Source organism: Leucopleurus acutus (assembly GCF_964270905.1).
Source record: "Leucopleurus acutus genome assembly, chromosome: 7".
In the NCBI taxonomy this organism is placed as follows: domain Eukaryota; kingdom Metazoa; phylum Chordata; class Mammalia; order Artiodactyla; family Delphinidae; genus Leucopleurus; species Leucopleurus acutus.
Genome location: NC_139150.1, coordinates 10,081,414 through 10,225,592, shown reverse-complemented (window position 1 = coordinate 10,225,592; position 144,179 = coordinate 10,081,414). Strand labels below are relative to the sequence as shown.

General features: G+C 42.9%; 3 protein-coding genes across 11 annotated transcripts in view; 2 read left to right on the top strand and 1 right to left on the bottom strand.

Annotated features, from left to right (window-relative positions):
• Nucleotides 1–11,552, top strand: part of RABEPK (Rab9 effector protein with kelch motifs) — an 18,415-nt gene extending 6,863 nt beyond the window's left edge. For 2 of the 3 annotated variants that reach the window (XM_082842233.1, XM_082842234.1), the window contains 5 exons: nucleotides 1,412–1,564; nucleotides 5,718–5,879; nucleotides 8,440–8,589; nucleotides 10,831–10,980; nucleotides 11,254–11,552. In XM_082842233.1, the coding sequence (XP_082698359.1) occupies nucleotides 1,412–1,564; nucleotides 5,718–5,879; nucleotides 8,440–8,589; nucleotides 10,831–10,980; nucleotides 11,254–11,543 (905 nt within the window). In that variant the 3' untranslated portion in view covers nucleotides 11,544–11,552. The remainder of the gene's footprint in view (nucleotides 1–1,411; nucleotides 1,565–5,717; nucleotides 5,880–8,439; nucleotides 8,590–10,830; nucleotides 10,981–11,253) is intronic. The other variant, XM_082842235.1, reaches the window with a different exon arrangement.
• A 1,325-nt stretch (nucleotides 11,553–12,877) lies between these two features.
• Nucleotides 12,878–17,804, bottom strand: HSPA5 (heat shock protein family A (Hsp70) member 5). Its single transcript, XM_082842751.1, has 9 exons — nucleotides 17,733–17,804; nucleotides 17,428–17,650; nucleotides 17,103–17,334; nucleotides 16,525–16,662; nucleotides 16,102–16,214; nucleotides 15,614–16,004; nucleotides 15,246–15,483; nucleotides 14,775–14,942; nucleotides 12,878–13,798 (listed from the first exon to the last, which is right to left on the bottom strand). Exons 2-9 carry the CDS (start codon nucleotides 17,550–17,552, stop codon nucleotides 13,236–13,238), a joined length of 1,968 nt encoding a protein of 655 aa, XP_082698877.1. The 5' UTR covers nucleotides 17,553–17,650; nucleotides 17,733–17,804; the 3' UTR covers nucleotides 12,878–13,235.
• A 10,631-nt stretch (nucleotides 17,805–28,435) lies between these two features.
• GAPVD1 (GTPase activating protein and VPS9 domains 1) lies at nucleotides 28,436–100,607 on the top strand. 7 transcript variants are annotated; one of them, XM_082842746.1, is made up of 26 exons: nucleotides 28,436–28,521; nucleotides 53,585–53,802; nucleotides 54,600–55,443; nucleotides 56,970–57,056; nucleotides 58,918–59,052; nucleotides 59,199–59,388; nucleotides 63,389–63,549; nucleotides 65,793–65,859; nucleotides 67,010–67,135; nucleotides 69,080–69,253; nucleotides 71,117–71,257; nucleotides 72,316–72,450; nucleotides 72,913–73,032; nucleotides 76,432–76,509; nucleotides 76,639–77,009; nucleotides 80,328–80,415; nucleotides 81,402–81,482; nucleotides 84,871–84,993; nucleotides 86,431–86,560; nucleotides 88,659–88,768; nucleotides 89,458–89,617; nucleotides 90,647–90,834; nucleotides 91,314–91,527; nucleotides 93,725–93,797; nucleotides 95,056–95,253; nucleotides 97,201–100,607. In XM_082842746.1, the coding sequence occupies exons 2-26, from the start codon at nucleotides 53,618–53,620 to the stop codon at nucleotides 97,339–97,341; spliced, it is 4,320 nt and encodes a 1,439-aa protein (XP_082698872.1). In that variant the 5' UTR covers nucleotides 28,436–28,521; nucleotides 53,585–53,617; the 3' UTR covers nucleotides 97,342–100,607. The 7 variants fall into 7 exon arrangements, with proteins under 7 accessions (XP_082698872.1, XP_082698870.1, XP_082698874.1 ...); XM_082842744.1 differs by having other exon boundaries at nucleotides 65,793–65,922; XM_082842748.1 differs by lacking the exon at nucleotides 81,402–81,482.
• Nucleotides 100,608–144,179: the final 43,572 nt, after the last annotated feature.

The window sequence follows — 144,179 nt, the reverse complement described above, 5'->3', positions numbered from 1 at the left end:
TAGTTGTGGTGAGCGGGGGCTACTCTTCGTTGCGGTGCATGGGCTTCTCATTGCGGTGGCTTCTCTTGTTGCGGAGCACGGGCTCCAGGTGCGCAGGCTCAGTAGTTGTGGCTGGCGGGCTCTAGAGCGTAGGCTCAGTAGTTGTGGCCCACGGGCTTAGTTGCTCCGCGGCATGTGGGATCTTCCCAGACCAGGGCTCGAACCCGTGTCCCCTGCATTGGCAGGCGGATTCTTAACCACTGCGCCACCAGGGGTGCCCCTGTGTATTGTTTTGATCTCAGTTGTTTACTAACCAAATGTGCAGGAGAGTCTACATGTAAAACTTGAAGTGGTTTGGCCTCTCTTGATAATCTTGGAAGATCTGACATCCGTATGCCTGTATGTCTACATGGTGACAGTTTTTTGCAACTGAGCTGCCACCTATCAGTGGGGCTCTCATTCTCCAATTTCCTCCAATCCTCTGTAGGCATTTGAATTTCTATACCCTGCACTAAGAAATCAAAGGTAAATTAAATATCTTTCAGCTCTCAAGAAGCTTGCTGTCTAGTACAGTTACAATTCTTTCGTGACCTATTACTAGCTTTGTGACTCTGGCTAAACCACCTAAACCATCTGGACTTCAGTGTCCCATAAAACAGGGATAATAACTTGCTTCACTTGGCACTTGTAATAATGTAACAAGATAATGCCTGTAAAGGTCATATGTAAGTGGTTTACTAATTAAAATAACTAATAAGTTAGCTATTAAGTCTGTGAAATTGTTTTAGCCGGAAGTCATTTACTTGCAGGTAATAGAAACTCTCTTAAACCAGCAAAAAAAAAGAAAGAAAGAATGAGAATCCAAAGGTAGAAGATTTGGCCTAGCCTCAGGAGAGAGTGGAAGCAGGAATTAGAAAGCTGTCAAAAACCATCTACTTCCTCCCTCACTCTCTTTGGAGAGATCTGCTTCTTTATGTAGATGTTTCATTCTTCTCTTCCCCATACTTTGGCTTTCTCTCCTTCTCCACACATGGTAGAAGATGGCCACCCAAACCCAGAAATCTGTTTGAATTCCAAATTCTTGGGAGAGAGGATCTGATTGGCCCATTTTGGGTCCAGTGACTACCTTTGACCCTATCAGTTAAGGCTAGAAAGTCAAGGTATAGTACAACCAAGTCTCCTGGGATCTATCCCTGGGGTTGGGAGAGTGGGGACAGTTCCCACAGAAGAGGGTTTATGGATGAGTCAGACGGCCCCCCCCCAAGTGTCTGATATAAAAATTTTTGGAGGTTGACCACATTCCCTTTAAGTGATCTGATGGTTGTTCACTTATGCTTTTGACCCTTTTCTCGTCAGTACCCTCCCCCAAGTTTGTCAACCAGTATAAGCCATTGGCAGCCCCAATCTAGGCACCGGGTGAAATGTTTTCTAGGAACACACCAGTGGGATTTAGCCACCTCGGAGGGCCTCTTGCCCCGGTACGAGCATGCCAGCTTTGTTCCCTCCTGCACACCTCACAGCATCTGGGTGTTTGGAGGTGCCGACCAGTCAGGTAATCGAAATTGCCTACAAGTTCTGAATCCCGGTAAGTAGCCAAAGGTTATTTATTTACCAAAATGGATAAATAAATCCAATTCCAATACCTGTACCAAAGCGCATTTGGATTGTACTGACTAATCCGCTTAACTTTGCTGACCTCATAGAAAATAGAAATTTTAACTTCTGGCAGAATCTGAAAAGAATAGTTACATTTTGTTTTCCTCGTAACGTGTACAAATTATCCATTTCTTAAAAGCCAAAGCTGGATGAGGCTTCAGAGAAAAGCTATGCCAAGTGGGCAACCCAGGTCCCACAAGGGGAAGTGACTTTCCTAAAGTCACCAGGGAGCCAGGGACTGGGGCAGGCTAGAACCCAAATCACCTACATCGGAGGTCTCAAATGGGGGCGATGGTGCCCCCCAGGAGACAGTTGGCTATGTCACACCTCGGGGCAGGGAATCAAGTGGGTAGAGGCCAGAGTCGCTGCCATACATCCTGTAATGCACAGGAAGGCCCCTCACAATAAAGAATTATATGGTCTAAAATGTCAGTAGTGCCAAAGTTAAGAAACCCTGATCTAGATCCTCTTAGTATGTTTCTTTTAGTCAGAAAGTGCAAAGCTCCTGACAAGTCTCACTGGCAGTTTTATCATAGAGGAAGCAGTTTGGGGACATCACTACTGTGAGGATGTTGCTGAACCACCCATGGGAGGTGGACCTGACTTTTTGTCAGTTAAAAACATTTTTTGTTGTTGTTTTTCTCTTTATAAATATAGTTTATATTCATTGTAAAATATTTGAAAAGTGTAAATAAGTGGACAAAAGCCATCCACAATCCTGTGACCTAAGGCTATTAATAACAGTTCTGTGTACTTCCTTTCTGTCTTTTCTCTGCATTTTTATAAACCTGAGATCATCCTATTTCACCACTACGCTCTTGTATCTTTTTCTTTTTAATTTCATAATTAGCACAGAAATAATTCCCTATTAATAAGGCTTTGTTGAAATCATTTTTAATGGCTGAAGCACACTTTTTTAAGATTTTTTTTAATTTATTTAATTTATTTTCGGCTGCATTGGGTCTTAGTTGCGGCACATGGGATCTTTCGTTGTGGCGCATGGGCTTCTCTCTAGTTGTGGCGTGTGGGTTTTCTCTCTCTAGTTGTGGCGCGCGGGCTCCAGAGCGCATGGGCTCTGTAGTTTGTGGCATGCGGACTCTCTAGTTGAGGCGCGAGGGCTTAGTTGCCCCGTGGCATGTGGGATCTTAGTTCCCTGACCAGGAATCGAACCCGCATCCCCTGCTTTGTAAGGTGGATTCTTTACCACTGTACCACCAGGGAAGTCCCTCAATTTTTATGACAATACCATAATTCCCCAGTTGTTTTTTTTTTAACATATAGGTTGTCTTCAGATTTTTATCATTATAAATAACAAAGCGTTGAACATCTTTGTTCAGAAATCATTGACTGTATTTCAGATTATTCCCCTTAGGTAGGGGCTTCCCTGGTTGCGCACTGGTTAAGAATCTGCCTGCCAATGCAAGGTACACGGGTTCGAGCCCTGGTCCGGGAAGATCCCACATGCCATGGAGCAACTAAGCCCGTGTGCCACAACTACTGAGCCTGCGCTCTAGAGCCTGCGAGCCACAACTACTGGACCCACTCACTACAACTACTGAAGCCCGCGCACCTAGAACCCATGCTCCACAACAAGAGAAGCCACCTCAACGAGAAGCCTGTGCACCGCAACGAAGAGTAGCCCCTGCTCGCTGCAAGTAGAGAAAGCCCACACGCAGCAACAAAGACCCAAAACAGCCAAAAATAAGTAAATAAAAAGAAAAAGAAAGTTCTTCCATGTTTTTTAAAAAAAAGAATTATTGTCTTAGAGCTCATGCCCAGAAATAAAAGAACTAGATAAAACACTGGACTTTAAGGATTTTAGTACATGCTATCAAATTGCTCTCCAGAAAGATTTTTTTTAAACTTTTTTTCTTTTTGGCTGCACTGCGTGGCTCGCGGGATCTCAGTTCCCCAACCAGGGATTGAACGCAAGCCACGGCAATGAAAGCCCAGAATCCTAACCACTAGACCACCAGGGAATTCCCTATCCAGAAAGATTTTTTTCAACTTATCCTCTCTCCAACTGTGTTTAATAGTTCTTGTTTCACTCCTGACCAGTATCGAATTTATCATTTTTAAGCACTGCTAATTTGATAGGCAAAAACCCCCTTGTATCTAATTGTTTAAATATGCATTTTGTTAATTACTAGGAATCTGGACATTTTTCACATAACAGTCAACTCTTGCCCAGTTCCCTCTATCGATAACAGATTTATTTTTACGACAGCTGGTCTTTGTCATTTTGGGATAGTAACAGTTCCTACCTTGTTAAGTTTGGCAAGAATTTAAATTAACTCAAATCTGGCACATACTTAATGCTCAATAATTGTTGTTGTGGTTGATGTAGCTATGGTTCGACAGATGGAAATCAGTTCTAGATTGGATGGAGATCAGTTCCTTTGATTTTCAATGATGGCATCTATTTAAATAAAATAGTGAGAATTTGGAAAGCTTTTGTCAAAGGAATTGATTTTCCACCAGATCCTTTTTCTCTCCTAGAAAGTATAGTTTGACACCATGCCCAAGAAATATGAAAGATGTAGGGGAATCATTAGTTGCTTTTGTTACTAAGGCGAGTCCCTCAGCTGGCTTAGGACTCCTTTCGTATTATTTGTGCTAACATTTGGCTTGGTAGCCACACCAGGATCCCAGGATCTTCTGAACTTGGAGGTTGTGCCCCTTCTAACTCCCCCTAAAATCCAAAAACTACCCAAGACCTGTAGCTATAGAGACAATTACATTATGCTTTGTTTTGGGGTTTGTTTGTTTTTTTGTCCATGCAGCTTGCAGGTCTTAGTACCCCAATCAAGGATCGAACCCGTGCCCCCTGCAGCGGAAGTGTGGAATCTTAACCACTGGACCACCAGGGAAGTCCCCATTATGTTTTGGATATAGGCTGAGACTTGTTTGGTCTCCAGGTTCATGTTTTGAGTCCTACACATATTACACATGCTTCGTGCGCCACTTTGTATTACTGAATGAAGACCTTTACAAAAGGCACAGAATTTCCCAGTCAAGAAATAATTCCTGGGAATTCCCTGGCACTTTCACTGCCGTGGGGTTAGGTTCAATCCCTGATTGAGGAACTAACATCCCACAAGCCATGTGGCACAGGAGGGAAGGAGGAAGGGAGGGAGGAAGAATTCCTCGTGTGTTGTAGTGGAATAAGTATGGGAGTTTTGACAGATCTGCTCTCCTACTCACTAACACTGTGACCTGGGAGAAAGGATTTAGACTTTCTGAGCTTCAGTTCCCTCATCTGCAAAGTGGAGATACTTTCCATCCGCCTCCCAGGGTTGACTGAGGATGTTGGGGATGGCAGAGTGCTCAGGGCAATGATTCCGCACAAGGGAGGTGCTCAGTTACTGCTTGTGTTTCTATAAAATTCATGCTTCATTCTGGAAAGAAATAAGCTTCTGTCCACCTACCCACGTGGTGAAATTTTATTCTCAAGTCAGAAGAGTGGAAAATACATAGATCTTGGTGGTGTTGAAACAGAATTTGAATCCCAACTCAGCCATTTACTAGCCATGTAACCTTAAATGAGTGCCTTAATCTGTCTCTGCTTCAATTCCTTATCTGTAAAATGAGGAAACTAGTATTTATTTAGTACTTACTGTGTAGTAGGGACAATTACTGCTACTACTGAAACTGTAATAATATTGTCTACTTTCTTTTAATGGCCACATATCCTGAGAAACTTGGCACATTTAGTTTCTTGCATCTAGTGGGAATGAATTTTAGCAGCTGTTGGGCTCCTCTGAATGGGCACAGGGCAGGGTAGTCAGTCATCAAAGGGGAAGAGGTTTCAGAGAGGATATTTGAAGGCCTCCAAAAACAAACTGGCCTCATTCTTAATTGTACTTGTGGCTTTTCAATCTTGGGAATTTGGGTCTATCTGGGCAAACTCTAAGTATTGCCCCCTACCCCTCCTTGAATTTGGTGGCATGAGATCCCCGCCTAGACCTACACTGTCTGCCTTAAGGATTGAGGTTTGCAAAGTGACCTTGCCCAGACCCAGAGTTGATGTCAGAGGCCCCTCAGCCTGGGTGTTTTAGATACCTACCTTCTCTGTGGACCAGAAACGAGGACTTGGACTATGCCAAAGGTGACCAGCCCACCACCATCCCCAAGAACATTCCACACGTCATCGGCAACCATCGGAAACCAGCTGTATGTCTTTGGGGGCGGAGAGAGAGGCGCCCAGCCCGTGCAGGATGTGAAGCTGCATGTGTTTGATGCAAGTATGGACTCGGGGGAACCCTGGGGCTGCCACTTACCTGGTCGGGGTTACCCCAGCCTGCAGCTTACCCGATGTAGGAAGCAAAGGTTAGAATATGACAACCTGGCTGTGTGTCTCACTTCTAGACTTCTGCAGTATATCTCTTAGCTGATATCTTCTACCCATAGCAAAATTTGCATTTAAAAAGGAATAATTTGATCAATTAAAAAAATTTAAACAGTATAGTTTATAAAACAAAAAAGTAAAATGTTGCCCCTTACACCTTTCCTTCCCACTCCCCAGACAGAGGTAAACACTGTTAGCCATTCCTAATGTCTACCTCCAGATTTTTCTGTGCAATTATAAATCATATGCACATGTGTTTATGAACATCTATGAATTTTCTATGGATTTTGAAATTATATGAAAACTTTAAAACACACACATAGAATTATTAAATTATAAATGTTGGTCTACCTCTTACTTTTGCAGGTCTAAGGGTAGATCTTAGTACTAGTCGAAAGTATAAACTTTGAAGCCATAGGACAGGAACTCAAGACCAGATCTGACATCTAGTTTCTGTATTACTTAAGACTAATTTCTTAATCTCTCTAGTGTGTAAAATAGAGATAGTAATAGTGCCTACCACAAAGAGTTGGAAAGATTAAATGAGATAATGTGATACAGTGCATAGCACAGTGCCTGACACATAGGAAGCACCTAATAAATAATCACTGTATTATCATTATTATTCCTTCATTTAATCGCACATCATGGATCTTTCCTAAGTCAGAAATTTCCTTGCAAAGCATATCTTTCTGTGGGAATCCCTATTCATTCAGTCATTTTCCTATTGACTGACATTTTGCTGACAGTGTTACAGTGAATATATACATTAATTTCTGTACATGTTACAACATTTAATATGGACTAGATGCTAGGAAGTGGAATTACGTAGGGTCAAAATGGTATGAACATTTAAAATTGTGAGACCTCTTGCCAAATTTTTGTCTAAGTAGTATTTATTTACATTTCTTCCTCTTACTAGTGGGCATTTATGAATACTTTACAAATATTTATAGCACAAATATTCATGTCACAAATAGCATGTGACAAAAATAATTTTCATGTGTGTTTTTGCAGCCTTTTTTGAGAAAAGGCAATAAGCAAAATTTCAAACTTAAAAAGTTTAAGAATTAAGACACGTCACAGTATGACTTTATCCAGAAAGAATGAACTGTGTGATTCTTTTAAAGCGGTTTTAAATTTTTAAATAATATTGGTTTTGAATATATAAAACTGTAAGAGAAAAAAATATATATGTACATATATATAAAATACTGTCACCCCAAAATTGTTAACATTTCAGTACAACTATGGTGGGTTTTTTTTTTAAATAGCAGAGATAATTCTAGGTGTACTATTTGTATCCTGTATTTTTCACTTAAGCATTTCCCCTGTAATCACAAAGTTCTTTCAATGTTTTTAATGAATACATAGTATTCTATCATGACTGTAGCAATAACTCACCCATTCACCTGTTGATGGACTTAGGCTATTTCCAATTCTTCTCTATTACAAACAATGCTGTGGTAAACATATTTATGCGTAAACTTTTTCTGATTATTTCAAATTGTATTCTTTGGGACTCTAGGGGCTCCTTGAACAACCTTCAGGCATGTCACAAATGGTAATTCGGAGATAAGTTGTTTGGCAGGCTTTTGTCTCAGATAATTTTTGTAGCACTCCTTTAAGACTTATCTGGTATGTTGAAATGATTAATTTTCCTGAATTCTGTATATGTACAATTTTGAAGATATGAATGGTTTTCAACATGTAAAATACATCTGCACTATTTGGATCATACCCATATTAATAACTCTCATGTATTGAGTACTTTCTCTGTGCCTGTGCTTTCCGTGTATTATCTCATTTAATCCATGCTTCAACCCTGAGAGGTAGGTATTATCAGGTAATTTCTCCTCATTTTACAACTACAGAAACTGAAGCTTATAGAAGTAACTGGTGCAAGGCCACATAGTTATTCAATGAAATAACCTGGTTTTAACTCCAAATCCCATGCTCTAACCATTATCCTATACAACCACTTCAGGAGGCCCTGCTAACTTTAAAAGTAGTCTATTTTTTTCTCCACCCTTCCAGCAAATCAATTAAGAATATTGTCTTAAAAAAGAGAAAAGTCAAAAAAAAAAAGAGAAAACTCTGAAGGCCTGTCCCAGAAGAAGTAGATTCATTCTTTTTAACTCTGTGGCAGTTCTAGGTTGAAGAAACTTAAGGGAGGTCTTTTTTTAATTCAAAGCAAGAAATGGTTCTTTATTGCCCAGTAGAAGGGGCAGGCATATTAGGCAGTGAATTCTCCAGCCCTGGATGTGTACCAGTAGAGGCTGTAAAGGCTGCGGATGGAGGGAGGCCTGGGTTGGGTTGGCAAGTTGCAGTGAATGACCCCCCAGGTCCCTTTCTGCTTGGAGCATCTCTGCTTACTGGGAGGTGAGGCTTGGTATATTTCTCGGGTTCTTGCTTCATAGCTTTGTCATCTAACGTCACTGAATTTATTTTTCTAGATACCCTGACCTGGTCACAACCAGAGACACTTGGAAAACCTCCATCCCCCCGGCATGGTCATGTGATGGTGGCAGCAGGGACAAAGCTCTTCATCCATGGAGGCTTGGCAGAGGACAGCTTCTATGATGATCTCCATTGCATTGATATCAGTAAGTAGGGTGGAGGGCATGGGGGCTTGTCTGCTTAGGATTGAATAAAATAGGTTTGATTGACTAGAGCCTTGCTCTTGACCAGGCAGCAGAATCTTCACTAGATTCTGTGAAATGTGGCCTGAATAATAATAAGAAATAATAATAACAATAAAAGCAGGTATTTCTGTTTGCCATTCATTATTTCTTATCCTTCCAACAACCCTGCTCTTTCATTAAAATTCATTATGCTTTGTGTTTCCCGACTGGATTTCTTTCAAGCAGTACCCATTAACCCCATGGATAACTTCTAGAGTGTGTCTGGAGGTGGACAACCAGAACTGTCACGCTAAATTGTTAAGAACACTGAGAAAAGGAAAGTTAGTGATAACATGAGAATTGTCTTTAAGTGTCTGAAGGGCTGATGTGCCCTAGAGAGCCTGGACTCTTTCTGGATCATTCTTGCAGACTATGAGCTCCTTTAGGGCAGAGACTTTGTCTCTTTTTTTCCGCCAGTGTATTTCCAGCATTGAGCACAGTGTCTGGCAGGTCTTGAGTGATGAGTGCATATCTGTTAAGAGTGGACAGATAGGGACTTCCCTGGTGGTCCAGTGGTTAAGACTCCGCGCTTCCACTGCAGGGGGCATGGGTTCGATCCCTGGTTGGGGAACTAAGATCCTGTATGCCGCACAGTGCAGCCAAAAAATTTAAAATATTTTTTAAAAAAAGTGGACAGATGAACAAATGAATATGTTCTGCGTTGCTCCAGACGACAGGAATTGGAATTATGGGCAGAATGCATGAGAACTGCTGTGCAATGTATCGGGCTACCTTGCCAAACAATAGGTTCTCTGGTTTGGTGACATCTGAGGCCAGCTGATACTGGCTGGGATTCCTGCATTGCCTAGGATATTTGGCTGGACTGGGTGATTCTCCCTTCCAACTCTGAGTTGCTGGACCCCTGCCTTGAACTGACAGATGGAAAATATCTTCACAGAAGCATTCCTTGCAAGCAGTCAAACAGAGTTTTAATGCTTATTTTATTTATTTTTTCTTAAAAAAAATTTTTTTAATTTAGCTTTTTGGCTGCCCAGAGTTTTAGTTGAGGCACACAGGATCTTCATTGCAGCATGTGGGATCTTTCATCGCAGTGCACGGGCTTCTCTCTAGTTGTGGCGTGTGGGTTTTCTCTTCTCTAGTTGTAATGCACGGGCTCCAGAGAGCGTGGGCTCTTGTAGTTTGTGGCACGGGGGTTCTCTAGTTGAGGCGCGCGAGCTCAGTAGTTGCAGCGCATGGGCTTTGTTGCCTCACAGCATGTGAGATCTTAGTTCCCTGACTAGGGATCAAACCTGCGTCCCCTGCATTGGAAGGTGGATTCTTTACCACTGGACCACAAGGGAAGTCCCTTAATGCTTATTTTAAAAAAGAAAGTCCTTTTCTCTTATGCAAGGAACTACTTCCTAACTACTTTTTCTCCTTTCCAGCCCAGGTAGTTCTCTAAAACCTAAAATCCAGCGATATCCTGCCTCATTTAAATTCTTGTCTGAAAAGTTGCAACTACCTGCAGAAATAGATTGGAAATAGGTGCTGAGGCAGCACATTACAGCATAGAGAACACAGGTTTTGGAGTCAGACCTGAGTACAATTCTAGCTCTGCCACCTGCTAGCTGTGGGATCTCCGACAAGTCTCTTTCCCTCTCTAATCCTATTTCTTCATCTTTAAGAAGAAAGAAGGTAGGCAGAAGTAATAGCAATTGCATACTGCTATTAAGAGAATGAAGTAAGCAAGATACTTAAAGTGTCTAGCCAGTACTCACAAAGTTGCTTTTTAAGGAACTGTATTTCAAACATGCACGTGTGTGCACATACAGGCATGCTTGCACACACACAACACACACACACCCACACACACACAGTTGGAACCTCACCTACTTCTGGGCTCCAAAATACTTAATGGTGATGGTCACCAAAGACTGGATCACATTCCTCAGTGTGCTCCAAAGACCACCCACATCAGAATCACCTGGGATGCTCGTTAAAATTATGGATTACTGAGCCCCTCCCTCCCTCCCTGGACTAGCCAAACAGAATTTCAGCTCCCCCAGTGATTTTTGTGCACACCAAACCTTGCTATAGGATCTCTCAGAGCTCTCAGTGAATGAAGTTCAGTGATTGGTTTGCAAACTGCAGGAGTCTGACAGGTTAAGTTGGAAACCACAGTCTAGGCCATGTTGTACCTAAACACTTTCTATCTCTTGGCAGGTGACATGAAGTGGCAGAAGCTAAGTCCCACTGGGGCAGCTCCCACAGGCTGTGCTGCCCACTCAGCTGTGGCTGTAGGAAAGCACCTGTATATCTTTGGAGGGATGACTCCCACTGGAGCCCTGAGCACAATGTACCAGTATCACATAGGTGAGCAGATGTTGTTCACTGTGAGTCTTTAAGCAAATGTGACCATTCTTTGAAAAGTATCACAATGCTTTTTGGTCCCTCCACATCTAAATCCGAAAGAATGACAACCAAACTTTTAGGGAATGACGTCATCAAAGCAGTAACAGTGCCATTAGGGGTTTTTCCCTTTTATTTCCTGTTTCTGTTAGGGCTCAGGTGATACAGCACATCACAGAGCATTTCTGGAAATTTCTTAACACAGACCCTTTTCTTTTCTTTTTTTTTCCAAAATAGAAAAGCAGCATTGGACCTTGCTTAAATTTGATACTTTTCTACCCCCTGGACGATTGGACCATTCCATGTGTATCATTCCATGGCCAGTGACATGTACTGAGAAAGAAGATTCAAATTCTGCCACTCTAAACTGTGCTGCTGAGAAAGGGGATTCCACTGAGAAAGGAGTAACCCAAGGTGGTGACTCTCACGAAGAAGGTCAGACTGACACACTACTCTGCTTTGTGTTTGGTGGGATGAATACGGAAGGGGAAATCTATAATGATTGTATTGTGACTGTAGTTGATTAATAAAACCACATTTTTACTACTTTTAGATGTCAATTACTTTCAGAAAAGTTAAATGAAACCTTAGTTGTTTCATACCTCCAAAATCTTCTGCACTATATATCCCTCTGGCTTTTACCTACTTTGGTAGGTAAAGAGATGAACTGGATAGCCCAGGGCAAAAACCTCTATCATATAAAGAGTTTTACCAGCAATACAACCCAGGTAACTAATAGATTGGCTGATTGTTAAGAATACTAATCACAAAAATGTTGCAGAAATCCTAATTGCTAGATACAACAAAAGCTGTAGAAATTAGGGAGTGGACATTCACAGGCTGAAGTGTTTTTAATATTCATGAGCTGCTCCTCAGAAAGAAGTGCAGACTGTTGGCTCTTGGTATTGAGAGCCACTGGCCCTTATCTGTCCCCACTATGCCCTATCCCACTGCACATAGCACTGCAGGTCATTTTTTTTTGGCGGTATGCGGGCCTCCCCGTTGCGGCCCCTCCCGTTGCGGAGCACAGGCTCCAGAGGCGCAGGCCCAGCGGCCATGGCCCACGGGCCCAGCCGCTCCGAGGCGTGTGGGATCCTCCCGGACCCTGCATCGGCTGACGGACTCCCAACCATTGCGCCACCAGGGAAGCCCTGCAGGTCATTTTTAACATTTGTATGGACGTTGGCCTGAAGACCCTCTGTCCAAATGCTTTTGGGCAACGCAGCAGAGGTCCGGGCCTCAGAGTAAAACTATCACTGTCAGGTCCTAGTTCTGCAAGTTAACCTTCCAGCTGGTTGCCCATCTATAAAATACCTATCCTTGGGCTGAATTGGATTTCATGTTAGCATGATAGCCTGTCCTTTATTGACCATACTTATTAAACTTTAGTAGGGCTAAATGTAGGTCACCATTCTAGATCCCACTCCTGTACCACTGAGACGGAGATCGACATAGCTGAGGTTCAAAAATATACCTTCACATTCTAAAATTATGAATTGAATCCAGATGTGTAACGTTATCATTAGTGATCCATCACTCTATCAAATCTCAAAGGAATCCAAGCAGGTATAAAGCATCATTAGTACTAAAAAGCCACCAGAAGGTTTTGAAAGGTAAGGGGAAATAGGAAATTTCAATTATGCTCAGGAAACTCCATTCTTGGGCCCTGTAAAGTGGCCCTTGCCTAGTTAAGGACATGGATGAACCTCCCACCCCTTTTCTTAGATTAGGTTAGGCAGATTTCCAGAAATGACTGAATAAAAAAAAGTGTCTTCCTTACCTCAAAACGCCAAACACTCCCCTCAACCCGAGACTCTAACCTTAAAATAAATGACTAACCTAATTAGCTTATCACAAAAATTAGACCAGTGTAAATAACAAACATTTATTGGTGTCACTTATGGTAGAAAAAAGTTCCTACACCAGATGCACATGACCCAATTGTTAAATAGAACATTTTCAAGGTGAACACACATCCTTAACCCAGCTTTTTTACCCACTTTTGATGATAGCCAATTCTTCCTTGCCCCCCACCCCGAGACATGTGAGCAACTGCTAATGAAAAGCAGTAAACAGCCACTTGGGCTATATAGCATTTTCAACTCCACTCCAAGGTGAAGATTCCAATTACATTCGAGACTTAAGTTCTCTCAATTTTCTCCTAACGAAAGTTCCTGAGTCCAGTTATTTACAATATTACAGCACTAGCAGAGCAGTGTCTACAACTCGTCTTTGTCTGCTGGTTCCTCATCACCAGTTGGGGGAGGGCCTGCACTTCCATAGAGTTTGCTGATAATTGGCTGAACAATTTCTTCCAGCTCCTTCTTTTTAGCTTTGAAATCTTCAATGTCAGCATCTTGGTGACTTTCTAGCCACTCAATCTTTTCCTCTACGGCTTTTTCCATGGTCTCCTTATCTTCAGAGGAAAGTTTACCTCCCAGCTTTTCTTTATCTCCAATCTGATTCTTTAGAGAGTAGGCATAGCTTTCCAACTCATTTCTGGTGTCAATGCGCTCCTTGAGCTTTTTGTCTTCCTCAGCGAACTTCTCAGCATCATTGACCATCCTTTCAATTTCTTCAGGTGTCAGGCGATTTTGGTCATTTGTAATTGTGATTTTATTTTTGTTGCCTGTACCTTTGTCTTCAGCTGTCACTCGAAGAATGCCATTCACATCTATCTCAAAGGTGACTTCAATCTGTGGAACCCCACGGGGAGCAGGAGGAATTCCAGTCAGATCAAAAGTTCCCAGAAGGTGATTGTCTTTCGTCAGGGGTCGTTCACCTAGAAGTCACACACAAAAAACTTTGTTAGCTGTTACCGACAAACATTAGTACATCTGGATCCCTACATTTCATTCTGTTAGAGCCTGTAGTGTCAAGGGCACTCTATCAGCCTAGAAGTGGGTCAGTGTTGGGAAAGGAACAGTGAGTTAAGTTACTCTTAATTGAATTTCATCTACTTTATAGCAGTATGAACCCTTTACTTGTTCTTGTATTTTTTTTTTTTTTTTTGCGGTACGCAGGCCTCTCACTGTTGTGGCCTCTCCCGTTGCGGAGCACAAGCTCCGGACGCGCAGGCTCAGCGGCCATGGCTCACAGGCCCAGCAGCTCCGCGGCATGTGGGATCCTCCCAGACCGGGGCACGAACCCGTGTCCCCTGCATCGGCAGGCGGACTCCCAACCACTGTGCCACCAGGGAAGCCCTGTTCTTGTATTTTAATATTTATCTTTTTAATTTATTTATTTGGCTGTACCAGCTCTTAGCTGTGGCATGAGGGATCTTTTAGTTGTGGCATGAGAACTCTTAGTTTCAGCATGAGGGATCTAGTTCCCCGACCAGGGATCGAAACCGGGACCCCTGCATTGGGAGTGCAGAGTCTTAGCCACTGGACAACCAGGGAAGTCCTTCTTCTTGTATTTTTGAATTTACTTATGTTGGCCATACCGCGCAGCATGTGGGATCTTAGTTCCCCGACCAGGGATCGAATCTGTGCCCCCTGCAGTAGAAGCGTGGAGTCCTAACCATTGGACAGCCAGGGAATTCCCCCAGAAGGTATTTTTAATGGGAAAGAGTGCTAGATAGCTAGATAAGAAATAGATTTTAGTACTGGCTCTACCAAACTCAACGCTAGTTAAATTAGGGCCCTCCCACCTGAAAATAGCAGATATTTCTTTCCCTAGACATTTCAATAGAGTATGTTAAAAGAAGTCAAGCTCTTCAAAAACATACCATGGTATTAACAAATGTAAGTAATTACCTTCATAGACCTTGATGGTAACAGTTGGCTGATTATCAGAGGCTGTAGAAAAGATCTGAGACTTCTTGGTGGGCACCACAGTGTTCCTTGGAATCAGTTTGGTCATGACACCTCCCACGGTTTCAATACCAAGTGTAAGGGGACATACATCAAGCAATACCAGATCACCTAAAACGGTAAGTTAATCAAGCTAAGTTCTAATTCAGGAGTCACAGGAGCAATTCCAAGCAGACCCCACAAACAATACAACTTCATCTTCTCCATCTTGCCACTTGATTAGGTTCTATGCAAAATCATTTCAGAAGCCATGAATTAAATATAGTTGCTAAGGATCTTGAGACTGTGCCAGGTCTTGACCTCACTGTACCCTTTACTAGCTGTGTGAGCTTGCTGCTCATAATCTATTGCTTTCTAAAGCAACAGCTAATTATACTCTGAAGCACTATGGAAGATGCTGTGACACTGGCTTACCTGTATCTTGATCACCAGAGAGTACACCAGCCTGGACAGCAGCACCATACGCTACAGCCTCATCTGGGTTTATGCCACGGGATGGCTCCTTGCCATTGAAAAACTCTTTAACCAGTTGTTGAATCTTTGGGATTCTAGTAGAGCCACCAACAAGAACAATTTCATCAATATCAGACTTCTTTAAATCAGAATCTTCCAGCACTTTCTGGACAGGCTTCATGGTAGAACGGAACAGGTCCTAGAATAAGTGACAAATTACTGTGATGATGCCTGTCATACCCAGGTATAGTCAAAATACCTAAATGCATTGTCCCAAACTCAGACAGTCTAACTAGATCTCATTGGCAAAGCAAAAAACAGGAACATACCATGTTTAGCTCTTCAAATTTGGCCCGAGTCAGGGTCTCAGAGAAGTCTTCTCCTTCATAGAAGGACTCAATTTCAATTCTTGCTTGATGTTGAGAAGACAGGGCCCGTTTGGCCTTTTCAACCTCACGCCGGAGTTTCTGCACAGCTCTGTTGTCTTTCCGAACATCTTTGCCAGTTTTCTTTTTGTAGAGCTTGATGAAGTGTTCCATGACACGCTGGTCAAAGTCTTCTCCACCCAAATGAGTATCTCCATTAGTGGCCACGACTTCAAAGACACCATTATCAATAGTGAGAAGAGACACATCAAAGGTTCCACCACCCAAGTCAAACACCAGGATGTTCTTCTCCCCTTCCCTCTTATCCAGGCCGTAAGCAATAGCAGCTGCTGTACTGTTAGGAGAATGAGAAAGAAAAAAAATAAATGACTTAGTTAAGTCTACCTTTCCCCATTTGGCAAATATGCCATATTTTTAAATTTAACACTTACGGCTCATTGATGATCCTCATAACATTCAACCCAGCAATAGTTCCAGCATCTTTGGTTGCCTGGCGTTGGGCATCATTGAAATAGGCTGGTACAGTAACAACTGCATGAGTAACCTAAAATGATAACAAAAGGTAATTAAACATATTTTATCACACGGCTTAACCTTTATTTAAGTTACAGCCAAACCATCGCTTTATTAAGATGGGTATAATATATAATTTTATACCCATGGATTTGCAAGCATTAAGTGATAACACATGAAAGGCGCTAGTATTTTGTATGGCCTACAGTAAAGCACGCAAGTAATTAAAACTGATGCATGGATGTCATTCAGATTTTTAAAACGATGAAAGCATCAACACAACACAATCAGTTAAGAATAGTAATAATAAAACTGCTCGACATTGTTCTAGAAATACTTACCTTCTTTCCCAAATAAGCCTCGGCAGTTTCCTTCATTTTAGTGAGAACCATGGCAGAAATTTCTTCAGGAGCAAATGTCTTTGTTTGCCCACCTCCAACATCAACTTGAATGTATGGTTTAGTTTTCTTTTCAACCACCTATTTTAAAGAATAACTATTTTCAGACGTAGAAGCAATGACATTTTAAACTTTAAAAAGAGGAATGTCTGAGACCCACTTCTTCCCCCCCAGTTTGGTTTACTTTGGTCCTTTGGAGCTGAATATTGAACAGAAATACTTTAAGGAGTACAGGTGCCTGATAATTACAAGCCTCTTCAGTTTTAACCAGTCTCTTAATGCTAAACTATTGCGGACAGAGTAGTTACGCATGAAATTTCTTTGCCAACCTAACTTTCTTAAGTTCTGTAACACACTGAAACTATTAAATAAAAATTATAGATACACGATGTCTGTATCCTTTTTGCTCGTCTCTGCACTGTTTTTCAGTAACTTCTTAATCCTAAATACTCCCACCACCACCCCCACTTTCTTTTTTTTTTCCCTCACTTTCTATTTAGAAGTGAAAAACCAGGTCGAACCTTGAAAGGCAAGAACTTGATATCCTGCTGCACAGACGGGTCGTTCCATGTACGGCCGATGAGCCGCTTGGCGTCGAAGACCGTGTTCTCAGGATTGGAGGTGAGCTGGTTCTTGGCTGCATCGCCGATCAGACGCTCCCCTTCAGGAGTGAAGGCCACATAAGACGGCGTGATGCGGTTGCCCTGATCGTTGGCGATGATCTCCACGCGGCCGTTCTTGAACACCCCGACGCTGACGGAAAAACCGAACAGAAGAAATCAGCGACGCTCACGGCAGCCCAGGAAGCCACTCCCCATTCTCCCCTTTTCCACAAACCCCACTTACCAGGAGTACGTGGTGCCCAGGTCGATACCGACCACCGTGCCCACGTCCTCCTTCTTGTCCTCCTCCTCCGGCCGCGCCGCGCCGAGCATCAGCAGCAGCACCGCAGCCACCAGGGAGGGCTTCATCTTGCCGGCACCGTCGTCCACTCACTCAGCAGGCAGGCAGGGCTTCGCAGGCAAACCAGCCACAGGTCGCAACACGAGAGCGCACCGAGGTGCCCGAGCTGAGGACGACACAGCCCGGGGTCAGGAGGAGCAGCGTACAAGGCGAAGGGCAGGTACGGAACTGCAGGCCGCGGAACCTACCTCTCACACGCACGAAAACCCCAATTAAACGCGCCTGTGAGAGCTCAGTCAGCGTCGACCGCGCCGTTGCCTACTCCGCTTATATAACCTCCCTCCAGCCCCGTCGTGGAGGCTGCCGATTGGCGAAGGCCCTGCTCGTTGGAGGCCGCTGATTGGTCCAGGCCACCAAGCTGGCCGCTGCGGATTCGAAGCGGCCTCCTCCGCAGCTAACGTCACCGCGACGCCCCCTGGGCTGACTCATTGGCTGCTGGGCGCGCCCAACAGCCACCAATGGAAGGCAACATCCGCCCCATGCTCCGGCTCCATTGGTTTAGCAGCTGCCTGTCCGTGACGCGACCTCCCACTCCGAGGCGGTTTCCGTCGGTAACCGCTGAGGTCCCGCCTCCACGCTGGGCCCTAAGGATGCCGGAGCCAGTCCAGCGTGCCTGATTCCCCCGAGGCAGTGGGACCTGGGTCCCTTGCTTCTCCACTGCCCGCCCGCCTGCCCTTCCTCCATCCCTCCCGATGGAAGCGGCTCTTCTTCCTCCTCGCCTCCATCCCGTCCCAGGCAGGCAGGTATCAGCGTAGATGCTGTGATCACCTCAGAACAAATTTCTCTGCCCTTCATCGCTACTACACGTACTAGAGTGTACAAGCCCCAGGGCCTTTTGTTGCTCACCGGGCTGCAGCCCTCGACTGGGGCCTGGCCTGGGCACTGCCCGGTCGCGAGTCATGGCTCCTACTAGCCAGTTATTTTTCCCCGGCACCCCCTGCCCTGCTATCTTTGTCTATACCAGGCCTCTCCACATTGCCTCGCCCCACGGTAAGTTCCAGGGCAGGCCTGGCCAAAGTAATTGACTCCGCAGTCCCCTCCCCATGTGGCAGCTCTCCCCTGAAGAGCTTACTAATGCCATCACTCCCACCCTGGGATGTATCATTTTCCTAGCTTGTCACCCCCTGTCTTTCCTCTTCCTGCCCATCATTTCCCATTGTGGATCAGATTATCATTTACAAGGCCTTCCTCATCCTTTTTGGATATGTTTTTACCTTCACTCCTGGAAAAAGTCTGATCTGTGCTTAAACGCATTTGATAGACAAAGACGTCTTGATAAAGCCTTACTCTTGTAGCAAAAAGTATAAAGGCTGCTATTTACTTCAGGCTTACTATGTGCCAAGCATTAGTCTGTCTCCTGTGCCTTTTGGTCCTTACAGTTCAATACTTGGCATTTCACATTTTACAGATGAGAAAATTGAAACCAAAAGAGATGAGTTAACTAGCTTGAAGTCATAGGGCTGATAAGTGATGGAGTTAGGATATCCAAGTCAGCTTGACTCTGTAGCCAATGCTCTTAACAATTTTTAAAAATGAAGTTCATTTATTCAACAAATCTTTTTGGGGGACCTACTAGAGACGGGCCAGAGGCCTGACACAAAATATTTTTGAGATGATTACAGAAAATTCATGGGACTTATCATAGTCAGGAGCTAATGACTCTAGTATTTTTTGCACTAAATGTTTTCTTGAGATTCACTTGTATGAACAATACTGTGTCCAAATAGCACTGAAACATCTTACACACAGTTGACTAAGATGCTGAGCCTAGGAGTCAGTACTCAAGAATTTTCCTATCTCCTTTAGTGCTCCTCAAGGTTATACTGGTGACTCAGAGTTGACTTCATTCTTACTACAGAAGTTGCATCATCCATCTCTTTCAACGGATTGTATACAAGGATCGTATTGTATACAGTATACAAGGATTTGTATACTGCTGTAACACTGACCCTTCTTTAGGTTACCTTAGTCCATTATAAAGATAGAAATCACCATTCCACCACATTACAGCTATGTATAATTTCAAGCAAATTTTCTGTATATACCATTGTCCATATCCATTAAAAACAGAGCTCTTAGCTTCAGCCTCTCCCTTGATTGATGGAGTAACCTTTGCAACTCTACTTTTTCTGAGATTTAGAAAAGTGATGTCTGGCTAACTGCTAAAGGGAATTGAGTATATTGGTGGTTGTAGTGTCTTTTAAACATCAAGTATATTAGGTATGTTATGTATTACAATATATTGCAAAGTGCAGTCATTTATGGATTGAATAGGAAAGTGCATAGATAAATCTAGTTTGCTGAATCGTAAATGCCAATAATAGTGTCAGTGCCAAGTTATCAATATTTAAATAAGTGCTAGACACTATGCTAAATGTTTTAAGTGCATTATCTCTTTTAATCCTTATGAAAACATTTTTTTAAACCCCTAATTTTAGGGCTAAGGAATCCGAAGCTCCAAGAGGCAAAGAAACTTGCCCAGGAGATCACACAGCTGAGAAGATAGGGAGCCAGGATTTGAGCTTTGGCAGTTTAATTTTTAATTTCTATAGTCTAGGTTGTCATCCTGAGCTTCAGGTTTAGAACACTTACATATCGTTTTTAGGATGTAGAGTAGTTACATAGTTTACAAGTATTTTGATACTGGGCGATAGACAAATGTAGAGTTTATCCAGTAATTTAAACCAGCTCATTTCACTTGTGCTCTTATGGGTAAGAAAATAGATTTCTATTTCCCATCTGATCTCAGAAAACTAAGCAGAGTCAGGACTGATTAGGATTGAATGTTATTTAGTCCCCAAATCTTCCTTTCTGAAAGGGCATTAAAGGCATAGAGCAAGAAGGAAAAAGAAAAGTCCTATGTAATTGACAAGTTGAATGTTGACTGACAAGTTGAAGTTCTGATAATTAAGAATTTTTCACATGCTTTGTTGGAGAAAATATTCAACTAAGAGATAGGACACATGACCGTAGGAAAAAACAACCTCCCAGAGCCTCAGTTTCTTCATCTATTGAATGTCAGGGATTTCTGTCCCTGCCTGTCTTAGTGGCTTGTTTCAAGGATCAAATGAGATACTGTATAGGAAAGTTGTAGAATAGTGGTAATGCTATTATTTATCATGTAAATATACTATTAGAATAAATTTTAGAAGCTCTTCAAGAAAACCACCTCTTGAGAGTGAATTTTCAAGATTACTTTCAATGGGAAATAATAAGTTTGGTGATTACACTGAATTTGACAAGATTTTTGGAAATGCTTTGAAAAGTGCTACATCTAATTACTCTCTTGGGGACTTCCCTGGTGGTCCAGTGGGTGAGACTTTGCGCTCCCAATGCAAGGGGCCTGGGTTCCATCCCTGGTCAGAGAACTAGATCCCACATGCATGTCTCAACTAAAGATCCCGCGGCGAATATCCCACGGTGTAGATCCTGAATGCCGCAGCTAAGACCCAGTGCAGCCAAAATTTAAAAAAAAAAAAAAAATTTCTCTTATATTGGCCACAAAGATGTCTTTTTTATTAAGAGACTGGGAATAATTCCTTAGCCTTCATTAAATAGGGGAGTGAAAGAAAAGTATCTCCCTAATACCTGAGCTGGGAGTAATAGGAGGTATGAATCATGTAAGACTTTTTAGAACTTCTGAAGGTGCAATGTGCTATTCAATAAGTTTTGTCTTTACTTTTAGAAAATGAATTTAATCATTAATAGAGAAACTTTCCCGCCCTTCCCCACACACAAAAGTAACAAACAGGGCTTCCGTGGTGGCGCAATGGTTAAGAATCCGCCTGCCAATGCAGGGGACACGGGTTTGAGCCCTAGTCCGGGAAGATCCCACATGCTGCAGAGCAAGTAAACCCATGCGCCACAACTACTGAGCCTGCGCTCTAGAGCCCGTGAGCCACAACTACTGAGCCCACGTGCTGCAACTGCTGAAGCCCGCACACCTAGAGCCCGTGCTCCACAACAAGAGAGGCCACCACAATGAGAAGCCTGCGCACCGCAACGAGGAGTAAGCCCCGCTCGCTGCAGCTAGGGAAAGCCAGTGCGCAGCAACAAAGACCCAATGCAGCCAAAAATAAATAAATTAAATAAATAAATTTTTAAAAGTAACAAAGCATTTTCTGTTATTCACGTGTTTTTTTGGAGAAAAGTATTTAGGAGGGCATGTTGTGTCAGTGTGATGGGAAAGATCATGGGGTTTGCAAGCATTAAAAACAGTTCCAGTTCTGGCACTAACTAGCTGTGTGACTTAGGGCAAGTCACTGAATCTCTCTGAGACTCTGTTTACTAGTATGTAAAATGGATATAATTCTGCCTCCTCACAAAACTATTTATGATTAAGGTACTTGATTAATTGTAAAGCATTTTAATTTTATACATAAAATGTTAGTTTTAATTTTCTTCTATCTTAAGTTTTCCTTTGAAGTAAAATAAGCTACTGAGGATAAAGAGCTACCTCTATATCTTCTGAGTGATAATATTTGATATATGTCTTAAATTTCTAAATTTTTAAAATAGGAGATATATATACATGGTGTAAAATTCAATGGGTGCAATATACAATATACAGTGAAAATAAGTTGGCCTGCCACCCAGTCCCCAGCCCTGTTACCCTACACTAATGAAGATTACCACTGTCACTATGTTGCCTTCTAGAGATGTTTTCTTCATATGCAATGTGTATGTGTGTATCGCTGTTTTATTTTTTAATTTTTTTATAGCCTCCCTGCTTATTTTTTAAAATTAATTAATTAATATATTTTTGGCTGTGTTGGGTCTTTGTCGCTATGTGGGCTTTCTCTAGTTGAGGTGAGCGGGAGCTACTCTTCATTGCCGTGTGTGGGCTTCTCATTGCGGTGGCTTCTCTTGTTGCAGAGCACGGGCTCTAGGCCCGGGGGCTTCAGTAGCTGTGGCTTGCGGGCTCTAGGGCACGGGCTCAGTAGTTGTGGCACACGGGCTTAGTTGCTCCGCGGCATGTGGGATCTTCCCGGACCAGGGCTCGAACCCGTGGTCCCCTGCATTGGCAGGTGGATTCTTAACCACCGCACCACCAGGGAAGTCCAAGAAGACATTGTTCTTAATTATCTGCTAAAAATTTATTTTTTAAAACCTGTCTCTTTTATATCTATATAATTCAATTGGATTTATTTATTTATTTTGCGGTATGCGGGCCTCTCACTGCTGTGGCCTCTCCCGTTGCGGAGCACAGGCTCCAGACGCGCAGGATCAGCGGCCATGGCTCACGGGCCCAGCCGCTCCGCGGCATGTAGGATCTTCCCGGACCGGGGCACGAACCCGTGTCCCCTGCATCGGCAGGCGGACTCTCAACCACTGCGCCACCAGGGAAGCCCTGGAATTTATTTTTTTAAATGTGTGAGTTGTATATATCGTGAGTACAATTAATTTTTTTCCACATGGATACGCAAATGTCCCAGCACCATTTTTCATAGTATTTTGTTAGCCTCTGTCTTAATTTCTATAGCTATAGAGAGCTGGCCCTTGAACAACACAGGTTTGAACTGCATGGGTCCACACATGTTTTCAATAGGAAATACTACAGTACTACACAATCTGAGGTTGGTTGGATCAGTGGATGCAGAACTGTGGATACAGAGGAACATTCAGATTTTCTGCTATGCAGAGGGTTGGTGCCCCTAACCCCACACACTGGTCAAGGGTCAACTGTAATAAATTTTGATACCTGGTAGGACAAGTCCTTCCTTCCACATTACTCTTCTTCAGGAGTGTTGTTGGCTAATCTTGGTGCTTTGTATTTCCATATAAATTTTAGAATTAGCTTATAAAGTTAGCAAAACAAATTTTATTAAGTAAAAAAAGCAGGTTACTCAATAGTATGAGAGTATTACACCATTTACTTTTAAAATAAGCTTTACAAAGTATTAAGTTTCTATTTAACTTATTTCTGTATTCTAGAATTTCTTTAATTTGCATGAATTTGGCATTTAAAAATTTGTTATCAGGAGTAAACAATTTCCATTTTGAAATAACAATTTATGATTTGTCAGTATGATGAAATATGTAGCCATTAAAATTGTTGATATCTGATTTTCAAAGAGTATATAAATTGTAAGCATGTTACTTTTTTTGTCTATACTTTTTGTTATTAAAAAAACCTCTGTTTATCTATCAGGAGCTTAACAAGCTTGAGAAACTTTGAGAACTAAGTAATACAAGACAATGAAAAAAGTTGTCAGTGAAAGATGTAAAATGTGATTACGTTAAAGATATTTCATATATTATAATTAGTCATGGGTTAAATTCAAATACAGATAATACACAAAAGCTTTATGATCCATTAACATTACAGCTCCTATCAGTCTGGACATCCCTTGCACTGGTAGAAAAATAAGTTTTATAGTAGATTTCATTGGGCTGAAGTGTGGGTAGCATGATTTATGATCCTGTTCTACAGGAAATGATCCTCATTTCCAGTATTCTCAAGTTTTAGGCTTTTATCTGTTGTCCTCGATTTAGCCAATAATTTAAAATTCCTTGGCAAGTGTTACAAAACCATACGACTATGTGAATACACTGCCTTAAATCATAAGCTCCATCAGCTTCATAGTAAATCGACCTCTGAGTATCACTATTTCTGAACCTGCCAGTGGGGGCCAGTGCAGGACAACCAAGGGCCCAGAGCATGGAGTAGGGCTGTGACTGGAATCTTGTCCTTTACTTTCAATTGGATAGTTTAAGCGCAAAAAGGACTTTATGAAGGATGTTTTGTGCCACCTGTGTATAGGACAGCTTTCATGTCTGTCTCTCTGGATTTTCCAGAGATTTAGAAAAATTTTCCCATTAAGAAATAACATATAGTTAATTCACATGTATTTTTTGTTATTCAAAATGTGATGAGTCAACCTAAATGTCCATCAACAGGGGACGCTAAATTAACTAGGGTAGGTTGTACTATGGAAATACTGTGCAAGGTTCAAAACAATGAGGTAGATTTTTATGTATCCATATGGAAAGATGCCAGGATTTACTTTTACATGAAAAAAGCGTTATAGAACATGGACATTATGTACAGTGTGATTCTATTTGGGTTAAACAACCCACCACCAAATCTGGGCAGATACCTATCAAATTGACAGAAGTAGCTACTGGATGGAATTGAGGGGGAATCAAGAGGAACTTTTGACTTATTTGTATTGTATACATTTTTTAAACTTTATTATTTATTTATTTTTTCTTAAAATTTTTGTATTGGAGTATAGTTGATTTACAATATTGTGTTAGACTCAGATGTACAGCAAAGTGATTTCGTTATATGTATACATACATCTATTTTTTTTCAGATTCTTTTCCCATATAGGTTATTACAGAGTATTGAGTAGAGTTCCCTGTGCTATACAGTAGGTCCTTGTTGATTATCTGTTTTATATATAACACTGTGTATATGTTAATCCCCACCTCCTAGTTTATCCCTCCCCCCCACCTTTCCCCTTTGGTAACTGTATGTTTTCTAAGTCTGTGAATCTGTTTCTGTTTTGTAAATAAGTTCATTTGTATCATTTTTTAGATTCCACATTAAGTGGTATCATGATATTTGTCTTTCTCTGTATGACTTACTTCACTTTGTATGACATCTCTAGGTCCATCCATGTTGTGTATTGTATACATTTTCAAGAACAAGAATTAATATATTACTTGTCAGATTGAAAATAAATTTTATAAAAGAAATTAAGAAACAAAAAACGACTAAGTTAGCCTTTAGCATTGAATGTTTGCCTGCTGTTTGAGTTTGAACTATGTCAAAACATAACATTTGTGTTTTGCTTTATGGTAAAAAGCTTTGACCTACGGGATAGATAGGGTTGGTGACGTTTCTGTTTTACAGTTGAAAATATAGTCTCAGGGACTTCCCTGGTGGTCCAGTAGGTAAGACTCCGAGCTCCCAGTGCAGGGAGCCCAGGTTCCATCCCTGGTTGGGGAACTAGATCCTGCATGCATGCCGCAACTAAAGAGCCAGATGCACCATGTGCCGCAGCTAAGACCCGGCGCGGCCAAAACAAACAAATAATTATTTTTTAAATTTTAAAAAATAAATTAAAAAAGAAAATACAGTCTCAGAGTTCATTATCTGCTGCATTGGTTTCTATCCATGTTATTGCTATATTTACGTATCACCTAGTTTATAATTTAATTGACTCAGATTAGACACTAAGATTAATCTTTGCACAAGCTGTAGCTATCTACACCTAAGTATGTACTGGTTCAAATTAATTCATTTCCCAAACTGTGTGCCAAATAGATTAAAAAAATTGCACATAGATGAAGTCCTTGTTTTTCTCCCTTTCATCTTGCTCTCCCTCTTCCTAATCTTTATTTTTTTCTGGATATGGCCCTGCTTTTCTTTCTGGTATGGTTTGCTCTCAATTAACTGTCGTATTTCTTTCCTAAGTATAGATGCATAATAACTTAAATGTAACTTTTCCCAGGGGCATGTGCTTTTTAATTAGGATCTCTTGAGGACAGCCTCCAAATTCAAACGAATGCAGGTATTGGACTAGATGATCTCTGATACTCAGCTCTAACATCCAGGATTCAATGTTTCTAACACTAAGGATGACATTTCAGGGGGCTTTCATGGATGTGAGGAAAAAATATTTTTGTCCAGAAATACTTGCCAAAGACCCCGAAATCACTTGGCATAGCACCTGCTTTCTTTTCTTACCTCCAAGACTGGCTGTGCACAAATGAAGGAAAGAACATTAAAAAAAATTCTGAGTATGTCACTGCTCTCTGCTTCTGTGGCAGAGTGGTCTGCAGAGTATGAGGATGAGCGTGTGAAGAACTGAGCTCTGACCAAGATCTGGTACGAATTCTGTGACTATGGACAAGCAATTTCATATCCCTGTATGTCAAGGAAGGCTGAATGATATAGTGGAAGGAAAAAGGCTTTGGCCATGGTTTACTGTTTATTCATCCCATTCATTTTTTTTTAAAGAAGATATATATTACATCCTAGGTAGTATGGCAGGTTCCAGAGAGACAGTGGTGAATAAGACGGGGTTCTCTGCCCTCAAGGAGTACTATTTATTGAGTGTCTTTTCACCTCTTGAGTTCACTTTCCCCTGTGTAAAAGGCGTTGAGAAAAATACTTCATATTCCACAAGATTTACTGTTGTTGTGATCATTGTTCTAATGTGCAGGTTGTGTTCCTTGGATGCGCTGGCTGGAAAAAAAGATTGAGAACAACTTACCTAGTTCAAGCTCTTCATTTGTAGGTTGACAGAGAAGGGCTCAGAACAACTAATTGACCATCCCAGTGCCCTTTTTACTTACTACATACAGTGCGGTTTTTTCACAACCCTCAAGAGCTTTTTGCAACTTTGGGGGCCCTTTCCTTTCCCCTTAACCTGGCCTGTGTGGTCCAGCCCATTTATAGTACTGTACTCAGTGTTAAGTGAGAGCAAACTGCTCAGGCTGGGTTCTTCCTTAGCAATCGTCACATGCCATTTCTTTCTTCAAATCCAACCATTCAGTATCTTCCAAGTGTTAACTTCCTTCTTAAAGTCATGGCCACTCAATTTGATGAAGACTTTCGCCAGGAATCTGGAGTACTTTGCACCTTAGCTTATTATTATGATCCTTAATCTGTGTGAATTATCCTTTTACCCTAAATTGTAAACCATATCCTGTTGCTTTTTTCATTCCCTTGTTGCTTTGGACAATGTTTTATAACAGAGCTGAGGAATAATCTTTGATCTGGTGGAATTCTTGATTCAGTTGAATGGCAATATGATAGCAATAATACCTGACCAGTTTACCATAGAATGCTCTTGTGGTAATAAAACAAGGCTATAAATCTGAGGCAAATTTTGACAATTTTTAAAGATAATACATCAAGGAGGATGACTGAATGGAAAGCAGTCTGGGAGCGGAATCAAATCTGAACTTGTTGCAAAACTGACGCCTTTTTTTTTGGTCTGGAGACTCCTAGTGTTGGACGATATAATCATTGTGTTCAATTTTTTGAAAGACTATCAAGTGCAAAACATTCTATATTGCTGCAGGCAGCATAACAACTAGCAATGGAAGAAAGTAAAAGGGAAGTACATTTTGTTCAGCAGAAGAACTTTCTAACATTTAATGCTGCCCAACAGTTGACCAGGCCTCCTTATTTAAGGAAGTGAGCACCCTGAAATTTGAACTGTTTGAAAGAGAAGTTGGATGACTATCTGGCTGGAGTTCCTGCCTGGGCCGGAGGTGGACTAATGACCTTTAAGCTGTCTTCCAATTCTAAGGTTTCTAGGACTGTTCAGCTCAGTTAACTTTATATTTGAATATATATGAATTGTTTTTATAAAAAATTTTGTATTAGATAAATTGTCAATCGACCTAAAAAACTGTATGGTCAAGTAAAATTTGATAAAAGGAGTGGGAAATCAGATTTAAGACTGAAAATCCAGATAACACAAAGGCAATTAATGACCCTTTTGACAGAAAGGAAGAAGAGTGGTGTATGGGTGTGTGTGTTTCAAATGATGTGTTCTGGCCAAGTGACACTTGTTATCTAAAACATAAATGCTCTAAATTGTTTTACTTTACACATACTTGCTCAGCCGGATTATTCACATCCAGCAGTACCGTACGCGGAAGCAAGGGCGAGTGTTTGGTGAACAATTTTCCGGAAGCCGTTTCGCGGTACCCCAGTAGCTCAAGACGGCTCCAGCCTGCAGCGGACTTGGGTGGTAAAAGCGGAAGAGGCACCGCTGGCTGCCGGCCTGAACTACTAGTCCCAGGCGCCCCCGCGGCGCCGCGCACGCGCCATGGCGTGGCGGCACCGCCGCCGCAGGACGCAGGGAAGCCAACTAGCGAGTGGCGGCGGTGGCGGCGGCGGCGGCGGCGGCGGTGGTGGTGGCGGCGGTGGCAGTTCGCCGCGAGGGCAACGGCTCCGAGGCCGAGTGGCGGTCCTGCGCAGACATCGGTGCCCTCCTCCGCATGATCTTGGTGAGTGCACGTCCCCGATCCAGCTGCGCGGAGTGCGCGGCTCCTTGCCTGGCGGCCGTGCTGCTTCGGCCTAGGGCCGCAGCCTGCGCTGACGGTGGGCCGCCGGGTCCAGCTGACCCCTGGGCCCTTCTCTGCAGTGAGGGGAGAAGTGGGGGTGGGGGCACACGGTTAGGTCCAGGGAGAGATGTGGCGGCGCTCAGGGGCCAGGGCAGCCTGGGGCGGCCTGGAGGGAGGGACGCGTGGGGGATGGGATGGGAAGGGACAGGAGGACCGCGGGGTGGCTTCGGGTGAGAGCCAGAGGCGAGCGACCTGGCAGCCAGGGAACTGAGTATGGGAGGCGAGGAGGAGGTGGAATGTCTTCTGAGTGCCGCTGGTGAAGATGTCTTGCTTCGGAGACTCTTGACAAGCTGGACTCACGGGTCGGGCAGCCCACCTACCAAAAACGTACACACCATACTTGGCATCTTTATACTTCCTGTTGGAGGTCTGTAAGTGAGGAGCTGTTGGTTGCTTCCATCTCCTTTCCTTCAATTTCGCCTTTTATTGACTGGCAAAATTTAAATGGGTGCTGGATAGGCAAGTCATAGAAATAAACAGGGTTCTGTGTATACATCTGCGTGAAAACAGGGAGGCATGGTGGTATGTTCAGATGAGAGCTAGATCAAAGGAGAAATCAGTGTTTTTATTTTAAAATTGGTGGCAAAAATCAGTTTGAGCAAGGTTTTGAACTAGAAAGGATTTTTAACCTGGGATTCACCAGTTGGTGGATAGAAATCAGGGGCTCCTTGAACTAGAATGGGGATAAAATCATGTTTTTATTTTTATTATCTGATAACTGTATTATCATTTCCTTCAATAATGAATGTAAGCAACAAACCGCAGTAGAATTAGCAATGCCTGTGACTTTGTCACCAATAAAAATTACAGATATTTTTGTGTCATGTTTACAGTTGTTGCAGATATCTTAAAATATCATTTGTGATATACTCCAATAAACATTTAAAAAATATCATTTATGCTTATAATTTTTTTGAATTATGGTATTACTGAATCCACTGTTAGATCTTGTTACTTAATGTGATAATAAAGGTGTACATATATTGCAATATCAGGGTTTTTTCATTGTTTTGCTAATATTCAGTATAATTAGTTGTTTTTGTAATCACATATATTTAATTATGCATTTAAAAGCAATCTGAGAAGGGATCCACAGGCTTTACCAGACCACCAAAGAAACCCATGGCACAAAAAGATTAAGAATTCCTGAAGTAGAAATAAGTTTTGGGGATCTATAGGCCTGCCTGGAAGAATATGTTTCTCATTAGATAAGAAAAAAGTCAAGGCAGATAGGACGATAGTGTCGATGAAAGAGGGAATTTTGTAATCAGGGAAGTAAGAGAAAAGATTTGACTGGGATCAGAGTAATAGTTTTCAGAGATAGAATAGACCACAGATATTTCTTTCAGGGTACTGGGGAATCAGCAAAATAATCTGAGGAAGAAAGGGAAGTGAGTACTTTGGCCCTTAGACTTTTGTGTTAAGGCATCTCCTAGTTCCAAGTGATTGAAGGGGTTGAGCCTTCCAAGCTCTTGTATAAGCCTGTGAAAGAAAATTTTAGCATGTGCTGGTTTTCTTTAAGTCATGTAGATAGTGTGGCTTTTAAAGGGGTGAGGATATTCTAATTTTTCTGTCTTTTTTTTTTTTGGCTGTGCCGTGTGTGGATTGTGGGATCTTAGTTGCCCAACTAGGGATCGAACCCCTGGCCTTGGCAGTGAAAGCTCTGGACTGTCAGGGAAATCCCCATCTATCCTTAAGTGAAAAACTGCAGGATCTCTCTTCAAGTATATTTTCCTATTGCCATTCTTCTTTCCATATATGATAGAAAGTAAACTTGCAGATTATAGAGTTGAAGAGTCGATACGTCATTTTCTTGAAATTCCATTTTAAATTCTTGTAGTTCAGCTTCATTTTGGCATAAGACTTCTCACTGACAAATCACTTTTAACATTTTTTCAGAATATTCGTGATTTGAAATTTGCACCTGTTTGTAAAGCATCTGTCAACATCTTGTGTGAGATTTTTTTTTCCTCTAAAAGAATAGCAGTAATGAAAAACCACTACGGCAGACTATTTGTGGAAAAGATTAAGGGGAGGGTATGGAGAATTGAAGAAGAGTATTTTGTGAAACAGATATTGGTGCCGAAATAGTTTGTGTTGAATTAAACACACCGTATTACAAATCACTGCCTTGGAGAGGTCTTGCCTGATAAACCTTCTGGGTCCTTACACTGCCCCCTTGGCCATTCTTTCTCCCCTGCCCCTTTATTTTATTTATAGCATATATCTATCTGGCATCATATTATTTGTATATTTATTTTATACATAAAGGGTCAGGAAAATTTAGATTGGAGATACTACTACTGAATGAGAGAGTGGGAGACTGGGGAGTGCTGTGTGGAGATGGCATTTGAACTGGACCTTCAGTCATAGATGTGATTAGCTATAGGGATATTGGAGAAGGGCTTCAGGTGCAGGGAACAACTTGAACAAAGACAAGGATAGAGGCGTTTGTAAATCAAATAAACATCTTAAGTCAGCTTGCCTCCCTCCCTCCATCCCTCCCTTCCTCTCTCCTTCCATCCATCCATCCAGTGTGTTAGGTCTGTAAAAGGGAAAACGGGAGAAAAGATTATGTATAAAGGTGGCTTGGGACGAACAAAGGCTGAAAACTCTAGGCTCCCCAGGTGATAGCATGTGACTGTTTGCCTCCAGGTGGATCTCTCCCTCCTAGAGCCCACAACAGTGAAATTGCTCACAGGGAACCTGAATTCTATGTACTGAAGAACCAGAGAGGCAGCCTGGGGAAATGAAAAGAGTCTGGGCTCTGGAGTCAGATAAATCTAGTTTTGAATTCCTTGTTTGCTTCATGATAGGTGAATGATTATGCAGTAAGTTATTTGTCTTTTCTAATCCTGTTTCCTCAGCTGTAAAATGGAGGTGATCAATAGCTATCACACAGGATTAACTTCAAAAATAATAATATATGTAAAACCTCAGGAACATGGCTTTCACTCAGTAATTGGTAGTTACCTTTTGGTGTTCCAGCTTTCAACCTGGTTTCGTCCTTTTCTACCTTCATACCACATCCCTGACTTTAAAACAAGTGCTACTCTTCTGGTGCCTTCCTGGCCACTGTCACAGCGTTGTCACTTCCCACTTCACCCAGTTGGCTCCACTGTGAGTTTGTGAGCAGCTTTCCAGTGATGGCACTTAGCAATTTACCAGGTGATGCTGCCTGATAATGGCGTTCTGGAAACAGCAACAATATGTATTAACTCTTATTTGGTGAAACTAACAATACAAAATTTGCCACTCTTTAAACATGATGCGCTTTAGTTTAAATTGGTTTATTTGGGAAAAGTACCCCTGATATTTGCAGAAAACTGAAGCAGGGAAGTGGATATATTCCCAATTGTAAGATGTTTCACTTTTATTTATTATTATTTTTTTTTAGGAGTGAGAGTATTGGGGAGTTGGTTATACATTACAATTCTCCAAGATAAAGTATGATTTTTTGGGGGGGTGTGGCGGGTAAAAGTCTGATGTAAGTAGAATCCTTCTTACTTGCTTTGGAAAGACCAAAAAAAATTGAAAAAAAATTTTTCTTAAATGATTAAATTTTCCCCTTCAACTTTATGGGTTTTTCACCCACACATTTCCTTCTCTGGAGTTAATTTTCTCTTAGGTAAGAAGGATTTCAGTTATGTGTTTTTTTACATTTGAACTACCTAAACTTGTGTTTGTATAGAATTATTTGTGGCCTAAACTCTTTAATCCTAATCAAGATATTTTCATTTGTAAAGGAACTAGGATCAATACTTTCTGTATTGTGTACACATTTTACATGAAGCTTTAGACACTAAATTGTTTGATTTCTGGTTTTTAGAACTATAATTAACGTTTCCTTCTTTATGGTTACCTATATTTCCTTATTTTTTTAAGTATGTTTCAATATGTATTATGATTTTTTTTTTTTTTTCCCCGGTACGCGGGCCTCTCACTGTTGTGGCCTCTCCCATTGCGGAGCACAGGCTCCGGACGCGCAGGCTCCGCGGCCATGGCTCACGGGCCCAGCCGCTCCGCGGCATGTGGGATCTTCCCAGACCGGGGCACGAACCCGTGTCCCCTGCATCGGCAGGCGGACTCTCAACCACTGCGCCACCAGGGAAGCCCTGTATTACGACTTTGTAAAAACATTTTCAGAAGGGAAGTTCTTCATTGCTTCTAAGCTGAAACCCAGTTTTGAACTCTTCAATGCAAAGATCAGAAGAAGTGGTGAACATCTGTTGATACTTCAAGTTCTCATATTTAATATATATAAATGAACAGTTGAGCAAATGTTTTTAAAAAAAATACAGACTTCTGAAGTCTGTATTTTTTTTTAAGTTTGAAGATGAACCAGATAATTGATAAGTATTTATACCTGAAAGGAAAATATAACTTAATACTAACGCTGTAATTAAATTATGTATATTAAGCCAAAATTATCTTCATATTCACCTTTTTTGTCAGCCATTTTAAAAAGATAAGGCTCTACATAAAACAAATGAAATATTGCCATTTGCAGCAACATGAGTGGACATAGAGAATATTGTACTTAGTGAAGTAAGTCAGAGAAAGACAAATATATCACTTATATGTGGAATCTAAAAATAATGCAAATGACTCTATTTTCAAAACAGAAGCAGACTTACAAATATAGAAAACAAACCTATGCTGACCAAAGGGGGAAGGGGGTGGGGGGATAAATTAGGAGTATGGGATTAACAGATACAAACTACTATACATAAAATAGATAAGCAACAAGGATTTACTGTATAGCACAGGGAATTATAGTCAATATCTTATAATAACCTATAAGGGAAAATAATCTGAAAAAAAGATTTATATATCTAAATCACTTTGCTGTACACCTGAAACTAACACAATATTGTAAATCAACTATACTTCAATAAAAAGAAAAGAAAAAAATATAAGGCTTTAAGCATACTTTAACTGTAAAAACAGGCAAGATGTCTGTTCATTAATCTAAGATGTCTGTCTGAAAAGATGCTTGCTTGGGCTTGCACCCATGTAATGCCTGTACACCCACGCTGGAGACTAGTGGGGAGCGTGTCATCAAACATGTTCCGTTCTTCTTTTTTTTTCCCTTACCTAATTTATGTTTTTAGTTTATTTTCTGTGAATTTTTGAAAGGATTAATATTGGAAAATTTAAAAGACAGAAATTTAGTTGGGATATTAGCCTATTTCCTTTTTTTCAGGATCAGAACCAAATTATCTTCCCAAGCAATCTAAATTTTATCCAAATACATCTATTTTAAAAGTTTTTAGGACTTAGGCTAAAGTCATCTATTTTCAACCCACTCTGAACTGTCTCCTTTCATTTTCGAATGCAGAACTCTGACCCATTTCTTGATTTTACTTTCACTGTTTATAAATCCTGACTACCTGACAAAAATACATTAGGTCTAAAAGTCATAGCACTTAAGGCAGAAATGCAAAATGTTTACAAATATGGATTTCTATGTCAGAAAAGCTTAGGAAAGAATAGATTAATTCTTTTCGCAGACTTTATTTCATCTTTACCTCCTTTAGAACCAAGGAATCTAACTTCGATTTCTCTAAAATAAAGTGCCTTTTAATATCTAATTATTCAGGGGTGTGGTGGGCCAACTTGGATTCTGATGGAACGTAACTTATTAAGTAAGTCTCCCTCTGAGTAAGTTTCTATTCCATCATTCCAAAACATCATAATAACAGTAATGACAGTAATTGCTAACATTTATTGACTTCTATTTATTTACTTTTTATTTATTTTTATTTTTTTTGCGGTACGCGGGCCTCTCACTGCTGTGGCCTCTCCCGTTGTGGAGCACAGGCTCCGGACGCGCAGGCTTAGCGGCCATGGCTCACAGGCCCAGCCGCTCCGCGGCATGTGGGATCTTCCCAGACCGGGTCACGAACCTGCGTCCCCTGCATCAGCAGGCGGACTCCCAACCACTGCGCCACCAGGGAAGCCCAGACTTCTATTTATTTTTGAAAAGGTATTTAACTAACAAGATTTTCTTCCTTTTTTTTTGTTCTGGAAGGTTCCTTGTAGGTAGAACACAGTGATAATAATGCTATTTGAAGTTTGATAATAAATAGTTGTAATTTTATGAAGTACCTACCATTCTGGTAAATGTGATGACATAGACATGTCAGTCTGCTGTTTACATGCTTTCCTTAAATTTGAGGGTGTACCCTTGGATCTTGAAACAGGCTTTACCAGTATTACAGCTCAGCAAAAATGCAGCTGAAGCTCAAAGTCCTCTTTCTGCTCTTATGTTTGGTAGTTTTGTACACCCACTGTATTTATGGAAGAAGCTAAGTTTATGCTGGGGACCAAAGCTTCCTCAAAGCATGTGGGTGGTGAAATCTTCCTCTCAAGAGTTCTAAGGGTTTTAGGTTTTTTTTTTTAACTATTTGGTTTATCTTGATCTCCAGATTTATATATGTCTTAGTGAGATGTCATTAGAGATTGTTGAATAAGAGGGAATTAGATTTGGTGGTATATAACTTCAGACTAATAAAATTAATGAAGGTTTAAATAATTGTGAAAGTTCCTGATATGCATTCCAGATTAGGTGGATATTTTTGTGTTACTTATTGCCTTTGGGGAAAAAAAAGGGATATAATTTTAATACCATTGCAGTTCTCCTTGTTGGTGTGTAGCATGTTATTGTTGAATTATACCGAGAGATTAAGTATTGTGTCCTTTTTGTTGGACTTGAAAATTTCACATTTTTTATTATTCACAGAATTTGTCTGGTCTTGAGTGTTTAAGTAATTGTACTAGCAGATCTTTCAGCAGGGGAGCTCTTAGTGCCACATTTTTATTATGTTTTCCTTTTTTAAAAAATTTAAATTACTACAGTAATAAATGTTCTTTGTTAAAAAAAAAAACAACTAAAAGCAATGCAAAAATGAAAGCTTTTTTCCCCTGCATGTATATGCATATGCTATATGATTTGGATTTTTTCTTTTTTCCCCCCCAAATTATAGTTAACACTTGTTCTTGCTAAGTGTTTTACATATGTTAACCTGTTAAACCCTCACAAACTTATGAACATACCCTACGAAGTAAGCTTCAATTTTACATCCATTTGCAGATGAAGAAACCGAGGCAAGAAGAAGTAATTAGCCAAAGGTTGCTTAGCTAGTGAGCAGCAAAACCGAGATTTGAGCTCAAGTAGTCTTACTGTGGGGTTTGTGGTTTTTTTGGGGGGGGAGGGGTTTTGTGTTTTAACACCTGTACTGCCTCTGGGATCTTACCATGCATATCGTTCTGCAGTTTGCTTTCTTCACTTAGTGGTACGTGGTAGATACCTTTCCATGTACCTCTACCTCCTTCTTAATAATTATGTAGTATTCCATGGTAGGGGTGTACCATAACTTACTTAATGTCTTTCACACTTAATCTTGTTTAAGAGTCCCATTAGTAATGATTTCAAGTAATATTTTAAAAAGCCAAGGTTTTATAATGGAATAGTGAGGGTACATTAGTATTTACTAAGTAATGCATATTAGCTGTCCCAGTGTTTTGATATTCTGTCGGTTGTGTGGTCTAATAAAATCTGAGCTTAATCCACAAACCATTTATTATGCATGAATTTCATTATTTTTGTGGTTTGTCTTTTTTAGTTCTGGAAAATTAATTAATGTATTGGGGGTAAAATTGATATCTGTGTTTTATTCACTTTTGGTAGGGTCTGGAGTTTTCTGTAATAACAAGAAGTCTTATACTGTTAATTTGAATTTTGGATACTATCTAGCTTTATATTATATACTTATATCTTCAAAGTAGTGTGCCTTTCAGTTCCCTGTACTTGTGCCAGGAATAGTTGATACTAAGTCCATTCTTTTTTCTACAATGTTTTACTTTTGTTTCAAAAATACCAACTAAAGATATTAAAGTATCACTTGTTTCCATTTTTTCCCCCTCTCATGATACATGTTTCTTGATTGTGAGGAAATATCTTTTTGGTACATTAATAATTATTTCAAACATGCTCATTGGGAAGTTAGTAGATGTTTTCAACTTAAATTTAGTTACTGTTCTTCAGTCATTTTGCAGCTGAGTTAGCAGCAGCTTGGCTGATTCCTAACTGGAGTATTGCTCTTCATCATTCAGTCACTTACTTATTAATTTTTTAATAAATTCAGACATTGATTCAGCACCTGCTAAATGCCAGTTCCTCTGCCAAGTAATGGGGATACCAAGATGACTATGTCCCTACTTTAGGGAACTTGGAGTTTTGTTGAGAAAACAATATTTTGTTGCAAATAGTCTATGAGAAAGTATCTGAGTCAAGAGATTGGTAAAGGCTCCTCAGTTTGAGCTGGGCCCTGCTGCCTACCTGGGACTCAACTGACCACTAAAAGGGGTAGGCAAAGGATTCTAAATAGAGGGTATGCAGAAATCCAGTCTGTGACAACGACTCAAAAGTGTCATTAGAATGTCATGTATCCCTATGAGAATGTGGGTCCCTCAAGAGCAGACCTTAAACTGTCCCATTCATCAGTGCCTAGCACTTCGTAGGTGTTTAATAAACATTTTTTGAATGCATGAGTGAAGGATGTATGTTAAATAAAGCTTACTGTGCTTGTCTGTCCATTTTTTGGAAAAAGATGAGTTCATTATTTTTAATACCTAATGATTTTTGGAGTATGTAATTTAGCAAAACATAAAATGAATAAGAAACTATTCCTGCATTGGAGGAGGTAAGTCTTGTAAGGGGAAACACATTTAGACAAACCATTGTAATTCAACATGATTATATTTATAAAAAAATATTTGCAAAGGACACCCATCTCTGGTATGAATTGGTTAGGTCCCTTAAAAGTGGTGGGTAATTAAAATAAATCTTCAAATTATTTGATTGATAAAATACGGCTAACATTGTAGTAGGTCATTAAAAAATGGCAGTTAGGTCCTTTTTTGCCCTATCAGGTTAGTATAAATAGTACATAAATACTATGATGAAATGTACCTATTTAATGAACAAAAAAAGTAACTGACAGTTCTGTCAAGGTGTAGGCATCAGTATATAACAATGTTAACCATGCTTAATCCTTGAGTAACATCATGATTTTTCCCAAATCTGCAAACTACTTATACTATTGTTTATTTAAAATGTCTTTTTTTTTTAAATTTGGACACCTTTAAAAATTTTTTTAAAGAAGCTTTATGTTATTACCATAATGAAAGGCTACGATCTCTTGCCCTAAATAGAAAGCAACTTGAATACAATAAAAACAAAGCAATGTTATAAAACCTAGCTTGCTACTGTTTGCAGAAGGTGCTGAGTTTGAGACCTCTGTCTTTAATTAAAAGAAGAGTTTAGCAAGTGTTAGGGAAGTGTTGAAGACAAATTGGCACCTTGCTTAGATTTTCTGCATGATGTAAACAGAAAAACTGAAAGGGACTTTAAAATGGGGTAACTTTCCCACTCAGTGTCATGAGGGAGGAAGGATGCACCCTGTTTGTTGTCAGGAGCAGTTCTCCTAGAGCTTCACAGAGGGAAGAGATTTGGGGGCTGGACCTTAAAGGAGAAATCTGAGTTCACTTGAAGATAAGGAAGATTTGAGCCCCTTAAGCCTAGATAATAGCATCTGCAAATGTTGGAGACTTTAGGATATAGTATGGCAGCAAAATCCGATTTTGGGGAAGTGGAGAGATGGTGGGAGATGAGATAGGAGTTATAAAAAGAGGGATTTATGGTTGAGAGCTTGATACCCTGTAGCATATTGTAGACATTATCCTGTAAGCAGTGGAGAGTAGCATGACAAGGTTTGTGCTTTAGGAAGATTGCTTCAACAGTAGGAAGGAGAGACCAGGAAGGAAACTATTGAGATGATGAGACTCTAAATAGTTTGAAGGATTGGGAGGAAGATGATAATCTTGAATTTTCCGAACCTTTTCCAATAAAGGGCCATTTTGATCTTATGCGCTCCCACATTGGAAGAAGGCAGATGATACGCTAAGAGTATAGATCACTTTGACAATATTGGTTACTATCTGAGGTTACCTGCTCACAGAAAATCCCTGTTAGCTCATAGAGAAAGAGAGTGAGGTGACCAAGAAGTTCTGGAACCAGTTAGGGAACTTGGATCTATTTGGAGATTCGTAGAGTGTAAATTATGGGAAAGGAATGGTACCCATAATTCCTTGTTTTTCCATTGAAAAACTGAATTCCAGAAAGATTATATTGATCACTAGAGATTATATAGCTAGTTTTGAGCTCACTGTATTTTACTTTAGAGTGCTATACCCAGAACTGTTAGTACATTTACATATTTTTTAAATGTTTATTTATTTATATATATGTATTTTTTTTTGGCTGCGTTGCGTTGGGTCTTCGTTGCTGTGTGCGGGCTTTCTCTAGTTGTGGCGAGCAGGGGCTCCTCTTCGTCGCGGTGCGCAGGCTTCTCGTTGCAGTGGCTTCTGTGTTGTTGTGGAGCACGGGCTCTAGGTGCACAGGCTTCAGTAGATGTGGCTCACAGGCTCTAGAGCACAGGTTCAGTAGTTGGGGCGCATGGGCTTAGTTGCTATGTGGCATGTGGGATCTTCCTGGACCAGGGCTGGAACCCGTGTCCCCTGCATTGTCAGGCAGATTCTTAACCACTGCACCACCAGGGAAATCCCACATTTAAGTCTTAAAAGATACTTTAGATAGGAACTTCCCTCCTGGTCGGGGAACTAGATTCCGCACGCATGCCACAACAAAGACCCAGTGCGGCCAAAATAAATAAATAAATACTAAAAAAAATTTTTTTAAAAAAGATACTTTAGATAGCACCTGCTATGTGTGTGTGTGTTTAATTATCAGGGTAATAATCTAGATTAGTCCCTAGTAACTTTTTCTAAACTTTCATATACCATTTCTTTAGTAGAATTTAGGTTATTTAGTCCTGAAGTCCAACTAAACCTGACTTTGCCAGGCAGTTTGAAACTTTCCAAGAAAGGGGGAGTTGTTCAGCTACTGACTGACATATTAATAGTTGTTGAAAGAGTGGGGTGATTAGAAGAAGTAACCTTGACTGTAAATTAAAGCACTCACTCTTGGGAGGCAAATGGCTTGGTGGGTAAAAGCTGGGTGAACCAGATACACCTGGATTCTAGTCGCAGCTTTGCTAGTTATTAACTTGACCTTGGGAAAATAATTTAATTTCCTCAGTTTCCTCATCTGTAAAAAGTGGCTAAGAATACTTACCTTTCACGAGTGTTACACAGGTTAAATGAGAACGTCCATGTAAAGCACCTGGTTGGTGCCTAGTATATGACGAGCCTGAAATGCATGGTAGTTATTATTGTTTTTTATTTCCTAAGCACCTATATGCTTTACTACCACCAGTCAAAACTCTCCTCTTCAGGCTCAACCATTACTACTTATAATGGCTTTTTTTAAAGTTTGATATTAAATGGAAATTAATATAAAAACTGGCTTTTCTTAAACAATTCTGGCTAGGAAATATATTTGCCTTGCTTCAGTTGACAAGGATTTAGTGCAAAATGTAACATAGCTGTGGAAATTTTGTGTTAGGAAGTTTCTGTATTTCGTTTCTGATCACAGTGAACTGAAAAATAAAATATTCTTAGTGTGATAGTTTAAACATCGCAATGTGTTACCAGATGTAAATGGGTTCTGGGACATCATGGGATACCTGCTAATCCTTCTAGATGGTGGTTGTTGGAGACTGCTAAATTACAGTGTTCACATGCATTTCTCAAATTTGTATATCTTTTTCATACTGAAAAAAGTTGCTAAATTGGATGCTTCGTTTTAGAATTATGTTATTTATTTATTTATTTTTTGTCTGTGTTGGGTCTTCATTGCTGCGCGAGCGGGGGCTACTCTTTGTTGCGGTGCATGAGCTTTTCATTGCAGTGGCTTCTCTTGTTGTGGAGCACAGGCTCTAGACGTGCAGGCTTCAGTAGTTGTGGCACATGGGCTCAGTATTTGTGGCTCGTGGGCTCTAGAGTTGTGGTGCACGAGCTTAGTTGCTCTGCGGCATGTGGGATCTTCCTGGACTAGGGATCAAACCTGCGTCCCCCGCATTGGCAGGCAGATTCTTAACCACTGCGCCACCAGGGAAGTCCCTGTTTATGTAATTTTTTTAAAAATTATTTATTTATTTATTTATTTATTTTTGGCTGTGTTGGGTCTTCGTTTCTGTGTGAGGGCTTTCTCCAGTTGCGACGAGAGGGGGCCACTCTTCATCGCGGTGGGCGGGCCTCTCACTATAGTGGCCTCTCTTGTTGTGGAGCACAGGCTCCAGACGCACAGGCTCAGTAGTTGTGGCTCACGGGGCTAGTTACTCGGCGGCATGTGGTATCCTCCCAGAGCAGGACTCGAACCCACGTCCCCTGCATTAGCAGGCAGATTCTCAACCACGGTGCCACCAGGGAAGCCCCTGTTTATGTAATTTAAAAAATTTAAATAGACTTTACGTTTTAGAACAGTTTAAATTACAGAAAAACTGAGATGATAGAACAGGGAGTTACCATATACCCAGAATCAAGTTCCTGTTATTATTAACATCTCATATTAATGGTGCATTTGCTACAATTAGTGAGCCAGTATTGATAATTATTATTAACTAAAGTTCATGCTTTATTCAGGTTTCCTTAGGGTTTTTTAAAATGTTTTTATTTTATTTTTTAATTTATTTTTGTCTGCGTTGGGTCTTTGGTGCTGCGTGCGGGCTTTCTTCTAGTTACGGCGAGTGGGGGCTGCTCTTCATTGCGGTGCGTGGGCTTCTCATTGCGGTGGCTTCTCTTGTTGTGGAGCATGGGCTTTAGGAGCGTGGGCTTCAGTAGTTGTGGCGCGCAGGCTCAGTAGTTTTGGCTCACAGGCCTAGTTGTTCTGCGGCATGTGGGATTTTCCCGGCCCAGGGCTTGAACCCGTGTCCCCTGCATTGGCAGGTGGATTCTTAACCACTGCGCCACCAGGGAAGCCCTCAGATTTCCTTAGTTTTTACCTGATGTCCTTTTTCTGTTCCAGGACCTCATTCAGGATACCACGTTACATTTAGTTGTCATCATCTCTGTAATTTTTAACTGGATCATCTTACACACATTAATTTATTTGCAAAGCATGCTTTATTCTCACATTTCAAAGCCATACCTGTGTGTGGCATATTATGTTACTAAAAACGCTCTTCGATTGAAGATAGTTGGCCTTTAATTTCACTTTTAATAAGCCTTTTACAAGTGTAGGTTTCATCATGTTAGCAAGTTGTCTGTCTCACCTCTTTAGTTATGACTCTGATATTTACCACTTATTTTCATGGGAAAGTTCGTTTTGGTCACTTCTGTCATGTGATGGACGTGGAGTATGTCTCATTGTGTCCTAGTGAAATGATAAAAATTACCCCACCTCTTTTTTTGGGTGGGTGGTGCCTGCGCCGCACGGCTTGTGGAATCTTAGTTCCCCGATCAGGGATTGAAGCTCGGCCCTCTACAGTGAAAGAACTGAGTCCTAACCACTGGACTGCCAGGGAATTCCCTACCTTACTTCTTTTAAAAAAAAAAAAAATTATTTATTTTTATTTTATCTTTGGCTGCGTCGAGTCTTAGTTGCGGCACGTGAGATCTTTTTTAAAAAATTAATTAATTAATTAGTTTTGGCTGCTTTGGGTCTTCATTGCTGCGTGTGGGCTTTCTCTAGTTGCAGCGAGCAGGGTCTACTCTTCGTTGCAGTGCACGGGCTTCTCACTGCGGTGGCTTCTTTTGTTGTGGCGCTCGGGCTCTGGGCACGAGGGCTTCGGTAGTTGTGGCTTGCAGGCTGTAGAGCGCAGGCTCAGTAGTTGTGGCGCATGGGGTTAGTTGCTCCACAGCATGTGGGATCTTCCCGGACCAGAGATCAAACCCATGTCCCCAGCATTGGCAGGCGGATTCTTAACCACTGCCCAGGGAAGTCCCTTGGGATGCTTTTAATTAGAAATTTTCATCAAAGAAAATATGAAACATGATTCTCATTCCATAAAACATTTGAAATAATTTCCCCCTACTTTAGAGTTCTTCTTTTGAGTCACAGGGGTTTGTTCAGGCATAGTTGCTAGCATTTATAATATGTGTATCCTCCTTGGAACTTTTAATGTACTTTCTAATTCACGCATTTCACCTTATCAGGTTGTGCCTCCTCTCCATGCTCTGTATTACCGTAGGTATGCTTGCTTATCAGCACTTGACAGGCTTTTTCTGTAAAAGGCCAGCTAGTAAATATGTTAGGCTTTGTGGGCCATATGGACTCTGGAGGACTATGGTGACTATCTAGCCATGCAGCAAGAGAACAGCCACAGATAATACATAAACAAAGGGGCATGACTGTGTTCCAGTAAAACTTCATTTATACACGTAGGCAACTGGTCAAGTTTGGCCCACAGGCTGTAGTTTTCCAGCCTCTATACTGGTGTTGGAAGGATACAAAAACTCCATGCGCTTCACTACTTCAACTAAAATCTCCCTGCTGGGCTCTCAGTGATAAGTCTTCATGAGTTGAAAAGCTTAAAATCTGACTTGACATGTATGGGTATAATTGCTTTTATTTTTGTAGAAAATGTGGCAAGTGCAAGTGAGCTTTTATAGAATTTTATAGAATTTCAAAGTCCAATTTTTGACCACTCCAAAAAGAAATTATCTAACTTGGAAAATGCTGGCAAATTTCAGGGAAAAAAAAATTCTATTATTGTGAAATGTGCCTAATGTTAATTTAAAAATCCTTTGATTTTACTTATGTTCTTTTTCTCAGAGCACCTTGTGACAATGCAGTTAGCAAAGATATGTGAGAACTTCTTGTGTTTGGCCGTGGTATTGGGGGTTGGGGATGCATAGGTCTAAGAGATGTTCTCATCGTTTGAGGGGACCCTTCATTCTTGCTGGAAGGACAAGATATAGACACTAAAGATGAAAATAGGGAATTCCCTGGCGGTCCAGTGGTTAGGATTCGGTGCTTTCACTGCTGAGGGCCTGGGTTCAGTCTCTGGTTGGGGAACTAAGATCCTGCAAGCCGAACACCTCGGCCAAAAAAAAAAAAAAAGATGAAAATAACAGTTCCAATTTAATGGTATGGATAAGCACTGCTTTAAGAGTTCAGAGTTGGGATTTATCACAGGGGCAGACTATATGGTTGGGAAGGAAGGTTTTATTGAGCCAAACCTTGGAAATTAGAAGGAGCAAATAAGGTGATGTAAATGTAAACATGAAGGTCAATTAAAAATGAAAAGGCAGATTTGCTGGGACAGGAGGGTTCATATAGGGAAATAGTGTGAGATAGGACTGGAGGTGAGGGTTAAGGCAAGGTTGGCCCTTAAACATTAGGTTAAGGAGTTTGGAAATTATTCGCTAAGAAGTAAGGAATAAATGTAAATTTTGAGCACTTTTGTTTTTCCTTTAAGTCTTTCATGAAACTTCCACATAGTATATTTAATGTTTTCAGTATGGTGTGCTTATTTTATTTAGCATCTATTGATAATTTCATAGTGTTTACCTCTTCTTTTCCTGTCCATCAAAGACTACACCTCTGTTCCTCCTGTGTTATTTCTACCTCTGCTTATGATGTTTCTAACGTGAATGGGTTATTGAAATACCTCTTTTTCATTCATATATTTATTCAGCAAATGTGTACTACTGAATGCTCATGATGTGACGGGTTCTATTCTAGTCAGTGTGAATAGAGCAGGGAAGAAATTAGGCAAATACCCCTCTTCTTAGGGAGTTTACATTTTCTTGGGGAGATCGACAGTACATAAGATAAATAAGTGAAATGTATAATACGACTAGTGCTAACAAGAAAAACTAAAGCAGGGAGAGGTAGTATGTGTGTGTGGCAGGGCAGGGGTTGGAATTTTAGGTAGGGTGACCAAGAAAGACCTCACTGAAGAAGATGACTCTTGATAAGACCCACAGGAAGTGAGAGACCTGGGTGGTGAGCAAGTACAAGGGTACTAGGGTGCAAGTATACCTGGCATGTTGGAGAATATGGCTGGAGCAGAGTGAATGCGGGATCTGGTAAGAGAGTGGTCGTATGTCCTTGTTTATGTCTCTTGTCTCAATGAAATTATTAATAGTGTCCACTTTCACTCCCAGTAGTGTCCTAGTTTGGACGGTAAGTTGTATGGTCTTCTGGTAATAGGAGGTGAGGTCAGAGAGGTAGGGGGGGATGGAGGCAGACCATGGAAAGCCAGGAAAAGAAGATTTTGGAGGATATTGAGCACAGGAGTGATGTGATTTGACTTAGGATTTCACAGGCTCACTCTGGCTGCTGTGTTGAGAGTAGGCTGAGAGCAAAGACTGAAGCAGGGAGCCTGAGGAAAATCTCTTCTGATGCTTCAATTTCCTCAGTGAAGTAGGAAGCAAGGAGCTGAGAATAAGGAGAGGGGAAGAGGCTGGAGATTTGAGGAGAGATGGTGGTATGAATTAGTTGCCTGGGAGAGTGGGGGAGTGATGGATGGATGGGGGAAGTAATAGTGTGTGTATCATGCATCAGTAAGGGCTCGTATAGGGTTTGTGATCATGAGTTTAAAGTGATATTTAGCATGGTTGTGTGTGTTGGTTTTCTCATACACAGGTATAAATTAGGAGTAGGCAGAACATTTTCTTTTTTCTTTAAGATTTTTGGATATGGACCTTTTTTTTTTAAGTCTTTATTGAATTTGTTACAGTATTGCTTCTGTTTTATGTTTTGGTTCTTTGGCCCTGACGCCTGTGGGATTTAGGTTCCCTGACCAGGGATCGAACCCACACCCCCTGCATTGGAAGGCAAAGTCTTAACCACTGGATCGCCAGGGAAGTCCCGCGTTGGATTTAACTGGGATTGAGGTTTAGACGAGTGAGGGGCAAACTGAGACTACATTCAGCCAGTGATCATAATGATTGACCATGGGGTTTATGCTATCTGGGTAAGGAGGGAAGCAGAGACAGGAGGAGAGTGAAGGTTAGCAAAAAAGGTGGTAGGATTAATGGCTTGAAAGTCTTGGTAGGGTCAAATGATCATTGGAGTTTGGGGGTGTTGAAGGAAGGAGAGAGACTATAGTATATGATGGCAACAGGGGTGGGTAGTAGGTCATATAGTCTGATGAACTTGATTAAAGAAAGAAAATTTAGCAAGTTATCTAGTGTTCTGGGTTTATTTAAAATATCTTTTTAAAAAAATATTTATTTATTTTGGCTGTGCTGGGCCTCAGTTGTAGCACATGGGATCTTCATTGCGGCATTTGGACTTCTTAGTTGTGGCATGCATGCGGGATCTAGTTCCCCCACCAGGGATCAAACCCAGGCCCCCTGCAATGAGAGTGCAGAGTCTTACCCACTGGACCACTAGGGAAGTCCCCTTATGTAAAATATCTTTATGAAAATGTCTTTGAAGACATTTGGGACCACTGAAGGGTTTAGAAGGTGAGTTCTTATGTAGATCAGGTGGAGCGTTGCTTTCGTGTGTTAATTTTTTTTAAGTGAAGCTATATTTGAAGGTTTTCATTTCTGAATTGCATAAATTGATTCATATTTTGCTATGTCATTGGAAACATTTTATGCATCCTATCTTGAACAGCATTTTGGTTGTAATTAGACTGTGAACTCCTTGAGATTAGGGGACCTGGCTAGGTTCCAACAAGTCAATAACGTATTTGTTGAATTAAATTGTATTAAGGTAGCAAGAAGGATACGGCTTGAGAATTTCTAAAGGATTTTCCTCTATCATTTTATAATGAAAAAATTTTAACCTACAGAAACTGTTGAAGGGTGGCACCATGATCACCATATACCCACCAACCAGATTCAACAGTAGTTTACATTTTGCTGCATTTAAAAAATCTTTTAGTTTTTTTGAGCCATGTACAAGTGAGTTCCAGACATCCTAACAATTTACTTCTATGTACTTGAATGTGCATCTCTCAAAAATAATTCACCTGTGTAACCACACGATTTCTGAGTCATTCTTGTAGAGATCAAGACTATAATAATAGTGTACTGGCTCTATCACCTCTCACCCCTGTGGCCTTATGTAAGTTACGTAATATCCCTGAGCCTCAGTTTCTTTTGTGGCAAAGTACCTGTCTCAGAGGGATGTTATGAAGATTAAGTGTGTGAAGTTCTTAGAACCATACCAGGCACAATTTTCAGTTTATAAAGTGTTTTCTCATATGATACGAAATTGTGGTGAATAACACCACCCCCAACCCTTGTCACCAGAGTTGGAAACTTCTACCTCGCCTTCCCCTAGTGTAGGTGTCAGCAAGTCTATTTTCTATCTCCAGTATCTCTCAGATTTGTCCTGTTCTTTCCATTGCCACTGCAACATTTCTTTTTTTGTTTGTTTGTTTTTAACACCTTTATTGGAGTATAATTGCTTTACAATGGTGTGTTAGTTTCTGCTTTATAACAAAGTGAATCAGTTATACATATACATATGTTCCCATATTTCTTCCCTCTTCCGTCTCCCTCCCTCCCACCCTCCCTATCCCACCCCTCCAGGCGGTCACAAAGCACCGAGCTGATCTCCCTGTGCTATGCGGCTGCTTCCCACTAGCTATCTGTTTTACATTTGGTAGTGTATATATGTCCATGCCACTCTCTCACTTTGTCCCAGCTTACCCTTCCCCCTCCCCGTGTCCTCAAGTCCATTCTCTAGTAGATCTGCGTCTTTATTCCCATCTTGCCCCTAGGTTCTTCATGACCTTCTTTTTTTCTTTTTAGATTCCATATATATGTGTTAGCATACGGTATTTGTTTTTCTCTTTCTGACTTACTTCACTCTGTATGACAGACTCATAGTGGCCTTACATTTAGGTCTTTTGTGTGTGTGTGTGTGGTACGCGGGCCTCTCACTGTTGTGGCCTCTCCCGTTGCGGAGCACAGGCTCCGGACACGCAGGCTCAGCGGCCATGGCTCACGGGCGCAGCCACTCCGCGGCATGTGGGATCTTCCCGGTCCGAGGCACGAACCCGTGTCCCCTGCATTGGCAGGCGGACTCTCAACCACTGTGCCACCAGGGAAGCCCCATTTAGGTCTTTAATGCTTTTTGAGTTTATTTTTGTGTGTGGTATTAGGGAGTGTTCTAATTTCATTTTTTTACATGTAGCCGTCCAGTGTTCGCAGCACCACTTATTGAAAAGGCTTTTCTCCATTGTATATTCTTGCCTCCTTTATCAAAGGTAAAGTGACCATATGTGCGTGGGTTTATCTCTGGGCTTTCTATCCTGTTCCATTGATCTATATATCTGTTTTTGTGCCAGTACCATACTGTCTTGATTATTGTAGCTTTGTAGAATAGTCTGAAGTCAGGGAGCCTGATTCCTCCAGCTCCGTTTTTCTTTCTCCACATTGCTTTGGCTATTCAGGGTCTTTTGTGTTTCCATACAAATTGTGAATTTTTTTGTTCTAGTTCTGTGAAAAATGCCAGTGGTTCTTGCCTATCAACAATTTCTTAGTCTTTCTTCATCTAGTTCCATCCAAACCACCTCATCTTTTTCTTTACTGCCAAAGTTTATGTTCTCAAATGTAAATTTAATCATGTTAATCCGTTTAAACTCTTTTCCCATCTCCCACAGTGCAAAGTCCCAGTTTGGTTTTTTTTTAAATTAATTAATTTTTGGCTGCATTGGGTCTTCGTTGCTCTGCGCGGGCTTCCTCTCGTTGCAGCGAGCAGGGGCTACTCTTCGTTGTGGTGCACGGGTTTCTCAATGCGGTAGCTTGTTGCAGAGCATGGGCTCTAGGCGTGCGGGCTTCAGTAGTTGTGGCTCGTGGGCGGGCTCTAGAGCGCAGGCTCAGTAGTTGTGGAGCACGGGCTTAGTTGCTCCATGGCGTGTGGGATCTTCCCGGACTAGGGATCAAACCTGTGTCCCCTGCATTGGCAGGCGGATTCTTAACTGCTGTGCCATCAGGGAAGTCCAGTCCCAGTTTCTTAACACTGGCTTCTGTGTACGTTTGGTCTCTGTAGCCTTATCTCATTATACATTTCCTCCCCTACCCCCTGCCTCACTCTTAACACACACAACACATGCCCCCAAACTGTAGCAAGCCATGTGTAGTTCTCTGAATGTACTGAGTCACACACTTCTGTGCCTTTGCTTGATTGGCTGCCTGTATCTAGAAGTCTACCCCTACCAATTATCCTCTTTATGTCTGGCAAATACTTATCCCCCACCCCCATACGTGTCTTTTAAGACTAGGCACAGGTACCTAACTCCTCAGTCATTCCTTCTCTTTTGTCTGTACTCTACGTTGTACAGCCTTCATTCAGCCATAGCTTTATACCCATAACATTTTGGGGAAGTCATTTGCTTGTGTGTCTAACTCGTTTTATTAGGTTAGGAAGTCCTTGAGAACACATACTAGATTTTATCCTTTTTTTGTATCCCTAGTACCTAATATGTTGCTCATGCCAGGCACAAAATAAATGTAGATACTGTGTCCACATTATATGGATGAAAAAACCCCTGAGGTTCACAGAATATGCATTATATACCCAAGGTAACAGAACTAATTAATGAAGCATACAGATCTTTTTTTTTTTTTTTTTTCCGGTATGCGGGCCTCTCACTGTTGTGGCCTCTCCCGTTTGGGAGCACAGGCTCAGCGGCCATGGCTCACGGGCCCAGCCGCTCCGCGGCATGTGGGATCCTCCCGGACCGGGGCATGAACCCGTGTCCCCTGCATCGGCAGGCGGACTCTCAACTACTGCGCCACCAGGGAAGCCCCCAGATCTTTTTTTAAAAGATTTTTTGATGTGGACCATTTTTAAAGTCTTTATTGAATTTGTTAACAGCATTGCTTCTGTTTTATGTTTTGGGGTTTTGGCTGTGAGGCATGAGATCTTAGCTCCCTGACCAGGGATCGAACCTGCACACCCTACACTGGACCACCAGGGAAGTCCCCAAAGCATACAGATGTTTAAGAGCCCATTTCAGTACTATTTTCATTAACTATAATATTTCTCATAGTTACAACCATTTGTTCAGTGATTCTGTTCTTAGTCTGTGGATTTAGAGCCCCCTAGGGGATGTTAGAATTCCCTCATGAAAGTCTGCAAAGTCATGTGTTTTCTTTCGGCTGAGTTAGTGAGATTATATATGTATGTATGGCACCAATTTTTTTGAATGTACTCGGATGCTTTTGTGAGTTAATAGTGAATCATCTTGGTGAAGTAGACATATTTAAACCTTTTGAGAGGAAAGCACTCTGAGGGTTTTAATACAGGAGACTTGGAATAATAGCTTTGTATAGTTTGCTAGGGAATTGATAAGGTACAAGAAAGTTTTTAAAGCAGTTAAATTCAAGTTAGATGATAATATCTGAAACTTTTCTAGTCATCAGTAGTTCATTAAAATAATTTCTGTAATCAAACTTAATTAAAAATTGTTGAATCTATTTCTTTAAATAAGGTGGCTTTAAATATATTTCCATCTGCTACCATATGCTTAACTCTTTCTTTTAGTCTTAGCACCAAAAAAATTTATTTCATATATATGAACATATTTTCATTGGATCTGTAAACATATTGAGAGTTCTGTGAGCTAGGTTGTCACCTCTTTCAGAATCTGAATTCACTGCAAATTGTATTTTATCAATTCCAAATAAATCCACTATGAATCCGATTGGCTGGGACAACTTCTTTTTTTCTAACTTTATTGAACTATAATTGACATATAACATTGTGTAAGTTTAAGTCATATAATAATGATTTGGTACACATATATTGCAAAATGTTTACCACAATAAGGTTTGTTAACACATCCTTCACCTCACATCCTTACCATTTTCTTGTTACTATGGTGAGAACACTTAAAGCTTTACTCTCATAGCAGTTTTTAAGTATATAATCATGTTTAATTCTTTTTAAAAAATTTTTATTGAAGTATAGTTGATTTACAATGTTGTGTTTAATTTCTGCTGTACAGCAAAGTGACTCAGTTATACATATATATATCCCTTTTCATATTCTTTTCCATTATGGTTTATCACAGGATATTGAATATAGTTCCCTGTGCTATACAGTAGGACCTGTTTATCCATCCTATATGTAATAGTTTGCATCTGCTAATCCCAAACTCCCAGTCCTTTCCTTCCCCACCCCTAATGTTTAATTCTTAATGAGAAGCATTTTTCTAACTTAGTGACTGCTGCCTCGACACAATGTTGTATTCTGCTATTTGGCCCACAAGCGCTTCTGTTGCTGAGATAAAATGTTTGTGGTCTGGCAGGCATTCTAGCTTCAAGGGTATAGCTTAAATAATAATGCTTTAAAATATGTGTGCTATTTTTATCAGTTTGTTTAGCTACTAGATAAACAAGAATTGTGTGATTTCATTCATTCATTTGGCAAATACTTATTCAACTCCTGCTGTGAACCAAGCCCTCTCCTTAGCCCTGAAATTACAGCAGTAAGTCAACAAAACAGACAAATCTTGGCCTTGGCGGCCCTTGCCTTTCAGTGGGGCAGCCATACTCTAAGCATGATGAACATGCATGTAACAACAACCCATGCTGGGTTGGGGCAAGTGCTTTTTAAAAAAAAAAAAGGCCAGAAGAGGGAATAGGAAGTGATATTTTCTGTTTTAGAATGATTTGTCTCAGAAGGCCTTTCTAAATAGACATTTGAGCAGAGACCTGAATGAATTAAAGGCACCAGCCTTGCAAAGCCATCTGGAGGAATAGCCTTCCAGGGAGAGGGTTCAGCAAATGCAGAGGCTTTGAGGAAGGGGCATGCTTGATCTGTTCAAGAGGAGGCCAGCGTGTCTGGAGCTGTGTGAGCAGGAGTTAGAATGGCAGGAGATGAGGTTGGAGGAATAGCAGGGTTAGATCATGTGGGACTTTCAGATTTCATTCTAAGTGTAAAATAAGCCTTTGGACAGCTTCTAGTGGGGGAATGAAGTGGTCTGACTTAAATTTAAAGGATGTTCTATGCTATGTAGATACTCCAGTAGTACAAGAAATGAAGCAGGAGTTCAGTTAGGAAGTGGTGGTTAGAGACCTTTGGGTGAGAGATGATGATGGAGGTGGTGAGATGTGTTTTGAAGAAAGAGTCAACAGGCTATGTTGATTGATTGCAGTGTGAAAGGGAGCAGGCAAGGAAAGTCCAGTGTTGATAAATAGACATGGCACTTTTTTTTTTTTTTTTTGGCAATTGAGAAGGAAATTTAGTTATTTCTGAGATATACATTTTAAAGTAATAACTAGAATTATGACTTATAACATTCTACCAGAACATATAAGATTTTTAGAAATTTCATGTAATGTCTGAAACATTTATATTAACGTATTTCCATACAAATAACCCAAAGAAGGGTTAGTATTAGTTTTTGTTTGATTTTTTTTTATACTTTAGGTTCTTATTAGTCATCAATTTCATACACATCAGTGTATACATGTCAATCCCAATCACCCAATTCAGCACACATCCCCACCCCACCGCGGTTTTCCCCCCTTGGCATCCACATGTTTTTTCTCTACATCTGTGTCTCAACTTCTGCCCTGCAAACGTTCATCTGTACCATTTTTCTAGGTTCCACATACATGCGTTAATATACGATATTTGTTTTTCTCTTTCTGACTTACTTCACTCTGTATGACAGTCTTTAGATCCATCCATGTCTCAACAAATGACGCAATTTCGTTCCTTTTTATGGCTGAGTAATATTCCATTGTATATATGTGCCACAACTTCTTTATCCGTTCGTCTGTCGATGGGCATTTAGGTTGCTTCCATGACCTGGCTGTTGTAAATAGTGCTGCAGTGAACATTGTGGTGCATGTGTCTTTTTGAATTATGGTTTTCTCTGGGTATATGCACAGTAGTGGGATTGCTGGATCATATGGTAATTCTATTTTTAGTTTTTTAAGGAATGTCCATACTGGTCTCCATAGTGGCTGTATCAATTTACATTCCCACCAACAGTGCAAGAGGGTTCCCTTTTCTCCACACCCTCTCCAGCATTTGTTGTTTGTAGATTTTCTGAGGATGCCCATTCTAACTGGTGCGAGGTGATACCTCATTGTAGTTTTGATTTGCATTTCTCTAATAATTAGTGATGTTGAGCAACTTTTCATGTGCTTCTTGGCCATCTGTATGTCTTCTTTGGAGAAATGTCTATCTAGGTCTTATGCCCATTTTTGGATTGGGTTGTTTGTTTCTTTAATATTGAGCTGCATGAGCTCGTTGTATATTTTGGAGATTAATCCTTTGTCCATTGATTCGTTTGCAAATATTTTCTCCCATTCTGAGGGCTGTCTTTTTGTCTTGTTTATGGTTTCCTTTGCTGTGCAAAAGCTTTGAAATTTCATTAGGTCCCATTTGTTTATTTTTGTTTTTATTTCCATTACTCTAGCAGGTGGATCAAAAAAGATCTTGCTGTGATTTATGTCAAAGAGTGTTCTTCCTGTGTTTTCCTCTAAGAGTTTTATAGTATCCGGTCTTACATTTAGGTCTCGAATCCATTTTGAGTTTATTTTTGTGTATGGTATTAGGGAGTGTTCTAATTTCATTCTTTTACATGTAGCTGTCCAGTTTTCCCAGCACCACTTATCGAAGAGACTGTCTTTTCTCCATTGTATATCTTTGCCTCCTTTGTCAGAGATTAGTTGACCATAGGTGTGTGGGTTTATCTCTAGGCTTTCTATCTTGTTCCATTGATCTATGTTTCTGTTTTTGTAGACACGGGACTTGAAGGATACATGCAAGGTATTTACAGTGGCTGCCTCTGAGCACTGGCCTTATTAAGAGCTTTTCTCTTTTTCTTCCTTTTTTTTTTTTTTTTTTTTTTGCTTATCTGTATTTACCAGTTTTTCTGTACTGAACCTATAATGCTTCTGTTGTAAAATATATAGAGAGATAGATTATTTTAAAACTAGAGCTAACCATGATACTAAATGTAGCCTAATATTTAATGTGTTCTCCTACCCTGTTTGGTTTTTGGAAAACAATTTAAGTGACATAAAAATTTTTTCTTTTTACTCTTAGTGATCAGCCTTTGTACCTTCTCCACATTTGAAGATGGTGAAGCTAGATATTCATACTCTGGCCCATCACCTCAAGCAGGAACGCTTATATGTAAACTCTGAGAAACAGCTCATTCAGAGGCTCAATGCAGATGTACTTAAGACAGCTGAAAAGTTGTATCGCACAGCATGGATCGCTAAGCAGCAGAGAATTAATTTGGATCGGCTTATTATAACCAGGTAAAGAAAAGGTTTTGAGGTCTTAATTGTTATAAACCACCATAATTCTGCTTATAGCAGTTAATAATTGCTAACTGCAAATAAACAAATCTATTTCCAACAAAGTGCATGGTTTAAGATATTTTAAATCAGCATCTCAATGGTGAGTCTTTGCTTATTTTGCTTAATTAACCTATTAACCTAAGCACAGTTGTAGAGAATTATAACTTAAGCATTAATAGTTTATACCATACCAGTTAATTTTGTATCTTGGCATTATATAAAATTTTATTATTGTAGAGAGTAAATTATCTTGTGTTCTGCTTTTCTCCTAATATTATTTAATATATACATTTGCACGTTTTGCTATCGTATATCTACTTTTCAGTTTTAGAAACCTCATTTTTCACTGTGTTAATACCTGATTGTTCTGTTGTTCCAAGAAGCAGTTTTTAAGTCTAGAAATAGTGGTGCTGTGGTATACTGTCAAGAAAAGAAGTCAGACATAGAAGAGTACATACTGTATGAGTCCATGTATATGAAGTTCAAAAAGAGGCAGGACTGATCTTCAATGATACAAGTCAGAATAATGCTTATTTCTCAATACTTTTCATTGAACCTGACTTAATATGAAGAATTTGTCCTACTTTTTGGTTATGACTTTCTTTACACATTTAGATGCTGGTGGTCTAAAAGATTTTAGCAATTCTGAGTGATCTCATTGCCATGACTATCATCAACTCACATTTCCATGTTTTAGTATAGTATATTATTATTGTTGTTGACTTTATTATTTTGCTTCTTTGCTTGTTTTTTAGTGCTGAAGCTTCCCCTGCTGAATGTTGCCAACATGCCAAGATTTTGGAAGATACACAGTTTGTTGATGGGTATAAGCAGTTGGGATTTCAGGAGACTGCTTATGGAGAATTCTTAAGTCGATTAAGGGAAAATCCTCGTCTTATTGCCTCCTCTTTGGTTGCCGGAGAGAAACTTAATCAGGAGAACACACAAAGTGTTATTTACACAGTTTTTACCTCTCTCTATGGCAACTGCATTATGCAGGAAGATGAAAGCTACCTCCTTCAGGTGTTGAGATACTTGATTGAATTTGAACTTAAAGAAAGTGACAACCCCAGGCGACTTTTGAGGAGAGGAACTTGTGCCTTCAGCATCTTATTTAAACTTTTTTCTGAAGGACTGTTTTCTGCCAAACTTTTCCTCACAGCAACTTTACATGAGCCAATCATGCAGCTGCTTGTTGAAGATGAGGATCACCTGGAAACAGACCCAAACAAGCTAATTGAGAGGTTCTCCCCATCTCAACAGGAAAAACTCTTTGGAGAGAAAGGCTCAGATAGATTCAGGCAAAAGGTTCAAGAGATGGTGGATTCGAACGAGGCCAAACTAGTGGCTTTGGTGAACAAATTTATTGGTTATCTCAAACAGAACACATACTGCTTTCCACATAGTTTGAGATGGATTGTGTCACAGATGTACAAAACTCTCTCCTGTGTAGATAGACTGGAAGTTGGGGAGGTCAGAGCAATGTGTACTGACCTCCTGTTGGCCTGCTTCATTTGTCCTGCGGTTGTCAATCCAGAACAGTATGGAATAATTTCTGATGCTCCAATTAATGAGGTGGCAAGATTTAATCTGATGCAGGTATGCCTTTGCTAGGCATTCAGTTTAAAATCAGTTGATTGGGCAGTGGGAGTGGGAACAGAAAATATGATGACATTATTCATATATTCTTACCATTCCTTTTCCCCAAACTGTCCTAAATATTTGCTTCTTACATTGTGTTGGTTTTTAAATGGAGTCCTCATACACTTGAATGCATAGTTAATTTGATTATCTAGAAAAAGCCCTTACCCCTTTCGCATGATTTCAAACTCCAGAATGATTGAAAATTGAGTGTCTTTTATACTTCACTTGGTAACAAAACCTAACCTGAACTAATATGAGGCTATTTATAATTGTTAGTTATTCCATTTCATGTTCATGAATATTTGTGTTTTGCTGAAGGAATGTTAATATATCTGATTATAGGAAGCCAGCCTAAGTACTAGACATGTTACATGTATGCAGTAACCAACCTTTCTAAAATCTCCAAATTTTGAAATCTGAAACTCCTCTGGAACTAAAAGTTTCAGAAAGAGGATTTTTGGATCTATGTTAGTGCTTTTTTCCCTAATCATCTGAACTACTGAAATCATGTTATTATTTCTTAAGGGATTCTTTTAATTATATCTTATCCCTAGAAATACTGTGAGGAAGAGACAGAGTTTATTTGGAATAGAATATGTCTTGTCTTTGGATGACTTTTTTTTTTTAATGATAAGCTTTTTTTCATGATCAGTTCTGTCATATTGGGGTGTTTAGAAATTAACTATATAGACATCCCTGAAATAAAATTTTTTTATCATCTCTGAAACACTAAATTTATTCTTATGATAATGTTGTTATAGTTTTATTTTTGTCATTCCATTGGAGGTTGAATCACATCTTTTCAAAATGAGTGAAAGGGGGATTGTCCTAGGTATGAAGATGATGCTGTATGATAATAACTTTCAGCAAAGTGTCTTTAGAGAGAGTGGATTAACAGTTCACTTTTGGCAGTAAGGAACTGGCTCTGTGAATTAATATTTACTTTCAAAACAGCTTATGTTCTGAAGGAATTCTTTGCTTTTAAGTCTAGAAAAAAAATTTACCTTGAGTACTTTATGAACTATAGGGAAAAGTACTTAATAACTTGAGATAGTTTGAGTCAGCTTTTACAAATTAATTAAATTTCTAAACTCATGAAAAGTCCAGCAGCAGAAACAAAGGTGTGTACCTTCATTTCCTAATGTTGTAATAATATGAATTAAAGACAAAACAAAATTTTCTACTTATTCTTTATAACTCAGTCTAAATGTAATAAAATATAGTAAAAGCTGACATAGACAAGATGCACATTTTATTTGGGATCCTATTTTGTATGCCTGGTCAGGTGGTGTGAATATTCTTTTTTTTTTTTAATTTAATTTTATTTATTTTTTTTATACAGCAGGTTCTTATTAGTTACCCATTTAGTGTGTTAATATTCTTATGAAATAGATTTATAGAATGGAATGGAAGTGCTTTCACAGTGAGGACTGTGTAAGTGTCTACAGCCTGTGTCTTCCCACCTCTGCTCTGGGTTGCAGGTTGGCCGTCTTTTGCAGCAATTAGCAATGACTGGCTCTGAAGAGGGAGATCCCCGGACAAAGAGCAGCCTTGGAAAATTTGACAAAGTAAGAGTGAATACTATGTCGTGTGAAGTACTGTTTATAGAAGGTTCTGCTGAAGTATTAGTGAACCTAACTATTCTCCTTATTAAATCTTGTCCCTAGGTGATGTGTAAACTAAATATTCTTTTCAATTACCCTTGGTTTGGCCATAGAGGATACAGTGTTGGATCAGCAGCATTTAAAGGAAGATGTCATCTGTATAGCAGATTCACTTTGCTGTACAGCAGAAACTAACAAAGCATTGTAAAGCAACTATACTCCAATAAAAATTAATTAAGAAAATAAAGGAAGATGTCATCAAAGATTACTAATTCTCAAAAAATATATATATAAATACCAATTACACTTCAATTAAAAAAAAGATTACTAATTCTCACTTATAGAAATGTTGAGGAGATGCCGTTGTAATGAGAGCCAAAGAGCTATTAAGATTATTTTTAAAAGTTTGATTTAGGGCCTTCCCTGGTGTTGCAGTGGTTAAGAATCCACCTGCCAATGCAGGGGACATGGGTTCGAGCCCTGGTCCGGGAAGATCCCACATGCTGCGGAGCAACTAAGCCCGTGCGCCACACCTACTGAAGCCCGTGCACCTGAAGCCCATGCTCCACAGCAGGGGAAGCCACCACAACGAAGAGTAGCCCCCGCTCACCGCAACTAGAGAAAGCCTGCACGCAGCAACGAAGACCCAACGTAGCCAAAAAATAAATAAAATTAAAAAAAAAAAAGTTTGATTTAAAAAAATTGTCACTAAATCAAGTCTGTGAATATATGAATCAGCAATAAATGTATAATTTTAAGTGTATTTCATAAGTTAACATAGCATTGTTCAGTTGGTATAACTGAATAAAAATTTAAGGGACTTCCCTGGTGGTCCGGTGGTTAAGACTCCACGCTCCCAATGCAGAAGGCCTGGGTTTGATCCCTGGTGGGGGAACTAGATCCTGCATGCATGCCACAACTAAAGATCTCACATGCTGCAACTAAAAGATCCCACATGCCACAGTGAAGATTCTGCGTGCCGCAACTAAAGACCTGGCGCAGCCAAATAAATAGATATTTAAAAAAATAAAAAAATTTAATTTATCACACTTGGAGTAGGCTGTACATTCAACCTAAAATTCAAAGGTTAGATAGTGAAGTTTCCCTTCCACCTCTGATCTCTAACCTTCATTTCCTCCCTAAATGTTCTTCAAGTTATCAATCTTTTGTCTGTCCTTCAAGAAGTCTGTATGTATACAAGCAAATTCCTAATATATTTTCCTAATTACGAATGGTAGGACTGTGTGCACTGTCTGCCTCGTGTTTGTTTCATATACCAGAATATCTTGGAGATTATTTTACATCAGTTCATAGAGAGTTTAATTTTTTTAAATGTTGGGTTTAATATAATTTTCAAGAAGAAAAACTTTCTACATGCTTGTCCACCTCAATCAGAAATTTTATTCCCTTTATTTATTTATGTTTAATAAATTTATTTATTTTTGGCTGTATTGGGTCTTGGTTGCTGCACACAGGCTTTCTCTAGTTGCGGCAAGCAGGGGCTACTCTTCATTGTGGTGCGTGGGCTTCTCATTGTGGTGGCTTCTCTTGTTGTGGAGCATGGGCTCTAGGCACACGGGCTTCAGTAGTTGTGACACGTGGGCTCAGTAGTTGTGGCCTGCAGGCTCTAGAGCGCAGGCTCAGTAGTTGTGGTGCACGGGCTTAGTTGCTCCATGGCATGTGGGACCTTCCCAGACCAGGGCTCAAACCCGTGTCCCCTGCATTGGCAGGTGGATTCTTAACCACTGCGCCACCAGGGAAGTCCCTGTTCCCTTACTTTAAAGAGGAAGTATTTCACTGTGATTTTTTTCTCCTGTTTGGACAGAGCTGTGTTGCTGCTTTCCTTGATGTGGTGATTGGAGGCCGTGCAGTGGAGACCCCGCCAATGTCCTCTGTTAATCTTCTGGAAGGGTTGAGCAGAACTGTAGTTTATATAACCTACAGTCAGCTTATTACTCTGGTAATGGCTTTATTCTTTAATAGGACTTTCTCAAAAGTCATTTATCTGAATGTGGGTAGAGTCCTAGATGAGTACATTGTGTGAGAAATATATATTGTGTTTGAAAAATTGATTTCATAAGCTAAATGCCCTTTTACTTTTGCCAGGTGAATTTTATGAAGAGTGTGATGTCTGGAGATCAACTGAGAGAAGATAGAATGGCTCTTGACAATTTATTGGCAAACCTACCCCAGGCAAAGCCAGGAAAAAGCAGCAGTTTGGAAATGACTCCCTACAGTACTCCTCAGCTGTCTCCAGCAACCACTCCAGCAAATAAAAAGAATCGATTGCCTATAGGTAAAGAGAATTTCTCATATTGAGGCTTTCCTTTAAATTTAATATTTCTTTCTTAGCCTTTGTTATTGCTTAGCATTTGGGAATATAGTTTTAAATAATTTGGAGAAGTTCTTCTCTTCATTTTTACTGGTGGTATTTCAATTTTTTTTTGGCTGCCTTGGGTCTTTGTTGCTGCGTGAGGGCTTTCTCTAGTTGCGGTGAGCGGGGGCCACTCTTCAATGGGGTGGCTTCTTTTGTTGCGGAGCACGGGCTCTAGGTGCGTGGGCTTCAGTAGTTGTGGTATGCAGGCTCAGTAGTTGTGGCTCGCAGGCTCTAGAGCGCAGGCTCAGTAGTTGTGGCGCACAGGCTTAGTTGCTCTGCGGCATGTGGGATCTTCCCGGACTAGGGCTTGAACCCGTGTCCCCTCTATTGGCAGGTGGATTCTTAACCACTGTGCTACCCTGGAAGCCCGAATTCAACTTTTAAAATTAAAAAAAAAAAAATTGCACCAGATTAGTTAAGGTTCATCCGTAGGCTTAAGCTTTTTTTTTTTTTTAAATAAATTGGTTTTTGGCTGAGTTGGGTCTCCGTTGCTGCACGCAGGCTTTCTCTATTTGCAGCGAGTGGGGGCTATTCTTCGTTGCGGGGCGCGGGCTTCTAATTGCGGTGGCTTCTCGTTGCAGAGCACGGGCTCTAGGCACGTGGGCTTCAGTAGTTGTGGCTCGCGGGCTCTAGAGCGCAGGCTCAGTAGTTGTGGCGCATGGGCTTAGTTGCTCCACGGCATGTGGGAGCTTCCCAGACCAGGGATCGAACCTGTGTCCCCTGCGTTGGCAGGTGGATTCTTAACCACTGTGCCACCAGGGAAGCCCAGGCTTTAGCTTTATCTAGACATACTTGTCATAATTAATTGGAATCATGCCACTTGCAGTATACTTTGTTTACTTTAAGTCATCATTTGAATTATGTAGCCCTGTTCTTTCCACAGAGTTCTAAATAATATAATAAAATAATATTATTTTAGAAATTTCTATCAGTAAAGTTGAAAATATATAGTTACTATTTTTCATTATTATTAATAGCCAGTCTTTTATTGACTGAGTTAAGATCTTTGTTATTTTATAAAATGAGGCAAAACTTCTGTTTTGTCAATTTTAAGAAATAGGTTTAATTAAGCCTTATTTCCTTAGTAAACATTTATCCATAATAAATCTATATAATCTGTAATAATATCTATATAAATCCACAAACAAATTGAGCATATGTATACTATGTACCAGGCACAGGGTAAGCATTTTCTAAATGTTCTTTCACATTTAATTCATGCAAAAAATCGACACAAAAAGTGGTCTGATCACTGTCCTGCAGGCGGGGCACTGTGTTCAACACTGGTGATACAAAGACCCGTAAGTCAGGCCCTTACACTTAGGTTAGTTGCTGATAGTCTAGTTGGGGAGAATGAGAAGAGACCAGTACCCTTCAGTGTACTGAGTGTCTGATGGAGATAAGCATAGAGGGTTATGGGGACACCTAACTTAGTGGTGTGGTGATGCTGTCAGGAGAAGATCCGGGAGCAGGTGAAGGCTGCACTTTCTCTTGGAGGATGAATGGAAGTTAGACAAAGTAAACAAGACACAGAGAGAGTGTTTAGACCAAGGGAGCAGAGTATTTTAGTGCCAACTTTTTAACGGTCATGAGGAGCTCAGCAGCAGTTAGTGAGCGTGAATAGTTATTATATTTTATACATTCTTTTTTTTTTTTTTTTTTTTTTTGCGGTACGCGGGCCTCTCACTGTTGTGGCCTATCCTGTTGTGGAGCACAGGCTCCGGACACGCAGGCTCAGCGGCCATGGCTCACGGGCCTAGCCGCTCCGCGGCATGTGGGATCCTCCCGGACCGGGGCATGAACCCATGTCCCCTGCATCGGCAGGTGGACTCTCAACCACTGCGCCACCAGGGAAAGCCCTATATTTTATACATTCTGAATAATGGGATTTCATTTTTAAATTCCCATGAGCTGATTTGTTAAGAATTGTCAGTTTCTTAAAATTAATCTACCTTACTTTTAACATAATATGGAATAATATTATCAACAGGAATGTGGCATCATATTCTTCAAGTCTTTGGCTTTCATCATCTCAAAACGTCAATTTTCAGAATTATAAATAGAAAAAAAAATAAACTTGACATTGAATGATTTTTAATATTATAGGCTATTAGCACTTTTTTAACATGAAGAAATAAATGATTTTTGGTAAACCAGAGATTCTTTTTTCCATGATTCACTCGTGTTCTTTCGTTTCTTTTCATCCAGAGTGTCATTCATTAAATAAGAGTATAATGGAAAGTAAATTTCAAATGTTTGCCCAGTATTATTTTGTATAGTCATGTGACCTGGTCATTGAACTTATTTCATATTTTAAAAGATGTGTCCATTATTCAGAGGGTTGATTTTCTTTCTGTTTAATGCTTTCACAACCCAGGACAACAGTTCGCAGCCATAACTGTCTGGGATTCCTTAGCCACTAATCTTACTGCTCATATTATTACTCTAGTAACCCCTTTTGGTGGGTAATAGGCTGTTCCTTTTCTTATGTAACTTTTATTTAAGAAATAGTTTATGAACTTTTGCTCCATGTGCATGTTGCTTTTGCTTTATGTAAATTGGTACATAAATTTTGATTACTTGCATTTTTATAAATTATGAAGTTTGTTCCTTAAGATTCACGTAGTTGTTCATAAAGTTGAAGTTAAGTTTACAATTCAAGAGAAGACAGTGAGGGTCAGCAAAGAAAGGTGTAAGTGAACCTATTTTAGACTTTTGGAAGTTGATGTGTGCTTTGAGTTTTGAAAGTAAGAGTGATTGATGAACTGATCTACAGCATTGTGGAGAGAACATGATTGTTTATAGTTCTGTCTTCAAGTAGGTCAGCTTTCACCGAAACTGAAGTTGAAAGACTTTTATTATAATTGAGTGTTTGTGCTTGATGTCTGCACTTTTATTTGCCCTGAAGGAGTATCTATTTAGTATTCTGGTTGTACTGAATCTTATTGTCCTCTGAAAACAACCTGACACTTACCACAGAAGACTAAAGTTCATAGAGAAATTGTCACAAACTATCTAAATCTTTCTGTTTCCAAAAGTTCTTGTAAGGGAATTCCCTGGCAGTCTAGTGGTTGGGACTCCGTGCTTTCACTACCGAGGGCCCGGGTTCGATCCTTGGTTGGGAAACTAAGATCCCACAGGCTGCTCAGTGCAGCCAGAAAACAAAACAAACAAACAAACAAACACAAAAACCCACCAAAAACAAAAGTTCTTGTAAGATCTATAGTATGGATTACTTTAGAAAAAGGTATTACTTCTTTACTTATAAGTAGGGGAAAAACACCCCAAAGTAATTAGATCCTTCATTAATTTAGAATGTTCCCATAAAGCAGAAAGGAAACTTATATTCAAACAAAGAGAACTCTTCTGCATCGTTAGGAAGAGGTTAATACATTTCAGGAAAAACTGTGTTTTCAAAAACTGATTCTGGTTTTGTCAGCAGTTGCCGACGTGTATAACTTTTTATGGCTATCAGATTTCTATATGAAATTTTCTAATGCTTTTAAGTTTAGTTATTAGTAAGGGAGACCTGTGGCAGCTAAATCATTTTGTTGGAGAAATAGTTGAAGTTATTATACCTTGAAAAGATAAGGAATAAAGTAATGCTTTTCTTGTCACTCCCGAGTCTTAAATTGATTGGGACGTGTTTGCTGTTCTGCACGTGTAAACTGTGTCACTCCCTGTCAGGTGAACATGGATCATTGTTTCTGTTGATAAGTTTTGAAGGAGAATTTGTATTAGTCATCAGTAGAGTAGCTGGGAAGATTTGGGTTTTTTTTTTTTAATTCATATTCTCACCACTCTTTTTGTGCATGTGCAAATGTTCTACATTAATAGAAAATATATTTTTGTATTAATGTGCCATTTTCTTCATTTTGTCTTTTTCTCTGAATTATCTTACTTGAAATTGTTTCATTAGCAACTCGGAGCAGAAGCCGCACCAATGTTCTGATGGACTTACATATGGACCATGAAGGATCAGCTCAAGAAACCATCCAGGAAGTGCAGCCAGAAGAGGTGTTGGTCATTTCCTTAGGAACAGGTCCCCAGCTTACTCCAGGGATGATGTCAGAAAATGAGGTATGACTGTATTGTTACCCTTAACTTGTAGCTATTAATGTTAAGAACTTCAGATTCTTTTCTTCTCAGTAAAGGTCACTTGCTTCTATAAATCAGTATACATTTAACAAATATTTTTCATTATCTTCAGTGGGTCTGCCATGATACCCCATCAAATGCTCAACTCCCTGTGAACAGTTCTGGAGGTCCTTCACATTAATAAACCTGTGGCACTGTAGTTGATAACCAGATCCATACCAAAAGGAATTTTCCTAATAGTAGTAGAAGAGGCAGGAAGCCAGGAAATTGTGTTATGGAAATTGAAGAGAGTTTTCCAGTGACCTGTAGGAAATATTTTATGTTTCTTTTCTTTTTAATGATATAGTAGTGGTATTCCTGCTTTAAAGAGCCAAACAGTATTTAGAAATAATTTCTGTTCTTTGGCTGGTTGGGAAGAAATGGAAGAGATAATTGAAAGGAAAACTAAGTAAAATATTTTAAGGAAATGGGGTTGGGGATATGAGAATCAGTTTTAAGATATTTGTAAACAGAAGAACTTGGGACAGAAGCAAGAGGAAAGAAGTTTTGACTCTCTAAACATAGGAGCCTCTTGTCATAGATTGTGACCTCCTGAGAAAGAAGCATTTTCTTACCTTCAGCAGTGCCTGCTTATTATTCAACAAAGCCTATTCCTGGCCTGGGAAGAAGGGACCAGTTATAGTGGTTGATACAGTGATGATGGTGGTTGATTAGGTGGCGTGACTTGTAGGAAAGAGGGCCATCAAAATCCACAACCCTGTCCCCCCACACACATTCAAAGTGAATAAGCTGGCAAAAACTGTCAGAATCAACTTTTTGGGAACCCTAGAATGTAATAAACTTGTGGCAACCAGGGGAAATGCTTAATGAAGAAAAGAACTGCTGCGTTTCAGTAAGAGAGTCTGTGGCATTTTACTCCCCCTGTTACCGTCCCCCGCCCCCCCACCCCAGTGGCAGCCTTGAAGACAGCCGCCAGCATTCCTGCGCAGGGAAATATCTAGATTGTGGTGTGATCCTTTTGTTTCTCGTTGATTCGTGCCCCTCTCAAGGCCTTTAGGTGGAATTTTCCTGATGATCCATTGCACATTGCTCACTCTGATGAGTGGGAAGGCTCAAGTTATCTTACAAATACAAAATGTAAAATCTTTATGTCTGCATTTAATTTCAAGCAAACAGGGAAAAGATTCTATTTTTAAATGACCTTTTAAAAGCATCACATGAATAAATAGATGGAGCCATTAGAAAACCTTTAATTTACTGATTTAAATGCAGGGTCAAAACAGCGACTTAAGGGTTTTCTTTCTTTTTTTTTGGCTTTGTGTTGTTTTTTCTTTTTAATTGAGGACACTCTTCTTCACATTCCAGCAGCAGCCTAGGAACCCAGTGGTTGTGACAAGTTCCAGGTGTGCTTAATACATGCTGTGACATCCAGCAAAGCACACAGTTCTTCATTAAGTTGGAGATACACATACAGAGCTGAGTTAGGAGGTTTGTGGGGAGTGAGAAGTAATTGTTATTTGGAAATCATCTAACAGATAGAAAGCTCTGTAAAAAGGCAATCAGCTCTAAGCTAGATGTGGCATAGAAGTCATACTTCGGCTTCTGGTATGGACTTTGTGGCCGTGTGTATGGTGATCAAGTGGAGGTTCTAACTAGACTGATTAATTCTGGTGCCTACAAAATAATTTGTTTACATGTTTTTTTTCCTATTAATCAGTTTATTAACTTTTAGAAAAATGCACACAAAATTAATATGTCACTTTACTGTGCCAAATGCTTTATGTGCATCTTTTTATTTAATCCTCAACAACTCCATGGCATATATACTGTTACTATCACCATTTTATAGATGAAGAAGATGAGGCTCAGAGAGCTTAAAATACTTATCCAAGTTTACATAGTTGGCCCATGGCAGAACTGGGAGGACCGGACTGCTGAGTCTGAAGCCTCTGACACCTGCAAACCTAATCACTGCTCATCGATGTCCAGTTGCCTGTTCAGTTGCTGAAACTGGTAGGGTGATGGAAAGACATAGGCTCAGTTCTTCTAACTGGTACACTTTTATCCCAGGGGTACTTAAAAACTTGATTGGAGCCCTATAAATGGGTTTTCAGTTAAAAATGATAATTTAATACTAAGACGAACTTAAATATGCATTTGCCATGGTTTGTTTTCTTATCAATAATCTCTCAGTTGTGATAAACTAATGGCATTTTATTTTTCAGGTCCTAAACATGCAGCTTTCGGATGGAGGACAAGGAGATGTCCCTGTCGATGAAAACAAACTCCACGGTAAACCTGATAAAACCTTGCGCTTTTCCCTCTGCAGTGATAATCTGGAAGGAATATCTGAAGGTGAAGGGTTACTTCATTCAAGGAGTTGTGTGATTCAAGTAATATTTTGTTTTGTGTTCTTTAAAGGAGCCTTAAAAATTACAATTATGCCACCTGTGCCTCTCACTGAGGAGCGTAATGAAGTTTTCCTCTAATGATCTCGAACAGTTGGCTGTAAAGATTGTTTCTTTGAATAAAATTGACATTGCAAGAGACCTTTGGTCATATAAAATGGAGACGATCTAAGTCTGCTTTGAGACTTGAATAATACCAAGTTTTATTTCACTAGTATTAACATATACCAAAGCTTGTAGAGCTCCTTTAGAGGGATATAATGCATGTCTAAATGGAAAAAAATTGACTCACTAGTATTTCAGGGTGTTGTGTATACTGCTAATGTTTTAATGAAGCAGAAAGATACAATGGAAGTAGGATAGGAATAAAAAAAAATTAAAAGGCAAGATTGTAAAGTGAGAATATGTCACTCCATGTGCTAGAACAAGCTTTTTTAATGAAAAAGTTTCAATTTGACTAACATTTTAAAATAAACATAGATGGTTATAACTTTTCCTTTTTTTCTCACTTTTGAAAACATAAGTAGTGTACATTCATTCTAGAAAATGAAGGAAAAATTGAACCATCTGTGACCCTACCATTCTGTTAATAACAGTTAACATTTTGGTTTATTTATAGCAAAATTAGGCTTAGGCTGTTTTGTAACCTTTTTTTGTTTAACAATATAACAGTAACATTTCCCTTTGTAATTTAGCATTCTTAAATAACATGGTTTTTAATGTCTATTTAACTTCAGTTGGGCATTTATCATAATTTAAACATTCTTCTGTGATTACACATGTAGATTGCTTTCACTTTTCAGACATTGTAAGAAGCACTGCAACAAGCGACCTTAGGTGAATTTTTGATTAGTTCCTTAGGATAAATTTCTAAAAGCAGAAATTCTGGCTTAAAGGGCGTGTTTATTTATAGGGCTTAACAGTATTAAAAGCACTTTAATCAGTCTTTTTAGTCTCTTATCAAGGCATGAAAAATTACATGGTGGCTCATGACTGTCAAAAAAAGCTCACTCACAGTATAAACGTTTCTCTAGGTCCTTCAAATCGTTCTAATTCAGTATCCTCACTAGACCTGGAAGGGGAATCTGTATCAGAACTTGGAGCAGGACCTTCTGGGAGTAATGGAGTTGAAGCTCTACAGCTATTAGAGCATGAGCAAGGTAAAGTGAGGTTGAATTCAGCTGTTCAAGCAGCAAAAGAATTTACCTGGTTGCAGAATAAACAATCTGTTTCCATGTAAGTTGGCTGTGTTCAGTTGATTATATAATGACCATTAAACTTGCATTTACTCATAGTTCCTTCAGGTCTTAAAAATGTGTTTAGTTGGCAATTCCCTGGCGGTCCAGTGGTTAGGACTCAGCAGTTTCACTGCGGTGGCCCAGCATCAGTCCCTGGTTGGGGAACTAAGATCCTACAAGCCTCGTGGCTTGGCCAAAAAAAAAAGTGTGTTTAGTTGCTAAGTGGATTATTCAGGCTAAAATTACATAGAATAATTAAAATGAATTGCTTGAATTCTGTAATATTTGGTGTTTCAATTCTGTAATATTAAATTTTTAAGGGATACTAAGATAAATATGCAGAGCTCAAGGAACTTAGAATAGGGAGAGAATGGTACACAAATGATTAAAATTATCATAAAAGTGCTTTGGCAGTTCTGAGTGAGAAATACATGTGGTTGAAAGTGTAGGGAAAAGCTTATTGGGAGAAAATAATAACCTCAAAGCCTGGCTGGCATTGCATTGGCTGAAACTAGAGATATTCTAGGTGAAGGAATAGTAGTATAAGCAAGTCAGGGAGGTGGGAAGCCATAGTACTTACTCAGGAACTGTCAAGTAGGGTAATAGGGTGAGGTAAGGATGAAAAGTAGATGGATCCCTTTTGTGCTTTAGGAAGATTAACATGAAGAAGTCCTTTGGATTTGTCCATTTACAGATCAGTGGTGGCTTTCAGAGGAATGTTGAGGGCAGATGCCCTCAACTGGATTTGAGGCAGTGATTTTAGTGTGTGTAAAAATCACCTGGGGAGTTAGGGGGAAAAAAAAGGCATTTCCCATGTCTCATTTCTAGAAATCCTGGATCAGTCTATTTTTGGAAAGGAAAAGAGTATTGCCAACTGGGGTATGTGTGGGGTGAATAAAAATAATGCTATGTTTTTACTGGATCAGTTTGTCACTGTATTATTTAGGATTAAAATTTCTGCAGATAACAGAAACCTAAAATAATATTAGCTTAAGATAGAGAGAATATCACCTCTTTAACAAGCCATCTAGGTGATTCTGATATGGGTAGTTGGCAGTTTACACTCGTGAATACTAGGATAAGAAGTGAGTGGGGACTTCCCTGGTGGTCCAGTGGTTAAGGCTTCACGTTTGTTTTTGTTTTGGTATGGGTTTATCTGTTAATTATTGCCACAATAATGCTACATAACAAACCACCCCAAAACTTGGTGCCTTAAAACAATAAACATTTATTTTTGCTCTCAAGTCTGTGGGTCAGCCAGGTGGTGGTTCTGATTTGGACCGGGCTCATTCATGCATCTCTCGTCATCATGGTTGAGTAGGGAGCTTTGCTAATCTTAGCTGGGGGTCCGTTGGTCACTGGGGAGCTGGCTCATCTAGGATGACCTTTGCTTTGTTCCATGTGGTTCCTCATCCTCCAGCAGACTGGTTTCAGCTTGTCCTCATGAGAGAACAAGGATGAGAAAGAGCAGAGGTTTCTAAGTTCTCTCTTGAGGCCTAAACTCACAACTGGCACACTTCCTCCTTACCTTTTGGACAAAGCAAGGAACCAGGCCTGTGCAAATTCAGAGAAAGGGGAATATATCCCAATTCTTGACCAAAGACACACTCTAGAGGACAGGGAGACAACTGATTGCATGGATGGCCCCAGTTAATTTACTGGAAGGGGGAGGACATATGCAGAACTCAATTCAGAGAGGGAAAGAGTACATCCGTGAGGGAATAATTCAGTGTTTTAGTACTATGTGCTGAGTGTTAATGTTAAAATATGTAACTTGAAGTTCAAAGACAAAAAGGTCTTTAAAGTTGATATAAAAAATGATAGCTGTGCTACCATTTTTTAAGTGCTTAATTTTGTTTTTGATAGCTACAACCCAGGATAATCTCGATGATAAGCTAAGGAAGTTTGAAATTCGTGACATGATGGGACTGACAGATGATAGGGATATATCAGAAACAGTGAGTGAGACGTGGAGTACAGATGTCTTGGGAAGTGATTTTGACCCTAACATTGATGAAGATCGCTTGCAAGAAATCGCAGGTAACTGCTATTTAATGTCTCTGGAAGATTGCTGTTTATTCATATCCACCCACCCCTCATGGGAGGGAACTTCAGTGCTCTGACAAACATGGTGTGTATGTTAGCAGTAACTGGGAAACTGAGGTAATTGTATGTGACAAGGCATTTGTGTATTTCTTTTTTCTTTACTTAAATATAGGTAGTATTTTCCCCTGTCTACATTTAAGTGCTCCTCCCCCTGCAAAAAAAGAAAAGACAGTCTTTTGAATCAACTTCTTGTCAATTCTTGTTTGCAGGGCATAGTATATGTTCTTAGTCTGTGATTAACATATTCTTCTTTTGAGACTAAACACCTTGCCCTAACATGAAAATTCTTACAGGTTATAGCCATAAAATCTTTCAGAATAATATGATACTGAGATTCTCTAAAAACCGAATTTACTTCTGGAAGGTTTAATTCAGTTCCAAAGAATGACCAGTGCTTTCTTTTTTTCTTTTTTTTATATCAAGTTTATCGAGGTACAATTTACATACGTTAAAATTTACCCTTTTTAGGATATTGTTCTGTCTGTTCTGAAAGATTCATACAGTCTTGTAACCACCACCTTTATTTTCTTTTTAAATCATGGAACATTTCAAACAAATACAAGAGAGAACAGTGTAATGAACACCATGTACCCATCACTCAGCTTCACCAATTACACATACATACATGGCCAGTTTTGTTTCATCTCTTCTCCCACCTTGTTATCCCCTCCCCCGATTATGTAATCACAGGTTAATCAGGCAGGTTCCAGACATTATTTTATTTGTAATTATTTCATGATGCATCTTTATTTTCTAGATTTTTAAATTTAACTTTTATTTTATATTGGAGTATAGTTGATTTATCAGTACAGTGTTGTCTTAGTTTCAGGGGTATAGCAAAGCGATTCAGTTATATATATATCCATTCTTTTTCAGATTCGTTCCCCATATAGGTTATTACAGAGCATTGAGCAGAGTTTCCTCTGCTGTGCAGTAGGTCCCTGTTGACCATCTATTCCATATATGGCAGTGTGCATATGCCAATCCCAAACTCCTAATTTATCCCTCCCCCCATCTTTCCCCCTTGGTAACCATGACGTATCTTTAAAAGGTACCTTTTACCAGTTTTTCCAAAGGTTCTTCATCTACTGAAATAAGATTGTTCTTTTATTAGGTTTAATCAGAAGTAGTGGAGCATTCTGAACTTGAGTATTTTTAACACAGGTTTACAATAATGTTTAATCTTTCTATTTGTATTTTTAAGCAGTGTAAATAGATTTCTCAATTGGTTTTGCATTATTTTGTTCCAGATGTCAAAGTACAATAGTATTTTTCCTGGCAGTGAGCTGTATTTGGGCAATAAGCTGTATTTGCAGTTGAATGAGTGCTACAGAGGAGATGTGTGTTTTCCTGCAAATATATTTTATTGCTCTGAATATGTGGCTAATGTGCCAGAAGAAAACATATTTGGCCAGTATAACTTTCTATGGTTAAAAGTCTCTGTTTGAGTGTTTTTAATCCCTGAAGGACTAAAATATTAGAGAGATGTTAGGGACACGTAAAATTTGCTAAAAAATCAAGGTGAAAACTAGTTGAAATGACTTGTCCTAATGATCTGTGTTTTCTCGATGGAGACTAAGGTGAACAGTAGGAAACTGATGAAAAGGAGCTTGTGTTATTGTGACCAAAGTGGGAAATTTATGTTTTTAGTGGTATTATTGATTGAAATTACTCTTTCCTTGGCTTCTTTCTTGTGAGTAGAGAGATTTTGTTAGCTTAGTGTTTGGCTTTTTTCCATCATCACTGCTCTTTCCCTGAGGACGTTTGTTAACCCTTTACTCCCCACTGGTTATACAGGTGCAGCAGCAGAGAACATGTTAGGCAGTTTACTGTGCCTGCCAGGTTCAGGGTCAGTGCTTCTTGACCCCTGCACTGGTTCTACCATATCAGAGACAACAAGCGAAGCTTGGAGTGTAGAGGTATTGCCAAGTGACTCAGGTTAGTATGCTGTCATTGTTTGCTTTTTGATTTGCACAGAAGTTTTAAATGTAAGGTATCCTAACTTCTATATTATGTACATTTTGTCAGATATACATTTGACAAGTATGAGGCCATCACATTGCTAAGAATTTCAAATGGAAAATTAGTTTAGGGTATTTTCTGTCCATCAAGAAAAAATGCAGTGTTGGATGCCATAGGCTAAGATGGCAGGTGCTTTCTGACTCTGTTCAGTTATCTTGGAAGCAATCGTTAGTAACTCATCAGGATTCTATGTGGGACATTGAGTTCAGTATCTCCCACTAACTTATCACAACCACTCTGAGTGGTTGGATGCCTGGTAAGCATGTTTAGATTTGGAGAACTTGACCCAAAGATACCTAATGTATTTTTGAAATGCATTGACATTGAGGCTCTGGAATCCTGAGAATTATTTTGTGCAAGATTATTATAAACATATATAAAGTATTTTGTACTTTCTCTTATGTATTGCATTTCTGCTTTTTTTCTGATTATGAATATAAATCCTTGTTTTCAACTAAATGTCAACTACCAGAATGCAAATATAAGTAACTATATATCTGAACTACCTTCTTTTTGATCGCTTGGCTCAAGAATAATGAAGCAACCTTGATATGTGTTTTTTAATGTTACCACATTCAGACATGCTAACCTTTACATAAGGAGACAGTAGGATTAGCTCAGTATTGAACATCCATAGGAGTTATTTTTTAGAAAGTGGTTGATTTAATGCTAAGCTGTTCTGTATTCTCTTGTTTAGTTTACTTGTTAACCAATAGAATACTGTATGAGATTAGTAATCTGGAAGCAGAGTTTTCACCTGCGCACAGTGAACTGGCCTGTATTAGGATGAAAACCACAATCTAGACCTCTTTAACACTTGATCTAACTAACTTTGCTAACTGGCCCAGACTTAAAAGTCTATTTACACTGATTTCCTTCATGCCCTTAGTAGCTTTCTTCATCTGGGTTGCAAAAGCTGAAACTGTGATGTGCTAGTAGAATCACTAATGTGATACCTCACTTTTTCTGTTTAGAGGCCCCAGATCTAAAGCAGGAGGAGCGACTGCAAGAACTGGAGAGCTGTTCAGGACTGGGTAGCACATCTGATGATACGGATGTCAGGGAGGTCAGTTCCCGCCCCAGCACACCAGGCCTCAGTGTTGTGTCGGGTATGTCTGGCTTGTTTTAAGGAATAAGGATTTGAAGGTGTGTTCCCACCTCCCCATTTATAAAGTTGATAGCAAAGAGATGTATTTTATTTAAGATCTGAGTAATTTCCAGTAAACTTATTACTGTGGGACCTGACATCTATGAGAAGTTAATGTGTGCCGTTATAGAGCCTGTCAAAGTAGTTGACAAATGGTCTGTGTGTGTTCCCTCTATAACTCTATCTGTTCTTGGCAATCTCTGCTACTGTATTTAGACATCACATGATAATTCTGATTATGTTGTACAAATCAAGGTAAATATATTTAAGCAATTGTACAATGAAGGATATAATACCAAACAACTCACATGTAAAGAACTGAGATACAAAAAATGTGAGAATGTATACATTTCTCCAAATTTCATATACTTTTTGTGTGGTTATTTTGTTCTTGCTGTTTATTTTTTACCATTTTTTTTTAAAGGCATAAGTGCAACCTCTGAGGATATTCCCAATAAGATTGAAGACCTGAGATCTGAGTGCAGCTCTGATTTTGGGGGTAAAGATTCTGTCACTAGTCCAGACATGGATGAAGTAACTCATGGTAAGAAGGGGAAATGAGAATGACTTTTAGAAATGATCACATCCATGGCTGAAACTGGCAGCCTTTGACACATTGCTGGTGATAGTATCAACTGTTGCAGCACTTCAGGGTGTAGTTTGGCAATATGTGTGTAAGGCCTTAAAATAAGGTTCACATGCTAAATTTGGTTCAGTTAGCCCACTTCAGGAATCAGTCATAAGGAAACAGTTCATGTATGGAGAAAGTCTTATGCACAAAGATGTTCTTCATAATATTTATATTGGCAGAAAATTAGAACCAACCTAAGAACTGAAAAATAGAATGGCTAAGTGCATTTTGATGTAACCACTTATTTGAACTTATACAGCTATTTTTAAAATGCTTTAAAGAATATGAAATAATTTGGAGAAATACCTAGAACATAATACCACTTGGAAATTTTATTTTTAAAGAATTTTATATATAAGATAATAAAATGTTAAAAAACCTATCCTAAAGAAAGCACTGGGAAGAAATACCAGAGTGCTAGTAAGTAGTGGTTTTATATACTGGGCACTGGGTTTGAAGTACTTTTTTTGTTTTGTTTCGTTTTTTACATTTTTGTTTATTCTAAACCAAAGGTTTTTATCCTCAACACTATGGACATTTTGGACCAGGTAATTCTTTGTTGTGGGGGCCTGTCCTGTGCATTGTAGGATGTTTAGCAGCCTCTCTGGCCTCTGTCAGAAGCACACCATCACCCTCCCTCTCGTGCAGTGATGAAAACTAAAAATGTCCCCAGACATTGCCAAATGATCCCTTAGGGGGCAAAATAGCCCCAGCTGAGAACCACTGTTCTAAACCAGCAGTTTTCAGGTGTAGTGTCCATGGACCACTGAGGGCCCTTAAGACATTTCTGGGAGCTGGGGAGGTATGAGGTCAAAACTGTTTTCACGGTAATAAAAGGTTATTGTCCCTTCTACCATATTGACGTTGTAAAGGTGGGTAAATTTGCTGAGACCTTAGCATGAAACAAGGCAATGGCACCAGACCAGACTAGCAGTCACTGTATTCTTCTCTCACAGTTTAAAAAAAAAAAACAAACTTTACTTATGAATGTCTTTGATGAAGCAGTAAAAATTATTTAATGCTATATCTCAACCCTTGAGTACACATTTATCTAATATTGTGAAGGAATAGGAAGTACCCCTAATGCATTTCTGCTGCATTCTGAAATACGATGAAGTGTCTCAAGGAAAAGCACTTATCTGATTGAGTTGAGAGCTAACTAAGTAGCTGCCTTTTTTTCTTGTTTGTTTTTCATGAAATACCATTTTTACTTGAAAGAATGACAAACTGTAGTTATTCATACTTGGATATTTGGCAGGCATTTCTTGAAAATTAACAAAATGAGCCTGTCATTTCAAGGAAAACAACTGACAGGACAGAGTTTGATGCCAATGATAAAATCCAAGCTTACAGATAAAAATGAGAATTTTGGAAAACTCGTGTCTACCTCCACGAGCTTGACAACTTCCTGCTAGTTAAAAACTTTTCTGGTGAGATGGGTGGTGATATCAAGAATGTCATTTTTTTTGATGTTATATGATGAAATGTGTCAACATTTGGAAGATCTGCATATCTAATTGAACTGGTATTTTCCAGATGATCAATGTATGATGTTACAAAATCACACTTGGGTAAAAGATCCATTCAAAGTGCAAGACAGACCAATTAAATTTTAATGTAACAGAGTACATTAGAGTGATTTGGTTTCAGATTCCAAATGGTAGCTAATCTTTAAAAAACTACTATTTAGCAAGATTTGGTAGAGTATGAAAGAATAATATCCACAGTTTTCTGAAAAGGCTGTTAAAATATTGTCTCTTTTCTACCTGCATATCTTTGTGAGATCAGCTTTTCTTTATATATACTTTAACCAAAACAACATGTGCAACAGATTGAAAGCAGAAGCAGGTATGAGAATCTAGCTGTGTTCTATAAAGTTATACATTGAAGGAACTTGCAAAAATGTAGAAGTGTCACTCTTCTGGTTTATTATTTTGGAAAATATAATCATTTTTCATTTAAAAGGGTTATTTGTGTTACCATTTAATAAGTATATTTAAATGAATTAACATAAAATTTTAATATAAAATTTATTAAAAGTTTAAAATTTTTATTTATATATTCTTTTCAGTTTTAATTTCTAATATGGTAATTATCATTAGATATAACCAACATAAGTAAGCTTTTAAGGTCAACAAATTTTAAGAATGTAAAAGTGTCCTAAGACCAAAATTTTGAGAACTGATATTCTAAGCTATCTTTCATAATGATACACTATTTCTAATTTTTTAAAATGAAGGTAATTATAAGACACAGAACAAAACGAAAATCAAATGGCAAAATAGTACTATTATTCATTATCAAAAAAGAGCTCAGACTCAAAAAGTTTAGAGGAATGGTTTCTTTTATATATTTGTAAGTTTTAGTCTCTGCATATTTTAATATCTCTGATTTTGGTTGTTTATAGACATATGCTTAGAGGAGTCATCTTTTACTCTGTAGTTTTAAAATATTGTACTTTAGAAGTTCAAGTTTGTTTTGTAGTATAATGTAGTATTACTCATTTTTAAAATAAATTTATTTATTAATTAATTTATTTATTGGCTGCATTGGGTCTTCGTTGCTGCGCGAGGGCTTTCTCTAGTTGCGGCGAGCAGGGGCTACTCTTCGATGCGGTGTGCGGGCTTCTCGTTGCGGTGGCTTGTCTTGTTGCAGAACACAGGCTCTAGGCGCGCAGGCTTCAGTTCTTGTGGCACGCGGGCTCAGTAGTTGTGGCGCATGGGCTTAGTTGCTCCACAGCGTGTGGGATCTTCCCAGACCAGGGCTCGAACCCTTGTCCCCTGCATTGGTAGGGGGATGCTTAACCACTGCACCACCAGGGAAGTCCCGTATTACTCATTTTTGTTATGAGTTATCTTATAAATTGTCTTTTGCTGAGAGCAATATTAGAATTTCAAATTTTACAACTTTTTATTTATACTCCTTCTATAGGTAGTATTGCCCCTAGTTTTATAGGTGGAGGGAAGGTGAGATTCAGGGAACTTGTGACATTCTGAAAATTTTGATGATTTCCATCTTCTGGCTCTGCGCTTTGCATTAACCATAGTACAGTTTGGCCATTAGAAGTAATAGGCAGTGGATGCTAGACTACTTAAATGTAATTAAAATCCATGTAAATATGTAGACAAAAACATAAAATGAATTTGAGGTAAGCAGAATATGCTATTTATTAGATCATGTTTTTTCTGATATGCCCTCAAGTTGTAATTGGTCAAAAAGGAAGACTGTGGAAGAGAACCTTTTTCACAGTGTTGTAACTCCTACTGAGTCATGAGTTCTGACTTGGTCACACAGTTTGCCCATCTCTTTTAGGTGCCCACCAGCTGACCTCTCCTCCTTCTCAGTCAGAGTCTCTCCTTGCCATGTTTGATCCACTGTCTTCACATGAAGGTAAAGTAGTCAAATGAACTTTTTGACTCTTGTTTTATCATGGACAGAAGAACAAAACCAAAACCCTTTGTTCATGCCTTTGTTGGACTTTGTTGTGTCTCAGCTGCAGACTTTTTTTCTGTGTTCCAGGGGCTTCTGCTGTAGTAAGGCCAAAGGTTCACTATGCCAGGCCATCGCATCCACCACCAGATCCCCCAATCCTGGAAGGAGCTGCAGGAGGAAACGAGGCCAGGTTGCCAAACTTCAGTTCCCATGTCTTAACTCCAGCTGAGATGGAGGCATTTAAGCAAAGGCATTCTTACCCTGAGAGATTAGTTCGCAGCAGGAGCTCTGATATAGTGTCTTCTGTCCGGCGACCTATGAGTGACCCCAGCTGGAACCGACGTCCAGGGAATGAAGAGCGAGAACTCCCCCAAGCCGCAGCCATTGGTGCTACTTCTTTGGTGGCTGCACCTCATTCATCATCTTCATCCCCGAGTAAGGACTCCTCAAGAGGAGAGGTATGGGACGCAGGCCTTGTAGAAGAACTTGCTAATTATGGTCAGCTTTAGTGTTCCATCTGCCTAGTTCTCTTGATACCTGAAATTAGTGTGGAATATATAAATCTACGATGAAGGGTGGACAATAGTCATGATTAAAGGTGATTTGTCAATCCTATATGTCCACGACCGTAACCCATAAAAAGCCTTTACTTTGGTTTTGTAATAATGTATCTTGCATTTTTATAATACTTTTAACTTTCCTCCAAGCAATTTTGTATCTCATTTAAACCTCACAGTTTCCTTCAGAAATGGTTAGAGGAAGTACTTTTTTTCTTTTTTTTCCAGTGCGTTATTATTTTTAATTTTGAAACAATCACAGAGTTACTAAAAAGTTGGAAGTAGATACAAAGAACCTCCCCCGCAACCATGTGAGAGCAAGTTGCCAACCTAATGCTCCAACGCTCCATCACCTATGAATACTTTAGTGTAAGTTTCCTACAAGCAAGCACCTTCCCCTACACGTCATAGTACAACCATCAACATCAGGAAATTAAAATTCACACATTAATAATAACGTATCAGCGCTTCCCTGGTGGCACAGTGGTTGAGAGTCCGCCTGCCGCTGCAGGGGACACGGGTTTGTGCCCCGGTCCGGGAGGATTCCACATGCTGTGGAGCGGCTGGGCCCGTGAGCCATGGCCGCTGAGCCTGCGTGTCCGGAGCCTGTGCTCCGCAGCAGGAGGGGCTGCAGCAGTGAGAGGCCTGCATACCGCAAAAAAAATAAATTAAAAAAAAATGTATCAATATATTAATGATAATTTTCATACCCCATTCATGTGTCTCCTATTGTCCCAGTAACATTCTTTATAGTGAAAGGATCCCATTCAAAATCACATCTTGTATTTAGTTGTTATGTCTTTTTAGGCTTTTTTTCTTTCTTTTTGGCTGCGTTGGGTCTTCGTTGTCGCGCGCAGGCTTTCTCTAGTTGCAGCGAGTGGGGGCTTCTCTTTGTTGTGGAGCACGGGCCCTAGGCGCGCAGGCTTCAGTAGTTGTGGCATGCGGCTTCAGTAGTTGTGGCTCGCGGGCCCTAGAGCGCAGGCTCGGTAGTTGTGGCGCATGGGTTTAGTTGCTCCGTGGCATGTGGGATCTTCTTGGACCAGGGCTCGAACCCATGTCTCCTGTATTGGCAGGCGGATTCTTAACCACTGCACCACCAGGGAAGTCCCTTTAGTCTCTTTCAGTCTAGGACATTTCCTCAGTTTCTCCTTGACTTTCACGACCTTTATACTCTTTTTAAAAAATTTATTTATTTATTTATTTTTGGCTGCATTGGGTCTTCGTTGCTGTGCGCGGGCTTTCTCTAGTTGTAGTGAGTGGGGGCTACTCTTCATTGTGGTGCACAGGCTTCTCATTGTGGTGGCTTCTCTTGTCGCAGAGCACGGGTCTAGGCGCACAGGCTTCAGTAGTTGCAGCATGCAGGCTCAGTCGTTGTGGTGCACGGGCTTAGTTACTCTGCGGCATGTGGGATCTTCCCGGACCAGGGCTCGAACCCGTGTCCCCTGCATTGGTAGGCGGATTCTTAACCACTGCGCCACCAGGGAAGTCCCTATACTCTTGAAAGTTACAGGCGTTATTTTCTAGAATGTCCCTCAATTTGGGTCTGCTTGATATTTTCTCATGATTAGATTCAGGTTATTCATCTTAGGCAGGAATATCACTAAAGTGACACTGTGTTCATTTCACTGCATGCTACCAGGTAGCACACAATTTAAATTTGTCCCACTACTCTGGTGTTCACTTGGATCATTTGATGAAGGTGTTGTCTGCCAGGCTTCACTACTGTAAGTTACTCTTTTCCCCTTTGTAATTAATAAGTATTTCTGGGAGGAGAGAGGCCGTTGAAAATATGTAAATATCCTGTTCTTTCTCAAATTTTAAATTTATCCACTTATTAATCATATCTATGGTCTCATGATTTTCTATTTTTAGTCAATGCGTTTGTTACGGCCATTTATTTTGAAGCCCAGTTGTCCCTGATTTGGCCAATGGTCACCCCTTCAAGCTGGCTCCTGTGTTCTTTTGACATTTGGGTATCTTTCTTTGAGTATCTCTCTGCTTTCTGGAACAAAATGTTATAAGCTTGTATTGTATTGTGTCTGCTTTGGTCCTGGAATCAGCCATTTCTCCAAGGAGCCCTTGTTTCTTTTAGTAGAATGTGGTTTTTAGAAATCAGGATCTGGCTATTAGGTGTGCTCTTTGCTGTAGGGGTGTAGCTGCTCCCAGGACCTCTCAGTTGACAGAGCTAGGGAGAGAGTGTGTGTGTGTGTGTGTGTACATGCACGTTAACATGTGTACTTATTTCTATATCTTTCTCTTTATATGTATAGAACCATTTCCAGTCTAAAAACAATAGAATTCATTTCATCTTCCTTCCATTCCATATTTGCAGTTCCCTTGTCCAGCAATGAGAAAACTGCTTTCATTATTCTTCATGTATGTACTCATTTGATCAGTCCCCCTGTATGTAATCAATATCCCATCCCCACCACTAAACCCTCCCTGGATGCCGTTCCTCTGCTTAGGTTCTGATATCCCATTCACATGAATGCCCTTAGAGAAGGTATTTTTAGTTCCAGTTTTGTAGATGAAGAAACAGAAATAAAATGATTTATCTAAAGTCACATGATAGGTTAGTACAGGAATTACAGTTCTGCCTTTTGACATGTGTCTTAATATTAACTCATTATAATTGGTGATCAAAACATGAACTTTGAAGTTGGTCAGATCTAGGTTTGAGTCCTGGCTGTGCCCCATATGGTCTGTATAACTTTGGGAAGATGAGGAGATAACCTTCTTTAGCCTCATATTTCTCATCTATAAAAAGGGCTTAATAACAGTGTTTATCTCTTAAGGCTACTGTGAAGTTTAAATGAGATAATATATGTCCTTACATTCAGCGTTTGGCACACAGTACATACATAGTTTTATTATTAATATTACTGCTACCATCTCTACTACCCCTCTAGATTTTATGTGCATTGCATTTATTCATCCCGTATGAGTATTTATTGAGTGCCTACTCTATGCTAGACTCTGTATTAAGCTTTTGGTTTACTGACAGTAATGAGATAGTGCCTACCCTCAAGTGATCCATCATAGTCTGGTGCTTGAAAGGTATACATCCGTGTTCCAGAAGTTGCCTGTACAACAATAAGAATAGTTTTGCTTTGAAGAAAAACTAGTGGTTTTTGTATTTCACAGACTAACTAAAAATCCTTTTCATAGTAATTTATCCTGCTGTCCAACTCCAAATAAAGCATCAAACTTTTTCTACAGACTGAAGAACGCAAAGATAGCGATGATGAGAAATCAGACAGGAACAGACCTTGGTGGAGAAAGCGTTTTGTTTCTGCCATGCCCAAAGGTAATTTTATAAAATATCAGAATGTGATATCAGCAACGAGAAGTAAAGCCCCAAAATCTCTTTCAGAGAGCCAAAATCTGACCTCCTCCGTGAGGCCTGTGGGGCCTCAGTTTCTTGCTGTTTTGAGGGTATGGAAAATGATCTCACTCGGGTGAATGCCAAGGTACAGCTTTGGAAGTGACAGTTCCTGTTCTTTGCAGGAAGTGGCAGCGGTTTCATAAATGAAAGGCAGGCAGGTCACGGTTGTTTAAATATCATATACCATTGAAGTTAAATATACAGGACTTTTGACATACGTATTGCTAATAATTATTTCAGGAAAAAGGGATGCTTTTAGTAAACAAACATTGAAAACTTATCCTTTACATTCCTGGAATAAACTTAAGCTTCTTATGTTTATGTTCATTGAGAATGATAATACCCTGAATATTAGTGTTTATTCTGGAATGCAGTTGTGTAGAATTGTTGCTTTTCTTGTGAATAGCCTGACGTCATACCAGTAGGTATTGAAATTTGAGTTGGCAAAAGCGTCTCTTCCAGGAAGGAGAGATCATGCAGGATTAGAGGGAAGGGCTTCTTCCAAAGGCCTCTTCTCGGCTCTGTGATGCTCAGGAGCCGCGGAGCACCGCTTTCACGCCAGACTCAGCCCACTTCAGGAGGAGAGACTGAGGCTCAGAGCTCTGAATGTGTCGTGTTTTGAGCAGAGGTTAAGAGGCAGTGGTTTTGATTCAGTCCCAAGAGATTCCTGTTAAATCATTCTTCCTGTGGCAGATGACCCCAAAGCAGATTCTGGAAGCTTCTTTAAGCACCTTCATTGCTATTTTAAGAATGATTATCAGTTGACACTCGGGATTTCTTAGCTTTTAAACTTTTCACCTTCCTTCCACTTAGAAATGTTGGCACACCAGTTAACTCCAGAATGACTGCTGTCTTCCGAGTAGTGCAGTATGTTATATGTCACACTACTGACTTTATTTAATTTCCAGCTCCTATACCATTTAGAAAGAAAGAAAAACAAGAAAAAGACAAAGATGATCTGGGGCCTGACAGATTCTCAACACTCACAGGTTTGTAGACCCATGGACTTCCTGGCTCCTTCATTCCCAGAGCACATATTTCATAACACTTTTTCTTGGGTGCCATAAGCGTTGCCTTCTTAGAAGAGTGTGTCTGTGTGTGTACAGTGGGGAGTATGTTCTTCATAGCTCTGTGGTTTCCAGTTGGCGGCCACAGTGAATCTCAGTGCGCTCTTCCTGCAGACCGCCACCACCATCATCATCCTCATTACCATAACTTCCGTGTATGATGAGGCCCCTGATCCTGAGCCTCTAGGCCTCCCCTAGAACCCGACATTTTAGTGGGATGATGACACACAGTGCCTTTTAGGAAAGTGTGGTGATGGTTTTAGTGCTATGCATGCCATATCTTTGGATCATTGACTGAGTAGTTTTCTTTAACGTTGATCGTAGAATTCTAAATTTATTTCCATCTATAGTTCTTGATTATTCAGGATCATTGTGAAATTCTATTTTACCTAATCATTTCCTTTTTTCGTGATAAGTGTTCAAACAATATCGTAAATTTATAAACTTTACCAATTTTTTACAGCTTGAATCATTTTAACATTGCTATCTGACCCAAGGAAAATACAACTAGGGGTTGGGTTCTTACCTCATTCAGCATTTGTATTTTTGCAGCTTCTTTTTGGCATATTATGAATGAACACCCTAAAAGGAAAAAGTATGAGAGGTAGTGTTGATGACCCAACCTTGAGTTTGATAGCTGTATACTGTCTCCAGTGACTGAAGAACGTCTAGAGGGAAATTAATTTCTCACCTCTCTTTTTCTTGTCTTGATTTTAAATTATGTTATCCTACTAAGGTAAAATGAAGACTTTTATTTAAAAATGGGATAGGTTTCAAAAGAACATCCTCCTCAAAGAGCTCAGTGTAGTACAGGTAGAATCCCATTTCAGTGCATAGTTATTGTCATGTCTAGTTCTAAAATAAATGTAGACGTTTCCATGTCCTAGTGTACATCCCTGTTTATTGGATGAGGTGACTTGCCTGGAATAAAGGGTTTTAAACAGCAGGAGCTGTGCTTTGAGGCCAGGTTCCCTGCTGAAAGCAGTCAAACCTATCTCAATCAGTCAACAAATGCTTGTTGAACATCTGACTCATGCCAGGCACTGTGCTAAGTGTGGTAGGTGTTCAGTCAAATCACACATGACTCTTGTTCTTTAGGGACTTACAGCCTTATTGAGAAGCAGTGGAAAGGCATCCTTTCGGCAAGATTTTTATGTTTTCTTACCATGCTCCTGGCTTTAGAACACCACCACCATTCACAGAGTAGAATGCTCTTAATAAAATCTCAGGTTTTCAAAATGTTGAATTAATAACTTTGGAGAAGTTATAAATTATTTTTTTACTCATGTCTTTAGGCAATACATTTTTCTTAGTCCTTGGTGCCTAAACTGTAAGCTAGGTAGAGTAAGTTTTTTTCCATAAAATATTTCGTTTTGTTTGTGTTTGATTCAAGCAGTTTAGCTTCCCTACTGGTGCAGAAATTTCTACCCACTCCTAATTAATGACCCAAAGAAAAGTATCATTAAGTCAATTTTTTAAAATGTTATGAGAGGGAATTTCTTAACAGTCTGTCCATAATCTCGCCGCCTTAATTTTCTTTTTTCCGTGTTCTCTCCCAATCTTTCCTTATCTATACATGGCTTTTCATGATGAAATCAGAGTGTGTATGTAACTTTGTATTCTTTTACCACATGTTATTTCATAAACCCTGTCCCAATTTCCGCTTGACGTAGTTGGTTTTTTAATAATTTTTATTGGCTCTGAGATCATCTGTCATTATTTTATTGCGGTGTGAACATTCTCTTGCTTTTCGATATTTAAATTGTATCCATTTTTTTTTACTATGAAAATACTGCTCACAGCTTTGTATATATAGCATTTTTTGTCTATTTTAATTGTCCTCAGATAAAATTTTTAAGAACGGTGTTACAGAAATAAAAGTTATAAGCAACGTTATTGCTTTCACTGTGTTTAACCGGTTTTTAGAGCCCTCAACAGCACTCAAAACCAATAGCAAAAAAAAGATTTTGTAATGATAAAGGTTTTATCAGTTTACATTTTGAAGAAGATCAGATTTTATTAGGACTCTATTATCATGCATTCAAACATCATTGTAGCAGAAAGATTATATTATTTTGGAAATCGTTTCTCCCTACAGTTTACCACAATTTTACGGAGACATGAACACTAAATATTTTTTTCATGGAAACAAAAGAAGAGCCTATGAGCATACTACTTAACCTCTTTCTACCTTGATTTCTTCTTCTTAAAAACGGGGGTGATAGTAGTACCTCCATGTAGGGTTGTTGCGATGATTAATTGAGATCATTCATATAAGGTGTTTAGCACAGTTCCTGGCACGTGGTACATGATCAATAAATGTTAGCTGCTGTTAATATTAGCTGCTATTAACACGTACACATATATAAGTTCTAGTGATTTTTATCTGTTTTAAGACTTTTTAACAAATGGGATTCTACCAGAATGTAGACATTACCTGCTTGGCCTAGATCTGTCTCAGGAGTTTGCATTTCACTATGGAACTATATTTTGTCCCATAGATCTGTAGCACTTCTTTGCTTTGTTAACTGTTAATTAGTGACTCTGCCATCTGACTCCAAGAAAACATTTTGATGTGCTGATTTTGCTGACCAGATAGTGGGCCAGTCAGTAACCAGTGCTGCACCTGTGATTGTGATAAGCTTTTTCTCTGCACCCCAGGTACAATTCCAGCACTCCCCAACAGTGTCTAGATTCTCTAGGAGTGCCTCTGACACCATTGCACGCACAGAAGTGCTCTAAATCCAGCAGCTGTACTGTCATAGTGAGATTTAGTAAGATAGAATATGAATATCTGAAGTTTCCAGATGTGGTGTAGTGAGAAATTCATGAAGGAAGAGTGGAGGAAGACATTTTAAAAGTATTATTTAAAAGGCTTTAATTTGAATTTGGAGTACTTTTTTCCCTCCTTCAGCATAGAGATGTCTGAATAAATGAAGTCCACATATAAAAGTGCAGTGTTGGAAGTTCTGGTAGCATGAATTGATAATAACAGTGATTTGAGTGTAAACATTTTAGAAACCCATCATCCATTCAGTCTGCACTGAACTTTTTGACACTGTCATGCAGAATTCTGACAATGATGAGAAAGTGGAGTAATCCTCCCAATTTCGTGCTTTGGCAAGGCTCTCAGACCTAGAAATGGGATGAGTAGGCAGCTGCATGGTGCCTCTTATAACATTGAGATATGTGCTCTTTTAAAGTCTTACCTCCTAATCCGCCTTTGGGATTATGCTACTGGTGTCGTACTAACATCAGAGTGGGTGAAAACCAAGGGGAGCTAATTCTCTCCCTCTCCTTTCCCCTTCAGATGACCCGAGCCCTAGACTCAGTGCACAAACTCAGGTTGCTGAGGATATTCTGGACAAATACAGGAATGCCATTAAACGAACCAGTCCCAGTGAAGGAGCACTGGCAAACTACGAAAGTGCAGGTGATAATCATGATAAAGAATGGAATAGTAACCTTCGTATCACAGTGATAAAGGTGGTCCGAATTAAAAGTAACCTTGTAATAACTACTTTTGAACAGTTATCAGAAAAATATGGTACAATTCCCAAGATAAATTAGAGTATCTCTGGAAGAATCTCTGATAAACTGATAACGTGAGTTGACTCAGGGGGGGACTCATAGGGAGCCTGAGAGGAGAACTTCCTACATTTTTTTTAAAATTTATATTTATTTTGGTTGTGCCGGGTCTTAGTTGCGGCACAAGGGATCTTTGTTGTAGCAGGTGGGCTTCTTAGATGCGGCATACGGTCTCTTAGTTGCAGCATGCGGGATCTAGTTCCCCAACCAGGGATCGAATCTGACCTCCCGGAGTCTTACCCACCGGACGACCAGGGAAGTCCCATCCTACACCTTTTTTTTTGTTTTTGAAAAGTTTTAAAATAACAAAGAAGTTGAAGGAATAGTACAGTGAAGGTCTATATTCCATCTACCTAGACTTATCAATTGTTGACATTTTGCCACATTTTCTATATATTTTTTTTTCCTGAGGCATTTGAAACTATCTCCTAAGAATAAAGATATTTTTTCTACGTAGACACAGTATCTTTATTACACTAAGGAACTTTTATTTCTTTTGATTTTATACATGCATGTATTAACTAAATTGATTCATTAAAAACATAAAAACAACTGTGGGAACCATAGGTCTGTCCTGGCTGCATTTGTGAGTTCGTTCCCAGCTCATTCTCAGGCAGTGGGAGCAGCCCTGGTAATGAGGACCAGAGACCTCAGTGCAGCCTGGCCAAGGGGTTCACAGCCAGCTGTTTTCTGACTGGGCAGGATTCCATGTCTGTAAAATGAGGGTGTTATGTGAAATGATTTTTTTTTTTTTTTTTTGCGGTACGCGGGCCTCTCACTGTTGTGGCCTCTCCTGTTGCGGAGCACAGCCTCCAGACGTGCAGGCTTAGCGGCCACGGCTCACGGGCCCAGCCGCTCCGCGACATGTGGGATCCTCCCGGACCAGGGCACGAACCCGTGTACCCCGCATCGGCAGGCAGACTCTCAACCACTGCACCACCAGGGAAGCCCTGAAATGATTTTTGAGGCCCCTTTTAGTTCTGTGGTTCAGTGATCGTGATTACAGAGTATTATCCTTATTAAGTTAATAAAGACTTTCATTGTTTTAGATTAGGATTCAGATAAGAAATAAAACTATTTTCAACAACTGCTCTCTTGATATATTATCATTGCTATCAATAATTTAGTTAAGTGTTTGAAGTTCCTTTTTTCCTTTTTCTTTCAAAGAACTCTTGTTGGAAGGCACAAGTTAATTTATTGTTGAGTTGTTCTGAATACCTACCAGTGCCAGAATGTTCCAGATTAACCTGCTTATCCTTTTGGGGGGCTGGGTTTTGTTTAGAAGTTATGGGTGACGGTGAAAGTGCGCACGATTCGCCTCGTGACGAAACCCTGCAAAACATCTCAGCTGACGATCTCCCAGATTCCGCGAGCCAAGCCGCCCACCCTCAGGATTCAGCTTTCTCTTACAGGTATTTCTTTTATAGGATTTAGGACCTTTGGGTTTGAACTTTTCATCACCATTGCAGTCACTTCAAGTCAGGTGTTTCATTGAGTCACTTAATAAGTGTGTAAAGCAGAGAGATAAGAATGAAATACTATTCACTGAGAAGACTTTGCTTCCCTTGTGGATGTCATACATCAAAGTCTTTAATTCAGGGATTGAAAACAAAAACAAGAAAACTTCATATGCTCACAGGGGCCACATAAGTAATTTATTTTATTTATTTATTTATTTATTTATGGCTGCGTTGGGTCTTCGTTGCTGCGCGTGTGCTTTCTCTAGTTACGGCGAGCGGGGGCTACTCTTCGTTGCGGTGCGTGGGCTTCTCATTGCGGTGGCTTCTCTTGTTGCGGAGCACGGGCTCTAGGCACACGGGCTTCAAGTAGTTGTGGCATGTGGGCTTCAGTAGTTGTGCCTCGAGGGCTCTAGAGTGCAGGCTCAGTAGTTGTGGCACGTGGGCTTAGTTGCTCCACAGCATGTGGGATCTTCCCGGACCAGGGCTTGAACCTGTGTCTCCTGCATTGGCAGGCGGATTCTTAACCGCTGTGCCACCAGGGAAGCCCCACATGAGTAATTTAAATGGAACAGTGGCAATGCCTGTGCCTGTGCAGAATTCCCAGCTCTGTGTGTGAGAGGTGCTAGGGCAGGACTGAAGTAGAAGGAGGGTCCACTGCAGAGTTGTTGAATGACCCACTGTCCCCAGTAAGCCTCCCAGTTTGTCATTCTCCTCATTACCTGTGCAGGTCTCTCCATTTCTAACAGGGCTTGAGAAAGAAAATGACTTTAGGAACCTGAAAAATTTGCTTTCGTTTCACAGGGAACCTGTGTTTTTCCAGACACGGATTATCACTTTTAAAGCACTAATCATCCGTCCGTCTCTTTGTTTTTATCTATGACTTTGCCTCTGTCTTTCTTTCTCTGTTTTTAAACTTTTTATTTTAGAAATATTCAAGTATGTACAAAAATGGAAGAGTACAGTGATGTGCCTGTTACCCAGATTTAACAGTTACTAATACGTGGCCCATATTGTTTCATGTTTACCTCCTCCCCCAATTAATTTAAAGCAGACTCTAAGCAGCATATCATTTTATTTTATTTATTTACTTTTATTGAGATATAGTTGATATATAATATTATATAAGTTTCAGGGGTACAACACAGTGATTCACAATTTTTAAAGATTTAAATTTTTATTTTCCAGCCATGACTTTACTGTTATATAGATTTGGAGTCTCTGCAAAGTAGGCAAATATTACATTTGTTTGGGTTGATTTGTAAGTTACTCGTTTTAGAGGAAGCAAACCAATAAGGAAGGACTCAGAACTAGTCAGATGAGGTGGACAAGTGATAATCCCGCAGGAGGAGCAAACTCTGGCTTGTTCTCGGAGGTGTTTCGACTCCTTTTTTTGGATGGCAGTCTTGGACGCTTTGAAGAAGCTCTGGTCCACGCCCTACATTCCCCTCCCAGTATGAAGGGCTGCCCTGCTGTGGAGGGTGACGCCTTACTGAAGGGTGCTCTGCCCGGTGGTGGCAGGTGGTTCAGTGGCGGAAGCTGAAAAGAAGCAGGTTTTGGCTCAACACAAAGTTTGAAGCAGCAAGGCAACAGAAAGGGCTTCTTGTCGGGGGTCAGCTTGTCTTGTGGCAGGATCAACATTCCTCAAGAGATGTGGTAGAAGGCTTCCTAAATGTGGGTGGTGAGATGGATCTGATGACGTCTGCTGACTCCCTCCCAGCCTGGGCGTAATCCAGCCTTGACTCTCCTCGTAGTGCTTAGCATAGAACTCAGCGTATGTTAGAAGGTCAAAAAGGATTTGTTTGATTCTGGTGACTTTACCGAATGGTCCTTGCCCAGAGCACTTTTGCAGCCTTGCTTCTCAGGTAACTAGAAAGCCCACTCCTTAAGTGAGGTGTCAGTAAGTTGAAAATTATCTTTTATTTATGACCACTTGAAACATTTGAGTCCTGACGTGGTAGCCTATTGATTTGTATAGTAAATATGATAATAGTTCATAAAATAAGACCATATGTGAACAAAGAAATTAATGTATCTTCAACTCATTCTTCAGAGATGCAAAAAAGAAACTGAGGCTCGCTCTTTGTTCTGCGGATTCTGTTGCTTTCCCAGTGCTAACCCATTCAACAAGGAATGGTTTACCAGACCATACAGACCCAGAAGGTAAGTTGCTACCTGATAGCTTATTTTTTCCTATATTTATACGTTGAACCATATGAATTGCCAGTATTCAACTGTATTTAAACTATACAGCAGGGCTTCCCTGGTGGCGCAGTGGTTAGGAATCTGCCTGCCAAGGCAGGGGACACGGGTTCAAGCCCTGGTCCGGGAAGATCCCTCATGCCGCGGAGCAACTAAGCCCGTGTGCCACAACTACTGAGCCTGCGCTCTAGAGCCCACGAGCCACAACTACTGAGTCCGTGAGCCACAACTACTGAAGCCCACACACCTAGAGCCCATGCTCCGCAACAAGAGAAGCCACCGCAATGAGAAGCCCTAGCACCGCAATGAAGAGTAACCCCCGCTCACCACAACTAGATAGAGCCCGCACGCAGCAACGAAGACCCAACATAGTCAAAAATAAATAAATAAAATAATAAATTTATTTAAAAAAAAAATAAAAAAATAAACTCTACAGCAGTTCTGTACAGTTCAATGTAATACATTTATATTAGCTATCAGTTAAGGGCACTTTGATTATTGATGGCTCATTAAAATGTTCTCTGATTGATACTGCTTAGTTCTACTGATACAAGCGTAATTGACATCCCAAAGGCTGAGGGATGACCTTCAGCTTATGAAAAGCCTGTGGAAATTCTCAACAATAACAGAATTTTTATTTTTTTATTTAGACAATGAAATTGTCTGCTTCCTAAAAGTTCAAATAGCAGAAGCAATTAATTTACAAGATAAAAACTTAATGGCTCAACTTCAAGAAACAATGCGTTGTGTGTGCCGCTTTGATAACAGGACTTGTAGGAAACTACTGGCTTCTATCGCCGAGGACTATAGGTAATTATACCCCACATGTTTCACTTATACACCTCTTTTCAGCTGCAGGTATTTTCTTCTCGGTCCTTATTTCGGAAATGAATCTAGGCTCACCACAAAGTGCTTGGCTATGTTTACCTGGATGTAGATTTCCAAGGACTACATTTGGATATTTAGTCTGTAAATGTAGTTATAAATGAGCAGCTCTTCCTAACACAGAGTGCAGTTTACTTCAGCTTTGCCCCACCTTTAGCGGAGGGGACACCAGGATAACTAGGATATCATTTCCCTGTTTTAGAGGGATAGAAAAGACTGCTTCCTTGGACCAGGGAAGCAGGTGTAGGTCTTGGAATCACTGCCCTTTGTCTGTTGCCAGTCCCTTGCTGACATTAAAATGTAGTTGAGAAGCTTAGGAAGTAAAGAGACTTAGGGAGTGGGTACTCTAATGATTGCTACGTTTAGACTATAAGCAAATAATTAGTGGTATGTTTAATGATCTAGCAGTATATTAACCTGTATTTTGTTGTCATTTTAGTCATTGTAGCAGTCAACTTCCTGTTAAGTATGAGGTTCTACCAGCATGGAGACTGCTCCAAAATAGCAGACCAACGATGCAAAGGGACTTAGCGATGTTTAGGGAATTAAGGGGCTAAGTGTTCAGCCCAGTAGATGATGTTCTTGACACACATGCAGAAGAGTTCTGTTTCTTTCTTTTTTTTTTTTAATTGTAGTTGATTTACAATGTTATATAAGTTTCAGGTGTACAACATAGTGATTCGCTTCTTTTTACAGATTATACTCCATTTAAAGTTGTTATAAAACATTGGTTCTATTCCCTGTGCTGTACATTACATCTTTGCATCTGGTTCTGTTTCTTGATCTGGAGCATAATTAGTCCTCAGGATGGTTGTCTGCAGCCTGACATGCTAATTTGTAAAACCAAAGTCTTCGGAGTAGTTTTTTCATTTAAGGAAAAATCAGGACTCTTAGTCTCCGAAGAAAGTGTGCACCGTGTATGTCTCATGTCCTGCAGAGCATATTTCCTTTTAGGAAAAGGGCCCCCTATATTGCTTACCTCACTCGTTGTCGACAAGGACTGCAGACCACGCAGGCTCACCTGGAAAGGCTACTGCAAAGGGTTTTGCGGGACAAAGAGGTGGCCAATCGATACTTCACCACTGTCTGTGTGAGGTTGCTGCTTGAGAGCAAAGAAAAGAAGATCAGGGAATTCATTCAAGGTAACTAGAGACCTTTAGGTTAAGCTGTATGTTATTGGCAAGATTTGGGAATTTTTCTTTTGCTGCTTTTTTTGAGTACCTACCTGTCTAAGAGAAGTTCCTTAAATTTGCAATTATTTCTTAGTTATTAAACCTTGATGTCAAACCAATAAATTCCATGTTTATCCTGGATTGAATATCTATAGTTTATTAAAAAGTTGCGAGAGGGCTTCCCTGGTGGCGCAGTGGTTGAGAGTCCGCCTGCCGATGCAGGGGACACGGGCTCGTGCCCCGGTCCGGGAAGATCCCACATGCCGCGGAGTGGCTGGGCCTGTGAGCCATGGCCGCTGAGCCTGCGCGTCCGGAGGCTGTGCTCCGCGACGGGAGGGGCCACGGCGGTGAGAGGCCCGAGTACCGCAAAAAAAAAAAAGAATTCTAATAATTTCCTATTTGAAATTATTCAAATACTGTATTTTAAAAATTATTATTTTGCATTGGAGACTTTCAGAAACTCACGGCAGCTGATGATAAAACTGCTCAGGTGGAAGATTTTCTGCAGTTCCTGTATGGCGCCATGGCCCAGGATGTCATATGGCAGAATGCGAGTGAGGAGCAGCTTCAGGATGCCCAGCTCGCCATTGAGCGAAGTGTGATGAATCGGATCTTCAAACTTGCCTTCTACCCTAATCAGGACGGGGACATACTCCGTGACCAGTGAGTGCTTCTAAGTGTAACGGCCTGTGTTGGACTAAGTAGGAATATACCAGCCAACCCCATTATTTTAGACAAGCTATACGTGAGACTTAGTGTCTGAGTAGTGAAGGAAAAAATACATGTTACCTTTTTTCACCTATCGGAGTTATCAGAAAGAATGAAAATACTCTGTTTTCAGAGATGTGGGGAATCAGGCTGGAGGGTGTATAAATTGGTACGGCCTTTGTGGAAGGCACTGCTGTTTACCCTGTCTCAGCTGTTCTTCCCTTCTTTCTTCTACCTACTCTTATCCTTCAGATCTTCACTCAGACATCACTTCCTCGGGGAAACGTTTCCTGGCCTTTCTGACTAGGTTAAACGCCCTGTCAGCCCTCCCTCAGGCCTGGATACCTTCCTTTAGCACTTGCCACAGTTGCGGTTTTACATTTGTTGGAGGCATGGTTTCTCAAGCTGGCACTACTGACATCTGGGGCCAGATAATTCTTTGGAGTGGGAGGCTGTCCTGTGCATTGTAGGACATTTATCAGCATCCCTGGCCTCTACATGCTACAGGCCAGTAGTACCCTGCCAGGTGTGAGAACCAAGGGTGTCTCCAGACATTGCCAGATGTCCCTTGGGGGCAGAATCGCCCCTGTTGCTGGCCACTGGTTTGTGTGATCGATTGATGAATGCCTGTATCCCCCACTGGATTGTTCCCTTTGTGAGAGCAGCAGCATAGTGCTTTTATTCATCACTCCATCAGGGCATCCAGCACAGTGCGTGACTTCTATTATAATATATGCTTATTATTTGTTTGGAATGAAAAGTTATATATTTGAAAATCAAAATATCTGGAATTGTATGGTATATGAATTATATCTCAATAAATCCTATTCTTAAAAGTAAACCTAAAAAAATTAATCTTGAAAAAAAAATCTGGAATGATAACAGTGGTTATTTTGGGGTAATGAGGCTATGGATGACTTAGCTTTTTTTTTTCCTCTTCTGCATTTTCTTGACCACTGCTTTACGATGCTGTTTCTGCCCCAAGCATGTTGAGATGGCCACCGTGCCCCCCAGCAGTGACATGGGCTCTCTCTGTGGGCGACTCTCAAGGGCCCATGTAATAGGGTGGGGCATTGGTTGTTTCCATAAGATTTTTTTTTTCATGGAAATTTTACAATATTGTATGTACCTTTGAGAAAGTTCACTTTCCTGTGGGTGGGTTAGGCTTATTCCAACCTGCCTCTCTCGCTTGTTCATAGTCTCAGAGGCTTTTTACCCCTCCCCAAGTTTCTGTGTGGAATTTGCCAAATGGGCCCTGTTTTCTTTCCAGAGCACCAGTTTTTGGCTTCCACAGTGGGATGAGGAATGGGGACATTCAAACTGTACTTACTGCAAAGAGCACCTTTGAAGCAGGTTCTTCCTACCCTCTCTTCCGTGGTGTTTCTGTGGGTTTGTAGAGTGGAGAGTTAATCCTGTTCTGGAAAGAACACTCGAAGTCAGGAAAGCTGGGTTTAGTCTCTGCTCCTAACCACTGTGTGGCCTTAGGCAAATCCTTCTCCTTTTTTTTTTTTTTGCGGTACGCGGGCCTCTCCCGCCGCGGAGCACAGGCTCTGGTCACACAGGCTCAGCGGCCATGGCTCACGGGCCCAGCCGCCCCGCGGCACGTGGGATCCTCCCGGACCGGGGCACGAACCCTCATCCCCCGCATCGGCAGGTGGACTCCCAACCACTGCGCCACCAGGGAAGCCCCCTTCTCCTTTTTAAGCCTAGTTATTGTCATCTCTGAAATGAGAGGTGGAGTGTCCTCAGAGTCCCTTGTCTAAGCATCTCTGATCTTTGGTTTCTGACCCCTGATCCCTCTACTTCCTCTTGGCCTATTTACCAATTAGTTGTCCAATTAGCTTCTAGACTAAGGGCTCCTCTGCTTTCTCCCTTGGAATGCTGTCCTAGTCCAGGAAAGGAGGGCTTCTCTACTCTTCTCCCTGCATCCCCTTGGCTTACTCAGCATTTCTAAGCAGATCCTAAATAGGAGATTTTTTTTTTGACAAGACAGAGTACTTACAGCTAAGAGATAGTCTCAACTGTATTTGTAATCTGTATCTAGAAGTAAGTTTAAAACGTTTTAAATGTTTTGAAAAACATCAATTATGACTATCGGTGTACCTTATTTTCTGAAATATATATTTACTTATGTATTTTTTGGGGTTTTCAGAGTTCTTCATGAACATATTCAGAGATTGTCTAAAGTAGTGACTGCAAATCACAGAGCTCTTCAGATACCAGAGGTAATACAGGTTTATATAGTGTGGGTGGTATTATTTAATTAAAAATTGCTTGGTATACCATGTGCATGTTACCAGTTTTTCAAGGAAGCAGAATGTAATAAGTTGTACAACACCACTTGCACTAGATGCAATTTGGTCTAACTGTAAAGTTCTCAAAGGTCCTTCCACGGATTAAAATTCCCTGGCATGGGAAGGGACCTTAGTAGTGGAGAGGAGGGAGGGCCAGCATGGAGGAGGCCCTGCCCTGACGCCAGCCCCTGCAGACGGGTCTTCCTGTCCATAGCTCTGCTCCTCCTGGGGCAGCAGTGCTCTGCACTGATGCTTTTATAGTCACGTTTCTGCAGGAAAGTCCCATATGAAGAAGGGATCCGGTGGTACTTCAAAGAGTGTGAAAACTACTGTCCAGGAGAGGGAATTGAATCTGAATGTGACCTCAAAATTACCTTTTAGTTATTTATATTAGCATTTTTATCTGTCATACAACTCTTACAAACTCTGAAAATAGGAACGTTTTAGGTATGCGAGTTTTCTGGTTGTTTTATTAAAATCCAAACATGAAGGGGACTTCCCTGGCAGTCCAGTGGTTAAGACTCTGTGCTCCCAGTGCAGGGGGCACGGGTTCATCCCTGATCAGGAAACTAAAATCCTGCATGCCGCATGGCGTGGCCAAAAAATAATAATAATAAAATCCAAACATAAATTGGCATAAAATTTTTAATTGTCTTCGATTTCTAGAACTACTGCAACAAAGGTACATATTAATTTTTAAAGTATCTTAAAAGTAGCTTGTTTGTGCTTTTGGAATCAGCTACAATACAGAGATAAGTTCCATTCTAGCTCTTTAAGAAAGATAAACGTTTGAAATTTTATGAGTTCTAGGTTCTGTGTTATCATATGCCTCTATTAATATGTATCTGGGTGGTTTTTTTGTGGGGGGCCACGCCCGGGGCTTGCGGGATCTTAGTTCCCCAACCAGGGATCAAACCCAGGCCCGTGGCAGTGAGAGCACAGAGTCCTAACCAATGGCCTGCCAGGGAATTCCCTTGGGTGGTTTTATCTTAAAATGCAAAGCAAATAATTTAAGTTTAAAAGTTGCTTCGATCCTAAGTGGGAGGACGGGGAGGAATCGCGATTTGGTTTTACTGGAAAAAGGGAAAGGCAACAGCCTTACCCTTCGGCCTCCTGATGTGGAGGTCGCTCTGTTCGCTGCACGTAGTTGCCGCTTGATCCAAGATCTGTCTAACTGTCTCTCACTTAGGTTTATCTTCGGGAGGCACCGTGGCCATCTGCACAGTCAGAAATCAGGACAATAAGTGCTTACAAGACACCCCGGGACAAAGTGCAGTGCATCCTGAGAATGTGCTCCACGATCATGAACCTCCTGAGCCTGGCCAACGAGGACTCCGTCCCAGGAGCAGATGACTTCGTCCCTGTTTTGGTTTTTGTGTTGATAAAGGTGGGTCCCTCACTACCGTTAGTGAGAATAGTTTATTGGGTGTCCTGAGTCGGGTGGTGCAGATGTCACCAGATGTTAGAGACTTTGGCTCTTTTACAAGTTTCAAGCTCTGTGTTACCCAGAAAGGAAGTATATAATGTCAAGTTTTGTTCTGTCCAGAAGTTAGGATTTTCAGAAGAAAGGAGGGGAGGACTAGATTGCTAGAACATTTTCAGCTTTTAAAGCAGTACCTGAAGGCCTTGGTTGGAACTCAGATAATTACTGAATGAAAGGATGAATGAGGGCAAGTTCTTTTTATCATGTTTGTTTTTTTAAGTAAATTTATTTATTTGTTTTTGGCTGCGTTGGGTTTTCGTTGCTGCACGTGGGCTTTCTCTAGTTGTGTCGAGTGGGGACTACTCTTCGTTGCGGTGCGTGGGCTTCTCATTGCGGTGGCTTCTCTTGTTGCGGAGCACGGGCTATAGGCGTGCAGGCTTAGTTGCTCCAAGGCATGTGGGATCTTCCCGGACCAGGGCTTGAGCCCGTGTCCCCTGCTGGCAAGCAGATTCTTAACCACTGCGCCACCAGGGAAGCCCTTATCATGTTTTTACCATCTTCTTTCTCATTGAATTCTTCATAGTACTTATCACATAAACTACTACATTTACCAATCATCTTTCTCCTCTTTTAGCCTCATATTTTGTAATTGTACCTTTTTTTTTTTTTTTTTTTTTTTTTTTTGCGGTACGCGGGCCTCTCACTGTTGTGGCCTCTCCTGTTGCGGAGCACAGGCTCCAGACGCACAGGCTCAGCGGCCATGGCTCACGGGCCCAGCCGCTCTGCGGCATGTGGGATCTTCCCGGACCGGGGCACGAACCCGTGTCCCCTGCATCGGCAGGCGGACTCTCAACCACTGTGCCACTAGGGAAGCCCTACCATATTATTTTTAAAAGTACTGACATTTCTTTTCTTTTTTTGACTTTAAAGTTGCATCATTTAAACAGTTTATTTTGAACATTTTGGTCGGGGGGTGGGGAACCATACGGTTTGGGTGCACACAACCACCAAATAACTGCATCACCCATGTGCTCCAGTCAGCTCAGCCCTCTGTTGATGTCTAAAGTATATTTGACATATAGCTTACTAATTCTTAATGTTTGCAGTATTTCTGCAACCTGAACTCTTATCTCAGAGCCAGAACCTGTAGGATCAATGTGTGATCAGCCTTCATAACTTTTCCTGTTGCCCATTGCTCCTCTCTCTTCCACAGGTGATGTGTTTAGTCTCTAGGCAGAGCCAGTTTAAGCTCCTTTGAAGGAGCAGGGCTTAGCCTGTCCTCCTAACTTAATACACCTGTGTCCTTTCTCTCCACATGAAGGTGAAAAAGCAGGAAATGTTCTGTGTTACCTCTTGCAGCAGAGGACATACTCTCTTTTTTAGTTCCCCCCCCCCGCAGCTGATTCTAGCTGGACTTAACGAACCAGATATAACTCAATTTGCCTACAGCATTTCTTTCCTTATCTAACATTCTGAAATCCTGGGATGTTGAGTAAATCCACTGGGATTAGTTCAGCCTCTTTAAGGACCAAGGAGGTCAAGTGCTTTGTTGGGATAGAAAGCTCTAGATAGTTCAGCTAGGATTAGAACCTGAGTAGCCTTTCCAGTACTGTTGCTACTCATAGTAGCTAGGGTTTACAGATTAGTTCCAGAAAGGATTGGGGGGATTATTTTCAAAAAGACTGGTATCTCTCTCTCTTTTTCTTTTTTTTTTTGGCTGCGCTGTGCAGCATGTGGGATGTGGGATCTTAGTTCCCTACCCAGGGATCGAACATGTGCCCCCTGCAGTGGAAACATGGAAAAAAGACTAGGATCTCTCTCCACAGAAAAACATTTGAAGATGTTACTGTAAACTATATTTGCAGAGCTATACAGCTGAGTAATTGACTCTTTTATTTTTCACTTCTCTAGGCAAATCCACCCTGTTTGCTGTCCACTGTTCAGTACATCAGTAGCTTTTATGCCAGCTGTCTGTCTGGAGAGGAGTCTTATTGGTGGATGCAGTTCACAGCAGCAGTTGAATTCATTAAGACTATCGATGACCGAAAGTAACCAAGACCGAGGCCCACCAAGGCAGCAGACTGTTAGGGGGGCACACGGATCTCTTAGAAAATGTACCAGCTGCTTTGAAGGCTGAAGATTGTTTTTGTATAATATTGTACAGTGTTGAGACCTTTTAAAACAGATCTTTACTAAACAGATTAATGAGCTAACAAGCAGGTTCTCTTTTCTTTGGGCTCTTTTCCTTTCTGAGTTGCATATTTCATTAATTTCTTGTCCCCAAGTAGAGACTAGTACTGCAAAAAGGGACCACATTTTTCAGGTATTTTGAAATACTGAAAAACAAAACAGAATCTCCTAGAAAATTCCTAGATTTCCGTTTATGGATACCCATTGTTTCTTTTCATTTAAAAAAAAAAGAGAGAGAGAGAATAGTACACCTCTTTTAAGGTGCTGTCTAATCTTATATGCATCTAATGGAAGGAAAATACCAGTTGCACTGAGGATTATAATAGTGGTGACATTAGTGGCATTATCTATAAATATACTCACCTAAATTGAAAAGCTAAGAAGTAAATGTAAATATAATATATATTTATATATGATGTAATATGGACATCTTCAGATTCTAATAAACAAGGAATATTGCTGATAGTAGGTTGTCATGTACCCTCTTGTGAAATGGTTTCCTTGACAAAATTTAAGCTGAGCTTAAAAGCAAAAGGCGAACAAATACACAGAAGTATTTATTAAAGTGTAATACAGTTTATTGAACTTTCTAGGTGTGGAATTTGATGCACAGGGCTGCCTTTGATGAAGGGTGTAGAAATCACTGAGTACATCGCTTAGACATTTCTCACCATGGATGTCTTTGAGCCCGCAGTAGGAGATAGACTCTTTAATTGCCATACATTACATACAAAGGAACAGTAGATATCTAATACGTTCTTGTGGTACTTCTCATCTGAAATGCTAAATATAGTGTAGAAACCCCAAACAGAACTCCTTACAAACCTTTAACTGTAATATATTTTTGATGATGATTCACATTGAATGCACATACCAGGAATTCAGTGAATGTCATTTTATTAAAAACTAATTTGTATTGTCCGCTCTAGTGATACAAGTTTTACTAGTGATAAACTATTTTAATCAACCATACTATTCTTATGGGAAAAAAAAAATCTATTTTGGCAGGTTTCTGTGCCTTTGTTTCCCTCTTCTGAACAAAAGTATGTGTTTCTGTATTTTGGTTTGATTTTATGTTGATAATTAATCAGGAATGGGTTTTGGTGTCTGAGAAACTGGCCAAGGAAGCCCACCAAAGCTTCAAGCACAAGTCTTATACATAGGTCATCACTGACTGGTTACACTTTTTATGTTTCCTAAACATGTTTAGCTTCTTTTATAAAACTTGGTCCCCTACTTTGAGTCTCTTGTTGCTGGCAGCATTTCCAGGCATTTTTAAGGCAACTGTGGCCAACAGCCTTGAGCAGATGGGTACAGAGGCTGTCTCCTCCCTCTCTCCAGGAACCGTGTGCTCCATTGTTCCTAGAGAAGCTGGGTTTTCTTTATGCCTCGACCTCTTCTTGTTCCTTTATTCTAAAATGCCGAGATAACAAGTTGCATAGGAGTGTGGGATGTGGTTTCTGCCTTTTAGGGGGAGATCAAAATTAAAGTAGTACTAAAAAAATGTCCTGTGAATGTTGGATCAAAAAATCTGTGTTGAGTCATGTACTCCATGGGCTGTAACTGTCAAGCTTGTCTAGGTCTTAGAAGTCAAATCCCATCATAAATACTTGACAAGACAAACTGTCTACCACTATTTCTAAGGCCTAGGGGGAGTTTAGCATTTGATTCAATAAATGTTAAGTCAATAGAAGACTTGGAATAGTTGAAATTCACTGTTTTGGGATTTAACTCATAGGTCAATGAGAGATTTCTCTCCCCCATGATGGTTACTAAATCTAGTCCATGTTGTCACTGTGGAAATAAATATGAAGATGTGGACATTGCACAGGGCTCTTTCCTGTGGCAGAGAAGGTGGTGAGTTTGGGGTGGTGGGTTTGTATTTTGTGGAGGCAGGAGATTGGACTCTGCAGTGGGCTGGAGATTGGGCTTGAGACAGTGTTGAGGGTAGGACCCCAGGGATTTGGCATCAGAGTTACACCTGAGGCATGTGGTGGCAGAGAAGCACAGCCCAGCTGTCTAAGCTGTTTTCCTCTGGAAACCTGTCAGGAGTGAGGACCACTTCAGCATCGACCATCACTGGTTTAATTTCATCACAGCGCTTATTATAGTGTTGATTTCTGAGTTTAGGAATTGGTAACTTTCTGCATGGCAGTGGTGGGGTGTGAGATAGGGAGTAATTTGATTTTGCTCTTTCAGGAAAGAGGAATAGTTGTTCTTTAGATGTTTCTTATCACACTTCCTCCCGGTACATAGTTTATATGAAGGATTGTGCAAAAGTATAAAATCACATATAGGAAACATTCGGTAGCCACCGATTATTACATGGAATTTACAAAGGTAATAAATGTTAAATGTTCACTGAAATCTTGTGGAATTGTGTAATGAAAAATCAGTTTATATTTTGTATTAATACTCTGCTTCTGGAGACAAGTAATAGAAATACAGATTGAAGATTGTCCTTGTAAAATTATTATTTTTTAAATCTAGTAAACATTTTGTTTTCTTTCTCTACTTTTGGTCAAATCTCAGCCACAGTTACTGATTTCTCCTGCTTTTTCTTTTTAAAAACCTGCTTAGGAAAGCCTTTTTTATACAGATATGAAATTGCTGTAAGAGGATTAGGCTTTGTGAAGGGTCGAAAATAGATGTGGATGTGATGCATGGTTTTTCTTTCCCTGTTGTGTCCTGGAAGCCTTTAATGTAGACTTTCAACATACATGTCCCTGAGATGCATAAGTGAGAGAACAAAAACCCGCGCCAGACCGTGAGGAGGCCACGTTCTGGCCACGAGAAGCTGTAGCTGACTGCGTGCCAGTCGGCACCGTTTCCCCGTTGCCTACCGTGGGAATTCCATGGGCCAAGTGAAGGTCGATGTTGTGAAGTTGTAACACTTCCTCTCTCTGATGAGATTGAGTGTGAAAAAGGAAAGTAGGAAACACTTGCTCAAAATTGTTAATGGATTGCGTAGCAGTGATAGAAACGTTAGTGGACTCAGCTTCCTCCATTTGTGTGTGTCCTAGACTTTCTCTTCCCTCCCCATTCCTGCTTTATTTCTTAAGGAAAAGTCTGCCCTCTTTTTAGTTCTTTTAACTCTAGTAAGTTTATCCTATGTGTAATGGCCATACTTTGGGGGGTGGGAGGGTGGGAATCAGAAACAGTCTTGAAGCTCAAAGAATTTTCTGTGAGTAGATGAATAGTGCTGAGCTATTTGAGATCCTTTGAATGCCAAAATGCTTGAGAATGTTGCCAGATTAATAATCATTTAATATATTTTATAGTGTAGGTTACCCAAGGAGTAAGGGTGACCGGGAATAGCTTTATTACTCTTGAGAATACTTGGAGAAAGGAAGATGCAGTTTGCTTCAGCATCAAGGTGGGTGCAGTTGAGCTGTGGGGTCACCACGGAGCCACGTGTCCTACAGGCCTGTGCTCAGCGCAGGTTAACTTCACGAGAGAGGAAGTCCTCTACACTTGGTTAATGGCAGACAGTGTGGGCAGGGGCCACACGCCTTAAGAATTCACCTCTGCTGAGTTGATATCCTGTCTTGTCTACTGTATTCTTGTGCTTCACCTGTATTCAATAGCTCTGTACTGCCTCCTCTCGAAACTGATAAAACCTTATATAAGCCTCAGTTAACGAGCTTGCACCATCTTGTATATGTACAGAAAACCCATCATGTCTCCTAATGTGGTTACTCATGTATGATATCATTGTGTAAAATTGATTAAAAAAGGGAGAGCAGTTGAATTCATTGGGTTTTATGTTTCCATCATCTATTTTGTATTCAGAAGCGTTTCTGAAAATTTCTTTGACTTCTCAGATATTACTGATGTTCTCCATGAATTCACACCTGTCTTTTTCATCTGAACATCTAAGGGTATTTGTGAAGTGCAGTACAGGAAGGAATTAGAATCATCCAGCAGTTCCTAAAGAGATGGTGAACGTTTACTCTTTTAACCCGGTTCCCGTCTGACCCCTGTATCTGGTAGCTGTTCATCAGCCCTAGTTCTGAGCGCAGAAGTTTAAATCACGGTGGTCACCGAAGCCCATATTAATCTCAGCTGAGGGGAGTTTCTGTTAGCCAAGGAGCCCTTGTATCGGAGGCAAGCTCACTCCACTCGCTGGTGGAAAGGCGCTTTCCCCATATTGATTGCACTTCATTTGGAAGGGAACACTTAAAAATTGGATTAGGGCTCAGTTTTCATTCAGTCTGTTCAGTATTAAACTTAATACTGTGACTTGCCTAGAACTGAAAATAGAATTCAACGTTTCTTGCCAACTTGGAATTACCTGTGTCACCTGGACTCTTGTTATATTTGTGCCCACTCAACACTCTCTCTAAGTAACTGTCTCTGCAGCTTTTCCCAGAGGATGCAGAGCTAGTGATGGTGTTTAGCTAAGCCTCCCTGCAGTGCTGCCTGGAATACGTGAAATCAGGACGGAAGCTCCTCCTGGCTGTAATGTGTCCTCTACCTAGAGATTTAAGTATTCATTGAAAAGCTTTTGCTTCAGTCGTTTCATTCCAGAAGAATCCTACTCCATCTTCTTAGGGTATCAAAATGCAGTACATAGACTTTTAAAAAAATTGATCGAAGAGGCTGGAAAATCTCTGATTGTGGGGATCCAGCAAACATCTTTCACATTTTGTGCTAAAATGGAAAAAGCTCTCAGTTCCCAGTCACCGAACCTGCTGTAGACAGTGCACATGAAAACCATGGTAATCTTATCTCTGTTAACTAGGAATTCAGCATATTGCTGGCCAAAAACATTAAATTTTATGCTCCTGTGAAAAAAAGTATCCAGTGTGATTTTTTAAAATAGAACATTTCATTTCAGCTCTCCTTAGCCCTCCTAGTTTGTAGTTTTGACAAAACTTTTGTTACCAAGGCTGTTGGTTAATATACATAACTGCTGATGTTTCATCTCAGTAATTCCTGGTGAATTCAGTCAAGGGATCTATCTGATCTGACTCACTCTGACCAAATGGATTATAACCTTTGGGGGTGGCACCCGAAACAGGTCCATTATTAAGTGCCCTAGGGAGTTCTAGAAACCAATGTTTTCCAGACTTCACTGTTGAGAATCATCTGGTACTCTTGTTGGTAAATCAGAACCCATAGGGGATGGGACAGGAATCTTTCAACAAGTACTCCAGGTGACTTATTCTCACGGAAGTTTAAGGAGCACCGTGAGTCAGCATTTCACGAAGTATGGACCAGTGGACCACCTGCACCGTCCACCTGGGGATGATAAACTGCCAACTCATTATCCCACCCCAGGCCCATTGAATCAATTTTGGGAGAAAAGCCTGGGAAAAAAATCTGCAGGCCTAGCAAACTCCCCTTCTGACTCTGATGCTCACTAAAATTTGTGATCTGTGAAAAAGGTGTTCAATTGCTAAAGGCTTAGTTAGCTCCACGTCCCTAAGGGGTCTGAGGGAGGAAGTCCCTTTTAAAGGATAAAGGACCTGGCATCCAGTCCATATCCTTTAGTGACAGTTTTTTTTTTAATTTGCTTAAATCTAAGTATTATCTGTATTGATAATCTGTCTGGTTATGTAAAAACTTTCTTTCCCAAACCTCAAACTGCTAAACATCTGATGATCTTGGTGTTCAAATTTCTGTATGAAAACTTATTTGTCTAATCTTCCTCATTGTTCTAGCTTTTAACGTGGCTGTTTCATTTCTGTTGTGTTTAGTTTCCATTCATAAGTGGTGTCCCATGTAAAATAACAGCATTGGTTCCGGCAGCCTCTGGCCTCCAAGTGGACTTCTGCCCCCAAAGGGCAGCCTGGCCTGCCCCCTGCTGAAAGTGAGAGAACCTGTAAGCAGCGAGCTTCCCCTCCTGTTTCTGGTCCCCTCAGTCGCTATGTGGGTTCCAACTCCTCCCTCTTGCCTGCTCACTTTTTGATCAGTAACAATCCCTGTTTTCCTTGTTGTGGCTGTGATGGTGACAAGTTGAGGCTGAGTCTGCTGCAGCTTAGGGGTAGCAAGCTGGGAGTGAGGAGGAAAACTGGAAGGAGGTGCGTGCATAAGAAAATAACAGGCGATAGGAAGGGGAGGTGCTAAGGCCATCCTCCTAGCACAGTGTCACAGTGATGCCCAGAAACACCTCCTCCACAGCAAAACTGGGCCACACCAATGAGACTAGAGAAATGTTTTCCCTTTCTGGATCACTCTTGCCACTTACTGGAAAGCCACAGGTTTCAAGTGGTGTGTGGTTGTAATGCCAGGTCCAGGGGCCTGAAGACGGTTCTAATCTTAGATCTGCCACTAACCAGGTCTAAGGCAAGTGAAAACCTCTTTGAAGGGCTTTTTCTGAGTTGGGCTTTATTACCTTAGTGATCCTGGACATCCAGTCTTGGTGAATATATATGTATATATGTACATATACATATGGATGTATGAATATGTATATATATGCATATATGTACGTGTATACCTGTGTATATATACACACACGTGTATATGTGTGTGTGTATATATATACACACACACATATATATGGTTTTGAAATATTTCTCCCATGCTAGCATTTAACTGAGGGATGTAGTAAACCGCAGTGACACTGCACAAGTTGCCAGAAGGACCATGGGTGTTTGGAAGCCCTGATGGGAGAGGCTGCCCAGTGAGCTGACTCAGGGAGGGACGTGAGACTCCAGCCAGTGAACACAAATTTAGGCACCAAGCTTCTTTCTAATCTGGTTTAATGAACTTGAATCAGGACTGATGTATTTTTTTTTTACATCTTTATTAGAGTATAATTGCTTTACAATGGTGTGTTAGTTTCTACTTCATAACAAAGTGAATCAGTTATACATATGTTCCCATATTTCTTCCCTCTTCCGTCTCCCTCCCTCCCACCCTCCCTATCCCACCCCTCCAGGCGGTCACAAAAGCACCGAGCTGATCTCCCTGTGCTATGCGGCTGCTTCCCACTAGCTATCTACCTTACATTTGGTAGTGTATATATGTCCATACCTCTCTCTCGCTTTGTCACAGCTTACCCTTCCCCCTCCCCATATCCTCAAGTCCATTCTCTAGTAGGTCTGTGTCTTTATTCCTGTCTTACCCCTAGGTTCTTCATGACATTATACCCTGAGAAAGCCATAATTCAAAAAGAGTCATGTACCAAAATGTTCATTGCAGCTCTATTTACAATAACCCGGAGATGGAAACAACCTAAGTGTCCATCATCGGATGAATGGATAAAGAAGATGCGGCACATATATACAATGGAATATTACTCAGCCATAAAAAGAAACGAAATTGAGCTATTTGTAGTGAGGTGGATAGACCTAGAGTCTGTCATACAGAGTGAAGTAAGTCAGAAAGAGAAAGACAAATACCATATGCTAACACATACATATAGAATTTAAGAAAAAGAAAAAGGATTGATGTATTACGGGTGACAAGACACAGGCCGGGTAACCCTGGAGTAGCACTCCTCCCCGACAGCAGCCAGCGGAGCACAGGGGCAGCACTGGCTCTGCCTCAAGATATCCCAGGAACACACGAAACACCTGTGAGCACAGAAACCACTCCACCTGTTTTTAACTAAAAGGTTCCCTTGTGCGCTTAAGTCTGTGCTGCTGTGATCATGAATAATAAAAACAGTGACACAGTTTCTGAAACTTCCCTTTATATTGTTGACTGAAAAACAAAAACCACAGCATGAGAGCTGTGAGTCCAGTTTTGTTTGGGGACTTTCTAAGGAGACAGCTCTCAAATAGCTCTGAGGAACTGCTCTGAAGAGTAAGGGCAAGGTCAGTGTATGTATGATTTTGGTGGATCAAGCACACATCTCGGTAGAAGGTTGCCGCTAGTCAGGAAAAGCGAATGTCTCCATCAATGATTTTAGTGCTTTTCTAGGTATGAGAAGGTGCAAGAAATTGGGTTCATAAACTTTTCTCCTGAAGCTACCTGAAGGCCTGTTCTGCCAGTTTTCCTAGAGCACAGAGTGCCTCATTCCTGATCTCCACCCTGAAATCCTTTCAGGGCTGTGTTGAAGGTCAGCGACTGCAGTGCCTAGTGACTTAATTATAGAACCAGATGGCGAGTGACTTTTTAGTTGTCAGTACCCTTCTGGATTTGGATATTTCAATCCTTAAGTGCCCTACCCCATCCCGCTTCTCCTGTTCCTCACTGCCCCCAATCCCTGGATCGCTCACCCCCCCTGGAGAGTCTACTGAGGAAGCATCTCCAGTGTGCTCACTACCACAGCTTTTTCTCACCTCCATTATCACAATGACCCCCTGACTGGTTTCCATGCCTCCCTTCCCCCACCCCTTACCCCTTCCTCCTAGAGTCAGTCAAGTCTGATCAGATTCCTCTTCTGCCCAAAAGCTTTTCTTTCCTATTTTGTTTCCAATCTGGATTTTCATCCTTATGCCTCTGTCCCTTCTTCCCCTCCAGCTCCACTCTTACCCCTCAAACCTCTCATCTTTACCCCAAAGTAAATCATGCTTTGCCTGCATCAGCTACAAATTGGCACTTGCCGTCTGCCTCTACAAGGATCAGATTAACGAGCCGCTGCCGCTGCTGACCTTCAACACCACCTGAAAGGAGTTCAGGGTGGAGGTCAGAAATGAGGCACTCTGTGCTCTGGGAAAAAACTGGCAGAACAGGTCTTCAGATAGTTGGATATTTTCAGGAGATGATTTTATGAGCCCAATTCTTGTATCTCCTCGTATCTAGAAAAGCACTAAAATCCTTCCTGGTGACGTCTGCTCATGACTAGTAGTAACCTTCACTAGAGACTAGGAGAAACCTGCAAAAAACATGTGCCTGACTGCATTCACTCCCCCTTCACCAAAATCACATATATACTGACCTTCCCCCCTACATCTTTGGAGCAGTTTCTCAGAGCTATCTGAAATGCTGTCTCCCGGGCCATGGTCCTCATTTTGCCCCAAATAAAACTTAACTCACAACTCGCACGTTGTGCTTTTTTGTTTTCCAGTTGACACCTGCCTCTGAGCCTCCGCCTTTGCTGACTCCTCTGGTTCCAACACTCTCCCTAACTACCTTCTCCTCCAGCCTCCAATGGCTCCCTGGGGAGGAAGACTCCCCAGATTCCGCCATCCTTCCCGTTCTCTCCAAGTAGGCTCATCCCGTCTACACTTCTCTACAACGTAGTGCTCTCTCTGGAGCCTGTGCTCTCTTTGGGGACGTCCTACTCCAAATGGCAGGTGTCCCCAAATGTCTGCAGACGGGGGTGGGTGAGAAGCCAGACAGTAGCCCTTGGATCAAGGATTCCGCTCTCTTTTCCTCCCCAATTCGGCCCCTGCCAGGACAGGGGCTCTCCCTCCCCTACCTTCATGTGGTCCGGGGCCGGGAGCTCTTCATGTCCTCAGGGAAGAAGACACTGCACCCCAAGGCCTCCATCTCCACCGGGGAGTTGGAGGTGGGTGCAGCCTCGCGGCAGCCCCTCCCCGCCGCTCGCGCGTGTGTCCAGCCCGGGCTCCCTCCCGCGGGCCGCCGCCCGGCTGGGACCACGCATCCCCCCGTGGGAGAGGACGGGTCACCGAGGTGGTCCCTGCCCAGACCCGAGCTGGATAAGGAGCGCGGCACCTAGCGAAGTGCGGGCACAGCGGCGCCAAGTCCCTGGCGGCGGGGAGCTTGGGGTGGGGGTGGGGGTGGGGGTGGGGTCAGGCTGGCCGCCCAGGATGCCCGGGTTGTCCAGCTCCAGCCGGCCCGCAGGTCTGGAGACTGCAGGACCCTTGGCGGGGCCTCGGCCGCTCCTTCTGCGTCCTGTGTTGCGCTCGGGGCCGCAGGCTGCCCCCGGGGAGCCGGGGCTGGGGTCATGCCCTTCCTACCCCTCTTAGCAGTCCAGATCCCGGCGCCAGGTGGGGACCGAGGATATGCCACGCTGTCGCCTGTCCGGTGTCTGCTCCCCGCCCCTTATGAAGCACGGGGCTGGGATGGAGGATCCCAGGTGCCCTGTGGAGCCCGGCTGCAGCAGCCCTGAATCAGGCCACGTGCGGTTGTCTGTTTACACTGCCTCCCCATCCTCTTTGTTCCGCAGGCGGGGGTTAATCCTACTCTGTGGAGAAGTAGGATTAATTATTATCCCTATTTATTTATTACTTTAGGTGGAGTCTACAAACTGGTGTCCTCTGGGGGCAACAGTACCATGTTCAGTAGGAAATCCTGGGATTTGAACCCAGGGCAGCATGGGTTCTTCCCCAGGGGCATCCCAGAGGTTCCAGTGGTGGTAAGAGAGGGCTGTGGCCGGACCTTGCTGTTCCCTGAGTTGACGTCTGGACTGGCCGGTTTCGAGGCCCCTGCTTTGCTGTTGCTTGGGTGACATCTTGTGGACAAGGACGGGTACAAACCATTGGTGGCAAAGGCTGTGGCGTGAAGGCCCCTCTCAGGCCTCTCTGGACGAGGCGTCAGACTCCTGGACCCAGAAGCCCCAACCAGCCCCCCTTAATCGGGCCTTTCACTGAACTCTTTACTAGGACAGCTCTAGGTGGACCCCAAGACTCACCTGTGTCCCCTGCTCTAGATACACAAATATACCAGGTTTGTCTTGGCCCACCCCTTGTTGGGGCAAATAATAACCATTATTATAACAACCTAATGACAAGGTTATTATTCCCGTTTTACAGATGAGACACCAGCCCCGAGTCACATAGTCAATGAGTCACCAAGGCAGGACTTGAGCCCGGCTCTGTCAGGCTCCAGCGCCTCGCCGGACACAGGGCTGAGAACTGCGGGGGTCCTTGCACCCGACTCTCCAGGTGGGTGCTGCTGAGGGGGAACGTATTATTGGTCACAGGAATGCCTTGAGTTTGGGGACCGTTTTCAGGTGCCAGTCACAGAGCCGTGTGATTTACACGTCTCCTCACAGAACCCTCACCTGTGAGCCCCATGTTACGGATGAGGAATCTGAGGCTCAGAGAGGTGAAGTGGCTCATCGAAAGCCACACAGAAAATAAATGGCAGAGTCAGGATGTGATCCAGGTCTAGAGGATTCCCGAGTCCTTATTTTTAGCTACTATGCTTCTTTGCAACATAGCATCCTCATAGGACTATGGGGGAATCATACAAAGCGGGAGTGGACGGAGCTTTGCAAACGGCGCCCCTGATGGTGCCTTATTATCCTGATCCTGGTGTGCACTTCCCCTTGTGTGTGTGAGCCCCTTGAGGGCAGGGCTGGACGCCTATGGCATCCCGGTACCCAGCATGGAGCCTGGCACCCAGTGGGCACCAGCAGTTGGACAGAATTTGAATCTTGGGAGCAGGGAAGGCCCACTTCCCCACCCACCCCTACATGGCCCAGGTCCACTTCCTAGTGTTCAAGGCCAAGGCAAGGATAGTCAGTCTCTACCTCCTGATTCACTTCATCCAGAGGAAGGGGTGACCTTCTCTTCCTCCTTTGTTGTAATAGGCTGGCACCTGGACTCCCACGCAGGGCCCAGAGGGAGAGGGCTTTGTTGCCGGAGATCCCTTGCGGCCCCGGAGAAAGCAGCAGGGCAGGCGGAATATGAATGTGCCTGTGAACGCAGAGGAACAGATGAGAGAGAGCCTCCAGGTGACTGGGTGGAGAGGACCCACCGGGGCAGCCGCCTCCTCTCTGCGCACAGATTGAGCCCATGATGAAGATGAATGGAAACCCCTTTGCTGGAAAATGTGGAGGCAATCAAGACGGCTACCTGTGCCGAAGGGCCCTCCCACCAGCTCCGCGCAGGGAAATGTTAGGATTTGGAATTTCAGCACCAGCACGTGGTTAGCACAGAAAGCGGCAGAACTCATGATGAGCAGCCCCAATTACAGGCTAGAGGATACAGGATGCCCGTTAGCTTGGCAGGAGTGTGTGGACTCAAACAGTGGCTGCAGGTGGGCGTCAGGCAGCCCCTGCAAACAGACGACACCGTACACAAAGAAAGGCAGCCCACATGGGTGAGGACCCTGGCCCCAGCGTGGACCCCTCAACGAGGCGGTCGTCACGACCAGAAGCCTTTCCTGAGAGCAGCCTTGGGGTTTTTAAAGTCTGGATGAGGGTGAAGCGGGGAGATGATTTTGTGGGTTATCTAGCATTTGCTGATGAAAACAAACCGAACTTGTAGCTTCCAAATTCCACACTGGGAGGCAGGGCTGATGAGGACACTGTGTCTTCATCTCTCCGTGCTGAAAAATCCCAATTTTTCTCAATTTGTCCACTGCAGAGCAATGTGTGATCATTCGGTCTCATGCACCTTGGACCAGGAAGAAAGGTTTGCCTGGTGTATTAATATTGTCGACCAGATTGCAGGGGGCATGTTTAACTCACTTCAGGTGCTCTAGAAGCATTCGCACAATGGATCAGCTAATTACAAATCATGCCTATTTATTCATTAAACAGGGCCTGGGGGAAATTCAAAGAGGCAACACTGTCTTCACTTCATTCAATTTGCAGTCTGTGATTAAACGGAACACAGCTGCAAGACTCCAGAAATGCTGCCTAATATCCACCTTTTTCCTGGTTCAGACGGACCCCTTCTCTGGGGGCCATTTCCACCCTCAAGTGGGGCCTTGTCATCCTTCCTCAGCTCTTCAGATGCTCACTGGCTGCTTGTGACTCCGGGCAAGTCCCAGCACGAGCCCATGACTCAGTTTCCTCATCTGTAAAGTGGGTTCGTGATCTTCTGGCTGTCGGGATGGGTGTTCAGTGGCTCTTCCAGGCCCCAGCCAGTAGCTGGATGGTGAGGGTTCCTTCCCTGCCTTCCTCCTCTGCCCCCTACACTTCTGGGCTGTCATTAAGAAGGAGGCCCCAGGGTCACCCAGACAGCCCTTGACAAGGAAAATCTGTCTGCTGCTACCCTGGGGATCCAGCACAGAGCCCAGCACCCAGGGACTGCTTGTTCAGCACTGGATGGGACTGGCCTGATGTCTCCCGTCCATGACCCTGGGCATCCAGGTGTCCCTCTGGACCGTCTCAGTTTGCCCAGGGCTGTGGGCTTTCCTGGGATGTGGGGTTTTTGAACTAAAACAGGGACAGTCAGTCACTCTGCTCTCAGAGCCCCCATGAAACTCTCCTTTTCCAAGTTCCCTAAAATAAACAAAAACTTGAGCTAACTTTACCTTTGAGCCTTGCAAACGTCTGGGAGGCCCAAGAGTTATTTACTATCCTCAATAAATTATAAGAACCAAACAGCCAACATTTGCTTAGCGTTTTCTAATCCACAGACTGCTTTTAATTTACAGGATGAGAGTTTCAGGGCTTCCTTTCCATTTACTCAGTGTCTGTGGACTGAGCCCCCAGGGCTGATATGGGAGATAGGACTTCAGGAGCTGAGGCAGAAGCACGCTGGTCCTCTGGAGGCTGCGGAGCCAGCGGCTTCTTGGATTCTGTGACCCTCAGCTCAGGTCACGTTTCTGTCCCTCCCTCCTGCCTCCGTTAGAGGCTTCCACATCTAGAAAGTATCCCTAGCCAGGAAGTAGAGCCTGAACCCTATGAAAGTACCCTTTTAGTGGAGCCCAAAAAGTCAAATATTAGCATTTTCATATGGTTCAGCCTAAGAGAGTAGTGGTGAAGTTCAGGCCATGATGCAACTTGAGACCACTTACTTAATTTTTCTGAGCTTCAGTTTCTCATCTGAAAAGTGGGGCTCTTACTAAGTTCCTACATCCCAGTGTTGCTGTTGGAATTACACAAGATCATCCATGTATGGCATTTCAGTAATGCCTGGCACATAGTAGGTGCCCTCTGAATTAGAGCTTTTATTTTCAGACTGTATCTGTCATGTCGTTCATCTTTCTGAGTTGCCTGTGGTCAACCACGCAGCAGGCGCCTGACAAATGTTGATTGAATGAAGGAGTGGAAGTAAATGCGGCTCCCTCCGCTGGTGTTTCCCAAATGACCTTGAACTCAGATAGGCTGCTTCCCCCTCCGCCAAGCAAGGGGCTCTTCCTCTGCCCTCCCCCTTCTCTTGTGGCCTCTCTGTAAAGCACCCTGTTTCCCCCCACCCCCAGCCCCGTGGCTCCCTGCGGGGGATACTGATGGCTTGCAAGACATGTTTCCATCCCCCCTATGGTTTCTAAAACATACAAATCATTCTGGCTGCACTTCTGTGTTTCATTACAAGGAATGCACATTTGAAAACAACAGAGGGTGAGGTTTAAAAGCAACATGAAATTTTTATTACATATATCTCCAAATCTGCCATTAGGCCTGTCCCCGCAGTGTTACTGACCTTGATTCTTTCTCATTTGCATCCTGCATTTTTCATCCTTTGGAATATGGTGTTTGGGGACTTCTCCATCATTAAGTGGATTTACAGCAATTTCCCTGTGTGTTTTCTCCAAGGGATTCTGTTATGAGATGCACATTAAATCTCCATTAATACCTCATTATCCGACTGATAAGATTACCATGATAATGAGGCAGAAATTCTAATTGTTTCACATCTTATTGTGCCTTCCATTTAATCCTTTACTCTACCTGGAAGTTGGTCACGAGCTGGTGAGCACCAGGCAGAAAAAGACTTCCCAAATGGAGGACCGGAGGCTGGGATCATCGTGATCTATAGTGATTGAGAGAAAGAAAGGAGGTAGAATAGTGTTTAAATGAAGTTCCTGGGCCAAAAGTTTGGCGGTGGAAAAGCCATCTGGGCTGGACCTAGTTGGATTTACAGAGCTCCTCTGCTCCAGTCCAATACACACTCACACACATGCACATGGGTGCACACGGACACATGTGCACATACAGACATGTGCTTAGACATACGTGCATGCACTCACACACACATAACCACTCACACGTGTGCACGTAGGATACACACACACACACACACACACACACACACACACACACACACACACACACACGGGCCCATACTCCGAGTTCAAAAGAGCCCAGCCTCTTGACCTCACGTTCCATTTTCCTACTGGCCTGGACCCCCTTCCAGTCCATCCCTTACTCTGGAGCTTTCCGTGAGCCTGCCCTCCAGACAGATGAGCTAATTTGACAGAGTCAGAAGCGCGAGGCCAGAAGACACTGGGGGAGGAGGAGGGAGGGACAGAGACAGGGGGAGAAGAGGCCTCTTCAAGGGAGAGCCTACCTAGGACCCCATGTGAGGGGTGCTCCCCCCAGGGCATCTCCTGGCCCTCAAGTGTGCTCGTCTGCTTCACATCAGCTCCCTCTGTCTCTTGGGGAGGGAGGTCCCCTGAGAATGGTCCTGGAACCATTCCTCCACGGCTGTTCTGCTCAGAGTGCATTGAGCTTTGCACAGTCACCAGGAAATCTCCAGAGCGGGGGTACTTGGGCCACAGAAGAGCCTCTCTCTTGGACTTTATCCTGCCTTTCTGCTTGGAGAGCAGGCTCTCAGCCCTGTGGGAGCCCTACCTTGAGGCAGAAAGAGCGCATCCAAGCCCCTCCAGAAGGATGATGGATGCCAGTGGCACAGTGTCTGCGGCTGGAGAAACAGCGTGTCTGAGAGCCCAGTTCCTCAGGTGTCCTGAGGCCAGGCCTGGCCTGGAAGGCAGGAAGCTGAGCCACTTCCACAGACGGGAGCAGCGGTGTGACTGCTGGACAGGGACGAGCTCGGTGGTGCCAGACAGACATTATAAACATCGCAATAAAAATGCAGTCTTTCTACAGTGATCTTAGGTTTAATGGCAAACCGGTGCTAGTATTCCGGTTTCCTCCTACATTAATTTCCTAGGGCTGCCATAACTAAGTACCACAAACTGCGTGGCTTAAGACAACAGAAATGTATCCTCTCACAGTTCTGGAAGATACAAGTCTGAAATCAAGGTGTCAGCAGGGCTGTGCTCCCTCTGAGACTCTGGGTTGAATCCTTCCCGGCCTCTAAGCTTCTGGTGGTGGCTGGCAATCCTGGGCTTGTTAGCTGTATCTCTCCCGTCTGTGCCTCTGTTGTCACATGGCCTTCTTCCCTCCGTGTGTCTCTCTCCTTTTCTTATAACGACACAAGTCATATTGGATTAGGTTCCACACTAACGACCTCATCTTAACTTGATTACATCTGCAAAGACTATTTCCAGATAAGGCCACATTCACAGGTACTGAGGGGTAGGACTTCAATGTATCTTTTTAGGGGACACAATTCAACCCATAACACCTTCTGAAATATATCCATGTAATTAAAATGTTAATATTAGGTAAATACTAGTACAATTGGCAGAATTTATGAATGGGTTCTCAGATGTCGAGGTCAAGGTCTGGCCCAGATCTGATGACCCTCGCTATCCCATTTTCCATGGCAGTTGTAGAACCAGATTGGTGGAACTGGAAAGGCTTCCTGAGACCAACCAGTTCAGCCTTATCATCTTCATTGTACTTTAATTATTTCAACCCCCCCCCAAATTACATAAGTACATAGTTTACAAAAGTCAAATAATACTAACAGCTCCTAACAAAAGCCAGCTGTCCCTTGACCCGTCCCTACCTCCTTCCTCAGTCCCTTTCCCCAAAGCCAATTACTTTAAAACAATTTATAGGCACGTAATTCATATTTGTCAATAATATGTTTATACCACTATTTCACAGCTCATCAACTTTAGACATTATCTACTCACTTCCTGTAATGGAACATGAATATTTAGTTCTCGTATTAGCCTGCCTTCAACTTTCTTTTCTCCATGCTCACAATGTAGGTATATAACAATATTTGTTACATCAGTACTCAGCATCTATGTAAGTGTTGTGCACATCTGAGCCATGTAGGAAGTTCTGATCACGTTTCCTTCCATGGGTAGCTCTTTGGATCCTCATGTTTTCATTTGATTAGTTTTTTTAATGTCCCAATTGTTAATTCTTCCCCAACTGTCCAACTCCTCTGAAGTCTGTTTTCCATGTGATCTAATAGAAATCTTGCAAGTCTGAAAATGGCTTTATTCCATGCTCATGTGTGATGGACAGTTTGGCTGGGTATGGTATTCTAGGTGGGAAGTCATGTCACCAGATAATTTTGAGGTTTATTCCATTGTCTCCTATTTTCCACTCTCACTGTTGATCTGGTAAATGGTATTTAAACCTGGAAATGAACACACTTCTTTTGCTAGGCCTTTCCTCTGGGGATTTGAGTCAATCTATCCAGGAGCTGAGCTGAGTTTGGATCGTGTTGTTATGGTTACCCTCAGTGCTTCACAGTCCTGAGCATTACCTGGCTCCACTAAGCATCATTGCATGTGCTTATTTGCCATACTCATATCTTCTTTGATGAAATGTCTATTCAAATCTTTTGCCCATTTAAAAAATATTTATTTATTTATTTGGCTGCACCAGTCTTAGCTGTGACAGGTGGGCTCCTTTGTTGCAGCACATGGGCTCCTTAGTTGTGGCACACGAACTCTTAGTTGCAGCATGCGAACTCTTAGTTGCGGCATGCGAACACTTAGTTGCGGCATGCACGTGGGATCTAGTTCCCTGACCAGGGATAGAACCCCGGCCCCCTGCATTGGGAGCGCAGAGTCTTAACCACTGTGCCACAAGGGAAGTCCCTGCCCATTTTTTTCATTGAGTCACTTTATATTCCTCCAGCTTTTTTGTGTTTTTAGGGTTGGGTTTGATTTGCCAGAGGATTTTTCTCAGTGTCTGTTCCACCCTCAGCTTTCGGTCTTCCCTCTGCACTTGGCTCTGCAGCCCTGCGTGGTCTTGCCCCTCGTCCAGCGGCAGCTCCTCAGCCTGGCTGGGGGAGGGGCATTCTCTCTCTGTTGTTTGGTTCTGCCTCAGTGTTAGGCAGGAGCTGGCTTTCAGCGATCCTGCCCCTCCCACAGTGGCAGGTGCGGTCTAAGGGTGTCAGCCCAGGATGTATTTCCACCCCTCACCCAGAGTTTGAGGGTTTTTGTTTGAATACCCCAACTGCGATGGGTCTTCACCTGTACCCTGAGGCACCCTCTGATGCTTAAGGCTCTGCTCTCTAGGGGAGAGAGTGAAAAAGGAGATAGTGCATGGGGCTTCATGCCTTTCCTACAGTGACTGCCTTCTAGGACATTCTAGGGCCTCTTGCCCTGACCTCAGTCTTTCTTATGTGCACTGGGTGAGATCCTTGGGGAAGAGCCTGCGAGTGGGTGGGAATTCCCGTGTCTGCAGCTCCTGGCAATTCTATACCTCACACTAACTCACACTTCGCCTTTAGCAAGTTGCCCAAATTTCTAGCTAAATTCTTCCTATCAACTTGTATGGTGTCTGTACCATGGGATCCCATCTCTCCTTGGAGGCTGTGATTTTTGCTAATTATTCAGGTTTACGGAAACCACAAGTCTGGTATTGTGCTTTTTCAGTGACGTCAGCATGCCACTCTCCCCTGGGCCCAGAAGGAGACGACATAGAGCAGGTGCCCTCATGGGACACAAGGCTGTCCTGGTGGATCTCACTGGAGGCTCCCAGCAGCCTGAGCCATTAGGAATTGCTATCTCTACTGTACAGTAGCAAACCTGAGGCTTGGGACTTCCCTGGTGGCACAGTGGTTAAGAATCCGCCTGCCAATGCAGGGCACACGGGTTCGAGCCCTGGTCCAGGAAGATCCCACAGGCCACACAACAACTAAGCCCGTGCACCACAACTACTGAGTCTGTGCGCCACAGTTACTGAAGTCTGCGTGCCGAGAGCCCGTGCTCCACAACAAGAGAAGCCACCACAATGAGAAGCCCACGCACCGCAACGAAGAGTAGCCCATGTTCAACGCAACTAGAGAAAGCCCACGCGCAGCAATGAGGACCCAACGCAGCCTAAATAAATAAACAAACAAATAAATTTATTTATTTAAGAAAACCAAAAAAACCTGAGGCTTGGAGGAGAGGACCAGCCCATCAGAGCTGGGGAGGCACTTCCAGCCTTGGCCCAACTCCTTGCCAGGTGCAGCTGGGAGCTGAGCCCTGCCTGGGGCTGGTGACTGGGGCTGCAGTCACTGGACCTCCTCTTCCCTCCGCCTTACCCGCCACTGTGTGCTCTCAGCCCCACAGGAGGTAGACTGGGCCCTGTAGTCCCTTTGTGCAGCTGAGTGTGAAAGTTCAGGCTCAGGGGCCAGGTTGCCAGGCTTTGAATTCTGGCCCTGACACTTAGCAGCTGGGACACCGTGGGCAGGTGAATTCCCTCCTCTGAGTCTCAGTTTTCTCACCTGTAAAATGGGAATAGTTTATACTTACCTTGCGGGTGGTTGTGAGGGTCAAATGAGGGGATATGTGAGGTACCCACAGGGCCAGGCCCCTGGCAAGGGCAGAGCTGGGTGGAGAGGAGTCCGCTTTGCCCAGAAGCTGCTGTGCTGGTCTGTCAGGCTCCCCTGGGGGTGCCAATGGCTGTCCGCCAGACTTCATCCAGACAGGACAGCCTGGTCCTCTGCCTCCTGAAGGAACTGAAAGCAGCCTGCTGTGAATTTAACAGGGGAACCATCCAGGGAAGATTTGGAGCAGAGCAGGGCCAGGTTAGCAAATCGGTCCCTCAGTCACTGTTATAGGTTGAATTCTATCCTCTACGAAATTCAAATGTTGAAATCCTGACTCCCAGGACCTCAGAATGTGACCTTTTTGGAGACAAGGTCTTTACACTGGTAGTCAAGTTAAAACACTTATTCTGTGTGTGTGTGTGTGGGAGAAGTAAGTGGGGGTCCTGGTGGAGGGGTGGGGAGAGGCTGGGCTGGGACGAGTTGAGCACGAGGGGTGGCTCAGAGAAGGGCAGAAGCAGGCCTGAGGCTCTGCAAATGTGACCACTCTTCCCAGAGGAAGCCTGGTCTTGTGGGATCTCGGATGATCTAAGGGGCCAGAGCAGGGGAGTCCAGGGATGAGAAACACCTGGGTGCCCAGTGCCGGAGACCCCCTCATCCCTGACTCATCAATAAGGAGTCCGGCTCACACCACCCATCACGCAAACCCCAACGCTCATGGATGCCTCCCCTCAGAGGCACAATGTGACGGCACCTCATCCCAAGTTAAAATACTTGATTGCCTCTGTAAAGTTAAAAAACCTGATTCTCTCTATAAAGAGCTTGTCTTCAAATAAGGAAGTCATTAGTGTGGGTCATATTCCAGTCTGAGTGGTGGGGACTGGTGTCCGATAAAAAGGAGAAGTTTGGATGCAGAGAGCATACCAGGAGAAAGGCATGTGAAGAAGGAGACAGAGATTGGGGCGATGCTCCTACAAGCCAAGGGACACAAAGATTGTCCCCAAACCACCATAAGCTGGGAACGGATTCTCCCTCACAACCCTCAAAGGGAGCCAACCCTCCTGACAGCTTGATCTCAGGCTTTTGGCCCTCAGAACTGTGAGACAGTACATTTCAGTTTTAAGCCACCCACTGTGTGATACCTGGTTACAAGGATCACGGCTGATACGGAAGCCCTAGGAAACAGAGCCGCTAAGCCACACTGCCTTCACTGGGAAGGGCTGGGGAGCCGGGCCCCAAAGTCAGTGGGCCATGTGCCTGGAAGTTTGGAGGGGAAGGGTCCCCCCCTTCTGCTCAGCCTGGGTCTGCTGCCCACCAGCCACCTTCCAGGCCTCAGACATGGCCCAGGGCCTGGGGCCCACTGTGGGGCTGCCCAGGGCCAGGTGCCTACCCCCAAGACTTGAGTGAGGTGTAGTTGGGTGGGAACACCTGTTTTGTTGTTGTTTTCCTGTAAGGGTCTCTCATCTCCCAAACCCGCTACTTTTCATAAGAGACTCAGCAAGTTTGGAAGCTGGAAAAACTCCTGTAGATGAGTCTTCCCTGCTTGCGTACAGTGGGAAAACAGACGCAAAGATTGGCAGGGCCTGGCCCAAGGCCGCACAGAGAGGCAACGGCCAGCCTGGGACCCGGGCAGGGGGCGGCCTCTGTACCCACTGTGGGTGCCAAGCGGACCTCACAGGTGTTGGGCCATGTCTCACTTGTTCCCTCCTGCAGCAAGTGCTGGCTGGCGTGGGCCTGGAGGCCTGGGGGGACCAAGACCCTCCTCTCCACAGCCTCTCCTAGAGCTGCTCCCTCCTGCCCCCCCCCCACTCCAGGACACAGACAGAACGCCCCCCCACACACACACTATTGCCTCCAAGCCTTTGCACAGATGTCCCTTGCATCAGTCAGTCCATCCAGGGCCACTGGGTCCTGTGGGATAAGGGGTTTGTTTAGGGTTAGGCCTGATGTGGTCATGGAAGGACCTGGGATAATGACAATCCAGAGGAGAAATTGGGGGATCAGGGGAAGAATCACCAACCAGCCAACCTGGGGCTCAAGGCCCACCCAGCCATCCAGCTGCTGACTGTGAAGGGGGTGCTTGGTGGGGCGGGGGCGGGGCCTACGAGGTGTTGCCAGTATGTAGCTCCCGCCTCTGTGGCTCTGCAGCCACGGGATACACAGGGCACACAAGGGTCCCTCCATCCATCTCAGGGGATGTTTACTCCTCTCCCAGCTGTGTCACACTTCCTCTTTGATACACTAGAACTAGAGCAGTGATGCAAGTTTAACTGCTATTAGTGCATTCTGTGTTACATAATAGAGGGAGGCGAGAGGGAGAAAAAGGAAAAGGAAAAGAATTGATCATATACATAGGTATACTCATAGGTAAACAAGGAAATAATATTAGTGACTACTGCAGTCCTTGTTTCTGCAACAGGCCACATGGCTAGAGCTGGTATTAATTCCTCTTCCATCACCATTCTGCATTAGGCACCCAGCTGGTTGTTGTTCCATGCCTGCTGGGGGGAGCCAGACCTTCCCTCCTGAAGGTCTCTGTCAATGTTCCTGCCTATATTAAGTTATCGTAATTTCCATTCCAGATATATATATATATATATATATATGCACACACATATACATTTTGGGGGCACACTGCATGGCCTGTGGGATCTTAGTTCCCCAGAGGAACAATTGATTTAGTGGAAATATTATTGTGTCCCCTGGTGGGAATGTCTCTCCCTTGGGAATTCAGCATTGCAAGGATGGGAAACAAATATTTTGCTAGTGGGCCACTAGGGATAACAGTGAGAAGAGCTACTCCCATTTCTATCCAACTTTGACTCCTGGACTCGTGAGTCCTGGCTGTGGGAGAAACAACCCCACAAGCTGAATGTTGATGCAGATCACAGTCTGCACCCTGGAGGATGCTGCCCCAGTCCTGCGAGGTGTTGCCCCTCTCTGGTGCCATAAGGGGGTCTCCAAAAGGCCATCCCACCCTTCTATAAAGCCAGCTGCGAGATTGGTTCAAGATGACGGAGTAGAAGGACATACACTCACTCTCTCTTGCGAACAATCATCAACAGGGAGACACTGGAACTCACCAAAAAAGATACCCCACATCCAAAGACAAAGGAAAAGCCACAATGAAACAGTATGAGGGGTGCAATCACAATAAAATCAAATCCCATAACTGCTGGGTGGGTGACTCACAAACTGGAGAACACTTATACCACAGAAGACCACCCACTGGAGTGGAGGTTCTGAGCACCATGTCAGTCTTCCCAACATGGGGGTCTGGCAACAGGAGGAGGAATTCCTAGAGAATCAGACTTTGAAAGCTAGCGGGATTTGACTACAGGACTTCGACAGGACTGGGGGAAACAGAGACTCCACTCTTGGAGGGCACAAAGTAGTGTGTGCATCGGGACCCAGGGGAAGGAGCAGTGACCCCATAGGAGACTGAACTGGACCTACCTGCTAGTGTTGGTGGATCTCCTGCAGAGGTGAGTGGTGGCTGTGTCTCACCGTGAGGACAAGGACGCTGACAGCAGAAGTTCTGGGAAGTACTCCTTGGCGTGAGACCTCCCAGAGTCTACCATTAACACCACCAAAGAGCCAGGTAGGCTCCAGTGCTGGGTCACCTCAAGCCAAAAAACCAACAGGGAGGGAACCCAGCCCCACCCATCAGCAGACAAGTGGATTAAAGTTTTACTGAGCTCTGCCCACCAGAGCAACACACAGCTCTACCCACCAGTCCCTTCCATCAGGAAACTTGCACAAGTCTCTTAGATAGCTTCATCCACCAGAGGGCAGACAGCAGAAACAAGAACTACAATCCTGCAGCCTGTGGAACAAAATCCACATTCACAGAAAGAGAGACAAGATGAAAAGTCAGAGGGCTATGTACCAGATGAAGGAACAAGATAAAACCCCAGAAAAACAACTCAATGAAGTGGAGATAGGCAACCTTCCAGAAAAAGAATTCAGAATAATGATAGTGAAGATGATCCAGGACCTCGGAAAAAGAATGGAGGCAAAGATCGAGAAGATGCAAGAAATGTTTAACAAAGACATAGAAGAATTAAAGAACAAACACCTAGAAGAATTAAAGAACAAGCAAACCGAGCTGAACAATACAATTACTGAATTGAAGAATACACTAGAAGGAATCAGTAGCAGAATAACTGAGGCGGAAGAACAGATAAGTGACCTGGAAGACAGAATGGTGGAATTCACTGCCATGGAACAGAATAAAGAAAAAAAGAATGAAAAGAAATGAAGACAGCCTAAGAGACCTCTGGGACATTAAACGCAACAACATTCGCATTATAGAGGTCCCAGCAGAAGAAGAGAGCGAGAAAGGACTCGAGAAAATATTTGAAGAGATTATAGTCAAAAATTTCCCTAACATGGGAAAGGAAATAGCTACTCAAGTCCAGGAAGCGCAGTGAGTCCCAGGAAGGATAAACCCAAGGAGAAAAACACCAAGACACATAATAGTCAAACTGACAAAAATTAAAGACAAAGAAAAATTATTGAAAGCAACAAGGGAAAAACAACAAATAACATACAAGGCAATTGCCATAAGGTTAACAGCTGATTTCTTAGCAGAAACTCTATGAGCCAGAAAGGAGTAGCACAAAATATTTAAAGTGATGAAAAGGAAGAACCTACAACCAAGATTACTCTGCCTGGCAAGGATCTCATTCAGATTCGATGGAGAAATCAAAGGCTTTACAGACAAGTGGAAGCTAAGAGAATTCAGCACCACCAAACCAGCTTTACAACAAATGCTAAAGGAACTTCTCTAAGTGGGAAACACAAGAGAAGAAAAGGATCTACAAAAACAAACCCAAAACAATTAAGAAAATGGTCATAGGAACATACATATCGATAATTACCTTAAGCGTGAATGGATTAAATGCTCCAACCACAAGACACAGGCTTGCTGAATGGATACAAAAACAAGACCCATCTATATGCTGTCTACAAGAGACCCACTTCAGACCTAGGGAAACATACAGACTGAAAGTGAGGGGATGGAAAAAGATATTCCATGCAAATGGAAATCAAAACAAAGCTGGAGTAGCAATACTCATATCACATAAAATAGATTTTAAAATAAAGAATGTTACAAGAGACAAGGAAGGACACTACTTAATGATCAAGGGATCAATCCAAGAAGAAGATAAAACAATTATAAATATGTATGCACTCAACATAGGAGCACCTCAATACATAAAGCATCTGCTAACAGCTATAAAAGAGGAAATTGACAGTAACACAATAATAGTGGGGGACTTTAACACCTCACTTACACCAATGGACAGATCATCCAGACAGAAAATTAATAAGGAAACACAAGCTTTAAATGACACAATAGACCAGATAGATTTAATTGATATTTATAGGACATTCCATCCTAAAACAGCAGATTACACTTTCTTCTCAAGTGCCCAAGGAACATTCTCCAGGGTAGATCATATCTTGGGTCACAAATCAAGCTTCAGTAAATCATATCAAGCATATTTTCTGATCACAGTGCTATGAGATTAGAAATCAATTACACGGAAAAAATGTAAAAAACACAAACACACAGAGGCTAAACAATATGTTACTAAATAACCAAAAGATCACAGAAGAAATCAAAGAGGAAATCAAAAAATACCTAGAGACAAATGACAATGAAAACACAACAATCCAAAACCTATGGGATGCAGCAAAAGCCGTTCTAAAAGGGAATTTTATAGATATACAAGCCTACCTCAAGAAACAAGAAAAATCTCAAATAAACAATCTAACCTTATACCTAAAGGAACTAGAGAAAGAAGAAAAAAAAAAAACCCCAAAGTTGGTAGAAGGAAAGAAATCATAAAGATCAGAGCAGAAATAAATGAAATAGAAACAGAAAACAATAGCAAAGATCAATAAAACTGAAAGCTGGTTCTTTGATAAGATAAACAAAATTGACAAACATTTAGCCAGACTCATCAAGAAAAAGAGGCAGAGGACTCAAATCAATAAAATTAGAAATGAAAAAGGAGAAGTTACAACAGACACAGCAGAAATACAAAGCATCCTAAGAGACTACTACAAGCAACTCTATGCCAATAACATGGACAACCTGGAAGAAATGGACAAATTCTTAGAAATGCACAACCTGCCAAGACTGAATCAGGAAGAAATAGAAAATAGGAACAGACCAATCACAAGTAATGAAATTGTAACTGTGATTAAAAATCTTCCAACAAACAAAAGTCCAGGACCAGATGGCTTCACAGGTGGATTCTATCAAACATTTAGAGAAGAGCTAACACCCATCCTTCTGAAACTCTTCCAAAAAATTGCAGAGGAAGGAGCACTCCCAAACTCATTCTATGAGGCCACCATCACCCTGATACAAAAACCAGACAAAGATACTACAAAAAAAGAAAATTACAGACCAATATCACTGACGAATAAAGATGCAAAAATCCTCAACAAAATACTAGCAAACAGAATACAACAACACATTAAAAAGATCATACACCATGATCAAAGTGGGATTTATTCCAGGGATGCAAGGATTCTTCAATATAGGCAAATCAATCAATGTGATACACCATATTAACAAACTGAAGAATAAAAACAACATGATCACCTCAATAGATGCAGAAAAAGCTTTTGGCAAAATTCAACACCCATTTATGATAAAAACTCTCCAGAAAGTGGGCATAGAGTGAACCTACCGCAACATAATAAAGGCCGTATATGACAAACCCACAGCCAGCATCATTCTCAATGGTGAAAAACTGAAAGAATTTCCTCTAAGATCAGGAAAAAGACAAGGATGTCCACTCTTGCCGCTATTATTCAACATAGTTTTGGAAGTCCTAGCCACAGCAATCAGAGAAGAAAAATAAATAAAAGGAATACAAAGTGGAAAAGAAGAAGTAAAACTGTCACTGTCTGCGGATGACATGATACTATACATAGAGAATCCTAAAGATGCCACCAGAAAACTACTAGAGCTAATCAATGAATCTGGTAAAGTAGCAGGATACAAAATTAATGCACAGAAATCTCTTGCATTCCCATACACTAACAACGAAAGATCAGAAAGAGAAATTAAGGAAACAATACCATTCACCATTGCAACAAAAAGAATAAAATACCTAGGAATAAACCTACCTAAGGAGGTAAAAGACCTGTACTCAGAAAACTATAAGATACTGATGAGATAAATCAAAGGTGACACAAACAGATGGAGAGATATACCATGTTCTTTGACTGGAAGAATCAATATTGTGAAAATGACTATACTACCCAAAGCAATCTACAGATTCAATGCAATCCCTATCAAATTACCTGTGACATTTTTTACGGAACTAGAACAAAAAATCTTAAAATTTGTATGGAGAGAGACCTGAATAGCCAAAGCAGTCTTGAGGGGGAAAAAAAGAGCTGGAGGAATCAGACTCCCTGACTTCAGACTATACTACAAATCATACAGTAATCAAGACAATATGGTACTGGCACAAAACCAGAAATATAGATCAATGGAAGAGGATAGAAAGCCCAGAGATAAACCCACTCACCTATGGTCAACTAATCTATGACAAAAGAGGCAAGATATACAGTGGATAAAAGACAGTCTCTTCAATAAGTGGTGCTGGGAAAACTGGACAGCTACATGTAAAAGAATGAAACTAGAACAGTCCCTAACACTATACACAAGAATAAACTCAAAATGGATTCGAGACCTAAATGTAAGACTGGACAGTATAAAACTCTTAGAGGAAAACATAGGAAGAACAGTCTTTGACATAAATCACAGCAAGATCTTTTTGATCCACCTCCTAGAGTAATGGAAATAAAAACAATAATAAAAAAATGGGACCTAATGAAACTTAAAAGTTTCTGCAAAGCAAAGGAAACTACAAACAAGATGAGAAGACAACCCTCAGAATGGGAGAAAATATTTGCAACGGACAAAGGCTTAATCTCCATAATATGTAAACAGCTCGTGCAGCTCAATAGTAAAAAAACAAACAACCCAATCAAAAAATGGGCTGAAGACCTAAATAGACATTTCTCCAAAGAAGACATACAGATGGCCAAGAAGCACATGAAAATCTGCTCAACATCACTAATTATTAGAGAAATGCAAATCAAAACTACAATGAGGTATCACCTCGCATCATCAGAAAATCTACAAACAACAAATGCTGGAGAGGGTGTGGAGAAAAGAGAACCCTCTTGCATTGTTGGTGGGAATGTAAATTGATACAGCCACTATGGAGAACAGTTTGGAGGTTCCTTAGAAAACTAAAAATAGAATTACCATATGACTGAGCAATCCCATTACTGGGCATATACCCTAAGAAAGCCGTAATTCAAAAAGAGTCATGTACCACAACGTTCATTGCAGCACTATTTACAATAGCCAGGTCATGGAAGCAACCTAAATGCCCATTGACAAATGAATGGATAAAGAAGATGTGGTACATATATACAATGGAATATTACTCAACCATAAAAAGGAACAAATTTGGGTCATTTGTAGAGATGTGGATGGATTTGGAGACTGTCATACAGAGTGAAGTAAGTCAGAAAGAGAAAAACAAATATCATATATTAACGCATATATGTGGAACCTAGAAAAATGGTACAGATGAACCGGTTTGCAGGGCAGAAATAGAGGCACAGATGTAGAGAACAAACCTATGGACACCAAGGAGGGAAAGTGAGGGTGGGATGAATTGGGAGATTGGGATTGACATATATACACTAATATGTATAAAATGGGTAACTAATAAGAACCTGCTGTATAAAAAATAAACAAAATAAAATTCAAAGATTCAAAAAAAAAATTAAAAATGCTTTGCCAAAGAAACTCTTTGGCAAGCTTGGAGACTTTTAGAGCATGAGCCACCCATCTCCTTGCATGGCCCTGCAATAAACCTCTCTCTGCTCAAAGGAAAACAAACACACTAGGGTGATCTGAATAAGCTATGAACTTTAGTTAGTAATAATGTACCAAGATAGGTTTATTAATTGTAACAAATGTACCATACTAATATATGCATAACTGGGTAAGGAGGTACATGGGAACTCTCTGGACTATCTTTTAAATTTTCCTGTAATTCTAAAACTATTTTTAAAAATAAAATTTATTTTAAAAATAATAAAAGCATGAATGCAAGGGCACATACTTTACCTTTCATAGATGCAAGGGCACAAACTTTACCTTTCACTTTGGGCTCCAATATGGCTCAGCTATCACTGGCTCTATCCCCGCCTCATTTGCATGGAAGGTCCCGATATTTTGTATATTTATTTCAAGATCATAGATGTGTTTCCACTGAATTTCAGGCAGGATTTTTCCCCAGAAGCAATCCTGAATCTGTAAAAATACTACAGTATGCTATGATATCGAGCAGTCAAACCCCTCAATAAATGAAAACTTTGTTTAAAAAAAAACAAAATCAAACATCATCTACAAAGAAGAGCCAATTTGAAATTCAGTAACTATAAAATGATACTTTGGAAAAATTGCTGGTAATTTTATTTTAAAAATTATACACTATTAAAAGTGTCTTTAGAAAAAGTCACATGTATCAATGTTCATCTTTGCAGTTTTTTTAATGCTAATACACTAAATATACACTAAATGCTGCCAATTTTTTCCTTCCAAATAAATATTTTATACATACACCCCCCCCCCCAAAAAAGCCAGCTGCTTTAGACTGATAGGGAATTCCACAGTGAATCAGTGAATTCCACGGACCAATTGCCAGACTTAATTTGCTGCAAAATGTGTGCCCTGGTTGAAGCAATGTTTTGTGGAATACCATGTTGGTGGATAAGGCATTCTATAAGTCCAGGGATGGTGGTATTGGCAGAGCATTTGGGCTGGGAAAGCAAATCCATACTCAGAAGAAGTATCTATGCCAAGGAGAGCAAAGTGCTGCTTCTTCTATGATGGAAGTGTGCTCTGTAATCCGTCTGCTACCGGGGACGCTCTGGTCTCCCTGGGGAGTGGTGCCATATAGTGGGCTCAGGGGACTATTGTGATGGCCTGTGGAAGAGAAAGGGAGTCCAGGTCCCTGTGGTCTAGACTATGCAGGAGGGCTGGAGAGCTGGTGAGGGTATATTACTGGCCCTGCCCACTGGATGTAAACTGCTGCTGCTAAGAGAAGAGGTACCAGATGTACTGATGAGCTCCAGCCAAGAAATGACATCAGAACAATAGCTGCGATTAGAATCACCACCTGATGGGACTTCCCTGGTGGTCTAGTGGTAAAGAATCCGCCTTCCAATGCAGGGGACGCGGGTTCGATCCCTTGTCGGGGAACTAAGATCCCACATATTGCGAGGCAACTAAGCCCACATGCCACAACTAGTGAGCCCGAGTGTCACAAACTACAGAACACACACACCACAACTACAGAGCCCACGCGCCACAACTAGGGAAGAAAACCCGCGCGCCACAACTAGAGAGAAGCCCACGCGCTGCAGGACCTGGCGCTTCTGAAGAGGGACTCCAGAGCCAGGGTGTCTGGGCTCAAATTCCAGCTCCACCACGTACCAGCCTCATGACCTTGGGCAAGCTACCTCTCTTGGCCTCAGTTTCCCCATCTGTAAAATTGGGATAATAATAGTAGCTACCTCACAGGGTTGTGGTGAGGATTAAATAAATTAATATTTGTAAAGAACATAGAACAGGGCCTGGCACGTAATAAGTCCTGTATTAGCATTTGTTTACTCCCCACTCCCCATATATATACAATTGTTAGAAAATGTTTGAGAGTAATTTGAGCAGCACATATCAATTTTTTTTAAGATTTATTTTTTATTGAAATATAGTTGATTTACAATGTTGTATTAGTTTCTGGTATACAGCAAAGTGATTCAGTTTTCTATATATACATATACATACATACACACATACATATATATATATATTTTCATATTCTTTTCCATCATGGTTTATTACAGGATAAAAATATGGAACTCTTCTCGAATGTGATGTCATCCTTGTGCTAATCTTCTCTAACTTGTTCCAATTTTCATATATGTGCTGCCAAAGCAAACATGCACATAGAAGATTTTTAAATGTGCAGCAGCCACTCAGCAGTCCCCCTTTGTGGAACCTATCTGATGGACACCTTCAGAATATCCATAGTGACAAATATTTAAGAATGTTTCTTGGGCTTCCCTGGTGGCGCAGTGGTTGAGAGTCTGCCTGCCGACGCAGGGGACACGGGTTCATGCCCCGGTCCGGGAAGATCCCACATGCCGCGGAGCGGCTGGGCCCGTGAGCCACGGCTGCTGAGCCTGCGTGTCCGGAGGCTGTGCTCTGCAAAAAAAAAAAAAAAAAAGAATGTTTCTTGGAGCATTATTTGTAAGGACAAAAAATTGGAAACAACACAGATGTTCATCAGAAGGGGAGTGGTTAAATAAATTCTGGACATCCCCAGATGGAACACCATGCAGGGATGAAAAGAGTGAGTCGTGTGTATGAGGTTGAATCATCTGAAATTGCTGACATTTGGCCATTATTGATTTGCAAAGTAGTGATGGCAATTTCAGAGGATTCAATCTAATACTGTGCACTTGTATTAGAGTAGTTTGAGCTGTGGTGACAAACAGACCCAGAAGTGTTATGGACAAACAGAACAGAAGTTTGTTTGCCGCTAAAGTAACAGTCCCAGGTTGGGGGGATGAAATAAATGATGGGGGGGGACGTCTTTTCCATGAGGTGATTCAGGGACCCAGACTGAGGAAGAGTCTGGTATCTTCAACGGGTATTTTTCCCAGGCTATGTGTTAACTCCGACCAGAAGGGAGAAGGAGCGCCCAGGCGCATGAGGGAGGCTTTATGACCCTGGCCTGGACGGGCACCCCTTACTTTGGCTGGCACTCCATTGCAGACAAATTAGTCATATGGCCACACCTACCCACAAGAAGGCTGGGAGATGTGCTCTAGCTGTGTGTATGGGAAGCAGGAAAGGCAGGTTTTTGCGGATGGATGGGCTGTCTCTGCCCCAGTACTCTCTAAGCCTCAGTTTCCTTATCTTTATTATGCGGGTAATAATAGTAGCTACTGCACAGTAAATGGCATAATGTGTGTGCATTCAGCAGAGCCCTTGACCCACAGTGAGCGTTCCATAAATATTCAGGTGGCAGGCTACCTCCCAGAGGTCCCTTCTGGAATCGAGTTCCAATTGCCCACAGGCGTAACTTGCCTGACTGTGGCAGACAGCATTTTCCCACATGCTCTTGTTACGGTGGGTCACTGACATTCCCCTATCCTTGAACCTGGGCAGACCTTCATAACAGGTGGTGGAGGTGATACTGCCTGACTCCTGAGGCTGGTCCTAATGGGCAACATGGTTTCTGCTTGGCGTTCTCTCTCTCTCTCTCTCTCTCTCTCTCTCTCTCTCTCTCTCTCTCTCTCTCTCTTTCTCTGTCTCATGCACGTGACGGTTACTCTTGGAACCTAGCCACCATGTTTCTGGAACCTAGACCACCTGAAGAGGCTGTGTGTGGGGATTTCAGCTGACAACCCCAGCTAGGCCCCCAAAGGACAGCCAGCATCCACTGTCAGATGTGTGAGCAGGGAACTTTCGGATGACTCCAGCCCCAGGCTTTGAGTTTTCCAGCCGAGGCCCCAGACATTGTGGAACAGAGATAATTCATCCCTGCTGTCTGCATTCCTGACCCACGGGAATCAATAATCAAATAATGATTGTTGTTTGAAGAGACGAGAGTTTGGAGTAGCTTGTTAGTCAGCAATAAATAACTGATAGAGTGATGCACTTTTTAGTCTTCCCTTTCCTTGTCTTATTCCCCACTCCCCTTCTTGTTTCTCCTGGGACCACCTCCCACATCACCCACCTGCACGCACCTGTCTCAGGGTCTGCTTCTGGGAGACCCAGCAAGGCAACACATTATTTGGAGAAGATACATGTAGAAAAATGACAAATGGAAAATTATTGGATGCCTCTTCGGGAATGAGTTTGAGAACCAGAAACTTTACTTTTTATTAAATTATTTACATGTTAAGCAATTCTTCATTATAATTTTTAAAAGTATAAATAATTTCCATAAAACCTTGAGTCAGGTCTCATCAGATCCAGTGCTGGACCCAGTGAGCGGATCTCTGAGCAGGTGAACTTCAGACTTTTTGTACTCGCCGGCAGTGGAGCTGGGGTGTGGTGACTTTTTCCTTTTTTCAATGCTTTAAATAAACTTTAAAAATTGTGGGGCTTCCCTGGTGGCGCAGTTGCCGATGCAGGGGACACGGGTTCGTGCCCCGGTCTGGGAAGATCCCACATGCCGCGGAGCGGCTGGGCCCGTGAGCCATGGCCGCTGAGCCCGCGCGTCCGGAGCCTGTGCTCCGCAATGGGAGAGGCCACAACAGTGAGAGGCCCGCGTACGGCAAAAAAAAAAAAAAAAAAAAAAAAAAAAAATTGTGGTAAAATATACATGAAATTTACTATTTAACCATTTTAAAGTGGCATCAAGTATATGCACATTGTGGTACAACCAGCACCGCCATCCATCTCCAGAACTCTTTCATCATCCCAAGCTGAAACGCTGTACCCTGGCCCCTGGTGGCCACCATTCTCCTTTCTGTTTCTGTGACTTTGACTCCTCTAGGTCTCTCATATAAGTGGAATCATACAATAGTTATCTTTTTATGTCTGGCTTGTTTCACTTAGTGTGGTGGTTTCTTAAGTGGTCCCAGGATAACTTGCCTGGTCACCGCCATCCATGACCACACTTCCTGGCACGAGACCTGTACTCGCGCTGCACAGGTGTGGCTGGTGGGCATGGCTGGCAACGTGGCAGGCAGACAGGACTGGTCCAGACACTTTGCTGCAGACGAGCTCACGGTGCCTCCCCTTTCCCAGTTCCGAGCAGAATTGCTGGGCGAGGGTTAATCAACATTCAGTCATGTTTCCAAGTTTAAATGGAGCATTTGTTTAATTATGTGTAAGTAGCAATACATTGTGGCCATTATCTAAATCACTATTTTATTTCCTGGATGTGGTTTCATAATGCAGGGTTTCTGCTCCAGCCTAGCATCATTAACAGAGAAGTTAATGAATATAAAAGCGTAAAGGCTAATTACACTTTAATTTACAATCATGGTCTCATTTTGGGACCACATGAAATCTGTTTTGAAAACAATTAAAAAAAAAAAAAAACCCGCTCTTGCCCTGGTAAATGGAGGGACCCCGGCCAGGAGCCCAGCTCTGCCTGCCACGTAGTGGCTGAGCGTCATTGGCTGGCACCGATCCCGTCCCTGGCGCCGTTACTCGGAGGCTGGTGAGGCCAAGTTCAGCGCCCTGTGACTCTGTCTTTTGTTTCCAGCAATTTTCCTCTTGCCTTCTTGTGGCTGCGGGGAAGAGTTGGGGGAGCCCCATCTGGGGCACTGGTGGTCTGACCGTGCAGCTCTGATGTGGCATCACATCGAGTCATGACGGTTGCAGTTACTTAGTGGTTTTAAAAGTGATGGTGATGGAAATTGGTGGTGGTGATGGGCGAAAAGCTGACATTTACTAGGTTCCTACTGTGTGCCAGGCACTGTTCTGGGTACTTTTATATATATTATTTATTCCTTGAAATTGCTCATCAATGGCAATTAGTCTCCCTGAAATTTGAATTCATTCCTCTGAAATGTTTAATGGAACTATGGAATCATTGTTAATTTTCTTAGGATAATAATGGCATTGTAGTTATGTAGAAGAATGTCCTTATTCTTAGGAGACGAAAAGAAGTTTGTGGGTGAAGGGTCATGATATCTGCCACTCACTTCCAAATGGCCCAGGAAAAAATATTATATATGTATATATATTTATATATAAATGTTATATATTTTAATATGTATTATATATAATATATGTATATATAGTTTATATATGTATAGAAAGAAAGAGAGAGAGAGAAAAAGAGAGAGAGAGTGAGAGACAAAGAGACAGAGATAGAGAGAGACCCAGAGAGAGAGACAAAGAGATAAAGGGCAAAATATGAATCGGTGTTGAATCTAGATGGAGGGTATACAAGTGTTCATTGTGCAATTCTTTCAGTTTTCCTCTTTTTCTCCCAATTGAGGTAAAAGGTCCATTTAATTAAGCCCAGCATTTGTCCGTATGATTTTGCATTATGGATTACTGGAGTCTGGAATAATAATTAATCAGGTAATCAAATAATAATTAATTAAACAAATATGCAAAAAAGCAAAATAGAACCACAGAGGGGATGGCCCGCAGTGGGGCTTCTGAAACCCTCAATTCAGGCTTCCCTCGTAAAGAACAATCATTTAAGAACATCCCACCAGCTCCTGAGCATTTATGCTAGGGCGGGCAGCAAACGGCCCTCTTAGTATTAGCTGAGCCACCCCCAGGAATTCATCCACAGGAAATATCGGGGTAGGGCTCCAGCATTATTCATGTTAAACTTAACAGTAGGGACAACGGAAATAGAAGAATCTGAAGAGAAAACAATAAAGTGCATTTTAAGACTTTCTGTAATTTCTACACACGTTTGGGGGAGGCTCTGCGCTCCCCACCCACGTGGGGCGGGGCGGCTGGCAGCCGTATGACTCCACCCCCTTGGCCATAGCTGATTGGATCAGGACAGACCCTGGTACTCAAGCTAGGCCAATCAGAATGCCTTCCCCAGGAATTTGGAAAAGGGACGAAGGACTCCCGATTCAGTCTGAATCTGGGAGCTGTCAGCTGCAGTCTTCTGCGGGGTGGGCTGAGGAGCCTGTGTGCCGCGAAGAGTATGGAGCAGCCCTCACGGAGAGAGCCGGAGAGCCCTGAGGGAGACCCAGCAACCTTTCCAGGCCCATTGGTCCTGTCCTTGGATTTCAGGAGACTCCACTGTAGTGTTCTGTTAAACTCTTTTTTTGTCAGTCTGGCTTGAATGGATTTTGGTTACAACCAAAATAGTCCTCAGATAGTAAGCATGTATTATTTTAATAATATGAAGGAAAGGAATAGAAATCACAGCCATTTACTGACTGGGCTGGGCACCTGGTGCTGTGCGTCCCCGGGCCTGTGCAAACGCCCTCAGATCCATGCCTGGTTACTCCCACTCTGTCCAGGTCCCTCAGATGGCCAATGGGAGGCACTGGGGGAGACAGGAGAGCAGGAGAAGGGAGAAGCCAGGGTATCTTTTCCCCCTGTTGCTGTGCCCTGGGCAGCCTCTGGTAGGGACCATGCTTCCTCTGCAGCTCCCCTCTTCCCCACCATGGGCCCTCCTTGGTTCCAGCTTCCACCGCGTGGCCCCTGTGAATCCCATCTCCTCCTATGGTGCTCCCCACACAGGGGGGCAAGTGGCTACCTACTTCAATAATCTCTGGGTCTCTGCCTCATCCCGTTTGGCTTCTCAGCTCTTATGTCACCTGTGTAGTTAATTCCCTGGATCAAATTCCCCCTGTTGAAATACTGTTTTCCCGGTTTAATGCTGACTGAATCACATATATTATCTAATTTTACTCTCGAAATGCCCCTCTGAGGGAGATATTAGGATCCCCACTTTGCAAATGAGGAAGCCGCTGCTCAGAGACGCTAAGTAACGTGCCCCAAAGTCACACAGCTTTGCCACGACACTCAGAAGCTCTTTGAACTCATTACTATATCGTACCAGAATGCTTTGTATTCTGTAACTACCTCTGTAGTTAGAAAGAAAAGTTATTAAAGACAAACAACAAGAAACAAATCCTGGGTAAGTGCAGTACTGATACAGAGTGTCTGGGGTGGCCCTGCAGGTCTGGGAAACTCTCTCAGGCAAGTCCAGCCTCTCTCAGCCCTGGGAGAGTGCAGGGGCGGGCCCTGGAATCCCAGGCCTCAACTTAGTAGCCAGAGCCCCTGGGCATAAGCCTCTCTGAGCCCAGTTCTCTCCTCCATCACGAGAGAGAAGTCAAGTTCAAAGGTCAGTTCCCTGCAGAGCTGGCATGAACACACCTCAGGCAGCGATGGCTTTGTGACTGCATGGTGGTCATAGTTCCTGCCTGTAGCCTGGCATGGAGTCACCCCCGATAAGCCTGTTCAGGTCTCGTGCCTGTGTCTCATCGCTCTGGGGCCTCAGCCAGGAGTGCAGATGCAGAAGAGGGACATGGACGCTAGGTCTCAGCACTGACCCACCTCTGTGCCTCCAGTTCCAGGACCAGTTCCACCTGTTCTCACTGACTTAGGATTTTTCTTGCTTCAAAAAATATGTTCATTTTTAATATCTGTGAATGGTTTCAGCTTGAAGGGCTGGTTCCATTTTTTCCTGACACATATGAAATGAAATGTGTAACTCCAAAGGAAAAATGCTCTTGAGAGATCATGGGAAACAGCCCCTCCCAGGCAGGCACTGACGTAGGGGCCAGGCAAACTGTGCCCCCCCTGTTAGTGGAATCATCCTGGACAAGTGACTTCTCCTCTCTGGCCTCAGGTTTTTTACCTGTAAAGTGGGATAATCTTGGTCCCTACCTCAGGGGTATTGCCAGGGACCCTTCAGCTAATTCAGAGGCCTGGAGGATGGGCACCATCTACGGTTATTATTTTGTTACTGTTTTGTTATTATTGCCAGCAATCTGTGGCCTGAGTTGATCCCTTGTGGCCTAGGGAAGTATAGGCCCAGAGTCCAGGGCCTCCCTGATGCCCCAGGCCAGGTGCTGGGGTGAGGGGTGGGCAGCCTCCCTGCCACGGAGCTGCAGAGGGAAGTGCTGCTGGGTGCTGGCACAGGGACTCTGCAGCCCTTACTGAATGGCCTCCAGTCTGGGGCAATTGGGAGGCTGCTCCTGACTCCCTGGTGACTTTCTAGCTCTGGCACCCGGCAGCTCCTTCTTTCAGGTCTGACCCCTTTTGTGCATCCAACACAGATTCCCCCTTTGGGCACCTAGGGAATTAGCTTGAGCCTGCATTTTGGCATCAGAGGGACCTGGTTGCAAGTCCTGTCCTGCCATGCAGGAGCTGTGTGACTCTGAGCATGTTGCTTAACTTCCCTGAGGCTCTGTCTCCTCAGGTGACATGGCAGTGATGATGATACCCACCTCCCGGGCTCAGCCATGTAACAAGTCCTTACTATCAGCTGGGCCAAGGTGGGTGTTGGTGAAATGATGAGGATGCAGCCCGGAGCAGAGGGACCTGGCAGTCTAGAGGGGAGAGTTGCTATAGTAACAGTAAGAGTGGCCACATTTATTGAGCTCTCACCGTGGGCAAGGTGTACTGCTAAGTGCTGGATGTTGACTGACTGTCCCACTGTTACCAGGAACTTATGGGGGGAGTGGATTGCCTCACATCAAAGCTCACACGTTGTGAGTGGACAAGCAGGGATTCGAACCCAGGCTGGGCTGACTCCAAGTGTGGGCACAGAGTCCTCTGTGATACAGTCTCCAGCTGTGTCAGTTTCTTCCACTGGACCCCATTGCAGGGTTAGGTGAGGATTCATGGTGACATCAGTCACTCCTTGAGGGTTGTGGTCCAATGGGGGAGCCTTTGGTACCTTTGAAAGTTCTGAATCTAAAACATTTGGGGATGGGGCACATCTGATGTCACCCCTGGGGGCAGTCCCCTTGCACCCCTCTGCTGGCAGGAGGCCCCCTTGTCTTCTTAAGCCTCTCTCAAGGCTGGTGGGATGGGCAGCTCCTTGCCCCTTTTGGCTTGATTCTCCCAGAGCTGCAGTACAGTTATCAGGGTTGTACACAGAATGACCCTATGGGCACTCACGACCCCAGGGGCACATATCATGGACATGGCAGATTTTCTGAAGTTAGGACAATTTTCTGAAAGATGGGAATAAAGTGGAAGTAAAGGTGCCTTTCCTAATTCTAACAGACATGCCATGTGAACCAGAATCATCTCTACTTTGGGAGAATGACACCTCAGTCCAGTGAACTCCCACTCATCTTTCAAAACCCAGCTCCAGTAATCCCTCCCTGAGAAGCCTCTACCCTCTGTGGAGGAGTCATTGCCCACTTCTCCACCTGGGGCTCCCTCAGCCCCTCCCTCCCCTCTGCCAGGCTGAGAGCTGCCGGGTGCAGTGATGGCTGCATTGGATGGGACTCCACCTGCCCCCTAGCCCTTGCCTGCCCCAGGAGAGAGTCCATGGGCATCCCAGAAGGCCAGCCTGGGCCTGAGCTAGGGGGCCCTATGGAGTTTCATGGGCACCTAAAAAGTTGGATCCACTTCCATCCACTCCCATTTTGCAGATAGAAACACTGAGGCCCAGAGCAGGGAAGGACTTGCCTGAGGTGTCACAGTGAGTTGGGGGCCCAGATCTCCTGACTCCCCACCGAGGCTGTGGCACCACTTCTGGTGGGGAGGCAGCCAAGGGACGTGGGTCAGGCTGGCGATGGGGACAAGGACATGAAGATACCTCCCCTGCCCCCTCCCGTGGTCCTGGAAGTAGTTTCCAGGCAACTTCCTGGGGGAATTCCCCACATGGAGCCAGGATGTCCGACTCCTTGGAGACCGATTCACTGGTGGAACTGTAAAGGGAGCCGGTGCTGGAGTCTGGGCTAGGGGTCTGGGGGCAGAAGTGAAACCTTACCTGCAGCTGCCCGGACCCAAAGTGACCCTCCTCCCCTGCCTGCCAAGAACCCCCCATCTCTAGATTCCCTACTCATTCCATTCACTTCATCCTTCTGAGATTTATTCCCGGGCCTCGGAGCCTGAAAATAATTTGCTGACACAGCCCCGTCCCGGGCAGGTGCTTTAATTGGTTTTGTGGGAGCAGGTCTGGGACCATCTATTTAGAAGGAAATAGAAATTATGGCGGTGCTGCCCGTCCTTTCCCTGTAACGGGTACTGTGGAGTGTGTCTATGTGTGTGTGTGGTGAGGGGAAGGGCAGCTACAAGGAAAGCAGAGGCCTGGTCACAGGGGATGCAGTGATTGGGCGGGGGTGTCTGGGGCCACGGGGCAATGAGAGTAGGGGCCGCAGGCTGGCCCCCTCCTCAGCCCTGGCCCAGCGTTGGAATCAGAGCAGGGCAGCTTCTCAGCCTCACAGAGCCCACGGCGAGGAGAAGGCATGGGGACTGAGGGGGCCCAGGGGCAAGGACATGGCTGGGCTGAGCTCTCAGGAGCCTCGTCCCCGTCCTTCCTCAAGGACACCCCAGCGCCTGGCCGGTGGGCACCTTCTAAAACACAAATCACATTTGTAACTCCCCCGCACCTTTTTCTTCTGGCTGCTCTGCACAGCTTTCTGGATCTTGGTTCCCCGATCAGGGATCGAACCTGGCCCCAGCAGCGAAAGCGCCAAGACATAACCACTGGACTGCCAGGGAATTCCCACATATTTGTAACTCCTAGACTCAAAGCCCTTCCATGTCGCCCCACTGCCCTCAGAATGAAGCCAAGTTCCTTAGCTTGACATTCAAAGTCCCTCACAGCCGGTCTGCCCTCTGATGACCGCTCCAGCCACATCATTCTTTTCTCCTGTCCCCAGCTGCTCCCTACCATGGTCTCTGGTCGCTCTACCAGGTACCTTTGGTCCCATCCTGGCATCCCGCCCCTTGTTAACACTTCAATTGCCCCATGACTGAGGAGATCATCATTACTCTCATTTTATAGCCTAGGAAATGGAGGCTCAGAAAGATGAAAAGTTACCTGCCAGAGGTCACACAGCAGGGCTGGGACTCCAACCCAGGCCTATCCAGTGCCCAATCCCATACTCTGAACTACCAAGGTGTACATGGGAACTAGCCAAGTTCCCTCAGGCCTCTAAGCCCCATGTCTTCCCCTGAAATATCCCTGCTTGCATTTTTTCCACTGGCAAACTCCTGTGCATACTTTAAAGCCCACTTGATGTCACTTCCTTGGGAATCCTTCCTTGACTCATGCCTCCCATGTCCAGTCTCTCCTTTGGGCTTCCCCAAGCCCCAGCCAAGCCCTCACCTCAGCTCTGATCTCTGGGTTTGTCAGTGTCTGTCTCCTCCACTTCATTCCTCCCCCCCAGACTGAGAGCTCCAGCTGAACTGTTGACCCTACAGAGTGGGGAGCACAGCCCTGAAGCACAGATGGGTCAGATCCTGGGACCTGGACTCTTTCCTTGTCTGAGGTATTGAGCAGCCTAGACCACAGCTGTTCTGTGTGATTCCGAGCAAGAACCTGTGTCTCCGTGGACTCAGTTTGCCCATCTGTAAAAAGGGAAGGTCAGCCTGGAGGCATCTGACACTTGGGGACTCTGAGGGCCAGGCTTGGGCTGGAGTCTTACACCATGTGACCAATGTGATTTGTGACTCTCGTGATGTATGTGTGGGGGGTGGTCACTCCCCATGTCAGGGTGGGTCACATCGAAAGGCCAGTGCTGATGCCCAGCTCAGCCTGGGTTCCACGTGGTGACTGTAGACTGGGCTGGCAGAGCTCTGAAGTGAGTCTCAGATTAGGGCTGCAGTCGCAGCTCTGCCAAGCCTGCCGACCTCGATGAGCCCCGGTTTCATCTGTAGAACGGAATAATAATAATACCACCTTACAGGGTGGATTTGCCATGAGGATCACAGGAGAGATGCAGAGGGCCTGGCCCAGAGCACGTGCCCCCGAGGTGTTCACTATTGTCATGGGCGCAAAGAACTTTGGGTGCCATGTCTTCGCTGGCACAGTAGGGGGTGGCAGGGGGTGCCTGAAGGATCTCAGTCTAGAGAGACAACCTGACTGACTCACAGAGAGCAGACCAGAGCTAAGGGGCCTGCGTGGGGCTTGTTTTCCTGGCCCCAAGGTAGCCAGTCAGGCTGGGGCTCCAAGGGGCTCTTTTTCCTGGTGACTTTTTTTTGAAGACGCCAGGACATGTTAAATGGGTGGGGGCAGTTCCTGAGGACAGATGGGCAGGGTGTGTGTGGGTGGCTCAGAGGAGGCTTGGGGCGGGCAGAGCTTCCGGGATGAGGCAGGTGGTACCCGGAGGAGACCAGTATGGTCAATGGCCCAGGAGGTGGCCGGCCAGGTTCGGGGGCCCCCAATCACATGCCCCAGAGTCAAGGTCCCGTCCAGATTTCCCCACTTCCAGGCTGTGGGCCGAGCCTCAGTCTCCCGCTCTGTCGAACGAGAAAGCAACTCCTGCCGGTGGCCGCGGCGGGTGGCGCGAGCAGCGCGGGCCCGGGAGGCCACAGCCGTAGGGCTCTGGCCGGGCTGCCGGGACCCGCGCGGCGGCAGCTCCCGCCCCTTCCACGTGGCCGCTCTGAGAGGGCGTCTGCGCTTCGGCGGGCCCCACGGACCCGGGAGACGAGGAGGCACCCCCCTCGGGTGCGGCTCAGTGCGGACCGCAGGTGGCGCCAGGGGGCCGCGGTTGGGCCTCCCTCGCGGCTCCGGCTGCCCGGCCGCGGGGCGGCGCGGAGCGGGGAGGCGGGCGTCTCGGCCGCTCTCGGGCCCGCCTGTCGGGCACCGCGGCCGTCGGGCGGTCGGGCCGCCGAGACCCCGGTGGGTGTTTGGGGCGCTGGGGTCGCACCCCGGCCGAAGGAGGCCAAGGCCCAGGCGGACGCCCGGGCATCCCACCGCCGACCGTCGAGCGGGCGGACCCGCCTCCTCCCCATACACCGGCCACCTCGCAGGCCCTTCCCGCCGCGTGTGTCCGGCTCCGCGCGGCAGCGGGTGTGCGCGGGGTCCGGGGGCTGTGGGTGTCAGCCCGTGCGGATCCACCGCGTGAGACAGTGGCCGCGGGCGGGAGCAGGGACGTGTCCGGCTGGTGTGTCCGTGGGGAGACCTGCGTGTGGCGGGCCGGGTGCGAGTGCGCGGGGTCCTGCTGGGCTGGGAATGTTTCCTTTGTTCCCGGCCCTCGGGGGGTCCCAGGCCGGGAGCTGCTAGGGACGGTGACAAGGGCAGGCAGAGGAAGAGGGGCGTTCTCTTCCTCCCCCTCAACTTCCCACCTCCGGGTTCTCTGGCCTCTTTCCGGAGTTGGTCAGGATCCCTACTGGAAGGAAATGGAGCCGTGTGTGTGTGTGTGTGTGTGTGTGTGTGTGTGTGTGTGTGTGTGTGTGTGTGTGTGTGTGTGTGTGTGTGTGTGTGTGTGTGTGTGTAGAAACCTTTTGATCTCTGGGGCTTCCCTGACTCCAGGCCCCAAGGGAGAAAGAAGCCTCACCACAGGGATGCCCTGGGGCAGCGGACTTGAGGGTTGGGAATAAGATTGATTTGCCCCAAACCAGCAACAGAAGAGAAGGGCCTTGGAGGTGGTGAGCTGTCTGTGTCTGGAGGTTTTTGAGCCCCAGGACTTGTAGGTCCTTTCTAGTTCATTCCAGAATCCACACAGAACCCTACCAGAAGCAGTTGCCCTGAGCCAGACTCTGCCCTGGCAGAGAGGGTTTTTGGGTTTTTTTTGTTTTTTATTTTTTTTTTATTTGTGGCTGTGTTGCGTCTTCGTTGCTTCTCACGGGCTTTCTCTAGTTGTGGTGAGCGGGGGCTACTCTTCGTTGTGGTGCACGGGCTTCTCATTGTGGTGGCTGGTCTTTGTTGTGGAGCGCGGGCTCTAGGTGCATGGGCTTCAGCAGTTGTGGTGCAGGCTCAGTAGTTGCGGCTCGTAGGCTCAGTAGTTGTGGCACACCAGCTTTGTTGCTCCGAGGCATGTGGGATCTTCCCAGGACCCGGGCTCGAACCCACATCCCTGCATTGGCAGACGGATTCTCAGCCACTGAGCCACCAGGGAAGCCTGGAGAGAGGGTTTTGAGAGGACTGAGGCCCCACCCAGGTCAGGTAAGTCCAGTCCAGCAGAGCAGGTAGGATGTATCGTATGGTTGGTGGCTGCACATCTAGGAGGGATGTGGTCAGAGGAGGAAGTGGGAAGTGGGGTCGACTCGCAGGAACCAGGGCTCGGAGGGCCTCAATGCCAGAAAAAAGGAAATTTGGACTTTCTCCCACAGGGGCCAGGAGAATCTCCCCGCCTACGCCCCCACCCCGTGCACCCCCCCCCCGCCACACACACACACACACACACACACACACACACACACACAGGTTCAGAGCAAGGGAGCAAGAGAAAGGAAATGCTGTGTGAGCTGGAGGGTTGCTTAACCTCTCTGAGCAGTTTGTAAAACAGGCTTTGTAGTAACTTGATTTTGAGAAGTCCCACAGTATTTCCCCCTTCCCTGTGGTAGCAAACCGAGCTCCCACTACCAAGTACAGGGAAGAAAGCACTGTCCAGGCCCAGCCAATCAGAGTTCCCCTTCCTGGCGCTGTGACTGGTTCAGGATTGGGCGTGTGACCCCCCTCCTGGTCAGAGGCTTTCCTGCTGGTTGGGCTGTAGGAACTCTCACTACCTATTCTTTCCATGGCTTTTGAGCCATAAACCCCTTATTGACTTCAGACGGTTTGTGTTTTTGTTGTTCTGCTGTTGGGAAAGTCTTGAGCAGTTCAGAAATACAGACAGTGCTTCTTTGTGTGGAGGTTGGTTCATTGATGCCATGCCCAGTGTGAGCCGTGTTGGGCAGCTGCAAGAGCCAAGGTTGGGAGTCAGACAGACCTCGGGGGCCCCATCTCTGCAGCTTCTCCCTGAGTGACTCTGGACATGTCACTGCCCCTCTCTGAGCCTCAGTTTCCTGTGTTTAGAAAGGGGTACATAGTTCCCCTCTCCAAGCAGCTGCAAGGACTGAGTCCTGGTAAAGGCAGCCCGGCTGGAGGGGCAGGAGTGACTGTCCCAGGAGCATCCAGTGAGAGGCAGGTGATTGGTGAGCAGTGTTCCGAAGGGGTGGGGGGCTGGGGCCTGGGTCAGCGTGGCCGCAGTGAGGGGCTGCAGGAGTGAGGGAGGGCAGCGGTGGAGGCCGGGAAACCCCATGCCTGCCTTTCCCAGATCAAGGGTGGGGGGCAGCAGTTTCCCTCGGGACAAGGGGACGAGGACCTGGGGAGGATCCAGCAGGAGACACGGGGAGGCAGAACAACTGCTGGGCTGGACCCAGGTGAGGGGAGATGCTGCGGCAGCTGCAGGTGGGCTCTGAGCCTCAGACACCCAGAGCCCCTGCCAGCTCAGGTCACCAAGCCCGCCAGTGACTATGTTGGTCGCATCCGTGAGGTCTCCTGCTCATTTCTCCCTCCTCACCCCTTCTCTCTCTCTCCCTGGCCTCTGGTTGCCTCCTTCTGCCCTCACAGCCTCAGTCTCTTTCTCTCTTATTCACTCGACACAGGACAGCCAGGCAGCCCTTAAACCCAAACGTGAATCCCTGTTGCCCTTTGGACCAAGTCCTGAGTCCCTTATCCACCTCAGGGCCCTGCCTGCCCCTCAACTTCCCTGTTGCCGCGCCGCAGCCTTATGTTCTCGGTTCTCCCAACCCCTGAATGCCAGGCCTGGAGCACAGTGGTGAGGGGCCCAGCCTTTGGTGTTGGAATCAGGACTCTGCTAGCTGTGTGACCATAGGCAGGTCCCACCCTCTCTGCATCTCAGCTTCCCAGTCTGCGGGATAATAAGCACCTACCTCAGCTGGGAGGTGTGGGCACCAGACCTGTGCAAGGCATGATTCTCCTGTTATCATCAGTGCCTGTCCAAGGAGGTCCTCCCAGCCTCTTAACCCAGCTCTCTAGGAATCTCTGGCTGGCCAATGTCTCCACCCAAGCCTAGCTGCCCCTCTTCTCTCATCCCTCAAGGCTTTGTTCCCACAAGTGTGGAAGGACTGGAGTCTTTGCGGGGGGGCTGTCATCACCCACTGGGGCTGCTTGTGTGTCCAGCTGTCCTCCTAGGAGCTCTGACCTGCTGGGGAAGGGAAGGGGCACACCTGGTCCCGGGGGCTGAGAGCCCTGAGAGGGATCCAGGGGATAAAGAGACAGCATTTTCAAATAATTGCAGCGATTAAGAAGGACTCCCCATTCTATCCTGGACAAAGAGAGGAGGACAACTGAGTCCTGAGCGAGGCAGAATTTGACCTGAGCAAACCAGCTTGGGCAGAGAGGTGCACAGACACTAGCTGGAGAGAGGTGACACGGTTAAAGGTCACTGTTAATGAGGTCCTTACCAAATGCTTGGTGTTTCATTGTTTTTGTTGTCTAGGTTGATGGAAAATGTACTCTTTTTTCATCATCAGAGAACAAGAGAATGTTCTGTTTACCACACACCAGGTTTCTGTCTGATCCTGTTGCTGACAACCATCAGATGTGGCTGGGTGGGGGCGGTATTTGGGAGTCACGGAGGGGTGAGAGATGCGGTGCTGGGCCCAGGGAGGAGGTGGTAGAGCAGGGAGAAGTGGGCAGACTGGGGATGTGTTTTGCGTTGGGGTGACGGCACTTTGCTGAGGGATCGGTTGTGGGGTGATGGACAGGAAGTGCGAGGGCCCTTCAAGGTTTCTGGCTTGTACAGCCAAGTGGATGGAGGCACGGCTGCTGCGAGGAGGAGCAGGTGGGGGCCCCCGGGCTGGCCTGGTGGGGGCCCCCGTGCTGGCCTGATGGGAGCCCTGTGAACCTTTGGCCCTGATCCATGCCAGACGCTGGGAATCGGGAGCCCAGAGCGTCCTGTCTACCTTGGACAGTATGTGGCTACGTGGGCCTCAAGATGTTTCTCATCATTAAAGAATGTGAGTCCTGGGCAGGTGGGTCTGTGGACATGGCCCTGACAGGCTGCTCTGCCAGGAGAACTCAACTGCCTGGGGTCTCTCAACCCCATCCAACCCCTGTCACCAAGGGACACAGGCCCCATTGTTAGAGGAACAGGAAGGGACTGAGGAAAGAGGGAGGGCCGGGCCAGGTGGGTTTGCCCATTCTCTGGGCCCCCTGATGCAGACATGGATTCAAAGCCAGCTGGTCCCCCCAGCCTAGGCCATCAGGGGAAGCCGGGATTGGGTCCAGGGTAAGCAGGGTGTGGAAGGGCATTGTCTCTGGAGTCAGAGAGACCGAGGTTCAAATCCTCCCACATACTGGCTCTGTGTTGGGCAATTGCCTCTCTGAGCCTCAGTCTCCTCATCTGTAAAATGGGAATAATGGTAATTCCTACCTCCGTATGGGGTTGTTGGAAAGATTCAAATCCAAGAACATGTGTGAAGTACATGACACCACAGACAGGAAGTGCTCAATACATTTTAACTCATTATTATTATTATTGTAATAGATCTTGGATGCAGCAGTAGATGTTCTACCTCCAGACCTTTGCAAGTTTTGTTTCCTCCACTCAGAATGTCCTGGTCCGGGTGGTGTACCCCTCCTCATCCTTCCATGCTCAGGTCAGGGGTCTTGTCTCTGGAAGCCCTTCTGAGCTTACCCCAGCTGCCCTGATGCGTCCCTTCGTATGCCGCCCCGTGCCTGGTGTGCAGCAGTTCCTCACCAACGACTGTCTCCCTTCTCCCACACTGGCCACCACAGGTGCTGGGTCTGACGTTTTTCTGTGTCTCCAGGGCCCAGCCAGAGGCCCCACGACCCCCCCAGACCTTGCTTTCTGGCTCCCTACTTGAATTCCAGATCTCTTTCCCCTCAGATGAGCAGAGCCTGGGCAGGGCCCAGCAGTGGGGTGTGGGATGCCAGGCAGTTTAGGAGGGCAGCCAGGTCCGTGCTGCCCTGGGCTGGGCTGGGGGTGAGGAAGCGGTCCTGGGAGGCCCAGGCTGGTGGAGGTGGAAGGAGGTTGAGAGTGAGGGAGCAAGGTGGTGGCCGTCTTTGCCTGGGGCATCCTTGATCACAAATACAGGTAACGAGGGAACAAGAAATGTGGGAGTCCCTTTGGGGGGGC

Bases quoted from the DNA above. Each gene is read 5' to 3' on its own strand.
- HSPA5 (XM_082842751.1), bottom strand. From the start codon at position 17,552: ATGAAGCCCTCCCTGGTGGCTGCGGTGCTGCTGCTGATGCTCGGCGCG. The intron at 16,663-17,102 runs GTTCGACCTGGT...TCTTTAAAATAG, and splicing joins TCAAGTTCTTGCCTTTCAAG to GTGGTTGAAAAGAAAACTAA. The intron at 15,484-15,613 runs GTATGTTCCTGT...CACTTATTCTAG, and splicing joins AATTTGAAGAGCTAAACATG to GACCTGTTCCGTTCTACCAT.
- GAPVD1 (XM_082842744.1), top strand. From the start codon at position 53,618: ATGGTGAAGCTAGATATTCATACTCTGGCCCATCACCTCAAGCAGGAA. The intron at 57,057-58,917 runs GTAAGAGTGAAT...CTGTTTGGACAG, and splicing joins GCCTTGGAAAATTTGACAAA to AGCTGTGTTGCTGCTTTCCT. The intron at 80,416-81,401 runs GTAATTTTATAA...TTTAATTTCCAG, and splicing joins TGTTTCTGCCATGCCCAAAG to CTCCTATACCATTTAGAAAG.